The 144,179-nt window shown below is 48.6% G+C and overlaps 1 protein-coding gene across 1 annotated transcript; it reads right to left on the reverse strand.

The window, feature by feature from the left end:
- Positions 1 to 4,292: 4,292 nt before the first annotated feature.
- On the reverse strand, positions 4,293 to 77,336 carry ST8SIA2 (ST8 alpha-N-acetyl-neuraminide alpha-2,8-sialyltransferase 2). Its single transcript, XM_027957048.3, has 6 exons — positions 77,047 to 77,336; positions 36,155 to 36,217; positions 33,806 to 33,934; positions 27,770 to 28,027; positions 23,923 to 24,216; positions 4,293 to 8,779 (listed from the first exon to the last, which is right to left on the reverse strand). The coding sequence occupies exons 1-6, from the start codon at positions 77,142 to 77,144 to the stop codon at positions 8,494 to 8,496; spliced, it is 1,128 nt and encodes a 375-aa protein (XP_027812849.1). The 5' UTR covers positions 77,145 to 77,336; the 3' UTR covers positions 4,293 to 8,493.
- Between the last annotated feature and the right edge of the window lie 66,843 nt (positions 77,337 to 144,179).

The following is a 144,179-nucleotide window of genomic DNA, read 5'->3' on the forward strand; positions in this document are numbered from 1 at the left end:
ACCGTGACTAGAAGTGGAGCTCTGAGGTCTAGGTAGCCATACCTCCGAGGAAGGCACCATGGGAAGAGGATGAGGGCATGAAGAGCGGGCTTGGATTGCAAGAAACAGGCTGACTCTGAGGACCTCAGCTGCCGACGGAGAGGGCAGCTGCCTGTCCTTCCTCTGCCTGGCTCGGCAGAGACCATTACCCACACACAAATCGCGGATCTCATGGAGCCAGGTGGTCTCTCCAAGGACAGCATCTGGATCTAGAGGGGTGGCTGGACCAGTGATGGCACAGCTGATGCCTTCGGTGGCTTCTGTGAACTGGCGGAAATTGGCAACAATATGGCAGGTGGCGGCTTGAGTCATCCCCTGTCCTTTGCTGTCACAAAGGAGGGTGAAAACTTCCTAGAGTGGGTAGTCTTAGAGTCTGTCCATCTTTCAAAAATTCACTCATTCAAGGCCCAGCTCATCCACCATCGCCTCTGCAAAAGCTGCTTTAAATCCCCCCAGCTTGGATAGGTGGCTCCCTTTTATCTCATTCTGCTGTTGCCTGGGCTTCCCAGGTGGCGCTCGTGGTAAAGGACCTGACTGCCAGCGCAGGAGGCAGAAGAGACATGGGTTGGATCCCCGGGTCGGGAAGATCCCCTGCAGGGCACGGCAACCCATTCTGGTATTCTTGCCTGGGAGATCCCATGGACAGAGAAGCCTTCCGGGCTACAGTCCACGGGGTTGCAAACAGTCAGACACGACTGAAGCGACTTAGCAGGCAGGCAGCCCATTGGTTGTGCATAATTGTTCCGTTAGACTTGAGCCTCCAGGGGCGGGGGTTGGATCTCCCACAATGCCCAGAACAGGGCTAAGTCCTTGCTGGCACTCAGTGTGTCCCTGAAATTGACTGAATGACTGAAAGCAGATGTCCTTGGGCACACTGGCACCTCCTTACCTGTTCCTGTTGACTGGCCCTTTGTTGGGGGTGGGGTATGGTGCATTTGGATGACACCCAACAGCTCCCCCAGGACTGGATGGTCACCAATCTTCGGGTATATGAGAGGGGAGGGGCCAGAGTGTGTGTGTGTGTGTGTGTGTGTATGTGTGTGTGTGTATGTGTGTGTGTGTGTGTGTGTGTGTGTGTAGAGGAAAGGGGAGCTGCCTTCAAAGGTATGTGGACTCAGTGCCTGGGGCTTCTTTCCAAGTTCTGCTTCCCCTCAGTAGCAGAGGCTGTCACAGAGAACAGACAAGTTGAAGACGTAGAGGCGGATATGAGTGGACTGGACACCTAGCAGCTAGAGCTCAGCTGAAGGGTTTATGCTGGCCATCCACCCGGGGGACCACAGGGACTAAGTGTCACCAGCAGAATTCAGAGCTACTCAGTGCCCCCTCAGAGGGCCAGGAAAGCGGTCACATTGTAATCTGTTGCCAGCACCCCAGGAAGGGGCATCCATCATAACCCTGGAGGGGGGCCACTTCCGTTTCCCAGGGTACAAGAAACTGCTCTGCAAAACAAGTGCCCACTGAACATTTTAGAAGGGTAGGCAGACAATAAACAAGGGAGCAAATAGCAAAAACGTCAGGGTTTCCCACCCTGGGTGTGCACTAGACTTTTTTTTTTTTTTTAAATACTGAGCCCCTCATTCATTTCTAGAGATACTGATTAAAATTGTCCCCACCGTGGCCTTGGCAAGGGGGCCTTTTATGAATTTTATCCAGGGTTGCATGCGTCCTGCCAAGTTGTTTCAGTGGTGTCTGACTCTTTGCGATCCTATGGACTGTAGCCTGCCAAGGTCCCCTGTCCACGGGATTCTTCAGGCAAGAATACTGGAGTGGAGTATTGCCATTTCCTCCTCTGGGGGAATCTTCCCGACCCAGGGATAGAACCCAGTCTCTTGTCTCCTGCATTGGCAGGCAGGTTCTTACCACTAGCGCCACCTGGGAAGCCCTTGCCCAGGGTTGAGAACTACAAAATAAGCGAGATGATTCAGATGGTTTAAAAGGACCACCTAGCAGGACAATGTGTGTGTAATAGAGAGTGATTGACTCAGAGACCAGGGATGGACGCTCTGGGAGGTAACATTCAATTTGAGACTTGAAAGATGAGGTAGGCGTCCTGCAAGGATCTGGAGAACAAGCTTTGCAGGCAGAGGACACAGAATGTGCAAAGGTCCTGAGGCTGGAATGAGTGTGGTGTGGCAAGTTCTAGAAGCAAAATAGCCTGTGTAGCTGGGATGTAGTGAGCCAGAGGGGAGAGGGGCATTCAAGACTACATGAGCAATGAAAAGATGCTTTGAATTTTCTCCCCAGGGGGAAGGAAAGCCACTGACAAGTTTAAGCAGGGCAACTGTGTGAGCAGAATTCTGAAACTCAGAGCTGCATGCATTTGCTCCCACCTACGCCCACCAGACTTCTCTCTCTGCCCCATCCTTTATCTGCATTTTCACAATAACTCCTGCAAGGAGCTAGTTAGATGTAGTTAGATGTCTTCTCCATTTTACAGCTGAGAGGGCACCAATGTCGAGTGGCTCATCCATGTTCCCCGGGCTCTTGAACTGGATCCTCTGGTACCCATCCCAGAGTTCTTGCCCAGAGATACTCCTGAGCATGAGGAGCTGCCACAGTTGCTACACTGAGTTACACGCACTCCAACCCTGGCCATCAGGATGAGAAAGCGCAATCTTGGCTTTCCTTGCGTGAGGCAGATCACCCCCAGATGGTCTTCTCTGCAACAGCCAGCTTCCTTTCAAAAGATGCTGAGTCAGCCATCCCATCTCAAAGGCAGCCCAGCAACTCCAGTGTGACCACCTCAGTCTAGAAAATGACGGTGCTTTGAACTAAAAGGAAGAAATGTTTTGCAGCATCAATCTCACCCCAACTCACCTGGAATCTGCACTCGTCGTTGGCCGGGCCTGCCCTGCCTGGTCCACACGGGACACAGGGCTGTCTCCTCAGAGCCTGGCTGCCAGCTCCTCATAATCTATTACTTCCCCAAGGTCTGGCTGTGGACAGCTGGTGCTGGATCAGTTTTAGAGAAGCATGTTTCATATTTAATGCTGGATTCATCTTCATGGCTACAGTATTTGGGGTTTTCTTGACACATTCCTTGGAACCCATTGGGAACCCCATTTCCCACCCCAGGTTCCAGGGGGACATGAGATGGATGGCTGGGGAAGTGGCAAGGAAGACCGAGAAAGGCCATCAAGGGCCTTCAATGTCCTTGTTGGCTGGTTCTGTTGAACTTTGCCTACAGATCTGGATGATGAGGTTGGCGAGCTTGATGCACTGTATGTAGAAACTGGCCCCACCACCTAAGGATGGAAATAAGACTCCTACCCTCATCATGAGGCTCAAGGGCAACGAAAACATTGCTTCTCTACAGTAACCATGGAGACCTCCCATTGCTGTGGATGCCCTGCCCCCACCACCAGAACAGCTCCTTGTTCAAGGGCATTGAGGGCCCCTCTGCCACCTCGATCCATTGCTCCGGGCCAGGCCTCAGGTTCCCAAAAGAGCTGTAACTTGGCTCTCCAAGGTTCATCCAGATTTTGGTGGGTACCAAGGGAAAGAGCCCCAGAGAGGAGAAAACCAAAGGATGGGGATAAAATGGGAGGGGCTGATGACACCCCGTAGTGCTGAAGAGAGCCGGGCGGGCTGGGGCAGGCCGCCAGCGTCACTGGGGATGTGGTGAGGGCATTCAGGAGGCAGCACGCGCGTCTGGAGCCCCATCTGACTGGCATCATTCACTCCCCTTCCTGTTCTATTCATTCTGGAAGAGGAGCCTGAATTAGGCATGACGAGATTTATCAAACAGCAGCCCCCTTGCAGCTGGTAGTCTCTCTTGCCATCTGGACGGCCAGTTTCTGCCCTGTGACAACAGCAGCGGGAATGATTTATGAGGTCCCACAGCTCCACCCCCTGGGCCTGGTAAAACTCGAAGGGCTCTTATCCTCTCCAAAACAGAGCGAGATTTCGCCTGTGCTGCTGGGCACATAAGCGGCGGTTCACACTGAGGTTCCCCTGACTCTGACTGATGCCCAGACTCATGAGAGCCAGGACTGTGCCTCAGATCAGTTTTCAGTTTTCAGCGACTCAGCTGCACTGACTAATAGAAAAAGCCCTGGAGCGGGAACCAGAAGACCTGGATGCAAATTCTCTTGGTGACCTACATGGCTTCCTGTGGTTTTTGCCTCAGTCTTATGATCTACACAGTGGGGATAATGATATCTGTATCTTTTCAACTCACTGATTCTTTGGAGGTTCCTGTGGCATCATATGAAGCAAAATGATTTTCTTAATTATACAGCCTTTGATAGGCATTAAGGAGTTAATCCAACAAACATTTATTGAGCAACTGCTGTGTGCTATGCACCACCCCCAGTGCCATGACGGACACAGATGAATAAAACACGGTCCCTGCCCTTGGCGAGCTTACAATCTAAGAATGTCATAAGACAAGTGCACAAGAACTATAATACAAGGCAGAATATGGTAAGTGCCATGAGAAAGGTACAAATAAAGTGCTACGGTGGTTCAGTGGACGGAGAGATCCCAGTGGTCGGTCGATTTGGGGAGCTTCATGAAAGATGTGGTTTCTGCATGGGCCTTGAAGGAACCAGAAGAGAGTGTTCCAGGGGATGGGAACAGCAAGACCAAAGGCACAGAGACAGGAAGACTGGGCACCTTTTTGAGGAATGACGACTATTCTAGATGGACCAGTGCAGGGTGTAAAGGAAGGATCGGGCCTTACTGGATGGCCTGTAACGTCAGGACAAAGACTTGCACGTTATTTTAAGAGTTTGTGAATGGCTGGAGACTAAAAAGATAAATCTCTATGAATGTTTAGGATAGACAGAGAACGTGCAAGCAGGTCCAGAGGATCCGGCGAGAGGAGACCGACGTTGAAATTGCCGGAGCAACCAGAAGGCAAGGATGGTGCAAGAGCAACAAGGGGATGCATGGAGAAGCCAAGATGACTTCAGGGTTTCAGAACTGGGTGGAGAGACTGCGGAAGAAGAGGAGGCAGAAGTGATGGATTTGGCTTCAGAGATGTTGAGTTTCTGGCGCCACCAGAGCAGAAGGGGTGAATGACCAGCGAGCAGTGTACAGTCGAGTCTGGAGCTCAAGGGAGGTGCTGAGCTGCAGGAAGTGGAGGCTGACTTCACAGGAAGGCGAGGGGTGCTAACAGAGCATGCAGGGCTGCGATGAAAGGGGCCCGAGGAGAGGACGCCACGGTGGGGAAGGTCTGAGTGTGGGCCAAGGAGGAGAGAGGGATACAACAGTCAGGCCTACCATGGCTACTCTCTAGATTAAGGTGAGGGTGTCAATAAATAAGTCATAAATACATAAATAAATAAATACATAAATTAACAATGAAGGGGCAATGGGAAGGGGGAGGAAAATCATGAGAATGTGGCCTTCCGGGCACCTTGGGGACAGGGAACGTCCAGGAGTCGGTGTGGAGCTGAGCAATGCAGAGAGCTTGGTGATGAGAAGGGGCTTTTGACCTGAAGTCTCTGGCCCCAGGAGCGTGGAGGCCAAGAGGGGGTTGAGAGGAAAGGTGGCACCAGCACCAGAGAGCCCCTCCTGGGCCTGGGGATGAAGGGATGAGGCCACAGGGGTCAGGACAGGTGGGTGCGTGTCTGTTGGTGGAGAGAGAGCACAGAGGGGGCAGAGTGGCTAAGGACCAGCAAGGGGATGGATGTTCCCTCAGAAATGGGAGGAGGGCAGTGAAAGGGGAGGAAAGAGGTCAAGAGATCACAGGAGACACTGCGTTTCAGATGGCTCCATCTCTGCAGCAAAGGAGGCGGCTGAGAGTGGGGCTCATTTGGGGGCTTGAGGAGAATGCAGAAGGGCTGAGGGGCTTCAGGGTGGGTGAGGATGAGGGGACTGGGGATGCTGAGGGTCAGGGGGAGGTTGCTGACTGCACCTGCTCCTGGAGGCCTGTGGCCACTGTGGTTACAAGGCAGCAGATCAGGGTACCGGGTACCAGGTACAGACTGGGACTCCTTGGGGCTGCAGGCTAGCCAGGCTGGGCCAGACGCTACAGTGGACTCTCAGGCAAACTGAGCTCTAAGTAGGAGGAGAAGACGGCTGCCTCCTGATCGTGGTGCTCAGATGGAGAAGGGTGGCTGCAGAGGGAAGCCGAGGCCTTGGAGCCCCTGCCATCACATAGCCAAAGTGTTTTGGCAGCACAGGGCCTGCAGGTTGGGAGTGGTGACAGGTGGGCTGTCCTGGGTCCCCAGCATTCTCTAGAGAGAGCCCAGAGGCAGATGGTCCCTACCCCTTCAACTCTAGTAGTTTCAGTTTAAGGAACCAAGACCAAGAAGAGACAGAAAGAAAGCCATGTTTTAAAAAGAGCTCTGGCCCCTTGATTCCCCTGCAGGGAGCGGCATTGATGGGTACACGGACGCAGGGCTGACTCTGGACCTGACATGAGGCTCTTCTCTGCACTCGCCACTGGAACCTCCTGGAACCCAAGGCCTTGGCTAATCCTCTGAGCCTGGAAATTCTGCCTGTTCCCAAAGATGCTGGAGGCTTCCACAAGGAAACATCTTCCAGGGCCTCTGAGATCCTCAGGGTGAAAGGCCCTGGAGAAGTATAAAATACGAGACGTTAATTTCCACTTCTTGTGAGAAGTCCAAACCACTCTGTTCCCACAGAGGCTGTGAGGGCTGTTGCTTTTTAAAATATTCACTTAACAATGCAAATCCCAAATCTCAGACTTCAAGTGTCAACAAGAACAGCAACAACACAGAGATGCGGATGTGGTTCGGAGCTGGAGTGTCCGCCTGTGGGGTTAAGAGGTTCCGAGCATCCTTCCACCACCCCCACTGGCTTCCCATCAGGCATTAATTTCGAGCAAATGTCCCGCTCTGAATCATCATTGATTATGTCTGGCCTCCTAGGCTTGGAAGCAGATCTTGATCCCTTTTCTTAACTCCCTTCACCTTCAAGACAATGTTGTTGTTTTTAAACTTATCTTTCAAATAGATTTTAAAACACTTATTTATCAGACAAGAGAATGAAGCTAACAAATCAAGCTGGCTAACGCTCATCTACACGTGACCTGTGATTCTAGCCCCATGTTATCTGCATGGAGCCCAGGATTCCCCACGGAGATTATATCCAGTATTTGGATACTGCATTTGGATACTTGGTTTAAAAAAAAAGTCTGAACTCTTCATCTTCATAGGGTTTGTGCCAAATTCTAAAATCACTGCCTCTGTGAAAACAGGGAGGTGGGGATGGACGTTGAAGCCTCTCCCCGGAGAGCTGAAAACCTCAGTGTTGGAGCTCAGTGCTGGCTAGTGTGACCATCAGGATAAGAAAGCAACAAGAAAGTGACGTTGACACAGAAGTCTAGCTGCAGAGGCCCCTGCAGAAAGCAAACAAACAGTAGTGGCTGCAGGCAAACGGAGTGCGACGCTTACCATTCTTCCTGGCCTCGCATTCTGGGGCTCCTGAGGCAACCAGAAAGGCGATTTTAAAAGGATGACATTTACCTTTGCTGTGCCCTTTCAAGCTTTAGCGGCGGCTTCCCTGGTGGCCGAAGGGAATAGGACTGTCCCTCTGGGGACATTCTAACAGGGCAAGGAAGAAGGCTAACCCTGAGAATGAAAGCCCAGGCTCCCTTCCTCCATGACGGACTCAAGTCGTTTTAAAGAACCACCACCACACTTGGGACACTCTTTTGCCTTATTCTGGGTCAGAGCACCAACTCTCTTGATAGGAAGTTGTGATTTTTCAAAAACACGCTTTGGGACACCCTAGCAATTGGGTGTCATCTGCCTGCTCCGTGCCAGGCTCCTGGGGGTTCTTGCAAAGCTGGACTATGACCTGTCCACCGTGTCTTCTCCAGCCTTCTCCCCAGATTTATGGAGGCCAGTCTGGGACAGGCGGGTCAACCATGGTTCATCCCGTGGGCAGTTCAACTCTAAGTTCACGGAACCAAGTGCTCAGCTCTGACTTGGCCTCTGCTCCTCGGTGACCATGTGCTCCTTTGCTGGGGTGAACATTCCAACCTCCCTCTTCTCTAAGAATAGCACCATGTTAGACATGGGTCCAGTTGTCCCCTCTGGGTCTTGGCTCACCCAGAATCCACATTTCTCAGAGGCTCGGGGCAGCTGTCCACAGGTGGTTCTCCGATCACCCATGAGCCCAAAGACCTCTCCAATCCGGGAGGCAGCGTGTCATCCCAAGTCGTGGGACTGGCTTCTTTTCACGTCGAGTCCTTCTGCCCCCAAAGATGCACCGAGTCTCAATCTGGTCCAGGTGGGGTCTCCACACCTTCTTCTTGTGGCTTATCTGCCTAATGCTAGATGAACACCACACAGTTATAAATACTCAGGTCAATATATATATGCAGGAATAGATATATATATTCTGGTCACTGTTTTACACTTGAACAAAGAAAACCACTAGCCTGCTTGTTCTAGAGTCTGTGCCGCCCCGACTCCCATCTGCCTGTGGTGTAGCTGGCAGCAAATGTGAGCCACTGAGTCCCACCGGGCGCCCACCTTACGTGGCCCCGTCGCACTGGCCGACAGTCAGTTTCAAAGCCCCCTGCTCGTGGAGGCTCTTCAGGGCCTTGAACTCCAGGGGCATGGTGTGGGGGCTGGCCTGGGAGGTGTAGCCGTACTTGAGGCTGTCGTAGTAGTGGTACTTGACAGGGTTCTGGTTCTGATCCAGCGGAAAGGGCCAGAAGCCGTAGAGGTAGATCTGGCTGCAGAAACGCGTGGCCAGGGTGTACATCAGGAGGCCCGTGGTGGGTCTTTTGATGTGAACTTTGTTAGTCAACCAGTATCTGGAGGAAAAAAGTGGAAAAAAAAGAAACACAAAAAATTAACATGAGTTTATGAATTATCCTTTCCAGGAAGGGGGAAACTTTTCTCTTGCTCCACAGCCTGCCTCTTGCCACTCCAGCATCTGTGGATACCAATCTAGTGGCCGATTCCAAGGTCCTTTCACAGAGGACTGATGGCCACCATTCAAGTTATTTTAATTGGAGGCTAATCACAATATTGCGGTGGTTTTGCCATATATCAACATGAATCGGCCACAGGTATACATGTGTTCCCCCCATTCTGAAACCCCTCTCCCCTGCCTCCCCATCCCATCCTTCTGGGTTTGGGTGTCCTGCTTTATGCATCAAACTTGCACGGCTCCTCTGTTTTATATATGGTAATATACACGTTTCAATGCTATTCTCTCAAATCATTCCACCCTCTCCCACAGAGTCCAAAAGTCTGCTCTTCCCATCTGTGTCTTCTTTGCCGCCCTGTATGTAGGATTGTTGGTACTATCTTTCTAAATGCCATATATATGTGTTAATATACAGTATTTGTCTTTCTCTTTCTGATTTACTTCACTCTGTATAATAGGCTCTAGGTTCATCCACCTCATTAGAACTAACTCAAATGTGTTCCTTTTTATTAGCTGAGTAATATTCCATTGTGTATATGTACCATAACTTCCTTATCCATCCATCTGCCGATGGGCATCTAGGTTCCTTCCATGCCCTAGCTATTGTAAATAGTGACAGCCATCATTTATCAAGTACTGGAACTGCCCTTAGGCTCTGTGCTTTCATATATGGGATTGGATGTAAAGAACACAAGCCTGTGAATACATGCAGATGCAGAACGAGGTTCAGAGATGGAAGTGGCCTGCCCAAGGTCACCGAGGTAGAAAATGACCTTGCCTCGAGCTCAGTACATAACAGTGAGCGTGTGCTCAGTGGAGTTCGACTCTTTGCGAGCCCATGGCCTGTAGCCCACCAGCCTCCTCTGTTCGTGGGATTCTCCCCGCAAGAATCCTGGAGTGGGCTGCCGTTTCCTGCTCCAGGGGATCTTCCCGATCCAGGGACTGAACCTGAGTGTCTTGTGTCTTTCACCGGTAGCCAGATTCTTTACCACTGAGCCACCAGGGAAGCCCAGGCCTGTTGAAACCTAAAGCAGGGGCTGGCAAACCTTTTCTGTAAAGGGCAAGGTGGCGGCCACACTCCTGGCCTCTGCTCTCCTAGCACTAAGCAGCCACAGACGACGTACACAGGTGTGGCCGATCTTGGTGCTCTGGACAGCTCTGATAAGGGGCCGCCTCTTGCGTGATGCCCACTGCCTGGCACCATGCCTGGCTTTGGCAGGGGTTGACTTCCTTGCCTCCTAAGCATCATCAGATTTCCTTCTCATCCCTGCCCACAGGCCCCGCAACCCTCTGATGTGGGCTGCCCAATATGGCTGGGTCCCGCAAAGGAGTCTGCCAGGAGTGTTAGAGGAGACAAGGGCAGGGTGGGGGAGAGTGCTTGTTGTTGTCTAGTCTCTAACTCATGCCCAGCTCTTTGTAATTCCATGGACTGTAGCCCACCAGGCTCCTCTGTCCACGTGATTTTTCAGGCAAGAATACTGGGGTCGGTTGCCATTTGCTTCTCCAGGGGATCTTCCTGACCCAGGGATCAAACCCATATCTTCTGTATGGGAAAGAGTGGAGCCTTAGGCTAAGGGGTTCCTGTGAGTGAGGCTCTGAGCTCCCTCCATACATAGAGGGCCTCAGTTTACCTGCACAAGAAAACAGTAAGGAAGAATCCACCTCCATTTCACCGACTAAGCGCCAGAGGCTGAAAGGGAGCTTCAGCGACAGTTCTATCAACAGCCACCTGTGTGTCCTTGAGCAAGTCGCTTCTCCCAGCTGAACCCACTTTTCACGTTTATGCAATGATGGGGCACAGACCAAGGGATCACCAAGACAGCCTCCAGGGGCTTCCCAGGTGGCTCAGTGGTAAAGAACCCACTTGCCAATGCAGGAGACGCAGGTTCGATCCCTGGGTTGGGAAGATCCCCTGGAGAAGGAAATGGCAACTCACTCCAGTGTTCTTGCCTGGAGACTCCCACGGACAGAGGAGCCTGGCGGGCTACAGTCCATGGGGTCACAAAGAGTCAGACACAGCTGAGTGACTAAACAACAACAACAAAGACAGCCTCCAAGTTCCATATAATCCAGAAGTGGGAAAACAGCCATTCTCATTGTCATCACTTGTTTCCCGTCATGGTTTTTCTTCTGCTTGGATTTAGAATGAGAGTGTGGTCCAACCTCTTTATCTCTAGTAAAACCTTCCACTTACCCTATGCTGAGCCCCTTCACTTTTTGATTTAAAAATATTTTTTGGCCACATCGCACGGCCTGCCAGATCTTCCTTGGTCAGGTATCAACCCTGTGCCCCCTGCACTGGAAGTCTTAATTATTGGACAGTCAGGGATGTCCCGAAGCCCTGTTAAGTGTGATGTGCATGCTCAGTGGCACTGAGCGGAGCCTGGGGGGACCCTGTGGGGTGAAGGCAGGGAAAGTGCAAGGAGGAGAAGAATCCACAAGAGAGCAGCTGGTCCCTGCGAAGTGCTTATCTACGTTGGCTTAACCACCTCTAGCAACGGGCAGCTCATCCCCTCCTGAGCTAGTCCACTGCACTTTCAGCTGTAACTCAACCCTTCTCACCCTAGGCTGCCCACTGGAATCGCCTGCAGCTTTGAGAGGACCGAGGCCTGGCTCCCACCATCCAGGTGCTGCCTGGACACTGAGATTTTTAAAACCTCCTCTAGTAAATTCAACTGTACAGCCAAGGCTAATAATTCCTGCTCTAACTGGCAGGCAGTTCTGCTACAAGAACCTAAGAAGGAGACTTGTTTAGAGAAAAGAGATGGTTAAAAGTAAGCATGAGGCGTAGTCACAGAGCTTTAAAGACAGCTGGGTCTAGGGAGCTCATCCAGCGTAGCAACCTGGCAAGGGGATATAACTGAACGAGCTGGGACACGTGTGGAGGGAAGACTGACACTGGCCTCTGTGTTGCCAAGGCAACAGGGAGCAGCATGGCCTGTGGCATCTAATAGGGCGCCTGGTTTTAAGGTTGTCCTGTGTGGTGCTGTCAAATTTTCTAATTTTTTCAAAGCTATCCGAAATCTGGATTTTCAAGCAAATTCTCCAAATTTTTAAATGTTGGCAACTAATTTAAAACATTTAAAAAATAAATCACGTGGGTCCCTCTTGAGTGAGTTAATAGACCACATCTGTGAGTAATCCACGGGTCTCCTGGATCAAACTCGTTTCCGTCTCTCAATTTACAGAGGAAAAAATGAGAATCCAGGGTGACCTGCCCGAGAAGAGGCAAACTTCTCACGCAGCTGGTCACACAGAGCTCGGATAAATGCAGCTTCCCCACTCCTGTTTCCTGGGCTGTTTCTGCTCCATGGTGATTCTGTAGGGGAGGGTGTCAGGGCTGAGATGAGCTAGCTGCAGCCACTGTTGATGGTATCCAGAGACACACGAACCACAGGCTGTGTCCCTGCATGGGAGCATCTCACAGATTACTCACTTTCTGAGATATTCAAGCCTAACAACAGCCACATGCCATATTTGGGATTTTCGGTTTATTTTCTGATTGCAAGGCTTTAGCGGGGTAAGGCCTTTAGAAATTACTTTTTTTTTTTTTTTTCTGGCCATCGATGCTTTGACCAGAGAGGGGCTGGGAAGAATGAAATCAGTGGGGAAACATCCAAGTAGCTCCTAGGTGGGTCTGAGGTTACCCAGACCTGTGCTGTGCCCTCCTCATAGATACGCCTGTCCCCGACATGTCCTCTGGGTGAACTCTTCCCCCCACCCACCCCCCTGCCCCCAAACTAAGCTCATGAATCACGTCTTCCTGGAAACACTCCCTTTGTTCCCCTCTCTTCTCTGCTCAAACTGAGTTAGTCATTCTCCCCGTTATTACCATGAGTTTTGTTTCCACGTTTCCTATTGTGCTTCTTAACCCGGGCTGATCCTTCATGACTGTCTGGGTTGGATTCCCACTACGCTGTGATCTCCCCCACGCCTTACGCTCCTTTGTGGGGCGATCAGAGGCCCCTAGCTCAGTGTGTGCTGCAGCCAAGGCCCTGTGGCAGAGACAGCATCACTCGACCAGTTCTCTGAGGGTTCACCTACACCTCTCAACATCCCTTGTCAAAGAGCTGGGGTCACGTGACCAGTTCTGGCCAATGGGCTGCAGCTGGAAATGCCCCCTGCGGGACTAATGGTTCTTCCATTGCTTTTTTCCCTGCATTGGATAACCTCAGTGACTCCTGGAAAGATGTCAGCCTAAGATAGAAATATCCTAAGTCCTTGAATCGCTGGTTGGAAGAGAGCCCCCGCCAACCTACATCACATTTTGCAAGGATGAGAAACTTCTGTTGTGCGAAATGACAAGGGCTCCGGGGATTGTCATTGTAGCATAAACTAGAATTGATTATCCTGGCTTCCACGGTGCTCGGCAAGTGCTGGACTTAAATGGAATTGCAAACGGGGAGGTAGTAGTAAAGGAGGGGGGCGGCTAGCAGTGCACGCAGCTTTGTGAGTCTGACCGGCTGGGACAGGAAAAGAAATGCCCAGCCTCTCAGATCTGCTGCCCAGGATCGCTCAGTGAAAGGTATCAGCAGCAAAAGAGGCTCCAGAGTGAACTGAGCTCAGCGGCAGGAGGGACCCTCTCATTTCCGATTCTGCCTCTCTGGGTAAACAAGAACTCCCGAGCGAGGTCTGACAGGGACGTGGGGCCGCCGTCTAACGAGCAGCGTGTTCTAGAAGCTGGCGGAGTTATGCAGGAACAAATCACTCTCCATTTCCTTTATTTCTCCTCAGCCGCCCTGGCCAATTTAGAGACAGTGTGCGTGGCCGACTTGTAGACGATTTCTTTTCCTTAGGATAACAGCTGGGTGTTAAAACACAAACTAATTAATTTTGCCTCCCCAAATGAGGTTAGCTGGGTGTATCCGGGATGCTGCATTGACAATGCACCTTTAATATACCAGTCTGGAGGTTTTAATTAGAAGGCAAAGTAATCTCCAAGAAGGCAGTAATTATTTTTCAAAGCGGTTACCCCAATTGCCAAGACGATTAAGCGCCATGTTTTACGAGCGTGGACGGCAATAAATGAGGAGAGCCAAAAATCATCACCAAAGTGCCTTTTTTGTCTTTCTCCCTGGATTCCCGTGCTCAGCACATGGCAAGCATGGTGGTTGCCACTTTCGGAAAAAGTGGCCAAGAGGGCTTTATCTAAGCTGAAAGCACTTCGTGGGATATGGCTCATATCATCCCCAAGGAACAGCAATGTGTCACAGGTGGTTGCTGAGGGACTCTTGGTGATGCTTTGCACAGATCAGCAGCAAAGCCAGGAGCAGGGCTCTCAGACAGCCTGGTCTCTCGTCATCTACATCGGCAGCCAGTGGTGGTCCAAGGACCCCACAGACTATCACTGTCCTTGGGAGCACATGAGAGCTCTGGCGTCTTGGGGGGATCTCCGGATGTGGCTTTCCAGATTTGTGGAAGTGGAGATCGGAGGTCTGTTTCAGAGGCTGGGGTAAACCTGCAGAGCTGGGCAAGCCCTGGGGATTCTTGAGGCCGATGCCTGGTCCCCAGGCCTCCATGCTTACCCAAGTTGGTGCTCTCAGTGAGCCAGGCTAGCCTCAAGTCTGACCATACCACCAATAGAGCCCCCGTGACTCCTGAGATCCACAGGAGGACAGCTAGCACCCTCAGCTCGACTGGTGAAGTCCTTGAGATCTGGGCTTGAAATCCCTCCCACCATCTGGTGTGCACAGCCACACTATTACCAGGGACTTCCGGCTTCTTCCAGGACACCACTACCTCCTACTTCTCCTGGCTGGCAACTCCTTCTTACAGTCTCAGCTTCAATGCCACTTCCTGCAGGAAGCCTTCCAGGACCTGCCTGGGTGCTTCTGTGTCCTGTGCACTGTTCTTTTCCTATTCTAGTACTGACCATGCTATAATGACTTGTTTACTTGTCTTTCTCCTCCCCTACAATTTAAATTTCTATGACAATAGGTTGACTTTCTGCTTCCATATTACCCCAGATCTTAGTATAGCTCATCTACAAAGTGGGTGCTTCACAATCTTTATTTAATGAAGCAATGAGTGAAGATGAGCAAGTAGAGGCTAGTGTCTGCCTTTGGGGGAACTGGCAGGAGAGGTGAAGGAGTCCAGCCTTACCCTAAACCCTTCTAGGCAGACACTGGATCCTCACATGTGAAAGGTAGGCTTATAGCATCCTAGACAGTATGTTGCCCAAAGAAAGGAGGGAGAACAAGATGCTGGTTACTTAAGGGGTTCTTCCTGCTACATCCGGGTCGAGGAGCTCCCTGCTCAGGGAGTCAAAAGACAGCCACTCTCGCACAGATATTGCATCTGTCCTAGGGGCCATGCAAGGACCTGGCAAAACCATTTCCTGGGGGTTTAAACCTTCTGGCTAGGGCTTTGCTGGTGGCTCAGTGGTAAAGAATCAGCCTGCCAATGCAGGAGATACGGGCTTGATTACTGTTCCGGGAAGACCTCACAGGCCTTGGATCTCACAGCTATACCCGTGTGCCACGACTGCTGAGCCTGTGCTCTAGAGCCCATGAGCCGCGACTACTGAGCCCAGATGCTGCAACTGCTGAAGCCCGCGCGCCCTGGAGCCCGCGCTCGGCCACACTGCAACGAGAAGCCCGCGCGCCACAACTAGGGAGCAGCCCCACCCGCTGCAACTACAGACAAGCCCACGCGGCGACACAGACCCAGCACAGCAAAAGCAAGCAAAACAAAAGGCACCTGCAGGCTAGATTCCAGCATCTAAGCTGCTGCTGCTGAGTCGCTTCAGTTGTCCGACTCTGTGCGACCCCAGAGACGGCAGCCCACCAGGCTCCCCCGTCCCTGGGATTCTCCAGGCAAGAACACTGGCGTGGGTTGCCATTTCCTTCTCCAATGCATGAAAGTGAAAAGTGAAAGGGAAGTCGCTCAGTCATGTCCGACTCTTCGGGACCCCATGGACTGCAGCCTACCAGGCTCCTCCGTCCATGGGATTTTCCAGGCAAGAGTACTGGAGTGGGTGCCATTGCCTTCTCCAAGAATCTAAACTGATGCCACTCCAAACAGAAAATATATATTTATATATTTAACCTCACTCACAATGGAAGGAATCCAATTTCACACAACAGTCAGATGTCATTTTTTCACCAGATTGGCAGAGATAGCAGGTATTAATAATATGTCATGTTGGCGAGGTTAAGGGAAAACAGGTATTTTCAACAATCATATGTGGGAGTGTAAATTGGTACTTACCTCCAGGTTGGGCAATTTGGCAGTCTCTAGGAAAACTCACAATGCGTGTAGCAAAACCATCTCTTTGTAGCAACGGCGCATCTAAAAAGCAAGCCTACATACACACACATGTGTGTAGATCTCAGACTTGGATGATCTCTGTAATAATGATGATACCAGCAGAAGACTGGAAAAGCCTGTGATGCCCACTGATGCATTCTGCTTACAGATATTATGGTCCAGATATGGTGGACTGTTAGGCAGCTGTGAAGCAGGATGAAGTGGTGCATGTCGGTATGGAATAATTTTCAGAATTTAGCAAATGCAGTGCTTAAAACATGCTCCCTAAGGTGTGAAAGTGGATATCTCTGGAAGGTTACACATAGAAAAACCAGTTTAACAGGCTGTCTCTGTGGAGAAGGGCTCATTTTTCACTTGAAATCCTTCTGTACGATTTGACTTTTTCTTTGGACTATGTACCTGCTATTAAAAAAAAAATGGGGACAATTCATTAAAAATGACCAAATGCCATCGTGCTTTAACACTCCAGTCCTTCCTCCCTTTCTTTAGGTGACACCACCATGAGCTTCCCTGGTGGCTCAGCTGGTAAAGAAACTGCCTGTAATGCAGGAGACCCAGGTTTGATCGCTGGGTTGGGAAGATCCACAGAAGGAAATGGCAACTCACTCCAGTATTCTTGCCTGGCGAAATCCTATGGACAGAGAAGCCTGGAGGGTACAGTCCAAACAGGGGTGGTAAAGAGCTGGATACAACTTAGCGACTAAACCTCCACCATGGAACACACTTTCACGTTCCATATCCGTGTTCGCTGGAGGAGACTGGGGCAAACCACTACCACATGCCTTGTGGCCAAAGAAAGCAAAACATAAAACAGAAACGGTATTGTAACAAATTCAATACTTTAAAAATGGTCCACATTAAAAAAAAAAATCTTAAAAAAAAACTATAAAAAAAAAAAAAACAACTCGTATGCTGAAGTCATATCTCCCAGTACTTCAGAATGTGACCTTTGGAGATAAAAGTCTTTACAGAGATAACCAACTTAGAGTGAGGTTATGAGACTGAGTTCTAATCTAATCCAACTGATGTCCTTAAAGCTGGAGACAGACACACAGGAAGGATGATGAAGACAGCCATCTATAAGCCACAGAGAGACACGTGGGACACATTCTTCCCTCAAAGCCCCCAGAAGAATTTCTAGCCTCCAAACTGTAGGGCAACGCATTTCTGTTCTTTAGGTCACCCGCCCTGTGGTGCTCTGTTACAGGAGCCCTTGCAAATTAACACACTCGCTGTATAATATGGATTTCCCTTTCCACAGCCCAGGAAGGGGCAGGCCTTGCAGACAGGACATCTCCAAGAATGCAGAATTCATCCATTCTTAAGAGGCAACCATCATTTCAGATGATCGTATTTGATGGAATGTTCTTCCCAGTGTCCATAGGAAACCGGACTTACTCTAAATCAGGGGTCCCCAGCCTCCAGGTCATGGACTGGTACCTCCTGTCAGATCTGTGGCAGCCTTAAAGTGCACAATTAATGTAATGTGCTAGAATAAAACCATCCCTTACACCAGCCCGTGAAAAATATTGTCTTCCATGAAATTGGTCCCTGGTGCCAAAAAGGTTGGGCTTCCCAGGTGGTGCTTGGTAAATAACCAGCCTGCCAATGCAGGTAGACATAAGATACGTGGGTTTGATTCCTGGGTCGGGAAGATCCCCTGGAGGAGGGCATAACAACCTACTCCAGTATTCTTGCCTGGAGAATCCCATGGACAGAGGAACCTGGCGGGCTACAGTCCATAAGGTCACACAGAGTCAGACCCAACTGAAGTGACTTAGCATGCACGCACACCAAAAAGGGCTGGGGACTGCTGCTATAGATTCTTTCCCAGAACTCACTGTACACCTGCAGCCTCACAGCCCAAATCAGTGACTCTTTCAAGGCAGGAACCTTCATTTAATGATTTTTGTGTTTCCCCAGCACAGGCCTGGAACCCTCAAGGTGTCTGTAAGTATTTGCTGAATGAAGAAAAACTGCTGTCATGTTCCTTGGAGACTTCTCTTTCCAAATCCTTTCACCTTTTGAATTTCTTTGCCACTGTGGCCCCTCTCCAGCCTGGTACCCAGAACTGAATGAGGTTCTCTGAGTGGGATTTGACCAAGCCGTAACTGAACTCTCTGACTGTCAAAGATGTTCTCCATCCATCCATTGCTAAGGACATGTACTGTTAAGATCATGTTATCCCTTTGGGCGACCACACCTCTGCCGATGGTTTGTACTGCCAATCCCCCTGTACCCATACAGTCGTTTGGAACCCAAGTAGAGAGTCTTGAATTCATTCATTCATATGAAATGTCTTCCTCTTAGACTGGCTCATTGTTTCAGCCTGACAAGGGTTTCTGTCATGGCTCAGATGGGAAAGAATTCTCCTGAGATGTGGGAGACCCAAGTTCGATCCCTGGGTTGGGAAGATCCCTTGGAGAAGGGAATGGCTACCTACTCCAGTGTTCTTGCCTGGAGATGATTTTCACTGACAGAGGAACCTGGTGGGCTATAGTCCACGGGGTTGCAAAGAGTCGGACATGACTGAGTGACTGACACTTTCACTTCAGCCTGACAAGAGAAATTTGGATTCAATGCTGAAGACCCATGTATTGGGAATTCCCCCAAAGTCACACCACCTGTGAATTTGCTAATCAGACAACTGACGCCTTCAAGTGCGTCTGTGCTGTTGTTTAGTTGCTGGGTCTTGTTTGACTCTTTGCAACCCCGTGGATTGTAGCCCACCAGGCTCCTCTCTGTCCATGGAATTCTCCAGGCAAGAATACCAGAGTGGGTGGGTTTCCATGCCCTCCTCTAGGGGATCTTCCCGACCCAGGGATTGAACCTGCATCTCCTACGTCTCCCACATTGGCAGGCGGATTCTTTACCACTGAACCACCTGGGAAGCCCCTGACTTCATGCAAGTCACAGGTAAAAAAATGGGACAGTTGGCAGGACAGGAGGCAGGTAGTCAATCAGTGACCATGGGGCATCAGTGGTCAACAGACAGAGATCAGTCTGTATGTCAAGGACATGGGAACAGGGTGGCGGTGGGAGGAGCAGAGAACATTAACCTCTATTGTGGATTCTGATCGATCCCCTTCCTGCCCATCTGAGTGAGCTCGGGTGATTCTCTCTCATAGCATTCCTGAACCTGTTTCCTTATGAGTAAAACGGGTCTGGAAACAGACTCTATCTCATGCGTTTGTTTCGAGGTGTGCTGACCTTCCTGTTTGTTCTGCCTGGTGGGGAAGCTGCCCTGTGTCTGGGACAATGGTGCTGTGCATGTGGAGTCTTGATACGCTGCTCCTCACTGCGGTTTGCGAAGACCACTTGTGCAGTGCAGCAGCTCCCAGCCCCCTGAACTCAGAGTGCACCCCAATACAGAAGTGGGTGGATGTGAATCTCTGCTGCACCTGGGACACTGCATTAAAGTGAGCCGTGGCTCAGCACAGGGCTGTGATTCTCACTGGCTGGGTGACCTCATACAAGTCTTGTCTGGGCATCGGGTTCCTCATTTGTAAAACAGAGGCACAGGGTGTCTCAGAGTCAATTCCCACTTGACAGTCCCATCAGCAAGCACGAGGATGCCAATTTCCTCGCACTTGTTATTTCCCACTGCTTTGATAACAGCCATCATAGTGGGTGTGAAGTGGCAAGGCATTGTGGTTTTCACTTATATTTCCCTAGTGATTAGTGATGTTGAGCACCTTTTCATGTGCTTATTGGTCCCTTGTATATCTTCTTTGGAGAAATGTCTATTCAAATCTTTGACCATTGTTGAAGTGAGTTGTTTGGTTTTTTTGTTGTTGAGTTATTGGAGGTCTCTATATATTCTGGATGTTAATCCCTTGGTAGATGCATGATTTGCAAATATTTATTCTATGGTTTGTCTTTTAACTCTCTTGATGTGTTGTTTTTCTGGCACACACAGAGTTTTAATTTTGACAAAGTCCATTTTTATTTACTGTATTATTGTTGTTGTTGCCTTTTCTTTTCAAGTCATAGTTAGGAAACCATTGCCAAACCCAAGATTATAGAGATTCGTCTATGTTTTTCTGTGATAGTGAATTTCTTCTAAATGAACTGTACACTTTAAAATGGTTAAAATGGGATACTCTCAAAAAACAAAATAACAAATTTGGTAAGGATGTGGAGAAATCAAATAGCAAATGTTGGTATGAATGTGGAGAAACTGGAACTCTTGTATACTGTTGGTGGACTGTAAAATGGTGCTGCCACTGTGGAAAACTATAGAGGGTCCTAAAAAAATAAAAAATAGAACCACTGCATAATCCAAGAATTCCATTTCTGAGTGTATATCCAAAAGAACAGAAAGCAGGTTCTCAAAGAGATATTTGCACACTCATCTTCATAGCAACACTATTCCCAAGAGTCAAGAGGTAAAAACAATCTAAATGTCCATTGATGGATGAAAGGGCAAACCAAACATGACATCTGTATACAAGAGAATGCTATTCAGCCTGCAAAACCGAGGAAATTCTGACACGTGCAGCAACATGGATGGGCCCTGAGGACATCACATTAAACAAAACAAGCCAGTCACAAAGAAGACACTCTATTACTTTACTCATGTGAAGTATCTTTTAGGGGAACTAATGGGCTTCCCTGGTGGCTCAGATGGTAAAGAATCTGCCTGCGATGTAGGAGACCCGGGTTCGATCCCTGGGTCGGGAAGATCCCCTAGAGAAGGAAGTGGCTACCCACTCCAATATTCTAGCCTGGAGAATTCCATGGACAGAGGAACCTGGTGGATACAGTTCACAGGGTCACAGAGAGTCAGACACAACGGAGCAACTTACACATATGAGGCATCTAAATTAGCCAAATTTATAGACATTGAAGTAGAATGGTGGTCACCAGAGCTTGGATTTATGAGGAAAAGGGGACTTATGTTTAATGCGTACAGAATTTTGGATTTGAAAGATTAAAAAGTTCTGGAGATCTGTTTCACAACAATCTAATATGCTGGACACTACTGAACTGTACTGAACTTTACAGTAACTGTAAAAATGGTTAAAGTGGTTAAGTTTCATGCGGCGTATATTTTATCACAATAAATAGTGTTTATCCAGTCCCACCGCATAAACAGGGGTGAGACTGGATTAAAAACCTCATAAATAGACTTTTAATAAGGAAATGAGATTATTCTGCAAGCTATAGTCCATCTTGGAACTTTGAGGTGAAGAGCTCCTGACAGGTGAATTTGACTTGGTCCATTGTTCTTTAGAAACCTTGATCAAACGGAGCCTAAATGTACTTTCCTTTCTGTGGTTTCACCCTCTGATCCTGATTCTACCTCGTGAGCCTACAGAACAAGTCCACTCCCTCGGCCGGCGGTTGGAGGCAGCTGCTGGGGTCACAGCAGCCGTGCCTGGCTGCCTGTCTCCCCTGTGTCGGCACAGGACACCCTGTACTGATGACGGGACCTTCTGTCACAGCCACTGCTCGCCAGTGGATACAGAGAGAAAGCGGGGCTTGCAAGACAAGCCACCTGGCCGAGCTTGTTACACAGCTAAGGGAGTAACCGAGCTGGGATGTGAACCCATGTGTCCCTACTCCCAAACCCACGGTTCTGATGCTAGGCCAGATCGCCTCTTAGCCAGCTTCCTCCTCAGCCTTCTTCTCTATGACCCCTTGGTCTTTTCTCAGACGCGTTTGTTCTGCGCCCCTTATCAGCCCATGCTTCTTGCAGTAAACACCAGATGAGCTCCCATCAAGACAGAGGCAAGCCCTTCCTCTCAATACAGACACTGTTCATCTTCTCAATGATCCCTCCTGGACACAAACCCTACAAGGCCCAGAGTGCCCACAGAGGGAGGGGGTCCTTGGCAGAAATCAGTCCCAAGCCCCTGGAGCCCTCATCCCCCACCTCCTCCGCTTGCTAAAAGGAGAAGCCCTCCCCATTTGTCTCCTGCAGTATTTCCTCCTGGGAGTTCCTGCAAAGGAAGACGTGGCAATCTCAGGATTAACAGCCTGTTTGTTTAAAGGGTTTATTACTGGCTCTTAATGCTATTTTGACAGGTGAAAGTGAGTCAATTATAGCTGGAAATAGCTCTGGCTGCATCATTTCTTCCAGGTGGTTGCCCATTCCCCAGCCAAGGGACTTTTTCTCTCTTTACCAAAAGGCAGTTCATCTCCTTCCCTTATATCCTCTGACCTCCAAATCACATAAAGACCTCCTTCCAGGTCTTCCATGTTAAAGGCATGGAGACTGAACTGATGAGTTCGGGATGCTGCAACAGCCCCGCTCTGGGAGGGGATGAGCTGAGCTGAAAGTTGCTCGGTCGTGTCTGGCCCTTTGTGACCTCATGGACTGTAGCCCGCTAGGCTCCTCTGTCCATGGAATTCTCCAGGGAAGAATACTGGAGTGGGTTGCCACTCCCTTCTCCAGGGGATCTTCCCGACCCAGAGATTGAGCCTAGGCCTCCTGCATTGCAGGATGACTCTTTCCTGTCTGAGCCACCAGGGCAGCTCCCTGTAGGGGGGTGAAGTGGGCGCTAAAGGGAGGCTTGACAGGTCAGCCTCCAGGATGAGGGACGTGGCTAGTGAGCCCTGGTCCATGCAAGTATCACTCTGCTCCATTAGCCACGAGTGTCTCTCACTGCGTGTTTCTCTGGGTCTTTCTTGGGGGCAATGCATTTCTGTACTGATACCTACTCTAATGAGACCAGTGTGGGTCACAGGCTCGGGTGCCTCGAGGGGTCACCTTCATGAGAATACCATGAGTCCTTTCTGGGCCATTCAGAGGGCTTCTCACGTCACACCAAGTGAGGCTAAGGCCCAAGTGAAGATCATCCCTATACCCCTTGGAAACTGTCTTACCACACCAGGGGAAGACTGCGAGCTGCCAGGGGACTGGACGAATCATTAGATGCAGGACCCAGATTGGGGGCAGGACTGTGGCGGGGTACATTTGTAACAGACATCTCATACTTAACATGTCCGAGAAAGAGCTCTGTTTCTCAACATGCCGAAACACACACAAACTTCCCCCAAATTCTCCCATCACAGAAAATGACACCATCGACCAAGCATCTGCTCTACCTCTAATCTTGACAAGTCGCCTTGGATTTTTCTCTTTCTCTTACCCCTTGAGGTCCTTAAACAGAATCCATTGGCAAGTCCTACTGCGTCTACTCCCAAATGGCTTCCCGGGTGGCTCAGACAGCAAAGAATCTGCCTGCAATGCAGGAGACCCAGGCTCTATCCCTGGGTCGGGAAGATGCCCTGGAGAAGGGCATGGCAACCCACTCCAGTATTCTTGCCTGGGAAATCCCACGGGCAGAGGAGCCTGGCAGGCTACAGTCTGTGGCTTTCTCAAAAGAGTTGGACATGACTGAACGACTAACACTTAGATACTACTGCAAATGTTCTAGCAAATCAGGCCACACTGTGGCACATTCACGCCCACCATCCCAGTCTAAACCACGGTAAGTCCCAGCCTGGACTCCTGCAAGAGCTTCCTGACAAATAGTCCTGCTTCTGTTCCTGCCCCCTTATGGTTCCTTCCCCGCTCAACAGCAGTTGGAGGGTCATTCTCCACGCGGCGCTCTGGGCAAGCAATACCCCTCGGTCAACACCAGCATTCCACATGCTGCCCATCTGCCGACCCACTTCTCCAGGGCACGAGGCTCAGAGAGGCCAGGCAACTTGCCGAAATTAGACAACTAGTGAGTGGGGGCTGCAGACGCAGCTGGGAAAGGAATACGCCCCCCACCACCCCTCCCGCACCCCGGGGCCGCTCACCCGCGGACGGCGTGCAGCAGGCGCAGAGAAGGGTATGCAGTCCGCACGTTGACGTGGTGCTTCAAGATGAGCTCGTTGACCCACTCGACCCGCTGCTTGCCACCCCTGGCCATGAAGGCGGGGATCCACAGGATACTGCCGTTGAGGCTATGCAGCCGCTGCAGCAGCTTCTCCCGCCATGTGGCGTTGACCAAGTCCTCGAAGGCCCGCTGGACGACGGAGGGGTTCATGGTCACCAGGTCGGTCTTGAGCCCCACATCCCGGGCATACTCCTGCACGGGGGCCAGGTTGCACCTGCCAGAGAGAAAGGCGGCAATGAATGATCCTTCGGGGAAAGCTGAGGCACCACTGCGTATCCTTCACTTTATCCATCCTTCACGCTCTTGGCTTCCTCCTCATCCCCAGACAAAGACCCAGGGCATCTTCCTGCACTTTCTGGTCCCTTCTGGCGTCCCTGTTCCTGCTATGAAGAAGATCTCCTGCTACATATATTTATCGGGTCCTTAGCATATTTGTGGGCTTCCCATGTGGCTCAGCAGTGGAAGAGTCCTCCTGCCAATGCAGGAGACGCAGGAGATGCGAGTTTGATCCCTGGTTTGGGAAGATCCCCTGGAGGAGGAAATGGCAACCCACTCCAGTATTCTTGTCTGGAGAATCCCACAGACAGAGGGGCCTGGTGGGCTACAGTCCATGGGGTCGCAAAGAGTTAGACACGACTGAGCATGCTCTCTCTCTCTAGCACATTCATAGAAACTTGCTGGACCCAGGAGTGGTATAGCGCCTGCCTTCTGGTGCTCAGGATCTTGGAGAAGAGCCCTCAGCCGACATGGTGACCATGTTATAGGCAAGTGTGACCAGGTCACATCAGGTGACAGAGCCTGGGCTCCAAAGACACACTCCTGGGTTCAGAATTCAGCTCTGACACTTTCTACCTGGGCTCCCCAGGTGGCACTAGTGGTAAGAACCTGCCTGCCAGTGCAGGAGACGTAAGAGATGCAGGTTCAGTCCCCGGGTCGGGAAGATCCCCTGGAGGAGGAAACGACAACCCACTCTGGTATTTTTGCCTGGAGAATCCTATGGACGGAGGAGCCTGGTGGGCTAGCCTACGGTCCATAAAGTCACCCAGAGTCAGACACAACTGAAGCGACTTAGTGTGTTCTACCTGTGTGACTCCAGGTAACCTGTTCAGCCTCTCTGTGCTTTCTGAGAGCTTCCCCGCTGGCTAAGGAACAGCCACAACAGCTTCTGTGATGGAGATCACAGCAGGGCCCCCTCCCAGGGATGAAAGCAGTCCCCAGACACCCACAGTACTTAGAAAGCTGCTGGACCACAGGGAGAGCTCAGTACATGTTCAGTTACCAGCATCCTCCCAGGGAGGAGGCGCTTCAGGTGGTCTTCTGGAGGGGGTAACCGTGCGGGAAGTCTAGGAGGATGGAAGAGAAGAAGCCCGTTTGTGGATGAGGCTCCTCAGGAGAGTGTTTCTCCAGCTTGCAAAAGCTGGAGAATCACCTCAGGCACTGGTTAAAAATACAGACTCCCCAGGTCCCTCACCTGGAGATCTGGATTCAGCAGGCGAGTTGAGGAATTGATAGTTATTTTTACAAGCTTTTCAGCTGAGTCTTATAACCGGGCAGCTTAGAAAACATCACACTGTGGCATTTTAGCCCCAGTGAATGTATTCCTGGGGCATAGAGGTGTGGACCTGTGCTGGTACGTACGGGAGGGCTGGTGATCTGGTCTGAGAGGGGCATATTGTGCAGTGGGGATGAGGCTGGAGAAGCAAGTAGGGTGAGATGGCAAAGGGCCTGTATGTCAGGGGTGCTGGCATCTGGCATCAAATGGGGATGTGTACACAGCCGGGCCGTCTGACTTTTGTCCCTAAAGATCTCACAAGTCTGCCCCACAGACACACAGATCTGCAAGAGCCAAGGAGTCAAGGTCAAAGGACAACCACACGTTGCTCCAAGTGGCTCCCTCTTTTCTAAGTGTGTGTAGACTGCTGTGGATGTGGGTCCCAGAAGAGGCAAAGCAGGCTGTGGCCGAGTCTCTCCAAGTGTGGTCCACGCATCAGCACAAGGGCATTAGTCAGGACTCACCCCAGCCCTGATGACCCTGCCTCTTGATAAGCTCAGGTGGTTCATATGCTCGTTGAAGTTCAGGGACCACCAGCCCAAATACCCATTTTACAGATGATGAAACTGAGGCCCAGAAAGGGGAGTGACACACTCTGAGTCAAGCGACAAAAGGATAGCAGAGCCAAGACCAGACTCCAGACACCACGCTGCTCATCTCTCTGTGCAAGTGTCCAAAACAAACAAACAAAATGTTGACTAGAACCTGCCGTGGCCTCTGGAAATCTTGGGGTCAGGCTGGGTGGAGCAAAGAAAGATCACCATGAAAATCAAGCCACCTCTGCCCTGGTCCCCAGGAGGTGACTGGACCCTCTGCATCTTTAATATTCTTCCTACCAAGGCCTCCCCTGGTGGCTCAGGTGGTAAACAATCTGCCTGCAATGCAGGAGACCCAGATTTAATCCCTGGGTAGGGAAGATCCCCTGGAGGAGGGCACGGCAACCCACTCCAGTATTCTTGCCTGGAGAATCCCATGGACAGAAGGGCCTGGCGGGCTACAGTCCATATAGGGTCAAAAAGAGTCAGACACAATTGAGCGACTAACACTTTCACCTACCCTCACCTCTTCTCTGGCTTCTAATCAGACAAACCTGCCATTTCCCTCCCCTTCTCCCCTCCGTCTCCAATCTTTAGACTCGAGGGCTTTGAAAAAAAGAGACTGAGCCAGTGGGGACGCCAGGCACAGACAGAACCAGGCAGAGGACAACAAATTAAAACACGGGAGGTTGCTGGGCTGTGGAGGCTCGTCCATCACAGCGGACACAGGAGTCAGTACACCATCTAGTCCCACGTCCTGAGATCCAGGGAGCTCTGTGATAAGGCCGCTTCCCAAAGCCGAGGACAAGGCTCTCTTTGTATCAAGACTGTCCCAAGAGAAACGTGAGATGCGGTTCCGCCAGGGCCGGGGTGTGTTTGGGATGAAATTCGAGGCTCTGTGTGCCCTGCTTTTGATCAGGGGACAGCAAGGCCTTGTTTCTGAGTCTGTCTGGGTTGGGGTGGGGGGTCAGATGTCAGGGCCAAATGTGTCCCCAGGTGACTGGGAAATGAGAGCTGACACTTTGGAGAGAAGAATGGTCAAGGCTACCCGACCAATTCTGATGCACAGGGATCTAAGCCACCCAGCCTTGTTGCCCCCTCACTCCCCAGGTTTTGTCTACAGGGTAATAAAGACACTAGCAGAATACACCTTAAAAGAGTTTTATAAACTTGGACCAAAAACTGGCCAAGAGACTATTTTTTTTAACTGACTTTTTGTCCTGGGTTCTATCCAGGGGTCAGCAAAGTTTTCTGTAAAAGGCCAGATATTATTTTAGGCTTGTGGGCTGTATGCTCTCTCTGTTTTGATTCTTCAACTCTGCCCAACTAATCCACTGCCGTGAGAAAGCAGCCATTGAGGATACGAGAATGAATGAGCTTGGCTGTTGTTTCAATAAAACTTTATTGATAAAAACAGGCCGTGGGACAGAGTCTGCCTGCTTCTGTTCTAGATCAGCGATACTCAATCTTGGTTGTACGTCAGAAGCCCTCAGGCTCCCTGGACTCTGACCCTTCAGATGGATTTAAATGGTCTGGGGCACAGCCTGGACTTTGGGACTTTTCAAGGCTACCCGAGGAATTCTAATGCACAGGGATCTAAGCCACCCAGCCTTGTTTCAGCCTCTTGGGATAACTGGCAGTGCCTGCCACTCTGGATCCAGAGTAGCTATTGCGATTACCTGATGACGAAGCTGTGGGTGTCAATCTCCTGCCCGCAGCCGCTGTTCAGCAAGACCCCAGAGTTGCCCACGATGGCACACGTCCCAAAGTGCTTATTTTTCAGTGGAGACGTTCTGGGGAGAAGCTCGTAGAGGTTCTGGGACACGTTCATTGTGCTGTCTCGGTCGAAGATGTAATGAATAATGTCTCCAGGTTTCAGGGTCCCCTTGAGGACAGAAATGTCCTTTTCAGCATCCAAGAACTTTAAGATTTGCTTCCTGCAAAAGCCAAACACACATGGGAAAAAAGTCTGCTGTTGCTAACTGCCTTTTGCCCGCCTGGCTTTTCCTCTCCTCCGTCACTCTGCAGAACTGCCGCAGACCCGCACCCAGGTGAAGTGAGAGGTCAGATGCCCTCTGAGAATGGGTTCCAGGCAGAGGCCGGCAAAATGGCCCAGAGGCCCATCTGGTGGCTGTGCTCACACCCCCTTTCTAAGAGACAAGACACCTGCCCTGGGAAATGACGTCTTTAGGACTCAATGCGAGTTCATCACGGAGGGACCTGGAAGGAAGGGTGACCCATCGAGCTGGTTTGTCTAGGAAAGCACGGTCTTAGACTGAAAGCTCTGTGCCCCAGGGGCAAACTGTGTCCCTGAATCTTGGGCAAACCCAGACTGTAGTCATCCTATGTCAGACTCCCTTCTCTGAGCGGGATTCAGGGTCACCATCTGACAAGCAGTCCTGAATTAGGAATAGGAAACCGAGATGACCCCTGTCCCTTCTTCCTCAGAGCCCATTTTCCTCCCTGGCAGCCTTGTTTGGGTGCAGTGGTGGTGTGTCAACACTCCCCCTCGGTGGGCCCGAGAACACGGCCTGAAGCCTGTGCGCTGGTCCTTTCCGGGTTGTGTGCTTTCTGGCCCTCCTCGCCGCTATTAGCTTGGAGTTTGTCGACTGTGATTTGCGAAGCCCAGAGAGGTCTGGTCCCACAGAGCAGCACTGCTCCGTGTTGAGGACAAAACAAGAGGGCATCTCTCTTGGCTCCAGGGTGAGTTCCGGGGGAAAGTTCCAGAATCATCTAGCAAAGCACATAAATGGGATGGGATGCGGTCTGAAAAGGGACCGGAATCCTCTCAGAATCCCCTGGGGAATTTTATCCCAAGAAGCTGGGGATCCTAACTGGAGATTTTGTTGTAAAAACTGTATATGTCCCAAGGGCTTCCCTGGAGGCTCAGATGGTAAAGAGTCCACCTGCAGTGCAGGAGACCTCGGTTCCATCCCTGGGTCAGGAAGATGCCCTGGAGAAGGGAATGGCTTCCCTCTCCAGTATTCTTGCCTGGAGAATCCCATGGACAGAGGAGCCTGGCAGGCTATACAGTCCATGGGGTTGCAAAGAGTCAGACATGACTGAGTGACTCACACACACACACATACATTGCCCCAAAGGTTTTTAGAAATGATTCAAGTCATTAGGAGAAGGAAGCCTGGTACCCAGATCAGCTGGAATGAACTTCACTTCCTGTAGCAAGCAAGCCCCATATAGAACAGGTAGGATGAGACTGTTCTTTTTTCCACCAAGCTCCAGAGGGACAGGACCATCACATTTTGCAAATGTAAGGATTTGCAAGGTTGCTGCCCCATTGAACAGACGGTAGCACTGATCCCTGTCTATGCGCTCTGAGATGGTCACAACCTGTGATGTATCCTGGTGAGGTGCACACTCAATCCTTGAGGAACTATAAAGAATTCAGAAGGTCCAGGTTGACGCCTGAGAAATCCTGATTCTCAGCATGGCCTGGGTCTCAACATGCTTTGAAAGGCTCCATAGGGGACTTTTAGGTGGGTCCAGGTTTGGGAGCCTTTGGCATTGTCCAAGGGTGGCTAGAATGCTTGGCAGGGCATGACGCTCTGTTTCCACTGGTTTTGCCTTATTAATGACCTGAATCTTGTGTTTTCATGCGTGGAAAACCACCCTTGATGAATAATTTCTGTCTCCTAATGGAAAACAGAGGCATTGTTTTTATTTACTGAACCTTTACCAAAGATGACGCAATTGACAAACTAATACGGCTTGGAAATTGCTGAAACCTTTGCAATTGCTTACCCCAGAGTATTTAAAAGCAAAGAGCCCCCAGAAAGCCCATAGAGAAACTCCTCTGTGCCTGAATTAATTTCTAACTAATTATGAGAAATTACTACCAATTATTAAACAGCATTCCAAATCACTCACAGAATCTTTATTATGAATAATGTTGGTGACTAATTGAAGGAAGATGAAGGAGATCCTTTTCCCCGCTGGGTGAAGGCACGCTGTTCCTGCTGAGGTGGCTGTGTGCTTGCAGGCTCCCCAAGAAGGCCACAGTCTGTTCTTCTCCAAAGGGGTGGGGATATCCTTTTCTCTACCCGGTGGTGGGAGAAAGGGCAAGTGGAGATCACAGGTGGGCTTGTTCTGGCAGAAAGTTTTCATTCACAGGTGCTGCGCATATGTTGCTCAGCCACTCGGTCGTGCCCAACTCTTGAGACCCTGTGGACTGGAGCCTGCCAGGGTCCTCTGTCCATGGGATTTGCCAGGCAAGAATACTGGAGTGGGTTGCCACTTCCTACTCCAGGGGATCTTCCCAACCCAGGGACCAAACCTCCATTTATTGCATTGGCAGGCAGTTTCTTTACCACTGAGCCACACTGGGATGAATGAAAGTCAAAGTATTAGTTGCTCAGTCATGTCTGACTCTGCGACCTCATAGACTGTAGCTCACCAGCCTGCTATCCATGAGATTTTCCAGGCAAGGATACTGGAGTGGATTGCCATTCCCTTCTCCAGGGGATCTTCCCCACCCAGGACTGGAATCCAGGTCTCCTCAACTGCAGGCAGATTCTTTATCATTCTGCCACCAGGGAAGCCTGGGGTGAATAGGTGCTCCCCCAGATATATGAGGCTTCCCGGGTAGTTCAGCTGGTAAAGAATCCACCTGCAATGCAGGAGACCCTGGTTCGATTCCTGGGTTGGGAAGTTCTGCTAGAGAAGGGCTAGGCTACCCACTCCAGTATTCTTGGGCTTCCCTTGTGGCTCAGCTGGCAAAAAATTCGCCTGCAATGCAGGAGACCTGGGTTCAATCCCTGGGTTGGGAAGATCCCATGAAGAAGGAAATGACAACTCACTCCAGTATTCTTGCCTGGAAAACCCCCATGGACAGAGGAGCCTGGCAGGCTACAGTCCATGGGGCAGCAAAGTGTCAGACACAACTGAATGACTAAGCACAACACAGCCCAGACCAAATATATGTCCACCTCCTAACTAGCTCAGTTGTAAAGAATCCGGCTGCAATGCAGGAGACCCTGGTTTGATTCCTAGGTGGGAAAGATCTGCTAGAGAAGGGCTAGGCTACCCACTCCAGTGTTCTTGGTCTTCCCTTGTGGCTCAGCTGGCAAAAAAATCCACCTGCCATGTGGGAGACCTGGGTTCAATCCTAGGTTGGGAAGATTCCCTGGAGAAGGGAAAAGCTACCCACTCCAGTATTCTGGTCTAAATAATTCTATGGATTGCATCGTCCATGGGGCCACAAAGAGTCGGACACGACTGAGCGACTTTCACTTCACTTTCACTTTCCTAACCCTTGGGAACGGCAAGGTGCTATATTTGGAAATAGCATCTTTGCAAATGTAATTAAATTAAGGATCTCGAGGTCATCTTGATTACCCCGCTGGGCCTAAATCCAATGGCAAGTGCCCTTATCAGAGACAGGAGAGGGGACACACAGCCCCAGAGGGAAAGGCTCTGTGAAGACGGGGCAGAGACGAGCGGCTCGGCCACACGATGGGGAGCACCTGGACTCAGCAGAAGCTGGAAGAGGTGAAGACAGAGTCTCCTCTGGAGCCTTCAGAGGCCATGCTCAGAATTCGGGCCCCCAGAACAGTAAGAGAATGCATTTTCTTTTTTTCTGAAGCATCAAGTTGGTGGAAATTTGTTACAGCAGCCTCAGGCCTAGTGCTCCCCAGGACTGCTGACCAGGGGTCAGTAAGGGCAGGCTGGCAGCTGTTGCGGTGTAAGATGAAGGCTGGGGCCCCCATCACGGGGACCTCAGAAGAGACCCTGAACGAGGGGGGCAGAAGGGAGGTGACAAGGGTCCACTCCTTCAGGCACTTTCTCAGCTGCCAGCCCTCCCAGCTCATCCTTCCTACTCCCCACACCTCCTCAGGTCCCAAAGGCAAGCTTCAAGAACCAGGGGGTGGGGGCACCTGAAGGCGGCAGCTCCCCACTCCACGTGGTGGCCCTTCCAGCGGCTAAGGTCAAGGCTGACTACCAGGCCCCCACCCCCCGGTTCTCAGCCTTCTCCCCGTGATGTCAGAGCTTTCCTGCCTGGTCCTGGCTCCCACACCAGCATCCCCTCCTCTCCTCCTCCCGAGGGGTGCTCCAGCAACGCTGAGCACAGACACCAGACTTTAGGCAGCAGCATGGCATGCCTGGCAAACTGCCAAGTATCCCTCAAAACCCACTGCTCCTGGCAAGTTCTCTCCTGGCTGGCTCTCGTAGTCCCCTTGCAAAATGAAGCGCTTTCCCCACCTATTTCTATGAGGTAACACTGCCCATTCCCAGCATCTCACTGCCGCGCTCTAGCTCTGTGACGCTTGGGTCTCCTGCGAGCATGTCTGATTCACGTCAGCTCCCGGCACACCGTCTGCAAGGGAATGGCTGGGCTACACTGACCAGTCTGTGCCGGGTCTCCTGTGGCTCTGTCAAAGCCAAGTGGCCACCGTGCTGACCCTGGAACCCCCTGCCACAGCTCCCCATTCCCACCGCCCAACGGTGACCACACCACTCTGAAAACATCACTCTGTAAAGGTCAGGACAAAAGGGGCTTCCCTGGGGGCCCAGTGGTGGTGAATCCACAGGAGACATGGGTTTGATCCCAGATACGGGATGACTCCCCATGCCAAGGGGCAGCTGAGACTGCACCACGAGTACTGAGCCCAGGCTCTCGACTACTGAGCCCACACACGGCGACTACTGAGCCCTCGCGTGGGGACTACTGAGCCCTCGCGTGGGGACTACTGAGCCCGCGCGTGGGGACTACTGAGCCCGCGCGTGGGGACTACTGAGCCCACACGAGGCGACTACTGAGCCCACATGGCGACTACTGAGCCCACACACGGCGACTACCGAGCCCGCGCAGGGACTACTGAGCCCAAACAGGGCGACTACTGAGCCCGCACGCGGGCACTACTGAGCCCACACGGGGCTACCATTGAGCCCACACGCGGGCACTACTGAGCCCACCGGACGACTACTGAGCCCACATGCGGGGACTACTGAGCCCACACGCTGCGACTACTGAGCCCACGTGCCCTAGAGGTCATGCTCCGCGACGAGAGAAAGAGAATCAACCGGAATGAAAAACCCACGCACTGCAACCGGAGAAAAGCTCTGTGCAGTGAGCAAGAGCCAGCACAGCCAAAAATAAATAAATTAATCTTTTTTTTTTTTTTTAAAGATCAAGACAAGAGCTGGTCTTTGGTTAAACACACCCTCCCTTTGTGGTTAGGCGTCCCATCAGCTCCTGGGTCACGTGCTGCTAGGATGAGACTTTCTATTTTCATGTCATTAGGGAGGGGCTTGCTGACCCAAGGACCACGGGAGGGGATAACTCTCCAGAGGCAAACGGGAAGACCCTCACCGCTGGAAGCTGGGGATGGATGGAAGCAGCAAGGACTGCTGCTTCAGGCTCCTTTGGAAAGAAGCCATCTGTGATCTCTATGCCTGCCCCCCTACCCCTGCCAGGCTCTCTCTGCTGCTGATCCGGAGCCTCGCTCCTTCCAAACCCAGGACCTCAGCTGGCTGCTCCTGCCCCCTCCCCACTCCAGTCACCGCACACACATGTTGGGCTGCCGGGCTTGTCTTAGGTTTTTATTTCCATTTGATCGCTTAGAGATGAAACCTGCCTCAGCTGGAGGTAAACATTTTATTTCTATCCTGACTTCCTTAGGTGATGGAGAGCAGCAATTTGCTGGCTTGTGCCGAAGAAGGCCAAGTCTGTCTCTTGTCCTAGAGGTAATTACCACTACCTGATCCTCAGAGAGAGCGTCTGGTTGTGTCTCCATTTGGCCGAGGCTGGCTGGATGTTGTGCTTAATGGTTTCATTACTTCTGTCAACAACAGCTGGCGATGAGGAGCCATTTATCACAACTTCAGCTCTGAAAGTGGGGGGAAAAAAGAGGAAGAGGGGAGACATGATCTGTTAGCAAGCCAGTGACAAGCCTAATAGTTTTGTTTTTGCACGAGCCTGAATGTAAACTTCTTCGGAGGAGCAAAATTGCAGTTATTACCTGGGAAGGGAAGGAAGTCTATTTATCTTCTAGAATGCACCAACTCTCTCCCTCAGGTATAACCTACATATATTCTGGGAGACAGGAAAGGGGTGATAAACTTTCTTTCTCCCCTCTCCCACCCACAATGTTTCCTCTGAGTGAAGCTTAGCAGTCACTGTCGGAATAGTAATCCGTCTTCAAGCCACTTTTGCAAAACTCTGCAGAGCACTTGCATTAACAACTTCGTATCATAAGATGGTTTGCAAACTTAATAAAGAGGAAAACAAAAACTCATATTGGGGCAATGGGATGTAGCCTTATCTCATTATACCTTGTTTGTAAGATGCCTCTTCAAATACCCGCCTTGTTCCAGAGTTATTCATGCTCTGTTTCTCTTCCCCACTAGACTGGCAGCAGGGGACCTCCCTCACTCGTTTCTGCATTCCCCAATGGTCTAACATAGCAGATGCTCAATAAATAAGTGCTTGCTGAATTTGAATTTGACCCTAGGGGAGCCTGGATGGATGAAGTTGCTGGCTGGCTCTGAATGCCTGAGGCCACTCATACATAATTCTGGGTGTGTACCATCATCTTCCCACCTGACTCAGGCATTACAGGACCTGCTTGAATTCAGCTGCTGGAAATCTGTGCTAGTGGGTTTCTAAGAAACCAGGTTACAATTACATCTCTAAAGGCAGCACAGGAACCACAGTGGTGCTTGTGGGTCACATTGCAAGTTCCTTTTGTGTGTGCTGACGGCACATTCTCTCAGTTAGAATGACAAGTGGATTTGTGATGCCAAAGTCTGGAGCTTGAAAGGATTCAAACCAAACATCTATGTCCTCTGCATTTACCTTGGAACAGCCATGCTAAAAGAGATGAAATCCTTTTAACAGGTCTAAACCCAGGGCTCTATTTTGCTTTTTGTAGGTAGAGAAGAAATTTACTTGGGGGACTTGCTTTCTCCCCACATACCTCCATTCCCCAAACTTCTGACTCCTCTGGCTGATACTACTTGTCAGAGATTCAAAAATATGCACCTTTGGCAGAGAACGGAAAATTCAAGGGTTTTGAGTATTCCTCCAGCTGACAGGCCTATAGGGAGCTATCAAAGGAAACAGAAGACCTGACCCTTTGCAATTTTTGCTGTTTTTCATGAACAGAGGCAGAGGGTGTAGTGGAGAGATTTCACAAGCTGTGAGACTACAGGCAAATTACTCTATCACTCTGAGCCTCAGTTTCCCCATTTACAGAAAGAGGGTGTGGAAGAGGAAGATATTCTCTGAATCGGGACTAGGCATGGTCCCACCATAGCCAGTGGCAAGTCTGGGTCTGTTGGCTTGTAAAGCATTTTCTCACTCTCCAGCATCAAGCTGTCCTCTGGCCAAAGACTGTCATTTGGGGAAACACTCTTTTAGATTTAGAGTGCACCTTCAGTAATCATGGGCTTCCCTTGTGGCTCAGCTGGTAAAGAATCCACCTGCAATGTGGGAAACCCGGGTTCGATCCCTGGGTTGGGAAGATCCCCTGGAGAAAGGAAAGGCTACCCACTCCAGTACTCTGGCCTGGAGAATTCCATGGACTGTATAGTCCGTGGGGTCACAAACAGTCAGACATGACTGAGTGACTTTCACTTCACTTTCAATAATCAAGGTTAACAGTTCTGAGATGACTTCCTAAATATTTTTAAGAGGTCTCAACAAAGTTTCTGAGTGCTCTAGTTTCCATCTTTATCTCTCCCTATGAAATTGGGTGAAAATCCTGATTCCTTTCAGAGTCTCCAATATTTGGCAAAAATTCAAGTTATGAATAAGCTCATTGGTGGCTCAAGTGCCTCCAAGTGGGTGGGCTCCTTTTCAGAAAGACTCTTACCCATTTGAATTTTCCATCTCCCAGCCTCTAGACCGGGGCCATTTCCTGGGCTCTTCTATCAACAGCCCCCTCCCCCCGCCCGCACACACACGCTGATTAGAGAAATGCAAAGCCAAAGTGAAACGAAACAGATCTATTTGCTAAGTAAGAAGGGCACCATCCAGCAAAGAGGAGAAGCAGATTAATAGCTGCCTTACAGCAAAAACAAATGAACACAAAATCTAATTTACAAACCTATTAGATTTGCTATGTAAGCTGTTCACAGCTGATCTGATTGTACCTCTGCCTCCAGAATTCCTGCAAGACAAAGGAAATGCATTATTTATAAATCCAGCTCTTTTTTACAAAGCCCTCTTCAGTCGCCAAGAGTCCTGCAGCCCACCTTGGAGAAGTACAAAGGGAGGATGCATTATTGCCCCGGCTTCTCCAGAATGGACAGCATCCTGATCTAGCCACAAATCCAAGTCTTTGAGGGGGAAGCTGACCTCTGGTCCTTTCCTGCCTCCCACTTGAGCACTGTTTCAATTCCCACCTAGGTTTCCACTTGAGAATTTTATCTGACTTCGAGACAGACTCCTCTGGGATTCATCCCCTCTGGTTAACCTCACAGGCTAGCATGCTTTAGCACAACTCAGCACCTGTTGTAGCATGACTCGGCCTTAACTCTAGCCTGACTCAGCATCTGCCCTTCGTCTTTTGCTTTCACTTACCTTGATAAAAGTGAAAGACGAGAGTGAAAAGGTTGGCCTAAAAACAAAGATCGTGGCATCCAGTCCCATCACTTCATGGCAAACAGATGGGGGAAAAGTGTAAATAGTGGCAGCTTGTTTTCTTGGGCTCTAAAATCACTGTGGACAGTGACTTCAGCCAAGAAATTAAAAGACTCTTGCTCCTTGGAGGAAAAGATATGACAAAACCTGTACAAAACCTGTATTAAAAAGCAGAGACATCACTTTGCCTACAAAGGTTCGTATAGTCAAGGCTCTGATTTTTCCAGCAGTCATGTACAGATGTGAGAATTGAATCATGAAGAAGGCTGAGTGCCAAAGAAATGATGCTTTTGAGCTGTGGTGTTGGAGAAGACTCTTGAGACTCCCTTGGACAGCAAGGAGATCAAACAAGTCTATCCTAAAGGAATTATGCCCTGAATATTCACTGGAAGGACTGATGCTGAAGCTGAAGCTCCAACACTTTGGCCATCTGATGCAAAGAGCTGACTCACTGGAAAAGAACCCGATGCTGGGAAAGATTGAAGGCGGGAGAAGAGGACGACAGAGGGTGAGATGGTTGGATGGCATCACTGACTCAATGGACGTGAGTCTGAGCACACTCCAGGAGTTGGTGATGGACAGGGAAGCCTGGTGTGCTGCAATCCATGGGGTCACAAAGAGTCAGACACGGCTGAGCGACTGAACAACAGCAACAACAACTTGTGCTGAGCTGTTGTCCACCATATTGTCTCCAAACTTAAGATCTCAGAAGTTCAACAGAGGCAGCGAGACTGACTCCACCAGTGCCTCCAACCAAGGGTGAAAATGATTTGCTTTTTGGTGGCAGGAAAAATAATGGCAGTGTCACTTTGTAGGGGAGCAGGAGATGGGTGAGTATTAGTGTCCTTTGCTTCTTCCTCTGGAGGATAAGCTGTGGGCGTCAAAGCACTTTAAGGCCTTTCCAGTCCCACCGTGTCTTCAGTTCTGTCACATTCTCTGTTCTGGGTGGGGGCTATAGGGCCATGAAGTTTCACCCTACTTTGCCAGTTGCACCGGGTCAGGGGAGAGATGAGTCTATCTGCCCTGGTATTCAGCCCACTTTGTGCTCTGTGTGTGTTTTTAAAAGTTGTATGTGAGACTGAGGCAGGAGGCAGATGGACCTCCCCGACTCAGGGCAAAGCTATTGGAGATTCATTCCCTATTGACTGAAACTCCAAGATGAGTGTAGCAGGACAATTAAGGGAGGAGGCTGGGCCCTGCTCAGACCACACGTTTCATTCCCGAAGTCAGGAGACCTCCCCAACCACACGTGCACAGAAAAGGCTCCTTGGAGGCCGAAGGGGAGTCACGGTAAGGGAGGTTCTACCCAGACGCCTTTTTGGTAGAATCCATCTTGGCTAAGAGATGCATGCGCACACACAGGAGGATCCTGAGGTGTGTCAGACAGAGACTGAGAACCAGGCAAATCATAATGACTGGCCAAAGGAAACCCAGAAGAAATGACCCACAGAAGTAATTCAAAGTGCCACGAGGGTGTGGCTCAGCGACTCTATTTCTCCCCGAGTCCACCCATGTGTCTGCCCGCATGTACTGTAACTCTTTGTCTTCTTAATATAATACTTGACTTGCTTCACTATTTTTATCTTCGTGGGAATTCTTTTCTGCAAAGCTGAAGGCCAGGGCCCTGGTCACTGACCACTGGTCTAGTGGCTAGGATCTGGTGCTTTCACCGTCATGAGTGAATGAGTGACAGTTGCTCAGTCATGCCTGACTCTTTGCAACCCCATGGACTGCAGCCTGCCAGGCTCCTCTGTCCATGGAATTCTCCAGGCAAGATTACTGGAATGGGTTGTCATTTCCTTCACCACCACGACCTGGCCTCAATCTCTGGCTGGGAACCCAAGCCGTTGCAGAGCAAGGCCACCCAAGATCAAGACGAATGGTTAAATTAAATAATTTTCCCCACTGATTTGTAGGGTATGTGGTTTAAGGAGATGGTTTTCATACTCTTCTCATTTTTTAAAAGTTCCATTTAGACCTTCAGCCGAGGTGCTGGTATACTTCAAAGAAACAATTAAAATCACTGCAAAATCACTGTGTATTTAAAGAACCTTGTGATTTAATAGAAACTCTGAGGGGGAAGCCAATGCCTATTGCCTCACTGGTTTTAAGTTTGAAGCCAGAAATCCTAAATTTCTTTAGGACTCACATACTTGTAGATATAACATTGTGTGTGTGTATGTGAGTGCGTGTGTGTTTATGTTCTCCTGATAGACTGAAATGTCTTTTCGACACTGTTTGCAATAAGAATCATTCTGCCTCATAGCCAGATGAGCGGCAGCAGGAAGGGTGCTATGACTTACCCTGTGCCTCCTTGCAGGCATCTCTTCAGGTCTCAGATTTCATCACACACAGTCTAGTTTTTAATTGCATAGAGTATCATTGGTTCCTCACATTGCAATCAATGCATAATATCTCTTTCTTGTCTCTCTTCATTTCCCCTCGGGATGGCAGAGCACTCGCACTTCTAATTCAAGGGTCTAGGACTACCCGGCCAGCTCCGGCTTGTAACCATAATCTATTATACTTAGGTCAGAGCCCAGGGGCTCTCCTGGGCATGCTGCTGTCCACAAGTCACTGACCTTTCACCACGCCCTGACCCTGACCCCTGTTTTCAAAATCAGCACTCCTTGTCGGGAGGGAAGGGTTGCTGGGCCAGATATTAAGTCAAGAATAGTAATTAAAAGTGTGGTCATAGCTCAAGATTAATGAAAAGTTAATGGAACAAAAAGATTGTCTAGAACTGATGTATTATCTTTTAAAAATTATCAATGAGAAATTGGATAAATGGTTTGAAGTAGTTGATTAATAATCTGGAGGTGAGTTGGAGGGAAATCAGGTTAAGTGTTTCCTGATTTTTATAAATTTCAAGTGGATTTAACTAGTGTTTCTCAGACCGTAATAATGCTCCTATTCCTATCAGCAGTTTGCCATATTTTGTTTATCACCCATTCTACTATATACTTAAGTTTTCAAATTGACTCATCTTTTGAAAACTTCTTAACCTAAGCAACACCATCGGTGAAAATATGGGTTTCATATCATGAATATATATTCATTTGAAAAGAACACAAAACCATTACCCCCAAAAAATATTTATCAATGGAATTCATAAAATCATCTGACATTATCGCCAAGAACCCTTGTAGCACCTCTGGAAAAGACTGAATTAAACAGTTAAATATTTAAAGAAGGCAACCCATATGAAATCGGTATGAAGATGGAAGAGAATATTTATCAAATCCTGATGAGGTATGAGGAGCGAATCTGAAGGACTCCTAAAATTCAGAAGTGTAAGAAGAAACCCTAAGAGGGAATGCAGACAGATTTGACTTCATAAAAATTGTAAATTCTGCTTATACAAACAGCAGAGCTCAACAAACTCTCTCCAGTGTCCTTCTTGGACTATGAGAGGGCTCCAGGTGAGGGGAACCCTGCATTTGGGTATCTATCTGGTTTACTGTAACCAGGGGTTTGGAGAGGATGCGATGCTGAGTACAACTGCCTCCTACCATCTTTCTCTTCTCTTGCCTCCAGGCCGGGTTCTGAGGAGCACTCAGGCCTGCTGACTGCGGTGCCACAAACCAGGCACTTTTTCATACTAAGAAAGTAAGTGAAAGTCGCTCAGTTCTGTCTGACTCTTTGCGACCCCCCACGGACTGTATAGTCCCTGAGATTTTCCAGGCCAGAATACTGGAGTGGGTAGCCTGTCCCTTCCCCGGGGCTTCATTCTAAAACTTCCTCTAACCCTGGCTTTCTCGATCTCAGCTCTGCTGATGTTTCAGGTTGGTGTCGGGTGTCGGGGCAGCTAACTGGGCACTGCAGCCCTGGCCTCTACCTGCTTTAAGGCAGGAGCAACCCTCCCCACACCCCGCAAACTGTGACAACCAAAAATGCCTCCATGTGTCCCCTGGGGCAGGCAGGCAGAATTACCTCCGCTTGAGAACCTCTGCTCAGATTCTTGTCTTCCACCTGGTGCCTCCCTGCCCCCGTTTTCCCTCACCAGCCAACTGTTCCATCACCTTCCCAAGCCCAACCCCACGCCAAACTCCAAGCCCAACACCTATGCTTCCGCTCAAAACCCAATTTTCACTTCTCAGCCACCTTTCCCTTCTCCTCCCACAGCGTTTCGCTACAGCATTGGTCACCTTTTCATCTTTAGTTATTGCGTGGGGTCACAGATAGGGGACATGAAAGGAGAGCTGTCATTCACCTAGTCCAAACTCATCCTCTTACAGTTGAAGGAACCAAGGTCTCGAGATCTGGTTCGGGCTTCCGCTTCCTTGGCTGCCGGCCACACTAGAGTGGAGGCCCTCGGGTGGTGTGCACTAACCATGCCTTTTCTTTTATCTGATGCTTTGACATCTGGGGGCTTGCTGACTTTGGAGGGGCAGCTTCTCTCAGGGTTAGCAGATTCCTAGAGACAGTAAACCACCGGCCTGGGAGGGCACCTTTCCAATGCAAACCAACCAATCTGGAGCCCAACCCCTCCCCTGTCCCACCACCTCCCTTGTTGGGATCTTACACCCTGGGTCACCGCCCACCTGCCATAATCAACGCAGAGCTAGGTACTGGACGTCTATGCATCTACTGTTTAATAAACCCAGGGATTACAGTCATCCCAGACACACAGGGTCAGCTCCTATGCCCCATAGTCTGCTGAAGTTATCCAAGACAGCCAGTCCTAAGCTGCTCACCCAGCCTCACCCTTGCTTCCTCTGCAAGCCACAGTAAAGGTTCTTGTCCACAGTTCCCCTCCCTCTGCCTCTTAAGGGACCTGGGGCTACTCCCTCAGCCCTGCATGACGTGGCGTGCCACCTTTTTTGGGATCTGGGAGTACAAAAAACACCGCTTTCAATGGCAGCCATTTCCTGATCTGTTGGCCTATTATTTCAAATAACAATAAACTATTATTATAGATATTATCTAAAATAGATATTATATCTATTAATATATAACATATTAATAGATATTATTATCTATTATTATTAAATAATAAGACTTAAAACAGGGAGACCTTATCTTGTTCACCTTCTTAGCCTTGCACAGTACCTTACTCAGTGGGACTTTTCTTCCTAAGTCTTTCCAGTAGCTTGCATAGTGTGTTCCCACATATTATTTATACCTGTGAAAGACACTGTTTCACCTCTCAGATACCCAGAGAATGGGGCATACGGTCATTCAAAGAAACTCAGGCTGCAGATGTTTGGCTCAAAATGAACTGCATGAATTGGCAAGGGATTTTTTTTGTCTAATTAGGTTTGGCCTCCATTGTTATTAAAATAAGCCTGCATCCCTTGTGACAGGGGAATGCTGAGACCTGCTTGGTTGAGTGACAGAAGAAGATGATCTGGTGAGAAAAATCTGCTAAAGATAATTAATCAACTTCTGAAATCATAGAAACAAAGATGCTTAGATCATCCAAGTGAAAAAAATATATGGGAAAGCACTTTGCACACTATAAAGAACTCTATAAAACAAGGTACAATGTTCGTAACAACCAATGTCCACGTGACCTGCCCAATATTCTCAGTCATAGTTAGGATGGAGGTTGATTACTCCAAAGTGCTACATTTTGAGAAGTTAGTCTCCTTTCCACCACAAACATAATACTCTTTCCAAGCAGTAGCTAAGATAATAAATGAAAATAGCATGTTACAAGAGAATAACACGCACAGCTGGATTTGTTTTCAGCGAAAAGCAATGAGCAAAGGTGAAAACTGTGTTTCTGTTTAGCCTCTTCATCCAAGCCCAGCTGTTTGTAGGTAAGGTCACGTTCTAGTGTGTTGGAGTCTCACAGCTGTGTTAGAATCTCCCACATCCTTGGTTTCTCACTGGAGAGTCAGGCTCGGTAAATGAACTTTCAAGAGCTGACAGCTTTAATTAAGAGTCTGGACCCAACTTAAGCAGCTGATTAGTCCTGAGAATAGAAGATTAAACTGAAGCACAAGTCATGAATTTGCAGGTGACTGCTTCTTCCTTCACAGTTTTGGGAGGATACTGAGTGTGTGTGTTCAGCCTGTGCACAGAAACCACTGGGGTTCCTGCCTGCTGCTCCTCCAAGGACACGTGGTGAGGGGAGAGGAAGGGAAAGAATGATTTAGCATCAGTCACATGAAGAGTGAGAGCTCCCAACAGGCTCCGAGCGTGGTTTTTAAACTGGCTTTTTCTTTTTTGTGGTGGTTGCTGTTCAGTCTCTGAGTCATGTCTGTCTCTTTGCAGCCTTATGAACTGCAGCACACCAGGCTTCCCTGTCTTTCACTATCTTCTGGAGTCTGCTCAAGCTCATGTCCATTAAGTTGGTGATGCCATCCAAGGACACATAAGTATGTGGTGCCCCGGACACATGGTGAGGAAAAAAGCAAGGAAAAGGATGATCTAGGGTCAGTCAGGTCCAACCATCTCATCCTCTGTTGCCCCCTTCTCCTCCTGCCTTCAATCTTTCCCAGCATCTGGGTCTTTTTCCAATTAGTCAGCTCTTTGCGTCAGGTAGACAAAGTATTGGGGCTTAAGCTTTAGCATCAGTCCTTCCAATGAATATTCAGGGTTGATTTCCTTTAGGATTGACTGGTTTGATCTCCTTGCTGTCCAAGGGATTCTCAAGAGTCTTCTCCAGCATCACAATTCCAAAGCATCAATTCTTTGGCGCTCAGCCTTCTTTATGGTTCAACTCTCATATCTGTACATGACTAATGGAAAAGCCACAGCTTTGACTCTACGGACCTTTGTGAGCAAAGCGATGTCTCTGCTTTTTAATATGCTGCCTAGGTTTGTTACAGCTTTCCTTCCAGGGAGCAAGCATCTTTTAATTTCGTGGCTGCAGTTACCATCCACAGTGATTTCAGAACCCAAGAAAATAAAATCTGTCACTGTTTCCACTTTTTCCCCATCTATTTGCCATGAGGTGATGGGACCAGATGCCATGATCTTAGTTTTTTGAACGTTGAGTTTTAAGCCAACTTTTTCACTCGCCTCTTTCATCCTCACCAAGAGGCTCTTTTTCTACCATTAGAGTGGTAGCATCTGCATATCTAAGGTTGTTGATATTTCTCCCAGCAATCTTGATTCCAGCTTGTGCTTCATCCAGTCTGGGCATGTCACACGATGCACTCTGCATAGAAGTTAAATAAGCAGGTTGACAACATACAGCCTCGATGTACTCTTTTCCCAGTTTTGAACCAGTCTGTTGTTCCATGTCTACTACTAACTGTTGCTTCCTGGCCTGCATACAGGTTTCTCTGGAGATAGGTAAGGTGGTCTGGTATTCTCATCTCTTTAAGAATTTTCCACAGTTGGTTGTGATCCACACAGTCAAAGGCTTTTTGTGGAAAAATATGCATAATACAAAATGTCCATTTTGTCCTTTTTCAGTGTACCATTCAGGGGCATCCACTCTGTTCACAAGATCGTGCAGCCATCACCATCTCTAGGATTTTTTCATCCCTCCCAACAGAAACTCTGTCCCCTTGCTTCTTTCTGGTGAACTTGCCAGACTGTGTTATCTGAATCTCTCTCCTAGACTTATACTCTGTCCACCCTAACAGTGCTGGAGAACTTGTCATAAGGGGAAGCAAGTTAAGGGTACAAGCTCTGAGATAATACTCCCAGGGTCTCCATTCTAACTGAGCTAATCATTAGCTGTGTGATCTCGGACCACTGCTCCAGGCTTACGTTTGTTCATGGAGTGACTGTAGAGATTTAACGAGCTAATAAGTGCAGAGATGTAGAACAGCGCGTGACACGTCGTAAGGAACTTGATATTGATGTTATCCTTATTTTGACTTTTTGCAACCTTTTAAAAATGCAGGAACTTCCCTGGTGGTCCAGGGGCTGGGACTCCGCACTCTCAGTGTGGGGGGGGTGGGTGCTGGATTTGATCCCTGGTTGGGATCCCTCATGCAACTAAAGATCCCCCAGGACACAGCTAAAAACTCCCACGGCTGGGGATCCCACACGCTGCAATGAAGATCGAGGATCCCACATGCAGCAGCTGGGGCCCAGGACAGCCAAATATGTAAATAAATAAGTACTTGTTCTTAGAAAAAGTCAAATCATCTTGACTTGAGAGGCACATGATAACAGGTAGCTGCCCAGATCTGACCTGTGAGCTATGCTGTCCTAATTTTTTCTCTAGGATCAGTTCAGTTCAGTCGCTCAGTCATGTCCGACTTCTGCCATCCCATGGACTGCAGCACTCCAGGCTTCCCTGTCTGTCACCAACTCCTGGAGCTTACTCAAACACATGTCCATCGAGTCGGTGATGCCATCCAACCATCTCATCCTCTGTCATCTCCTTCTCCTCCCACCTTCAATATTTCCCACCATCAGGGTCTTTTCTATGAGTCAGTTCTTTGTATCAGGTGGCCCAAGTATTGGAGTTTCAGCTTCAGCATAAGTCCTTCCAATGAATATTCAGGACTGATTTCCTGAATAGTCTTCTCTAGGATGTTAGGAGCAAAATGCCCCTCCACGTAGCATCTTTGCCATATGTCTCCTGATGACATCCTTCTGGTGGAGATAGGCTTCTACTGCCAGAGGAAGGCTTTCCTGAAGTCACAGCTCCAACAGTGAGGACCACAAACTCCTCCACTGCCAGCTCCTTATGTGGATCACAGTGAAAGCTGGAACAGGCCAGGCACTTTCGGACTGCCAGCCAGGATCCTGCGTGATGGTATAGGGGGCTCCCTCTCAGCAGCTTCAGCCTTATTGCTGTTGTTCAGTCACTCAGTTGTGTCTGACTCTTTGCAACCCCATGGACTGCACACGCCAGGCTTCCCTGTCCTTCACTATCTTCGAGTTTGCTCAAATTCATGTCCATTGAGTCGGTGATGCCATTCAACCATCTCCTCCTCTGTTGTCCCCTTCTCCTCTTCAGCCTTACAGCCAGCAAAGGACACTGCTGATAGTATGATGCTTGCACCAAATTTAGGGTTATTCCCAGTGCCACCCGTGTCTGGCATCAATGTGGTTACCTTCCTCCAGGTCCATCTACTCCACTTCCAGCTTCTCAGGTCTAACAGTCTCACTCAACAGTCCCTGAGAGGCCTTTTGCTGTTCAGCAGGTCTGATCATTGCCCCAGAGCCCTTGGACCTCACAGATACTGAAACACCACTGGGCACAGAGCTCTGAAGAGACCAGTGGTATCCTTGACAATGGTGTTTCCATGATGACTGAGATCTCTGGTTACTGGGTGTTGTAAGTGCCAATGGGATGTCATGTCAGCAAGCTCACGGGCTGCTGTCTTCTTACACCCTCCTCCCAAACACTCAGCTCCTTCTGCCATCTCCTCTCCCTTCATGCTTAATATGGTTTGATGTATCCGCTGGATGTGATTTCAGCAAACTTTTGTTTGTGAATCAGCTTCCATCAGCTGGAACAAAAAGATGCCGGCTCACTCTTGGCTCTCCCCTCTGCTCAACCTCAGAAAACATCCGTGAGAGCTGAAGGCTTTGATTCCAGCCAATTTCCCCAGTCTCTTATGCTAGTCAACTGCACATCAGAAAAATAAACAAGCCACTGGGATGCCAAGCATTTTCCTAACACTTACTCCTGATCTTTCCTCTTTCTCATCATGAAACTGTCACCAACAACCAGAAGAGAGTCCAGAGAATGTGTCTTCCAGACCAGAACACTTATGGAATAAACCGAGACCGCAACTGAGGCAGGAAAGGACGCCTGACTTGAGATGACCAGTTCATGTGGGAATGGCCCTCCAATTGACACTCATCTTATAAAGAAGACAGACTTTATGATACAAAGATTTTTCAGAGAATGCTGCATCACAAATCCAGATCATTCAAAACCCTAGAAACCAAGGCAGTTACAACTCAGAGGTGATACATATCTAGGTAGTTGGTTGAACTGGATATGTATCTATGTATGCAGTTGAAACTGGTGAAAGCTATCATTAAAGAAGATTTCTTCAGTAATTTGTTGCTATTTAGTCCCTAAGTCATGTCCTACTCTTTTGTGACCCCCTGAACTGTAGCCTGCCAGACTCCTCTGTTCATGGGATGTTCTAGGCAAGAATACTGGAGTGGGTTGCCATTTCCTTCTCCAGTGGATCTCCAGTAATTCTTGGCTGTGGAGCCTTTTGTGAGTCCCTTGTCCCTCCCACCCATTCTGAAGACTGCTCTACAGTGAGTCAGGGTCCCTTAACCTGTCCTGGTATTGTGGTCACACCTATAGCAAGGTTTTCCTGTACTCAGCTACCACTGCAGCTTCACCTAGCATGTGGCTTCACTGCCTAGACTGCGGGCAATCCTGGGACAAGGTCCTGCTCATCTCTGTATAGCCATGGAGTGGAGGAGGTCACGTGTCTCCTGCAGATTCAATGTGCTTCTGAAGATGACTGCTGCTGCTGCTGCTGCTAAGCTGTTTTAGTCGTGTCTGACTCTGTGCGACCCCATAGACGGCAGGCCACCAGGCTCCCCCATCCCTGGGATTCTCCAGGTAAGAATACTGGAGAAGATGACTACTGGATGAATAAATGAGCCAAGAAAGCCAAGGCCATTCCTTCTCTGGAGAGAAAAGGGTTCAGCCCCTCCGGTAGCATGGCTCAGGGAGGAAGAAGGGAAACCCCAGCCTCACTCCCACCCCCACTGCCCACCTACCACAGCTGCCAAGCGTGCTCCAGACCCAGGGCCTTTGCACTGGCTGTTCTCCTCCGTGGAAAGTTTTTCCAACAGATACTCCATGGCTCCCTCCTCCCTTTCCTCTTTTTTCAAGTCTTGATCACATCGGACCTTCTCAGAGTGGCCTTCCCTGCCCGTCCCATTCAACACTGCACCTGATGTCCTCCTCCTCCATGGAGGTCCTCCTCTCTCCCATCTCCTTGTATCTTTACATCACTTGTTCAGTCGCTCAGTCATGTCCAACTCTTTGTGACCCCATGAACTGCAGCACGCCAGGCCTCCCTGTCCTTCACTATCTCCTGGAGTTTTCTCAGACTCATGTCCATTGAGTTGATGATGCCATCCAACCATCTCATCCTCTGTCATCCGCTTCTCCTCCTGCCTTCAATCTTTCCCAGCATCAAGGTCTTTCCCAATGAGCTGGTTCTTTGCATCAGGTGGCTGAAGTATTGGAGCTTCAGCATCAGTCCTTCCAGTGAATATTCAGGTTTGATCTCCTTTAGGATTGCCTAGTTTGATCTCCTTGCAGTCCAAGGGACCCTCAAGAGTCTTCTCCAGCACCACAGTTCAAAAGAATCAATTCTTCAGTGCTCAGCCTTCTTTATGGTCTAGCTTTCACATCCATAAATGATTGCTTCCTTGATGGCTCAGAGAGTAAAGAATCTGCCTGCAATGCAGGAGACCCAAGTTCGATCCCTGGGTCAGGAAGATCCCTAGGAGAAGGGAATGACTCCCCAGTCTAGTATTCTTGCCTGGAAAATTCCTTGGACAAAGGAGCCTGGCGGGCTACAGTCCATATTGTCGCAGAGAGTTGACATGCCTGAGTGACTAACACTTTCATCACTATTTCATGTATTACGTGCATGGTCTTCCTTTGCCACAGGACTGCAGGCTCCACGACAGAAGTACTGCGCCTGTCTCAGTGACTGCTATGCCTCTAGTGCCTGGACATCACGAAAGGTCTGTGAATATTTACAAATAGCAGGAAGCTGCCTCCTCCCATCCTTTGTTACGACAGAGAAGGCAGCTGTCCTCTTACCCAAACCCGATACCTCCACCTGTGCTCTGAAATGCATCCTTTCCAGTCTTCCGTGATTATTACTCTATCAACTATTTCCTCTCTCTTCCTCATCTTTTTACAGCTTCCTTCCAGCTGCCTGATAATTCTAGTCTTTTTCTTGGTCTTTGTATATGTCAGACTCCAGTCTGCAAATTTTGTATTAGTTCCTGTAAGCCTCACGGTAGCCTGAGGATGCAGAAATGATGATGCATTTCTACATGAGAACAAACAGAGGCACAGAAAGGGGGGAAGTCCTGCCCGGGGCCACACAACCCCCAAGCAGGGGTGACACGGTTTGAACCCAGCAGGCTGGCTCAGACCAGCGCCTGGTCGCGTCGCCATGCGGCTGGCTCATCCCCACTCGCATTTATGTACGTTTGCTTGTCTCACCTCCAGTAAACGACCCGACCCTCCTTCCATACACCCCTCGCTACTTCTCTGTCTCTCGCCAGCATTTGCAGACGTCTGCACCTCGCCTCCCATTCCGCTCTGGTTCATGTCCCCGTCACGCTATCAAAAGTGCTCTTGTATGAACATCTTGTGATGGGCAAGTCTGTCTCTGTTTTATTTGAACGCTGTCAACTTTTGATGATGGTGGCATGTCTCACTTCCTGGATTAGTAAAGTCAGGGCTTCCTGGGTCTGGCCACAGAGTGGGCCTGGACAAACCTTCTTTCCCTGGAGGAAATAAGCTACTGGGAAGAGACATGATAAATGGCCCCAAGTGGAGAGAAAGGTTAGAGTCCTCGGGGCATCTTTCAGATTCCTTCTGGCTCTGGAAATCCATTATTTTAAATCATCTCCTCTCAAACACTTTAAGGTTCTACTAATAATGACACAGAATTCCTCCTTGATTCTGTTCCCTTGACAGAGGGCACCCTCCCCAATTAAAATCTCAATTTTTCTCTCTATTCACACCCAACAAAATTGTGTCCAGCATTGCTTTCTTTCAAAATACAGAAAATATTTTTCTTACAAAATATATTAGTTTTACAAAATTTTCAAATACTAAATATGGTTGAACTTTTTTTCAACAGCTTCCTCGCCCCTTCTCCACCAGAATTTACTCCCCAAGAGCGATGGCTTCAGTGTTCCAAGTCAGACATGTTAACAAAACCCATCCTTAGGATGGGGATGTGGATTCCAAGAGAGCAGTGAAGCTGATGAATAACTTCCTTTGCTTGAGCTTCACCCTGTGCCAGGCACTGTACCAGTGGTATGTTAATTTGCATATTTTGGTTTTATAAATAGGACACACAGGCTCAAAAAGGTTAAGTGATTTGCCCAGGGTCAACCCTAGCAAATAAACTGGCAGAGCAGGGATTCGAGTTGCATGTGGTCAAACCACGTGTGCCTGCGGAATGCTGGCCCCTGTACCCTGCCCTTCGCCTACTGCACATAAGGATTTAATATACAGTCAGGGAGATGCTTGAGACTTAAAAGGAAGCAAAGGTTATTCAGGGCTTCCCCAGTGCTCAGTGGTAAAGAATCTGTCTGCAACGTAGGAGCCACAGGAGATACAGCTTCAATCCCTGGGTTGGGAAGATCCCCTGGAGGAAGGCATAGCAACCCACTCCAGTATTCTTGCCTTGAGGATCCCATGGACAGAGGAGCCTGGTGGGTTACAGTCCATGGGGTCACAAAAGAGTCGGCACAACTGAAGCAACCCAGCACACACACATGCAAAGGTTATTCAGTAAGTGGTTGCGAGACATGTGATGAGCTAACTGGGAAAATATTCAAGTCAGATTCTCCACTGGGACCACACCAATAAGGATAAAATATGATCTAGCCATGAAGAGTTGTGCTTAGGAGGAGTTTTATATGAAATCCATTCAACCGCATTTTCGTCCATTTGGGCAGCCAGAACATAATGCCATGGCCCGGGAGGCTTATAAACAACACTGGTTGACTGCTCAGCACTCTGGAGGCTAGAGGTCTGAGATCAGGGTGCCAGGGTGCCCAGATGAGGGCCCCTCCTGGGTCACAGGCATCTTGTATCCTCACAAGGCAGAAGGGGTGAGGGGTCTTTGGAGCCTCTTCCATAAGGGCACTAACCCTATTCATGAGGGCCCCACCCTCATGACCTAACTACCTCAAAGGCCCCCTCTCCTAATAACCATCACACTGGGCATTAGGCTTCCAACATGTGAATCTGGTGGGGACAAAAACATTCAAGCCACCGCACTTCCGTGTGTGTCCACTACGGACAGTGCCTTGCCTCCTGCAAAACCTTCATGGAGAGGTTTGGCAGCCCTGAAAACTCCTCGTTTCATTCATGTCACATGGTGTGGATAAATCCGTGCTCTTTAAAGAGAAGCAGAACGCCCATCCCACATGCTGCGCTCTTGAACCCAGCTCGCTGGGACTTGAAAGGCCTCTGTCTGAAGCCGGCCTTTGTTCTCTCTCTTTTGTTCACTTCTTGATGGATCAGCATTCAGAGGCCGTGTCCCTACTAACACAGTTGCAGCCTTTCCCCGAGAAAATCCCTGGAGGGCCTCCGGGTTGGGGAGGACTTTAAAGTCACTTTCCTTCCAGATGTTTGATGCACCCCCTTCGCCACTCTGCTGGTCCCAAGCAGCAGTCATCACTCATGGAAACGTGCTGTCGTCGGGAAGGGGGACAGTGGGGCTATCAAGGAGGGGGCTGGAGTTTTGACTCCCATCAGGCTCTAGCTTTGCAGTCCTTGGCCTCTTGAGGTCTTGACGTCCTTCCTTCTCTGCAAAGCAGGGTCCTACGGTGGGATCACAGCGAGAAGCCCCGGGCAGACATGAATGTTAGTTGTAATATTGCTGTTGAAGGTGATGGCTGCTGCCTTGGGAATCAGAATAAACCACTGCCGCAGGCCACTGACCCTCTTGGAACAGCTGTCCTCAGGGAGGTTGTCTTCCACCAAGGGCAGTCCATTAGGGAGAAGTAAAGCACAGTGGATGGAAGAAAAGGTTTTCCCAGGTGACGCTAGTGGTAAAGAATCACCCTGCCAATGCAGGAGACATAAGATACAGGGTTCGATCCCTGGGTCAGGAAGATCTCCTTGGGGAGGGCGTGGCAGCCCACTGTACATGGCAACCCACTCCAGTATTCTTGCCTGGAGAATCCCATGGACAGAGAAGCCTGGCTCCGACTGAGCACACACGCACGTATGGACGGAAGAAATCGGGCTGCAGAACCATGATTCCCGCTGCTACTGCTGCGCTGTCTGATGGCTCTGAGGCCGTCCAGAGGGGAGCCCTGCCCAGGAGTAAATTAATGCCCTTTCTTTTCTTCAGCAAGACGTGCTCAGCTAAACAGCACAAGAGGCATGTCTGACAGTCATGCTGCCAAGGCCTGGGTGTGGCCTGTCCAAGAGCCACGAGGCTGTGCTGGATGGAGCCCCTGTGGGACCCGCAGAGCATGGCCTGGCCCCTGGGTGGGCTGACTACACATCATTTCTCCTGAATGGACCCAGAAGCGTCCCCTAGGTCCTAGATCCCCTCCGCCTCCATCACGTGTCAACACCTTTGGGTTTTCTTTGATACTCTTCTCAGCTGCTCCTCCCAGCCCTTCCTTCTCAGCCCCTCCCCTACGTATCCCAGTTGCTCAGAGCCCACCCTTAGGCCTTGGGAAGCGCCCCCTTCCATTGTTCATCTACATGCCCAGAACTCCCAATGCACCTTCAGGCATGGAGCGCTCCAGGCGCCAGAATAACAGAAGAGCCCAGACACCCCCCCACAGACCTCAGACCTGACCGTCACTCACACCTCAACTCGCTCTCTCCCAGCGTTCTCTCAGGGAATGGCAGTCATGCAGAATCAGGGTGCTGCAGGCACTCCGCACCCTCTCTTCCCAGGCTTCCCCTCAAGATCACCCAGCCTTCAGACGCTCCCACTCGAGGACAGCAGGTGCCATTCCCTTGGGTCCTCTGCCGTGGCTTCTGTCTTAGCTCCCTGTCTGCAGAGAAGCACTCCTTGCCAACTGCTCCCATGTGGGACCCAGATTTCCAAAATGCACGGCGCTTCCTCCTCGAAACTCTTCTGGGTTCCCTCATCAAGTCCCACTGCTCTCAAAATGAGTCAGCACAGATCCTTAGCACAGCACAGGAGACCCTTTCCGAGCTGGCCCTCTTGGTTCTCACCTTCACCTTCTCACACGCCCACCAGCTGCCTCCACGGAGCAAGGAGCAGTTTCTGGAATGTGTCAGGTCACAAGATCGTGCCTTTGAACATTATCCTCTCTCCCTAGAATCCTTTATTCTGTTTTCCAAGTTTACTTAAGTCAGCATTTATGACCTGCCAGCCCCAGGTCGTATCTGGCATAAATATGTATTTGGTGATGGGTAGGGGGAGACTTGTATAATGTTAAGTCTTTTATAATTAAAATGCCAATGGTAAAAACTCAAGGGAATAGCCATTATAACATATAAAACATTGGGCTGGCCAAAAACTTTGTTCGTTTTAAAAACTTTTTATTTTATATTGGAGTATAACTGATGAACCATGTTGTGTTAGCTGTAAGTAAGAAGCAAAGGGGCTCGGGCATACATGTATGTATCCATTCTCCCCTAAACCCCCTCTCCCATCCAGGGTGGTAGATAACACTGAGCAGAGTTCCCTGGGCTATACAGTAGGTCCTTGCTGGCTGCTGCTGCTGCTGCTAAGTCACTTCAGTCGTGTCCAACTCTGTGTGACCCCATAGACGGCTATCCATTTTAAATACAGCAGTGTGTGCATGTCCGTGCTGAACTGTTACACTGTATGGAAAAATCCGGATGAATTTTTTGGCCAACTCAGTATCAAGTTTTGGCTTCTTTTGAACAATGAGAAGAACTGGCAGCCCTGACCCATATGAACTGGTGGAGCTGTGCCTCACTGGGAGTCCACACCACTTCCTATTGTCTTACACTGAGCTGTTTCACTTATTGATGTGACCTGCCTAGACCTTGAAGGCATCTGAGTTTGGGATCGCCAGACCCACTACTACTCAGGTAGCAAAGTCAGCTTATGTCACCTTCCCCATGACCTTTCCTGACCCAGAAGCCTCACTTACGGCAGGTACAGCAAGCCTACAGGACCCGCGGGTGTATAGCAAGTGGCATGTGTTCACGCTCAGTCACGTCCAACTCTTTGCAACCCCGTGGATGGTAGCCCACCAGGCTCCTCTGCCCTTGGGATTCTCCAGGCAAGACTACTGGAGTGGGTTGCCATGCCCTCCTCCAGGGGATCTTCTCGACTCAGGGAGCGAACCTGCATCTCTTGTGTCTCCTGCACTGCCAGGCAGGTTCTTCACCATCGAGCCACCAGGGAAGCCCAACAGGAAGTGGCGGGGGTTAGTTACTAGTTCTCTTTCAGTGACAGCTGACAAGATGCTGATTGATACAGTCAATCACAGCAGAAGAGGACTACCCAGGGGCACTGCCCTCCCCACCTCACAGGCAATATTCCGTTCTGGAGGTGAAAATTTGGGAGCTCCTTCCGCTCTGTGAAGTGGCACGAGGCTGCCTTCTGGGACTCGCTGATTGAGTCACCGACCGATAGACAAGTAAGAGGAAGCGGGCGTGGGGTCTGGAAGGATCCTCAGCCCTAAAGTCTCAGGGCTCAGCTGTGGTCTCCACCCACACCCCACCCCGTGTTCTACAGGACTCCACGGCTCTGGACAGGAACTGAGGACGGAATCTGCCCTCCAGGTCCTCTCTGTGAGCTCCTTTCGGATTGCTTTGGAGTAAAGTTCAGACAGCAAAGCCCAGGGCCAGAGTTGAGGGTGGAGAAAATGAACTCCAGCCCTGGTGCTGGAGGGCAGGGAAACTGACTTCACCCAAAAAAACACCACTGCATCTGGTAGCAGGTAGGGGGTGGGTGCAGGTGGGCGCAGGGAAGATGGTGGCACCCAAGGCTGTGCCCAGGCTGATGCTGAACCAGGTGTCTGAATGGGGGCTTGAGGAGGACTCTGCTTGGGTGGACAGTGGAGGAGTGACCGTCACAGAGTTAACACTGCCTGGGCACTTACCACGGGGCACTCACCACGGGGCACACACGGACCAAGTTCTCACTGTGGGTTTTTCTCCTCTGTCCCTATTGCAGCCCTCAGAGCTGGGCCTTTCTATGACCCCTATTTTGCTTAGAGATGTTATGCATCCTATCCAAGCGTCGCAGGATTTGACCCTAACTCTGTCTGATGGATCATCGCCAAATCAGGAACTACTGCAAAAGGTGGGAGTGGGGGTGGAGGTGAAAGCCTGAGCTCAGTCACAACTGAGGCTTAGTGTAACAGGAGCAAACCAGAGAAGCCAGAGAGCAGGGCCAGGCGGCCCTTCTACCTGGGACACCATACCTGACTCCAGAAATGCTCACAGCATCACCTGCCTGCAACATCCCCTGCCACCTGCCAGCACCTGCCACAGCTATAAGGAAGCGGTGTGAAGCCACCGGGGAGTGTGCAAGGGGCCTGGGGTCGTCCCATCCGACTCGATTCCTACCCCCTCACTCCAGGAGACTTTGGCCCTAATACTTGGAATGTTCCCAGCAGCTTCAGACAGGATGTCCAGGCTGTGCAGAAGGCTGGGAAACTGGTTTCTGTTCTAAACAAGCGCAAGGGAGAGGAACAAAGGTGGGTTAACAGGGTGCCGCCTCCTTTGCTTTTCTTCTTGCCCTGAGCCAGGGTGGGCTGGGGCCCAAGGTGGCATCACAGATACAGGCTCCCTACCTCCAGGGTCTGGGCTTTGGGTGGTGCCCAGGGGACACTGGCCCAACTTCTCACTGAGGGCTCGGTATCTGGGGGCTCCCTCAGAGCCTCATCCTCTTCCCATTTCTCCTGCTATCACATTCCTGTAGGAAATGCCAGGGGAGAAGGCCAGGGTGAAGGGGGGGACACCCTGGTCCCTCCCTGGGGCTTAGAAAAATCAAGATGCAAAGAGAAGGGACTTCCCTGGTGGTCCAGAGGTTGAGAGTCTGCCTGCCAAAGAGGAGGCTCAAATTTGATCCCTGGTCCTGGAGGATTCCCCATGCCACCTGCAGGACTCTGGGCCCGTGTGCCCAACCACTGAGTCTGCACTCTAGAGCCCGTGCTCCGCAACAAGAGAAGCCGCTGCACCCAGAGGCTTGGGCACCGCAACTGGCGAAAGCGCACGCATGGTGGCGACGACCCAGTGAGGCCGGAAGTAAATAAAGATGCAAAGAGAACTCTTTACCTGCAGACTTCCCAGTGGAGTGGCCGCAGTGGAGTGACAAGTGGACGCAAAATTTAGTGCTTTTTTTCTACCTAGTAAAACACCCGCACGTGAACGCTTTGCATGGGTACATTCGGAACTGTGTGATGCTGCCGGCGAGAACGGGGAGCGGAGCACGAGGCCTCCCTGGCACCTGGCCTCAGGGACCAGAGAACAAGATCTAGCCTCTAGTTCTCTTGATGGAAATGCCTCTTTGACCCCAAACTGTCAGAAAATGAGGCTGCCAGAAAGAACACAGGCTTTGATGAGATCCCTGACTCTCCCATCAGTAGCGGACTCTTTAAAATGGAGCTTCCTCATCCCTTAAAATGAGTAAGCCGTGAAGAGTAAAAGCGATTATACAGAGTGAAGTAAGCCAGAAAGAAAAACACCAATACAGTATACTAACACATATATATGGAATTTAGGAAGATGGCAATGACGACCCTGTATGCAAGACAGGGAAAGAGACACAGCTGTGTATAACGGACTTTTGGACTCAGAGGGAGAGGGAGAGGGTGGGATGATTTGGGAGAATGACATTCTAACATGTATACTATCATGTGAATTGAATTGCCAGTCTATGTCTGACGCAGGATGCAGCATGCTTGGGGCTGGTGCATGGGGATGACCCAGAAAGATGTTCTGGGGAGGGAGGTGGGAGGGGGTTCATGTTTGGGAATGCATGTAAGAATTAAAGATTTTAAAATTTAAAAAATAAAAAACTAAAAATTAAAAAAAAAAAAAAAAAGAGATGAGGAGTCTGTGTAAACAACTTGGCAGATCCTGTTTTTATTTAATTTTCATTGTTGTTCCTGGTAAACCTTTTTGAGAAGAGGCCTTCTCTTCTTTTTGTTCCAATAAGTGTGTGTTCATGGAGCCCCCACTTTGTAATGGGCCCCAGGCTGGGCTCTGGGCTCCCCGTGGGGGATGGAGACAGTCTCCAGTCTGAAGGTGCTTAAAACAGATTTGGAGACAAGAAGCACACACATACACAGGAAACACCCCAACAAAGGAACAGAATCATAGCCACTCAGCCATATGTGGAGTGAGGCCAAGAAGGAGCCAGGAGAAGCGGTGATTCGAGACTGAGGGTGTATGTGGGAGTGGGCAGGGAAGGGCTGATTTGGGGGGTGGCATTTTGTCAGAACCCTAAAATACAAGGGGGCAGCCTCAGAAGCGCTATGGGAAGAGCATCAGGCAGAAGGGTGTGCACAAGCCAGGGTCCCAAAGCAAGAGGAGCCCGATGTGTTAATGGATCCCAGTTTTCCCTACTGAAAATTTATGTTGTTTCTGGGACCTCCTCGCCCCCTAAGATGGCCTGTGAATCTTCACCCTCACCTGTTTATTGGTCCTACTCTTGCCTCAAGGTTGTGGCATTTTCCTACAACCTCCCGCTTTCCTTCTCTTCCCTCGTTGTTTCCTTACCTTATGTTTACAAATACGCTTTTTTATTTGTAAAACATTCTCCTTCTGACTCTTGTCTGCCCCTGACCTGCTTCTCTTTGCTTCTCAACCCTCTGGCAAGGCCGGACTGTAATCACGGCCTGCTTTGATCAGGGAGCTCTCTGAAATTTCTCATCACTTCACCACAGCGAGGAAAGTAATCACTCACATGGCACCAGTTCAGTTCAGTCGCTCAGTCATTTTCGACTCTGCAACTCGATGGACTGCAGCACGCCAGGCCTCCCTGGCCATCAGCAACTCCTGGAGCTTGCTCAAACTCATGTCCATCGAGTTGGTGATGCCATCCAGCCATCTCATCCTCTGTCGTCCCCTTCTCCTCCTGGCCCCAGGAGCCTGCTAATGCCCCAGCTGGTGGCCCTGGAGCACCCTCATCCCAGGCTCCTGCAGGGGGTGTTCGTGCCCACCCTGCACCACCCAGGCGACTGCTTTGGCCTCTTGGTTCTCGCGCTTCTTGGTCCTTCACTATGGCCTTTCTCCTTTGTTCCTGCTTCCAACTCTTGTAGCTTAATCCTGGGATCTCAGCAACGTTAAAGGTGGCTACACTCATGGCTTCAGTTGTCTCCCTCCCTCCAGCTGGCGTGCAATCTCCATCTCAGCTCTGACCTCTCCCCTAAATATTATTCCTTACATATTGGTGATCTACCATCTAGGGGACCTCAGAGAAGTCCATCCCCATCTTGGAGTGTCATTGTCATGCCTGGAAAATACCGGGAATCGGGCTGGCTGGCTTTTGTCCCTAAGCTCCAATAATTGGTGACTCAATGATTTTTAAATGTCTTCATTCCCACATAGATGAACTCTGTCCTCTTAAAATCATGTTTAAAGTTAAATTCCTCATTAAGGCACAGCTACCCCTCTGGATTCTGATACACACAGTGGGCTCAGCCATCCTGGACGTTCCCAGAGTGTTGTCATTTCTTCTCTGTAACCGAGACTCCCTAGTTCTCTCTTCCTTTCCACTCGCAGTCCCCTGCCCTCTGCCCTCCCTCTAGAGAGGTCATGCTGCTTCTAGAGATGACCCAGGTGGTCCCCCACAGATTCTGCCCCTTTCAGCAACATACAATCTGCACATTCAAAACATTTCAAGGGTCCCAATTGTTCACAGCAGCTCCTCTTCAGCTTTGTGGGTTCCCTGGAGAATCCTTCAAAATGTATGGATCCTCCGTCCAGAAAAATGCCTAAAATGTCAAGAGGTCCATGGGCTTCCCTGGTGGCTCAGATGGTAAAGAATCTGCCTGCAATGCAGGAGACCTGGGTTCGATTCCTGGGTCGGGAAGATCCCCTGGAGAAGGGAATGGCAACCCACTCCAGTATTCTTGCCTGGAGAATCCCATGGACAGGGGAGCCTGGCAGGCCACAGTCCACGGGATCACAAAGAGTCAGACTCAACTGAGCGACTATGGATCTCCTGAAATGTATCACAGGCTCTTTAGAGTTCTTTCAAGCCCAGCTTAGACTAAAGCAACCCCTCAAAGAATCTCATTTTTTGAGTTCCAGAGCCCCTGACAACTTAACTCTGCAACCCCTTTCCATCCTGTTTTCCTCCACCCTCAGATCCTCCTGAAGCCCCTACTCCAGCCAAGCCCCAAAGGTAGCAGCAGCTCCTTGATGAGCACGTGAACCTTCTTTGGCTCAGGCCATTCTCCCCATCTGAATCATCAACTTCTTTCTTCTTGCAGCTAAGTCTTGGACCATTCCTTCAAGTCCTGCACCAATCCCACCTTCTCCAGAAAAGGTCTCTCTTGCTCCCCGCCCTGTGTGGGCTTCCTCCTTGGCGCTCCTGTAGGTCTGAGTCTTCAGCCATCAGCACCATATGGTCAATTTTTGTTTCTACGACATGGCAAGGCTCACCCTGAGGCCGGCGACCGTCACTAGGCTGAGATGCTTGCTGGCAAAAATGAATCTTCCTGATTATGACTGAAGGAAGAAGGCTTCCAAAATGGTCCAGCTGGGCTCTGAGTGATGCCGGCTTTTCTATATTTTATTACACACACCCACGTGTTTTCTAAAATCTAGTATGAAAGTGAAAGTTAGTTGCTCAGTTATGTCTGACTCTTTGTGACTCCATGGACTGTAGCCCGCCAGGCTCCTCTGTCCATGGGATTCTCCAGGCAAGAAAAAGACACATGAGCCCCAATGTGCATCGCAGCACTCTTTACAACAGCTAGAACATGGAAGCAACCTAGATGTCCACTGACTGATGAATGGCTAAAGAAGCCGTGGTACGTATATACAATGGAATATTACTCAGCCATAAAAAGGAACACATTTGAGTCAGTTCTAATGAGGTGGATGAACCTAAAGCCTATTATACAGAGTGAGGTAAGTCAGAAAGGGGAAGATAAGTACCATATACTAATGCTTATATATGGAATCTAGAAAGATGGTACTGATGAATTTATTCACAGGGCAGCGATGGAGAAACTAGAGAACAGACGTATGGACACGGGAAGAGCAGAGGAGAGGGTGAGATGTATGGCGCGAGTAACGTGGAAACTTAACACGACCACATGTAAAATAGAGAGCCAATGGGGATTTGCTGTATGGCTCAGGAAACTCAAACAGGGGCTCTGTAACAGTCTATAACAGTGGGATGGGGAGGGAAATGGGAGGGAGGTTAAGGAAGGAGGAGACATGGGCATACCTATGGCCGATTCTTGTCAATCTGTGATAGAAAAACAAGAAAATTCTGCAAAGCAATTGACCTTCAATTTAAAAAATAAATATATTTTTAAAAGTACTGGAGTGGGTAACCATTTCTTTCTCCAGGGGATCTTCCTGACCCAGGGATCAAACACAGGTCTCTTGCATTGGGACAGATTCTTTACCATCAGGAAAGCATGGTATACTGAGCATGATTTATCTGGAACACCAGTCCTGCTGTGACCGGATGATGCTCCAAGTGGTACTGAGATGTGGGGAATAAGGATGCTGTGAGTTCATCCTGCCTGCTCATCAAGAGGCTTCCCTGAGATGTGAGAACACCTACTGAGATGCTGGGCATGTGGAAGCCCCTCAGTGTGTAAGTCTGCCTTCCTCCCTCCTTTAGAGTGACTTTCTTTTAAATGTAGAGCAGGTGGTAGGTGAAAATAGCTCAGCACCTATTTATTATCCTGCTCTAGCATTTCAGGGCAACGAATTTAGAGGCATAGCAAAAGGATTAGATGTTTCCAGCGAGTCTGAACTCACTCAACAGGGAAGGTACCCAGTGGTGATGCTGGGGAGCTGGAGAAGATCTGTGGTTTCTGGAACCTCCTTTACAGATGGGGAAATCGAGGTCCTCAGAACTCAGGGCCTGCCTTTGAGGTGACAGCTCTCCCAACTCTTACTCACCTGTGATGACGACATGTTTCTCATCATCACACAAGAATTCTCTCCTCCATCAGATCACAAACTCCTCGAGCACTTTTTCTGTGCTGAGTTCATCTTTGCTTTCTCTTCAATCCAACAAATGTTGCTAATCAACCCTGAATAGTCCTTGGAAGGACTGATGATGAAGCTCCAATACTTTGGTCACTGGATGCAAAGAGCCGACTCATTGGAAAAGACCCTGATGCTGGGAACGATTGAAGGCAAAAGGAGAAGAGGATGACAGAGGATGAGATGGCATCACTGACTCAGTGGCCACGAATCTGAGCAAACTCTGGCAGACGACGAAGGACAGGGGAGCCTGGCATGCTGCAGTCCATGGGGTCGTGACGAGTTGGACACGACTTAGTGACTGAACAACATCTTTGCGTGTCACCAGCATCTTGCACAGGGTTTGTGAGCCCTGCATGTGACAAATGAGATGTTTTGTGATGACTACAGGGCTCATGGTAACATGAGCCTTCCTGAGGTTTTCTCCAGGGTCCTTGGAAGCCTTGGAAGGCTGCTGTTTCTGCACCAAATCAGGAAGACTGACTCTTCCTGCAGATGTGGCTCACGGCACAGAGTGTGCTGGCTACACGGAAACGCTGTATTTGAGATTTAGTCATTGAGCATTTACGAGGTGACATGCCCTGGGTATATGGAGATGAACAGGACGGAATGGATCTTTCCCTCATGAACAATCATCTTGTGCAAGAGGAAAAAAAAAGAACAAAAGCAAATATATCATCATCTGATCCTGGCAGAACAACCCTCTCCAGTGGCTAATCTCCGCCTATTTTCAAGACAGAAAATAAAAGCAACACTGCACAATGGAACTCTGATGAAGACCCCAAATCCAAAAAGTTCAACACATTTTACTTTATTTTATCTCAATTGATCTCAACTCTCAAATGCTCCAGCTTCAGAAGGTTTAAGATTAGGTGCCATTAAGCCGGCTAGACCAGCATTGATTGAAAAACCCTCCTGGATACTACAGGATGCAGGAGGTTGCAGACCCTTATTAATCTCCTTGTTATCAGCATGATCTCAGCCTGCCAGGAGCCAGCTTACTAGGTTCCCAATTCTGGCCACATCCACATCCCCCTGGCTTCTGCGTACCAGGCCATGGAGCTTGTATAGCACCATGAATTACCCTGCTAGGAAAACTTTAACAGTGAGCTGGTGTCTGTTCATGGAACCGAGGGAAAAGGAAAAGTAGGTTTCCTCTGTAAACCAGACAGCCCTCAACGGGTCTCAAATCAGACAGTTACACGGGAGCCCATATAACCCACTCTATTTTCTCTTTGACCATGGAAAGGAATAAATAAATGATTGTGGAATGCAGGTGGCAGGGGCTGTTCTGAGCATTTCTCTGAAACTGACTCCCTCCTTCCTGCCCTCCCTCCTTTCCTTTCTTTGTTCTCCAAACCAGCACTTACTCTCTGCCAGGCACTGTGCAAGGGGCTGAAAGTATTGAACCAAAGCAGCACAGATCTGAAATGGTCCTAGCCCTCCTAAAGCTACAGTCTGGCAGGCAGGAAAAGCACCATGCAAGAAATGTGAGTTGTGAAAAACAGGGCTTCCCAGGAGGTGCCAGCTGTAAAGAACCCACTTGCCAATACAGGACGCATAAGGGACGTGGGCTCGATCCCTGGGTCAGGAAGATCCCCTGGAGGAAGAAACGGCAACCCACTCCAGTATTCTTGCCTGGGAAGTCCCATGGACAGAAGGGCCTGGGGGGCTACAGTCCATGGGGTCTACAAAGAGCTGTACATGACTCAAGCAACCTAGCAGCAACAGCAGAGGATGCTGGGAGCCTGGGGGGCTGGGAGGGGGTCTCACCTAGTAGTGCTGCTGGGGGCTGGGGAGGAGCTCAACCGCCCATGCCTTTTGAGTAGTCCACAACATTGTTTCACTGGAGGATTCTTTTTTTGTGCACTGGGCAATTTCCCAGATACAGTGAGACATTGTATCTGGAACTAGTTAATCTGGAAGATTAACTCACTCTCTGTAGAAGTTCTACAAGGACTTGTCACGGCTCTGCTGCCAAGGGGGCAGATAAGGGTCCCAAAGAGAAGTCAAGCAAGCACAGCGTCACGGCGTCAACTGCAGTCATTTCGGGGTCTACCTCCCTGTGTTTCGCTGATCCCACTCTACTGACAATATTTTCTTTAAGCTGACTCACTTAAAAACATAAATGGGTTTATCATCAAAGGAACCCTTAATATCACTGCCATAAATAGAATACCAATATCCCTTGCCCTAAATAGAAGGTAACGGCAAAAATAAATAAAATTAAAGTCCTGGCTTACAGCCTGTCTCGAGGCTGTCTTTATCTGAAGTAGCAGATTGGTTTTAAAAGGCTCCCCTCTACTGGCCTTCGATCACCCCTAGAGGCCTCCCTCATCAATTCCTCTGCTTTTTATAACTGAGAATGGAGTTTGGAATTGGATTGCTGGCTGGGCAGGCCACCAAAACCACTCAGGAACCCCAAGAACTCTAGGGAACTGTTACTGCGCGTGCCAACTGTGAAGTGGGGCCGTCAGCTGTGTGAATGATCACATCAGGCCAAATGCATGAGAGGGCTTAATGACACAGGCCAGGTGGCTGAGCAGTTTTCTCTGGAAATTTCTATCACTTGCCCCAGCCGTGGATCATGGTTATTCTGGTACAGGCATTGCAGCCTCCTTAAGCTCACTTAAAACGTCAATTCAACACTTGTTTAAGATTTCTCCTTGCCTTACTTCATGGCCAGGCCCTCACTTTGGGAGGGGAAAGACAGAGAAGCAGGTTAATCCACAGGGCTAAACACTGGCACTCTGGGAACGACCAGCTAGACCTTGATGAAATTCAGTTCTTTTTTGTGTGTGTTTATTAAGCAGTTACTTTACGAAAGTCTCAGTTTACTCATCCATAAAATGGTTTCTTTCCAGGGTTTTAATGTGTGTATGCTTTTTTAGGTCTCGCCATGTGGCAGGTGGGATCTGAGTTTCTCAACCAGGGATCATACCTGTGCCCCCCTGCATGGAAAGCTCGAGTCTTAACCTCTGAACCACCAGGGAAGTCTTGTCCAGGGTTTTATAATACACGTGTGAAATAGCGTATGAAAACTGGTGTGCACACAGGCATCTGGCTGTAATAATAACCACTATTGATTTTTCTGACATCCATCTAAGGGCGAAGGCCAACTCTGATGGGCAACAGGGATCCTCGGACAACTTTCCCCTGGTTTGACGGGTCAAGGTCTTTGCCTTGGGCTGGGGCTCTGCTGAAAGGCCAAGAGATCAATTATTCCCACCAATGCAGGGAGCGTGTATACAATTTGCCTGGGGTCTTGTTCGATGCAGATTCAATTTAATCAGATGTGGGTTCCGGGGTGAGGCCTGAGGTTTTGCTTGTCTACCCAAGCCCCAGATGAGGCCCCTGTTGCTGGGCCAAGAATAACACTTTGATTGACAAGGCTCAATGGTTCTCACAGTAGGGGTTCCCGGAGGGAGGAGCCAAAGGTATCAGCATCACTTGCAACTCGTTAGTGATGCCAGTTCTCAGGCCTCACCTGCTGAATCAGAAGCTCGAGGGTGGGGCCAGCACTGTAACAGCCCCCAGCTCTGGCACTTCGTGCCCCTGGAAACTGGAGCACTAGCTCAGGTCTGCGGTCGTATGGGCGTTGTCTGGCCTGAGCCTCAAAGGGGACAGACAGCTGCCTCTCAGCAAGCCCCAGCCCAGCAGGAAGATCTCTAGGGATGAGCATTCTGGGTCTCTCTGTTCAGACTCACCGCTGAGCCACAGACACTGATGAAAGCTTCTCACACACAGGTGGTAAGGAAAAGGACCTCTGGGAACCTGGGCTGGGAGGGCGGGTGATCTGGGTCGTCTGCACCCTTGGCCTCCCCTTCCTTCCCCCTGCTCCCCTTCCCCACCACTCCATGACTTCCATGCAGTTTGGACTTTTACTAGGCCATATGGGTCCCTCCACTAAAGTTAGACAGGAAGGCAGGCCAATGAGTATTTACAGTGTCCACAAAAAGTGTATGTTTGCACATACACTTACATGCACATACGCAGTCCTAAATCCCAGGCCTTGGGGATTTGCCCTTCCCCTCTAGCAAGCGTATCCAAATATACTCATAACCAAGTAATGGTTCACATTGACGTTTCTCTAATTTTAGTACCAGTTCTTTCCTCTTCTTCTCCCTCTGCTCTTTCCCCACTATGCTTTTTGGTATGACATTATGTTATGAATTAAATAGCCATGGAATTAAAAGACGCTTGCTCCATGGAAGAAAAGATATGACAAGCCTAGACAGCATATTAAAAAGCAGAGACATCACTTTGCTGACAAAGGTCCATCTAGTCTATGGTTTTTCTAGTAGTCATGTATGGATGTGAGAGCTGCACCATAAAGAGGGCTGAGCGCCGAAGAATTGCTGCTTCCAAACTGTGGTGCTGGAGAAGACTCTTGAGAGTCCCTTGGACTGCAAGGAGATCACGTCAATTCTAAAGGAAATCAGTCCTGAATATTCATTGGAAGGCCTGATGCTGAAGCTGGAGCTCCAAAACTGTGGCCACCTGATGAGAAGAGCTGACTCATTTGAAAAGACCCTGATGCTGGGAAAGATTGAAAGAGAGATGAGAAGGGGATGACAGAGGATGAGATGGCTGGATGGCATCACCGACTTGATGGACATGAGTCTGAGCAAACTCAGAGAGACAGTGAAGGACAGGGAAGTTTGGTGTGCTACAGTTCATGAAGTTGCAAAGAGGTGGACATGGCTTAGTGACTGAATAACAACATTCCTTTCTTACGTATATGCCACATTTTGCTTCTCCAGTCATCCACTGATGGACATTTTTTGGCTACTGAAAATGATAGTGTTATAAACACAAATGTACAAATACCTGTTCAGATGCTTGGTTTTGATTCTTTGCGGTATGTACCCAGCCGTGGAATTGCTGGGTCAGATGGTAATTCTATTTTTAATTTTATGAGGAACCACCCCACTGTTTTCCACAGCAGCTGCACCATTTCACATTCCCATCAGTTATATTTTACTGATGTCTCAGAACACTGTGAATAGAATACCATTAACTCCTTTAGAAAGTTTAGGAAACCGAGGCTCAGAGAAGTGAAGCCACCTGCCTGAGGTCACACAGGTAATAAGTATGGCATCAGTGATCAGTGCCTTAGTCTTCCCATAGCAGCTCCCAGGGGCTCCAGAGGTGTGGTCCAGTGTCTCGAAGCATGAACAGTGAGTCTGGCTCGTAGGGAAGACTTGCCAGTTCTTGTGTGGGTGTCAGTCGCTCAGTTGACTCTTTACAACCCCTGGACTGTAGACCACCAGGCTCCTCTGTCCATGGGATTCTCCAGGCAAGAACACTGGAGTGGGTAGCTATTCCCTTCTCCAGGGGATCTTCCTGACTCAGGGATCAAACTCGGGCCTCCTGCCTTGCAGGCAGGGAAGCCCCAGTTCTTACAGCCGGGAGAAAAGGAAGGTCCTAGGCTGGCAGCTGGGAGAGATTTACAATGAAGACCTGAGGGAGTCATATTCTAACGATGCTGGAGGGCAGAACTTTGGCCTGGGTACCCGTAGGCTGGGGCTGGGGCTGTGACACCTTGGGCTGGCTCCATCCCCAAGGCTGGCTGTTCTTTAAGGAGCTGCTTGTCAGAGGGCTGCTGCTCTGCTGCTTCGGTGGAAGAGGCTCCCAGCTCCAGCCAGGACCCTCACACCACTGCGGGTTCCTCTCTCGCCCTTCTCTTTACCTCTCCTTCAAACAAAGCCTATGGACTGGGGTGTAGTTTGGACATAAGGCAGAGTCCACCTAAGAGTCAGCTCCCAAACCTCAGGAGCCTCAGAGTGCAGTAGGGGAGAGCTTGCTGCTTATAGGAGAAGAGTAAACGTGTCACCTGCCCGATCAGTTTACCAGTTCATTTTCTCCAGGTATCTTAGCCTCCCACTCTGCATTTACTAAGCAAGAAGATGTGAATTAATCCTGCGGATCACTCCTCCGAGTGCAGCCAATATTCTTGTGCTTGAAACGGGAGACGGGAAACCTAACGGCAAGCACCCATGTGTCACTGGACTGTCCAAGGGGGTGTGCCTCTTCTCAACGTGGGCTGAAGTGCTGCACCCAAGTACGGGGTCGCCATGGTGTTCGGGAGGCTCATCTGACCGGCCGTGAGCCCTTGCTGAAGTCCCAGTGTTTCCAGTTTCCCTTTGCAAACCGTCTTTGTGGTACAGGAAATGGCTCAGGGCGGGAGGCGGGAGGCAGGGGGAACAGGCGCAGGCAGCCTGGTGATTCTGGGACACAGAAGTCACTACGAAAGGCATGTGATGGAGTTGGGCAAAGCTGGTTGGCACCTCATTTCCTTGTCACTGGCTGTGTGACCTCAGCAAGACTTGGTCCCTCTCTGGGCCTCCAAGTACATCTATAGATGAACCAACTTGGCAGCTCCGAGTACAATATCAGCCCCTAGGAAAGAGGCTCCCTGGGCCCCACAACCTCCCTGCAGAAGTCTCCTCCCCACCTGCTTCCTTTCTTCCTTGCCAGGATCCAGGAAGCTGACCACCCTAGCCCTTCTGTCTTTCCCCAGAAAAAAAGTTCTTCCAGGCTTTAATCATTTGTGTTGTTTTTTCTCTTCCATCTGTGTGTGTGTGTGTGTGTGTGTGTGTGTGTGTGTGTGTGTGTGTCTCCTATAGTGAATTGATCAAACAAACATGCTCCACAGCCACTCTGATGAGACCTGGTGGGGGCAAGGAGGGGGCTGGGAGAGAGGGAAGGAGGGAAAGCGGCGTGGGGAGCACCATCCAAAACAAGATGCCGTGGAGCTGGCCACCCTGAATCACCTCCATCTCCTGGGCTGCCATATTCCATTACAGCCCCGCCTCTAGCGTCTTGTCTCCGGAGCTCTCCTCGAGCGTGGCTGTTCCCTGGGCTTCTCTCTTTCCTGCAGACCTCTCTCTGTCCCAGCTTTATCCTTTGGGGGAACGAGCATGCATATTTCCCTCATTGGATGTCACTTCATACATCAGTTATAGGTCGTTCTGATTTCCTGGAACCTGGGTGCACACCCCAGCTCTGCCACTGACTGGCTGTGTGACTCTGGTCAAGTTGCTTAACTGTTCTGTGCCTCAGGCTGCACGTCTGTTTAACAGAGCTAATAACAACACGGACCTTATAGGACTGTTGGGAATATTCAGGTGCGAACAGAGCTAAGGTGCTTAGACTGTCATATGCACACAACAGATACGCCAAAAAATAATAATAATAATAAAAGACCGTTGTTATTCTTTGCTGCCATCAGCCTCCTCTGAGAAAAGATGTGTGAGGAGTGAGCCCCTGTTTCTAGAAGCAATGCCCCCTGTTTACTCTTCAAGGTAAACTCAGATCCCAGACTACAGATTTCAGCCATCAATAACATTTCCAAAAAAATTGGGGCTGAGGGACTTCCGGGATGGTCCCTCGGTTAAGATACCATGTTTCCAGCACAGGGGGCGTGTGTTCGATCCCTGGGTGGGGAACTAAGATCCCCTACTGCACCCAACCAAAAAAACAGGTTGGCGCTAAGTTTGGGAAAAATGTAACACTACTATCTACCATCACCCTCTTTCAGGAAAGAAAGGACATCAACACCCAAAAGAAAATCATCTCAGAAGATAGAAGAGTTCTCAGGAAATGACAGGTTGAAAACGTGAAACTAACAGAATCATCATGGCTATAATGTATCTCTTATTTTCTCTTTCCTTTCCTTCTGTGTCACCACCCATCTGCAGATCAGCATTGGGAACCATTGACCTCAGGGTCATTTCAGCCTCCCACCATCAACTAAGTGGCGAGGAGAAACTGTAGCCCTGAGCCTTGAAAGGGGACCAGGAACCAGAGCTGTGTGCCTCCGTGCTCCTGCAATAATGATAGCCAAGTGCTGGAGAACTCTGGGAAAGAGCAGAGAGCTTCTTTCTCAAAGAGCAATTTCGGAACTCAAACACACACCCGCACAGGGACTCGGGGCTTCCAGCAGCAGCCAACCAGGATTCCAAGTGCTAGAAGTGTCCGGGAGGAGCCACTCCCTGCCACCACGGAATACAGACACCTCTGGAGCAGTTCCCTTTGCCACTGCAAAGTCTGCAACAGCTGAAGCTAAGAAAATGCTGGGACAAACAGGTCCCGTCAGGACACTGGGCAGTTTCCTAGCCAAGTGACGAATTGCAGGAGACCTGGGAGAATTTAAAACCAGCCCAGCTGCCGCCCAGAAGAGTGACTAATCTCAACACTTTAAGGACAAGCCCCAGACCAGCAGTCACTCAGACACAGGGGATGGCTTCCTGCTTGCACATGGCACCCGAGGGTCTCACCCTGGGGCTTCTCCTGGAGACATGGATCTGTGCCCATCTCCTAGTGGGAGGCTGCCTCCTGACCAACTCCCCTCCCTCCGCCCCCACCGGCATTCATGTTCCTGCCCATCCCTATTACTCTTTGTATTTATTTACTGGCTGTGTGCCGTGTAGGCTTTTCTCTAGTTGCGCCGAGTTGGGCTACTCTCTAGTTGGGGTGCATGGGCTTCTCATTGCAGCGGCTTCTCTGGTTGCAGAGCACAGACTTCAAAAGTTGTGGCACATGGGCTTAGTTGGCCCCGCAGAATGTGAGATCTTCCCTGAGCAGGGATCAAACCCATATCCCCGGCATTGGCAGGGGGATACCTAACCACTGCTTCACCAGGGAAGGGCACCGCACCCCCCCCCCCAACTCCCTTCACTATATCCTTCCACCTGCCTCATGAAGTCATTTTTGCTTGAGGCAGCTGAAAGGTGCCAGGCTCCTGAACCCCACTGAGGGTCCTCGCAGCTGCTTAGAAGTCTTGGCCGATCCATCATGATTCCCTGGTTTGACCAGTGTTTATCAAAACACCACTTAAAGGTGCTTCATAGAGAAAATCTTTGAGATGATGCATATCAATCAATGGCCATGAACTTGGGCAAACTCCAGGAGGTGGTGAGGGACAGGGAAGCCTGGTGTCCTACAGTCCACAGGGTTGCGAAGAGTTGTATGCAGCTTGGCAACTGAACAACAATGCATCGATCTGACCTCTTATTTCTTTCTCCCTCAACATTTCAAACACACAGCACATCCTTTCTGTTCGGCATCCTTTCTGGGGACCAGCCCTTGGAAGGAAACAGCTGGCCTCAAGTTAAGCCTACTCTCACTGCCAGTGTGGAGGCTCTTAAGGTGATAAAGATGGGCAGAGCGTGCACTTCCTTTCCAGGCAAGAGGAGGATGGTGGGGGCGCTGGCATTATAGGCAGCGGCAGAGCTAGGAAGAGCTCTCTGGAGAAAAAGAACTGGACAGGGTCTTGGAAGTGGAGCTCCACATCTTTGCTTTGTTATCTGAACTGGCAGCAGGAGCCTTAGCACTGGGTCCCCCTCTTTTACAAACTAGAAAGTTCCTTTCATTCCCATGGCCTGCTCCCTAACATCTGAGATGACAAAAGCCCTCAACTGGGCGGCAACCTCCGTGTTGGATACACATGTAGTGAAAAGCAAGGGGCTTTCTGAGCAAGTGGAGGGTGTTTAGCTGCTTTACAATTGTGTAGACCTTTGGTGGGGAGAGCTTCCCTGGTGGCTGAGATGGCAAAGAATTCGTCTGCAATGCAGAAGACCTAGATTCAATCCCTGGGGTTGCGAAGATCCCCTGGAGTAGGATACAGCAACCCACTCCAATATTCTTGCCTGGAGAATTCCATGGATAGAGGAGCCTGGCGGGCTATAGTCCATGGGGTGTCAAAGAGTCAGACACAACTGAGCAACTAACACACACAGACCTTTGGGAACAGAAGGGTGAATGCTTATATTTGCCATGTGCTTGGCCCGAGACCAGTCAATCGTAAAGGAAATCAGTCCTAAATATCCATTGGAAGGACCGATACTGAAGCTGAAGCTCCAATATTTTGGCCACGTGATGCAAAGAACTGACTCATTGGAAAAGACCCTGATGCTGAGAAAGACTGAAGGCAGGAGGAGAAGGGGACGACAGAGGAGGAGACGGTTGGATAGTCACCGACTGGATGGACATGAGTTTGAGCAAGTTCTGGGAGTTGGTGATGGACTGGAAAGCCTGGTGTGCTGCAGTCCATGGGGTTGCAAAGAGTTGGACATGACTGAGCAACTCTGAACTGAGGCCCAAGTTTGTTCATTCCAAAAATACTTTATGGGCTCCATTTACTAAACCATATACTTATTGGCAGGTGGCTTCATGGCAGACTCTGCCTGCAGCGCAGGAGATGTGGGTTTGACCCCTGGGTCAGGACAGTCCCCTGGAGGAGGGCATGGCAACCCACTCCAGTATTCTTGGTTGGAGAATTCCATGAACAGAGGAGCCTGGTGGGCTACAGTCCATGGGGTCGCAAAGAGTTGGACATGACTGAGCAACTGAACTGAACTGAGGCCCAAGTTTGTTCATTCTAAAAATACTTTATGGGCTCTATTTACTAAACCATATACTTATCACCAGGTGGCTCTGTGGTAAAGACTCTGCCTGCCAATGCAGGAGACGCAAGAGATGCAGGTTCGATGAGATGCAGGTTCGATCCCTGAGTCGAGAAGATCCCCTGGAGGAGGGCATGGCAACCCACTCCAGTAGTCTTGCCTGGAGAATCTCAAGGGCAGAGGAGCCTGGTGGGCTACTGTCCAGGGGGGTGCAAAGAGTTGGACATGACTTAGCAATCAAATGACAATACTTATCACCAGGGGCCGGTGATAAGAAGGGGGAAAAACATAATCAATGAGTCCATCTCCATAGGATACTGGGATGCTAAGGGTATACAGAGGAGGATCAGCTACACCAGACTGTCCAAGGAAGGTCTGGGGTCCGGTAATGCTTTGCAGAGGAGGTGATACTAGCTCTGAGTCTTAAAGGAGGAGTCAGAGGAAGGCAGGATGGATGGGGTGGGGTCAGGAAGAACAGTGTGTGCAAGAAGGTTGTTCCAGAAAGCAGTAAGCGCGCGTGCAAAGGCACACTTGCCTGAGTCACGGTACGTTCCACTGAACTGTGAGCAATGCAGAATGGCTGGAGCCCAGGGCGACTGAGGAGAGAGGCAGGGGCCAGATCACGTATTATCTCGTATGCCACACTAGAAGCAATGGGAGCCTTTATAGAATCCCATCCTCTCTGAGAAGTATTTATAATTTGTAATCTACAACATCCCCAATTTGTAAAACCTAAGCAATTTTAAAACCTAGCAACCCTGCTTTACAAGGGGAAAGAGGCCCTGAGTGGCGAATTGGTTTCTAAGAAGGATATCTATTTACAATTTAAATTTGATGCTAGGAACAGTTGGCAAGAAGGACTTGGAGCAAGTCAGTTAAAAACCAGACTTTCTTTCTGTCCTATTTTATCCTCCAACCATGTTTATACTTGAGCGAAGTACACAAGGATTGGGGCGAAGATTGGGCTTTAAAAAAATAAAAAACGTTGCCTCGTTTTGTACAGGTATGTGTGTTTCTTACGGAGTGCCTGGACTGCAACTGTCCAAAGACATTTCCTTTCATTCCCCACCTGGACTTATCCACCAAAAGGTGCACCTCACTCATCCTTGGCTGATGGCAGTAGTTGCCAGCTCATGGGTTTGATGATCAGAGCTGGTTCATTCATTATCTTCCCAGACAGCGTCTGATGTCTGCCTGGGGTGCACCAGGACCCTGGCCATGATGTTCTAGACGGCATCAGTTCTGACCAATCAGATGTCCGTTCTAAGAGGGCGGAGCCCCAGAGGGACCAGTTGTTAAGCATCTTTACTGTCAGCCCTAGTCCAGGAGCCTGGATGCTCAATCGCATGGTGTGCAGAAGTGAGGAAGGTTCATTCAACTGACATCGGAATCAGAGTTGCAATGGAATGGGAGTTTTCCCTCCTTCAGAAGCTCTAGTCCCAGGCCCCACCCGAGAGTCTGGGAGGCTCAAGCCCATGGCCAGCGGACTTGTCTGCTAACCAGGGGACAGTGCCACACTGAACCTGACCGGACCGGGGGCACTTTTGGGAGACGAGCCCCAAGTCCTTCTCAGTCTTCATCACTCACCTGCCCTCATTCTAAACTGCTGGCGTGTGGGTGGTTACTACTAAGTCAGACCACATCCTTAGGGAAACTGGGCCTTTGGAAAACAAGGGAATGAGTCAGGAAGCCCAGATCTGAGACCTATTCTGTAATGCTACTACAGAGGGCAAAGAATTCAGAGAAAGGGCAGTCTAGGGTGTCAATCAAGACAGGGACTTTGGCTTCTCATAGAATTAGGGTCACTGGCTTTATCATGAGTGAGTTATACAGTCTTTCAGAGCTTCAATGTCTTCACTGATGACCTAAAGGTAGCCACAGTACCTAGTTGGTTCCAAGAAGTGTGGTGAGGACCGAGTAAATTAGCGCTTCATTTATTTATTTTAAAAGTCATTTACTGACTTCATTTTTTAAACTTAGTTTTTGATCTTATCATGCCAAAAATAATCCTGGGGGCATGTGAGATCTTAGTTCCCCAACCAGGGATCAAACCTTCACCCTCTACAGTGGAAGCACGGAGTCTTAACCACTGAATCGACAGGGAAGTCCCCTGAACTAGTGCTTTAAAGCAGTAAGTATGGTGTCTGGCACTATTTGTGCTCAACAAATAGTAGCTCTTGGGGCCACTTAGTAGGGGACCACTGGGTTTCCGCAAGGATGACATGTGTTAACATCTACAAAACCTTGGAATAGCTCTTGCTTCAAGCACTCAATAAATCAATAAACATTAATGACCATCATTGTCTTCATCTTTGCCATTGCCATGCTTTCTATTATTATTACTACTGGCTACATCCTCTTTGGGGCTTCCCAGGTGGCACCAGTGGTAAAGAACCCGCCTGCCAGTGCAGGAGACATCAAGAGACATGGGTTCAATCCCTGGGTCGGGAAGATCGCCTAGAGGAGGGCATGGCAACCCACTCCAGTATTCTTGCCTGGAGAACTCCATGGACAGAGGAGCCGGGTGGGCTACAGTATCTGGGGTTGGAAAGAGTCAGACACGACTGAAGCAACTTAGCATGTGTGCACATCCTGTTTGTCTAGAGTTCTGTTATTCTTTTATGATTAGAGAACTCACTTGGGGACTGGGGCATGGGTTTAAAAGTGAGGAGACCAGCTCAAACGAGCAGGCTTGCTCTGTCCTTAACCAGCCAGTTGTAATCTTGGATAAGTGATGGTACTTCTCTGGTCAAATTTACCCCAATTACAAAAAGAGAGGATGTTTTTTAGGTGGAGCCCTGCACGCCCTTCTTGTTCCAAGACTGTGAGTTGTTAGTTCCCTAAGGATGCCGTGCATGTCCATCACTGGGCCAGACCCCAGGGGGATATTTATCCAACAGATGCTTACTGAATGCCTTCTTTGTGTCAGCTTCTGAGCCCACCATGGTGGGCAGGACAGCCATGCTCACAACTCTCTCTTGAAGGTTACACTCAAGGCTAAAGCTCAGGGGATGATCAGAAAAAGTTTGGCTTATGACTTTGTCCAGTGGACTCTAAAATTTGGGGGTGCTGCATGAGTTGATGGGAGCTTTTACTAAAGTTTCACCCAATCTCTGATTGAGAATTTGAATTCACTCTTTGAAACCTTTGCAAAGAACCAATCTTTTTACATTTTCTTTTCCCATTCAACTGCAGGGAGGCACTTCCACAAGCAAGTAAGTTAGAAATGGAACTGTGAAAATCATTACTTAGCAAGAGACGTGTCTCTAGGGAAGCAGCCCCTGGAAGAAAGCTGTGCCCTTCGCAATCCCTTAGACGATTCCTTGGGCAGGACAGAACTTCTGAGAACACCACATCAAAAGGCTTAATACTAAAAGGAATCAAGAGCTTAGCAAAAATGTACCTCAGTTTTGTTCCTCTAGATAACACACATGAAATCGTCTTTCCTCTTTTACTTCTCATTTGTTAATCCTTGGAAAATTTACTCCAAAAAGAGATTTTTTCCCCTTCCTTCTTAACAGATCACAGGGTCCTACTATTGTCTTCCAGAAACAGTCATCCTTTAACAGAACCCCTATTTTCTCCCAGGGACCAGCACTGGCAGGTGATTTGCAATCTTCCGGAGCACAGGTCAACATAAAGTTGGGGAAGGGTAGGCAGGGTTGGCGCCATAGCCCCAGGGTCTGAAGTTCGATTCCGGCTCTCCCGGGAAGGCAGGGCATAGGTTGGATTGGGGCTCTCCCGGGAAGGCAGGGCATAGGTTGAGGAAGACAGGAGTCGATGCCTGGCGCCCCTCACTGGCTACTGTGCCACAGGATTTACTGCACTGAGCCCCCACTGGCTGTCCAAAGTTGGGGTGCTCCCAAAGATTAAATAAGTGACTGAGCTTGCAACTTGGCTTGTAAGGTTGGATTCCAGTCCTCTGCTCCATGTTCTTCCTCCCCCGAGTCATGGCAGATTCCAGATGAGTGAACCATGTGTGGGACAGACTGGGGGTGGCCCTGGAGGAGGGCTGAGGGGGAGGAAGCCAGGGGTCAGCCTGAGGACAGGGGTACCGGGGCTTCCGGGCGGGGCAGGTAGTGCCACAGGAGGTAACACATTTGACTTGTTTGACAATTTTCCCCACAGTGGGCCCAAGCAGGAATGCGCCCCTTCCCCAGCCCCAGTGAAACAGATCTAAGGAAGCACACCCACAGCAGAGGAGCCCTGGCTTTTAAGCATATGGTAAATGCCCCTCTTAGCTCCCATGCTGGAGCTTATTTCTGGATACCCTATTGAAAAACCTAAGGTGGGGAGTGGGTTTACAAGGTATTTGGCAGGAAAGCGGAGCATTATATGCAAAGTAATTTCCTGATCGCGTTTTAAAAATTAAAAAGTCACTGGCCTCTAGAAGAAAATTCGGTAAAAGTTCAGTGGATGGACAAGCGAGCAAGGCCTGACAGCGCCCAGCTCTTAAGTTTTCCTAGCACAATGGGCAGTCGCTGTTCCTTCCCTCGCAGGTCAAGGTCAGCAAGTGGCCTGGGCCAGGCAGAGCCCACATCTTGGGGAAGAATGGGGGTGTGTGTGTGTCGGTGGGGGGGGGAGCCGAGAGAAGGCCCTCCCCACCGCGTTCTCCGTCACCCCAAAACTTGTCCTGCCGGATTTCCTTGCCGATCCACAGTTTTGAGATGAACAGCTACGGAAAGGAGTGTTTCTCTTATCTCCGCGTGGGAGCCTGTCGTGTATTACGTGAACAGTATTTGTGAAAGTTTTCTGAGCTCTTGGAGAAATCGAGGAGGAGGAGGAGGGAGAGGAAGAGAGCAGTGGAGTTCCCAGAAGAAATTCTGGGGTTCCCAACCCGGGCAGGGGCGAGGAGCAAAGGCGAGAACAGGCAGTGGAGCCCGGCCCGGGTTTCAGACCTTAGTGCCTTGGCATTCTGGGCCAGGGCTGGCATTTCCCTTCGGAGGAACCTGTCGGCGCAGCCGGCCCTCAACTATCGCCGAGAGTGAATGAAATACCCAGCGGGACAATGGAGGGGCGCGCGCGGCGCGGGACCAGCGGGAGGGAGCCTGCCCGAAGCTAGCCCCACGGAGGAAGGGCACTGTTTCTGCCCACTCTGCGACCTCACTTTCTCTCTGCCCTGGGCCAGGAGGCTCTCCAAAGGGCCTCTCAGAACCCTGGATAGCCCCTTACCCACACTTGCCCACCACGGGGTGGAGGTTCTTTGTGGAAAAGGGCTGGCCAGCGTGCGGGCGGCCGCGGGGCGGGGCGCGAGCCTCAGCCTCCGGGACCCACAGCGGGTGCGTCCCGCGCCGCGAGTGCGCACTCCTCGAAGTCCTGTGCCAGGACTGGGGCTCGCGGTCCCGCCCTTACAGGGAATGGGAGAAAAGCGAGGGCTAGACCGTGTGCCTGGGAACCCCTCGCCCCCGCCCCGCCCCAAATCCCAGCCAGGACACGCGGGGGGCGGTACAGACTTTGCCCAGAGGTCTCCGTCTCCGCGACCAGAGAGCAGAAGAACCCGAGGGAGCAGGGGGCGCGGCGGAATCAGCTGAACGTCCAAAACCAGGTGAGGGTGGGGAAGGGTGTCAGCTAACCTCTGCGCGCTGCTACCGGCCCGCCCCGGTGCTGGGCTCCCGGGCAGGCGGGAGGCGCGTGTGCCCATCTGGGTGTCCTGGGGAACCTCGCCTTCCCGGGAGCCCGCGGAGAGCCCCCGCCCTTCGCCCTGGCCCCGGGGATCCCCTCCCCCAGCACAGAGATCCCCGTGCGCCCCCTGCCCACTTTGCTAAGGCGAGAAAGCGGCCGAGCCGGAGACAAAGAAACTCCAACCTCCTCCACTCTCGGCCTCTCCGCCCGCCCCAGACACTCCCCCGGGCCCTTCCTCGACCCCAGCGACAACGCGCGCGGACAGGCCAAGGAAGGGAGGCAGGGTGGGCGAGTCTGCTTCCCTACGCGGGCCAGCTGGAGGCTGCCAGTCCTCCCGGCCCGGGCACTTCCCGCGGCAGCCGCGCCCCCGCCCTCCGCTGCGCAGACAGTCCCGGGCCCCCGGCACCGCCACCCCGGGTCCAAATCATTCCCCACCTCTCCTGCCGAGCGATAGGGGGGCGCGGCGCGCAAACAAAGCGGGTGCAAGGGTGGATACGGAGTGCAGGGGTGTGGAAGAAATCCCGCCCGGGCTCGGCACGGGCCCCGGCGCAGCTATTTATTTACCCGATTTCTTCTTCGATCTCCGAGATGTCTGCGAAGATGAGGAAGACCACGAGCAGCGTGAGCGCAGCCAGCATCCAGCTCCGGAACTGCAGCTGCATGGTGGGTTCGCGCCCACCGGGACCCGCGAGGGCCGGCGAGAAGAGCTGGAGCTGGGGGGGCGCAGCGGCAGGCGCCCGAGCCTCGGCGCGCAGCCGGGCAGACACGCTGCGCTCCGGGCGAGTCCGGGCCGGCGGCGGCGGCGGCAGCAGACAAGGGTTGCTCAGGCGCGGCGAGCCCGCTCGCTCGCTCTCAGCTCGCGTCCGCCCCTCCTCTCCACTCCCCTCCCCTCCCTTCCCCCGCCCCGCGCGGGGCTCAGCGCGCAGTTTGACAGCTTCGCTCCGCGCCCCTGCTCTCCTCCTCCCACTCTAGGCAACTCCAGTGTCCAGCCTCCGGCCTTTGCTTCTCCCGCCTGCCTTCTTTTCGCTCCCGAGGGCGCTGGAATGTGGCCGGAGCCAGCCACTCCCCGCTTAGGGAGGCTGGGCTCAGGGCACCGCGTGCGTCCGGGCACCAAGCGGAGCCCCAGGGAAGAGCGCGCACCGCTCGGCGTGCCCCGCCGCCTGGCAAACGCCCTCCCTCTCTCAATCTTTGTCCAGCGCCCTCGGTTTCTCGCAAAGTTTTTCCAACACAAAGACCAACACCTGGGAACAGCCCCCGACGCGCGGCGAGGAGCTGGTTTCAGCCAGGCAGATGTTTCAGCAGCTGACGAATTAGGAGGGGTGGTGGGGGAAGGGGAGGGGAGAAGACATCCGAGACAGGCCAACTTCGGCGGGGACGCTGATTGCAATTTGTGGGCGAGGTGCTCGTCCCCCACCCCCGAGAGAGATCAGCCCCGCCAGGCGGTCCTGTTGGTCTCCATTGACAGACCCAAGGAGACTGGGTCCAGAGAGGGCTCGCTGAGTTCCTTTATTGGAGCCTTGGCTAGAAGCCCGAGTCCTGCCGGAGTGGCTCCTCTGTCCACAGCGGCAGACACAGCGCTCACCCTGCCTGGGCCCTCCGGGTGCTAGTTCTGAGCTGGGTTTCATCTTCCCAGCTCTTGCCCTCTTCTGGCAAAATCAATACCCCCCGGGGTGGGGGGCGGATCCTACCTTGATCTAAATGTCTGCTAGAAAATTTGCCTCGCACGAGGGTTAATACTCCCCTCTCCCGCTGAATAGTTTACACTTCCCCAGCATTAGACAGCGTAACTCAAATTACATTTTGCATCACCCATTAGCCTGGGGTGGGAAGGGCCCCATTAAGTTTTACAGGAATTAGATAATTACCCAACTTTTCTTCTTCTTGTGCTAATTGTAAACAATCCTGAAATCAGAAAACTTCCCAGAAATGATCAGCTGGCTAGCAAAGGGAGGTTACATGCAAGGGCCTCTTTGGAAAGCACTGGAGAATGAATGGGAGAGGCAGGTCGGCTCCCCCACACGGAGCGAGGTCCCAGAGTGGCTTGGAGCAGAGGTGACTGCGGCGAGCCCCTTCGGAGGAGCCCTGGGGTGGTACGAATTGACCTTTATTTTCTCCTCCAAAGCACTGGCTGTGCTGAGTCCTTCTGCCTCCTTGGGTGTAGGAGCTGCATTTGATATCATTTAACCTTGTTTTTTCTGAGATAAATGGTTCGGATGTTGGAAGAGGAGCAGGCAGGATGGGAGGCAACTGCTATGCTGCTCCATGATTCAATCATTCCCCCATTCACTCCATCACCTGGCAATATTTACTGAACACCTACTCTGTGCCAGGCTCTGTGCTAGGAGCTAGAGATGGCCTACAAAGAGGCACACGTTTTCTGCCCTCTAGTGGTTCACGGTTCAGGAGGAAGACAGACCTGCACATTTGTAGTAATGGAGACTACAGAGAGAGGCAGGATCCATCCCTGGGTGGGGAAGATCCCTTGGAGAAGGGCATGGGGACCCGCTCCAGTATTCTTACTGGAGAATCCCATGGACAGAGGAGTCTGGCCGGCTATAGTCCATGGGGTCATAGAGAGTCAGACATGACTGAAGCAACTTAGTTCGCATACACAGGGGATGTGAGCTTCAATATAGCTATGGTCTCTTAAATGGCTTACAATTGATCAATGGGATCAGCCCTTTCCCCTCCCCCCCCGCCCCCCAAAGCAAGAAGAAACTGGCTGGCCTTTACTCTCTGCTTCTCTACCAACTACATTCTTACTGTGCTGAACATCATGGAGAGGTTGCTACCATCCTTAATTCATCCCAGTTCAGGTAAACGTCACTGTTATAAGCACTGCTAGGACAGTCTATTTTCATTTTCTATTAGGTGACCTGTGTTACCATTCCAGCGTCAGAAGCTTCCTTTTTTGGACTCACTTGAGGAGTCATTATAAATGGCCAGGAGGAACAGAAACTTGGTGAACTGTTCCATCCCTTATAGCAGGGGTTCCCGGCCTCTGGGATCTAATGCCTGATGATCTGAGGTGGAACTGATGCAATAATAATAGAAATAAAGCACATAATAAGTGTTATACACTTGAATCATCCTGAAACCATCCCCCCCCCCCCATCCCTGCTGCCCTGTCCTTGGAAAAACTGTCTTCCACAAAACCGGTTCTTGGTGCCAGACAGTTTGGACACTGCTCTCTTATAGAGAAATCTTGTAACCAGTCCCACAGAGCAACATTCTTCAAGTATATCTGCTGGGAAGTAGCACTAGCTTTGTAACAGGGAGTTTGCACCGAGAGTCATTGAGATGGGATTTCACTCGGAGAGCTGCAGGGAACCCTTATGATAGTTGATCTTGGGATGCTGTCCCTAAGCACTTGGGTTTGAATTCTCATGAACCAGCTGCTTTTACAGTGATCTGTGTACATTCACTGCCCCTTGCAGCTCTCTCTGAAAACTGAGTGTGTTCCTGGGATCTGGAAGAGAAAGAATGATTGGATAGGAGTTGTCAAGTCTGCTGGTGCTGGGTAAGCTGTGAGTGGGCACATGCTTGGCGCTAGCCTGTTTTCTTTCTGAACGCTCTGTTTACACGTTACTTTTTCCTGCCTTGGTTTGTGGGAGAAACTAGAAGTTCCCAAAGTAATCATGGCTTTAAGCTAAGTCATTGAATGTTTGGGTTAAAATATAGGAGTTTATGGGAGTGGCAGCAAGTCAAAAGTCATTACCAACCAGTAACATTTTAGCTCAAATTAATAGTGTCTCTTGGGCTTCCCAGGAGGCCCAGAGGTAAAGAATCCACCTGCCAGTGCAGAAAATGCAAGAGACAGGGGTTTGATCTCTGGGTGGGGAAGATCCCCTGCAGTAGGAAATGGCAACCCACTCCAGTATTCTTGTCTGGAAAATTCCATCGATAGAGGAGCCTGGTGACCTACAGTCCATGGGGTCACAAAGGGATTGAATGACTGACCACTCATGCATATCAAATCTATTAGCTATTCAGGCACCTCATCAGGTCCCCAGGAATATTTAACAGGAGGAAAAGAGAAGCAGGAAGCAGAGTTCCAGAGGGGTCGGACAGAGTTATACCCAGTCATGGGACAGCTCCTTCTCATCCTGACACTGGCTAAGGGCTTGGCTCCCCTTTCGGGGACCAGGAGTGGGACCTGGCACCCAGAGCTGAAATTCAGGGAAATCCAAAACTGCAAGTACCATTTACACATTTAACTAACCCCCCCACCCCCTGCAAGGTATGTATGTAAACTTTCCCCAGAACTGCTTCTCAGGATCTCAGAAATCTTGGCAGTCATTTCACATGGGTCCCTACCTTCTACATTTGAAGAATCTGAGGCTCAAAAGAGTGAAACTGCCATGATGATTCACCCAGCAGAGAGGAACTTTTAATTCAGTCCGCCTCCCCTGAGCCTCAGCAACTTCTGGGATATGATTGCCAAGGGCCCCTCTAGCACCCGGGCATTACTAAATGGATTTGTAAGCCTGCATTGCCTTTGAGTCTTGCCGTATCCCCTTAGTTCTGGGATGTCAAGATAAAAGGAACAAATTTATCTTCACTCCCTGCACACTCTTCATCAGTAGAAACACCATAATCATAAATCTCAATTTTCATCTTTCCACATGGAAGAGTGTAGGCCTTTCAGTCAGTCCAAACTTGTTTTTATAACTCAGTGATATATGATGATTTTCCCATTCAAAACTCCGACCTGGTACCCAGCAGCTTTGAACTCTCTGAAAGCAGTTTAGAGTGTTAAGAATCTGCCAGGTGGCATTAAAACATGTATACTATCATGTAAGAAACGAATCGCCAGTCTATGTTCGATGCAGGATGCAGAATGCTTGGGGCTGGTGCACGGGGATGATCCGGAGGGATGATGTGGGATGGGAGGTGGGAGGGGGGTTCATGTTTGGGAGCTCACGTACAGCCGTGGTGGATTCATGTCAATGTATGCCAAAACCAATACAGTATTGTAAAGTAAAATAAAGTGAAAAAAAAAAAAAAAGAATCTGCCAGGTGGTAATGATCTGACTTCGTCATCTCTGAAGCAGAAGCTGTGAACAGCTATACCTGAGGCAGAGTGAGGTAGGGGTGTGTGTGTGTGTGTGTGTGTGTGTGTGTGTGTAAAGAGCTGGAATATTATAGTGAGAACAGACAATGGACGAGACAGAGGAGCCTGGCGGGCTATAGTCCGGTGGGTTCACAAAGTGTCGGACACCACTGAGTGCACACACACAACCACAACAACAAGACAAAGAAAAGGGGGCACATTTGCATTTCACTTGTGGCTTTTGTAAATGGCAACATTGTACATTAGTCTAAGGAAGGAAATGTGTCCAGGCAATTGCTCTAACTGTTTCTGGGATTATCAGCAGGAGATCTTGCAAGGGCCTTGGGAACTGCTCCCCAGGGAACTGGAGATGCTAGCAGAAAGTGGGGAAATGGTTCATTTTTGTTAGGAATTTTCTAATCCTTCAAATGGTATTAAGGGTGATTTTGTCTTATACGAAAGACAAGAGAACTCATGTATCAGAATTTTTAGCAGCTTTTAATATTGGAAGAAAATGAAATGGAACATTTAAGCTTTGGGTGACTGACTTTCAGTGTAGAAATCTGTAACCATTCAACTACTGAAAAAATGTTGAAATTATATTATAAACATTTAGGGGCTAGGAATCATAAAAGTTACTTATCATAAACCATCTCTGGCTTAAATTCTTGACAATGTGTTCCTGTGAAATAAGCAAATGATTTCCTAACTAGATAAAACTAACAACCGAATCTGAGAAGATACGTGCCCGCCGATGTTCCTTACAGCAGAATTCATGACAACTAAGACATGGCAACGACTGAAATGCCCATCCGCGGAGGAGCGGGTAAATGCGCATCCGCAGAGGAGCGGGCAAATGCGCATCCACGGAGGAGCGGGTAAGAAGATACGGTGTGTGCGTGCGCTAAGTCACTTCAGTCGTGCCACCCTAGGGACCATAGCCCACCAGGCTACTCTGTCCGTGAGATTCTCCAGGTGAAAATGGTTTGGGTGACTGTGCCCACCTCCAGGGGATCTTCCTGACTCAGGGATCCAACCCACATCTCTTCCGTCTCCTGCCCTGGCATGTGGGTTCTTTACACTCGCACCAGTAGGAAACCCAAAGAAAATACGGTGCATATATACAATGGAATATTACCCAATCATAAAAAAGAATGAAAGAATGTCTTTTGCAGCAACATGGATGGAGCTAGAGATTGTCATGCTTAAAGTGAAGTAAGTCAGAGAAAGATAAATATATGATATTTCTCATGTGTGGAGTCTAATTCTGGAAAATGATACAAATGAACTTATTTACAAAACAGAAATAGACTTGATGATATTGAGGAAAAAAAAAAACACGTTTACCAAAGGGAAACACGTGGGAAGAGGGCAAATCAGGAGCTTGGGATGAATATACACACACTATATATAATATATACTACTATGTATAATGTATAAGGATCTGCTGTGTAGCACAGAGAACTCGACTCAGTACTCGGTGATAACCTGTATGAGAAAAGAATCTAAAAATGAATGAGTCCGTGTATAACCGAGTCACTTTGTGGTACACCGGAAACTAAGAGAGCGTTGTAAGCCAACTATGGCCTGAGTCGGCCACCCCTGGCCCTCAATCTGTGTCCCTTCTTCTAGCCACTACCCTTTTAAAGAAAAACAACAGGGAAAAGAAAGGACTAGAAGAAAGTTTTTAAAACTGGCCACATCTGTCTGCGTCTGTCTAAAACTGGCTTCTGCATCTGTCCACTTTGTTCTGAATATGGTCACGTAGCCACACCTAGCTGCAAGGGAAGCGTGAAACAGATCTTTATTCTGGTTTTTAAGTAGTGCTCTAGTAAAATTACACACATACGCAAAAATATTAAGGTGGTTTTGAACCAAAGCGTGAAGTCAGGTACCAGATGGAGAAGATAAACCAAAAGGATGACTTCACTTCGCTGTATATTTGAAACTAACACAACTTTGTAAATCAACTATTTCAATAAAAATAGGTTTAACCAAAAAAAAAAAAAATCATACAATTAAGAAGAAAGGCATCCACGAGAACAGTCCTTTGTCAGACACACATGCTAAAAATATTTTCTCAGGGTCAAAACAAAAGAATGCCCTTTCTCTGCTCTGACCAGTGCTTCAGCGAAATTATCACCGAGGTCACAGAATCAGCTTTCTCTGTGCTCAGAGTCCGGTGCGGCCCTCTCACCCCTGACACCCCTGGAGTCGTCCAGGAAACTGGCCTGGGTCAGTCTCCCTGGCCTTCAGTCTTGAGTAACTTCTCTTGGCCTCAGTTTGGATCGTGGGCCTGCATATTTTCAGAGCTGGAATAGCGGGTAGAGGCAGTGCCTGGCCGTCTATTTACCTAACAAGTATCGCTGCATCACTCACCATGTGTCTGGACCTCTGCCTGGGGATGTAGTAGGGATCTGTAGGCACAGTTTCTGATCTCGTGCAGCTTGGAGTCCTGAGTAGAAGGCCATTTACAGCTGGAAAACCCTGGGACCCAGAGTCCAGGAGACTTGACCACAGCCCCACTGCTAATTTCAGAACTGGAACAGAATCCAGCCTCCCTGTCTCCTAGTTGAGTTCAGTACTAGCTCTCCCGCACGTAACCAATTCTACGTAGTTTTTCATGACATTTCAGTGAGATTGTAAATTCTCGCGGGCCGCGGATTTTTGTTTCTCGTCTGGTCCCATGTTATCCATCATAGCAGAAACCAACTCAATACCTGTCTCAGCCATGGCTAATCTCAAGCCACAGCCATCACCTCACTGAAGGCAAGGTTGAGAAGAGTTGATGTAGTATTTCTATCAGGTAGAGACCGCACATGAAATAATCTCAAGAACATAGGAAAAAGGTGGAGAATAAAATTAGGAAGTGCTGCCTTGCGAGTATGTATTGCCTTTGTTTTTAATATAGTTAATTTAATGCAAGTTGATATACTTTTGGAGCTTCCTTGGTGGCTCAGGTCATAAAGAATCTGCCTGCAATGTGGGAGACCCAGGTTCAATCCCTGGGTCAGGAAGATCCCCTGGAGAAGACAATAGCAACCCACTCCAGTATTCTTGCCTGGAGAATTCCATGGACTGAGGAGCCTGGTGGCTTACAGTCCATGGGGTCGCAAAGACTTGGACACAGCTAAGTGACTTTCACCTTATATACTTCAGCGTTTAATGATGGCCTTGTTTAACAGCAATTTCCAGCTCAATACGGTGACCAGTGGCAACAGGAAGCTGCACAGTCACACCCACCTGGTGAGCAGGCTGGTGAAACACCAGTTCTGAAGTGCAGATGAGAGTCTCCAAAGCTGTGGCAGCATTCATCGTAATATCCACCTGCTGAGATCTCCTCACAAAGCCCTGGCTAAAGGGGAGTGCCCCATGGCCCCAACTGGGTTTCTTGTACAGCATCCCATTAGGCGTCCCCTTCTGCTGCTGCTGCTGCTGCTGCTGCTAAGTCGCTTCAGTCGTGTCCAACTCTGTGCGACCCCATAGATGGAAGCCCACCAGATCACCAGTCCCTGGGATTCTCCAGGCAAGAACACTAGAGTGGGTTGCCCTTTCCTTCTCCAACGCATGAGAGTGAAAAGTGAAAGGGAAGTCGCTCAGTTGTGCCTGACTCTTAGCGATCTCATGGATTGCAGCCCACTAGGCTCCTCTGTCCATGGGATTTTCCAGGCAAGAGTACTGGAGTGGGGTGCCATCGCCTTCTCCAAGTCCTCTTTCACTTCTCCTCAAATGTATTCTTCGTGGTTGGACACCTTCTCTTCGCAGTCCCCCCAGGACAGACTTGATGAAGCAGATTGGGAAAGTTTCAGAAGGATCAAGAGACCAGTGCTTTTGGGAATATCTGAGTCTGGATGAAGTTTAGCTGCACACAACAGTAAACCCAAAATGCCAATGGCTTGTTTAAAACAAGGTTCCTGCTGCCCCTCCTCTCTCATGTGTAAGTCTCCAGGCAGATAGCCAGGGCTGGTTTGTCCACAAAGTCTCCGAGGTTCTTACGGACTCGGGTCCTCCCACCTTTCCTCTCCCCCACCCTACAGTGAGGCCCTTTCCTCATGATCCATCACACCCAGGTTTCAGGCAATAAAGTGGAGGAAGAGATAAACACAAAAAGAAAGTTCTTCAAATGTATGGATACCAAGATGGGGAAAGGGGTGCTGGGAGGAACTGGGAGACTGGGGTTGACATATGTACATTATTAACATTATGTGTGAAATGGATAATTGGTGAGAACTTGCTGTACAGCACAAGGAACCCGCCTCAGTGCTCTGTGGTGACCTAAACGGGGAAGAATCCAAAAAAGGGGACATAGTATACGAGCAGCTGATTCACTTTGCTGTATCTAATGCAACATTGTAAAGCAACTATACTCCAACAAAAATTAGTTTAAAAAGTTGAAAATGTGGGTCTGAACAGGTGAAGATTTGCAGCAAATCTCCTGGCAGGACTTCTGGAAGAGAGTACACCCTGTCAGTACTGATTTCTAGGATATTGTGGTCTGCTTTTCTCTGGGGATATTTTCTGGGTTACTGAAGTAAAGAGAGTAAACGGCGGGAGAAAAATAAATAAATAAAACTACACCTTTAAAGAAGAACAACAGGGAAAAAAAAAAGGGCAAAAAGTTTTAAAAACTGGCCACGTTTGTCTGCGTCTGTCTGAAACTGGCTTCTGCATCTGTCTACTCTCTTCTGAGTACAGTCATGTGGCCACACCTAGCTGCAAGGGAAGCGTGAAGCAAATCTTTATCCTGGCCTTCTGTGTGCTCAGCTGAGAAGTGTGTCATGAGAGAAGGAAAGGACAGATGTGAGGGACAACGGGCAGGCTCTGCTGCAACGGGGATGGAAAAGACTTGGCAGGCTTTTTTCTCCTACCTCCAGCTTTGCACCCAAGCCCTCATCCAGCCTGCCTTCAATAATTGTCTGAAACAAGGACTTGCCAGAAGCTGCTGACCATGTGTGTGGGGGCAGCAGAGAGTTTCTGTAGCTGTTTCATATTGTTGCATTTTCTATCTCTTAGCAGCTAATTTTCCTACCTTTATTTCATTGTTATCACCCAAGGCAGCAACGCAAATTGTTTGTCTTAAGCAGATATTTTGATTTTAATACTTTGACGTCTGAGTTCTTCCTGACCCTGGAGAGGCTGGAATTATGCAAACCAGCGAATTCTAAGTGCTTATCCTGCCTCACCTGTTCCTTTCCATGGAAACTACAACAACGACTCTTGCCCACATTTTCCTCCTACGCCTTCTGCCTCCCGCCTGACCCTGTTGCCTCCCTCGGTGGCCCTGCAGGGCGTGTTGTGGCCCCTCCTCTTGGAACTGTGAGGAACAAACTGTGTTTTCAGTGGCCCTCCTGATCCATTTGGCTCTCCATAGCTGAACAATAAATAATAACACCTACATTTAAAAACATGGTTTACGTGGTTTAGAGCAGTGCTCCTCAAAGTATTCTTGGTGCAAGACCAGGGTTTTCATTTCATTTCATTTTGAATTTCTCACTGATTGCAGACCAGTGCATGACCTCCTGGGTAACTAGAATGCAGTTCACACCATGTCTCACTGTGTGTGTCCTGGGTCCCCAAACCTCTTCATCCAGAGGAGCCCCTGATGTTGCAAATATGAAATTGCTACAGATGTTACTAAGTGCTTGTCTTTACTTTTCTGTACTTGTCTGGGCAGGGATGCGTAACAGACAGTCCACATACTGGCACTGGTCCATGGGCCACACTTTGAGGAGTTCTGGTTTAGAGTTGATTGCAAAGTGAATCACTGTTCGGAACTCACCTTTTTGTGTGATCTCAATTCAAGTTTCAGTCTCCTAAATACGAAGTGAAGAAAATAGCAATACTTAACTCACAAATTTCAGTGAGAACAAATTAAGATAATGTATCTAAAGTACATGGACTCCTGGCCTAAAGTGCTCATCCCATAGGGACTTTGATTTATCACTTAGGATAATACAAAAAAAGAAAGACTACATATAACATGTGCGGAGGGGTTATCGCTGGATGGTGAAACTTAGGTTGATTTGTATTTTTCTACATAATTTTTTCTGTGTTATAAATTTTCTACAATGACCATAAATGACTCTATAATCAAGAAAAATGTCATTAAAATTTGTTGCGCCTATTTTCTCTGCACTGAATTTTTTTTTCCTGCCAGAGTTTAATATTCTTTCTCAATAACCCAATACAAACACAAATATTAAGAAAATTGGTTTTGCAAATAATTTCCAGTCTTTCTTTGATGTTTTTCAAGCATCTACCTCATATTCATGTTGCAATTTCCAATGAAGGAAAGCACAGCCTACAAAAACTTGCCCCACTAATCCTGGGAGCCCTGGAGACGCTTCTCACTCCTGTCCTCTCACCTGATGTCACTGCTGCTGCTGCTGCTGCTAAGTCGCTTCAGTCATGTCTGACTCTGTGCGACTCCATAGACGGCAGCCTGCCAGGCTCCCCCGTCTCTGGGATTCTCCAGGCAAGAACACTGGAGTGGGTTGCCATTTCCTTCTCCAATGCATGAAAATGAGAAACGAGAGTGAAGTCACTCAGTTGTGTCCGACTTTTAGCGACCCCATGGGCTGCAGGCTACCAGGCTCCTCCATCCATGGGATTTTCCAGGCAAGAGTACTAGAGTGGGGTGCCATTGCCTTCTCTGCCTGATCATCCCTTAACCTGGACTTCTCTGTTGATTGTTTTGTATCACAGCCCAGCCGCAGCTTCTGGAGCACAAGGGCGATTCAGAGAGCCACTTGCAGGGAGAGGAGGGGGTGCCACAAATCTTGTAACTCCCAGGGGCCGAGGGGACCACTTCCCGTTGGCCTTGTGCCTGCGTGCGTGCTGAGTCACTTCAGTTATGCCTAACTCTTCTCGACCCTATGGACTATAGCCTGCCAAGCTCCTCCGTCCATGGGATTCTCCAGGCAAGAATACTGGAGTGGGTTGCCTTGCCCTCCTCCAGGGATCTTTCCGACCCAGGGAACAAACCTGCGTCTCTTCGGTCTCCTGCGTTGGCAGGCGGGTTCCTTACCATCAGTGCCACCTGGGAAGCCCCCTCCCTGCAACCATTGCTCAGATTCTGCTGAGGATGGCCTGATGCTGGCAACAGTACTGCTGATCTGTTAAAATGAGGGGTGGAGGGCGAAAGAAACGCAGAGGTCATAAAGGCATCCTTTCTTTTCCCATCTTCACAAATAAAGTTCTTGGCCAGGTCTTCAGGGCATCCGGTGGCGCACTGCTCTCTTTGAGAAGAATCCTCATCCGAAATGCACCTATGTGACGACTACACACTTTGAAATAGCTTCCATTTTTTTTGCTAGGAGGAAATTTATTGATATGAAAAAGAAAGCAGTAATTTAAATTTCCCCAGACATTTTTTTTTAAAAGAAATTTATTAAATCCAAATTGTCTCAAACTCTTCCACACTCTAAAAGGGCATTATTACTGCTCAACATTTATGTGGTGAATGATTGTTTGTGATGATCTCTACCACGAAGCAGAGTTGTGTGTATTTATGGTACAGACATTCTTCATGGCACTTTGCAATCCCACATATATTGAAGCCTAGACTAAACGTTTACCGAGAGGGACATAATTCTGACAATTCAGAAGGATTATAGAGAGTAGCAGGTTCCTGCCTTTATAGCAACATGTTTCTGGTGATAGTTGGCTCAGATGGTAAAGAATCTGCCTGCAATGCAGGAGATCCAGGTTTTGACCTTGGGTTGGAAACATCTCCTGGAGAAGGCAATGAGAACCCACTCCAGTATTCTCGCCTGGAGAATTCCATGGACAGAGGAGGGACTGGCGGGCTACAGTCGATCGGGTTGTAGAGAGTCAGACAGGACTGAATGACTAACACACACACACACACACACACACACACACACACACACACACGCACAAGTCCAGCAGCGGAACCCCAGGTGTAATCTTAAGCCAATGGGGGAATATAGCCCATTCATGGGTTTCTGGAAATTCCTCGGGGTGGGGTCACTCTTCTGCCTGAAAGCCGTTTCCTAAACTTTTCCGAGCAGCCCTGGGAGAAGCCCCCAGCCCCCAGCCCCCTAACATCACTGAGAGTAGACTGGGCTCATAGCAGCCGCCTCAGCGAGCGCTTCAGTTACCCACACACTAAGTCGGAGAAATGCCGCATGGTCTTCCCAATATAGCAGCGCATGGGTCTGGGAGAGATTAAGAAGGGCAAATTCCTCGTTCAATTTTCTTCCAAAAGGAAAAACTGGGATCTCAGATCCAAAGGGCCTGTTGTGGGTTATTTTGTCTCTGGTAGGGTCCATGAGGTCCTCGGCCACAGTCACTGACTCAGCTGTTTGTGGGGCTCCTGCTTCCTGAGCCTAGGAGGAAGGGAAGGAGAGAGAAAGGAGAGGAAGGGGAGGGAGAAGGAGGGGCGGGAGGGGAGGGAGGGGAGGGAGGCGAGGAAGGGGAGGAAAGAGGAAGGGGAGGACAGAAGGAGAGGAGGGGGAGGAAGAGGAGGAGGGAGAGGGAGGGGAGGGACGGGAGGAGAGGAAGGAGGGAGGAGGAGGGGAGGAGGCGAGGAAGGGGAGGAGAGAGGAAGGGGAGGACAGAAGGAGAGGAAGGGGAGGAAGGGGAGGAGGGAGAGGGAGGGGAGGAAAGAGGAAGGGGAGGACAGAAGGAGAGGAGGGGGAGGAAGGGGAGGAGGGAAGGAGGGAGAGGGAGAGGAGGGAGGGGAGGGAGGGGAGTGAGTCCCAAGGCAGCTGGGGAACTCGGGAAGACCTTCTATACATGTCCTTCCCCTTCACTTTTCCTTTGTGCGCATAATCCCCATTTGGGGCATTTGGGATGAGTTTTGTAATTCTTGCTTTGTGTTTCTAGATGATTTTTATTGGAGTATAGTTGATTTACGATGCTGTATTTATTTCTGCTATACAGCAAAGTGACTCAGCTATACGTATGCATATACATATGTCCACTCTATTTTCAGATTCCTCTCCCATAGAGGCCGTTACAGAACTGAGTAGAGTCCTCTGTGCTATGCAGTAGGTCCTTCTTAGGTATCTATTTTATAGACAATAGTGTGTATCTGTCAAAGCCAATCTTCCAATTTATCCCTTCCTCCCTTCAGTTCAGTTCAGTTCAGTCGCTCAGTCGTGTCCGACTCTTTCTGACACCATGAATCGCAGCACGCCAGGCCTCCCTGTCCATCACCAACTCCCGAGTTCACTCAAACTCACATCCATAGAGTCTGTGATGCCATCCAGCCATCTCATCCTCTGTCATCCCCTTTTCCTCCTGCCCCTAATCCCTCCCAGCATCAGAGTCTCTTCCAACAAGTCAACTCTTTGCATGAGGTGGCCAAAGTACTGGAGTTTCAGCTTTAGCATCAGTCCTTCCAAAGAAATCCCAGGACTGATCTCCTTTATGATGGACTGGTTGTATCTCCTTGCAGTCCAAGGGACTCTCAAGAGTCTTCTCCAACACCACAGTTCAAAAGCATCAATTCTTTGGCTCTCAGCCTTCTTCACAGTCCAACTCCCACATCCATACATGAGCACAGGAAAAACCATAGCCTTGACTAGACGGACCTTTGTTGGTAAAGTAATATCTCTGCTTTTTAATGTGCTATCTAGGTTGGTCAAAACTTTCCTTCCAGGGAGTGTCTTTTAATTTCATGGCTGCAATCACCATCTGCAGTGATTTTGGAGCCCAAAAAACCTACACTATTACCACTGTTTCCCCATCTATTTACCATGAAGTGATGGGACCAGATGCCATGATCTTCGTTTTCTGAATGTTGAGCTTTAAGCCAACTTTTTCACTCTCCTCTTTCACTTTCATCAAGAGGCTTTTGAGTTCCTCTTCACTTTCTGCCATAAGGGTGGTGTCATCTGCATATCTGCGGTTATTGATATTTCTCCCGGCAATCTTGATTCCAGCTTGTGCTTCTTCCAGCCCAGCGTTTCTCATGATGTACTCTGCATAGAAGTTAAATAAGCACGGTGACAATATACAGCCTTGACATACTCCTTTTCCTATTTGGAACCAGTCTGTTGTTCCATGTCCAGTTCTAACTGTTGCTTCCTGACCTGCATATAGGTTTCTCAAGAGGCAGGTCAGGTGCTCTGGTATTCCCATCTCTCTCAGAATTTTCCACAGTTTATTGTGATCCACACAGTCAAAGACGTTGGCATAGTCAATAAAGCAGAAATAGATGTTTTTCTGGAACTCTCTTGCTTTTTTGATGATCTAGCGGATGTTGGCAATTTGATCTCTGGTTCCTCTGCCTTTTCTCAAACCAGCTTGAACATCAGGAAGTTCATGGTTCACGTATTGTTGAAGCCTGGCTTGGAGAATTTTGAGCATTACTTTACTAGAGTGTGAGATGAGTGCCATTGTGCGGTAGTTTGAGCACTCTTTGGCATTGCTTTTCTTTGGGATTGGAATGAAAACTGACCTTTTCCAGTCCTGTGGCCACTGCTGAGTTTTCCAAATTTGATGGCATATTGAGTGCAGCACTTTCACAGCATCATCTTTCAGGATTTGAAATAGCTCCACTGGAATTCCATCACCTCCATTAGCTTTGTTCGTAGTGATGCTTTCTAAGGCCCACTTGACTTCACATTTCAGGATGTCTGGCTCTAGGTGAGTGATCACACCATCATGATTATCCGGGTCGTGAAGATCTTTTTTGTCCTGTTCTTCTGTGTATTGTTGCCACCTCTTCTTAATATCTTCTGCTTCTGTTAGGTCCAGACCATTTCCATCCTTTATCGAGCCCATCTTTGCATGAAATGTTCCCCTGGTATCTCTAATTTTCTTGAAGAGATCTCGAGTCTTTCCCATTCTGTTGTTTTCCTCAATTTCTTCGCATTGATCGCTGAAGAAGGCTTTCTTATCTCTCCTTGCTATTCTTTGGAACTCTGCATTCAGATGCTTATATCTTTCCTTTTCTCCTTTGCTTTTCACTTCTCTTCTTTTCACAGATATTTGTAAGCCCTCCCCAGACAGCCATTTTGCTTTTTTGCATTTCTTTTCCATGGGGATGGTCTTGATCCCTGTCTCCTGTACAATGTCAGGAACCTCATTCCATAGTTCTTCAGGCACTCTATCTGTCAGATCTAGGCCCTTGAATCTATTTCTCACTTCCACTGTATAATCATAAGGGATTGATTTAAGTCATACCTGAATGGTCTAGTGGTTTTCCCTACTTTCTTCAATTTAAGTCTGAATTTGGCAATAAGGAGTTCATGATCTGAGCCACAGTCAGCTTCCAGTCTTGTTTTTGCTGACTGTATAGAGCTTCTCCACCTTTGGCTGCAAAGAATATAATCAATCTGATTTTGGTGATGACCATCTGGTGACGTCCATGTGTAGAGTCTTCTCTTGTGTTGTTGGAAGAGGGTGTTTGCTATGACCAGTGCATTTTCTTGGCGAAACTCTATTAGCCTCTGCCCTGCTTCATTCCGCATTAAAAGGCCAAATTTACCTGTTACTTGACTTTCTATTTTTTGGGCACCTACTCACCTGGGGAGTTCCTCTTTCAGTATCCTATCATTTTGCCTTTTCATATTGTTCATGGGGTTCCTCCCTTACCCCCTGGTAACCAAAATTTTATTTTCTACATCTGTGACTCTCTGTCTCATTTTGCAGTTTTTCAGACGCGAGTGAGTTCCTCTGACCTTTCATAGCAGCCCTCGCACCGCCACATTCCAGCACTGTCACCCTGCTTTTCTACCTGAATTGGTAACTTCTTGGCTCCTGTGTCTTTTATAAGCTTTTCCCCCTGTAGTTCAGCTCCAGACCTAGCCAAGGGAATGACATTCCCCTCCCCTTCCCCTTACCTTCTGTTTGTCAGGCACTGGGAAGGGCAGATAGCCTTCTTGCAGAATGAGTGCCCCAGGCTTAGACCACAGCTGGCCTGCAGCAGAGGTGTGCCAACAAAAAAGGCAGGAAAAAAAGCAAAGCTGCCTTCATTTCAAGCTCCATTAGGGGCTTGTGTTGGGCGAGGAAATCAGTGGGATAGATGAGGCTGGTGGCTAAAGATCTTCTTTTCCTCCATTTCTAGAATGACATTGACCACAAATAACTATGAAGCAGAAATCACTAAGCAGCACCCATGTTTTAAAATAGAGAAATTTAAAAATCACACCGACAAACATTTTCAATTATTTCCAAAGCACAGCTAAAGTGGGGGAAAAAAAGATAAATGCTAAAAAGCTTACTGCCACTTAGTTCTCTTTTCTTTCACGTGGCGAAATATCAGCCAGGACCCAGGACGACAGTACTGAGCTAGCCATTGTGAGAGGGAGATGCTTTGTATGAAGCAGGAATTTTCTTTTTGAGGTCGCTGCAGCTGTTTGAAAGGATAAACTCTTAAGTGTCAATAATATTGATGATTCATCCTAATTTGCTAGATAATAGAAAACCATTTACAGTTTTGCTTTCAGAAGCCTATAAAGAGAGGACTTCCATAGAGAGTGGTTAACCACTCCAAAGTCACCCTCATTCACTAACAAAATACAGTATAAAAGGTGTTTTCAAAGATGTGGATAGGTATATAGTTTTGATGTTTGTAAACTAGTCCCTGCAGAATCAATCCTTACTCTGCATTCATACAATTTCGTGAATTTATGGCCATTCCACAAAAGGAGGAATCTTTTTCTATCAGTCATTTGATTTCTTTCATGCAATGGTCCTCAAAGCTTTGTTTCCTTTCATTTGATGAGGTGCCCCGGCCTCTGGGCTTTTGTTGTCAACCACCAGGTGGCACTGTGCAAGATGGTTCAGTTCAGTTCAGTCGTTTAGTCATATCCGATTCTTTGCGACCCAATGAACCGCAGCATGCCAGGCCTCCCTGTACATCGCCAACTCCCAGAGTTTACTCAAACTCATGTCCATTGAGTCGGTGATGCCATCCAACCCTCTCATCCTCTGTCGTTCCCTTCTCCTCCTGCCCTCAATCTTTCCCAGCATCAGGGTCTTTTCAAATGAGTAAGTTCTTCACATCAGGTGGCCAAAGTATTGGAGTTTCAGCTTCAACATCAGTCCTTCCAATGAATGAATATTCAGGACTGATTTCTTCTAGGATGGATTGGTTGGATCTCCTTGCAGTCCAAAGGACTCTCAAGAGTCTTCTCCAGCACCGCAGCTCAAAACCATCAAGTCTTCAAGATTGAAGAACATGCAAGACTGCAGGGGAGTGGTGCCCAGTGAAGCGGCATCTCTGAGCTGAGGCAGTACCAGGGCCTGGGAGAGCCAAGAGGGAAACTGGGAGAATGGGAACGTAGGAATATAGCGAGCAGGAGACAGTCGCCCAAAGGAGCAAGAATCCTAAATCTTGCTTGCTGAGCTGTCTCAGTAGCTAGGTTCAGTCACAGCGCTAACTGCAGGACTTCCCTGGTGATCCAGTAGTTGAGAATCCACCTGCCAAAACAGAGGACACAGGTTCAATCCCTGGTCAGGGAACTAGGATCCCGCATGCCCCGGGGCAACTAAGCTCCTGTCCCCCAACTACTGAGCACCAGCACCTAGAGCCTGTGCCCCACAGCGAGAGAAGCCACTACAAAGAGAAGCCTGTGCACGGCACGGAAGTTTAGCCCCCCGCCCCCGTTCCCTCCCCCCCGTCCCCTCCCCCATTGACCACGCTCAGAGAAAGCCTCCTTGTAGCAACAAAGACCCAGCGCAGCCAGCAAACAAATGAAACAATGGAACTGAAATTGAGATGAAAAAGTAGATACAATAGTATCTCTGGAAATCAGTATTCCAAGGCAAACGGACCAAGGGGAGATGGAAATGGATCATCAAAAACTGGTTGGAAAATCCTGAGCTATTTCTTCAGAGGAGTCCTTTTCTTAATGTCCCTTCTAGGTCTGGCGAAGAAATTAAATTTGAGCAGTTCTTCAAAGAATCAAATAACACAAAAATTGGTAATGGAACACCACCTTACATCCTCAGTGAAAATCAATAATCAGTGAGCACCTGACCCTCTCCCTGACTTGGGCACAACCACAGGAAAACATGTCTTTGCTAGCTTTTTAAATAAAAAAGCCCAAAATGGGGACTATCCCCACATCCCCCAGATACCCTGACAATACAATTAGACCTGAAATCAGAGGCTTTCTCTTGACAACTCTTCCCCTCCCCAAAGAAAAGGAGGGGAAACAGCAAACCGGATTCCTTGACGGAGGAGGAAAAGGGAATACAGTATTCGTGTCCTCAGAGTTCACACACCTGCCATGGGGTCCTAGTAAAACCTTCCCCTTATATGCCCAGCTGTGTGCCCAGCGCTCTGCTTTTCAAGAAATGGAAAGCAGAACTTTTCCCTCAGAGTCTCTGCAGAAGGTTCCTGATTCAATTAGGGGGTGCTGCTTGTCACGTGTTGCATGGATATAGCTGCGCCCAACCCCTCATTAACTTAATGGATTCCTATAGTCAGTCCTCCAGGGATGTGGAGTGAAGCTGCTGAGATTCACGACAAGTGTGGGTGTATTTATAAATGCATCTGCCGTCACTCCCAGGCTCTGAAAGTGAGAGAGCTCCATGCCTGTAGCAGGCAAGGAGGAAGGGAGCGCAGAAAAGCAGTCACCGTTTGCTCATTCACTCATGTCTTTATATGACACCTACTTTTGCTTCCCAAGAAGAGAATGCTTATTAATTTTTGAGCCCTTTGTCCATCTTGGAGTTCCTGCCAGCCCATTTCATCTGACATTTTTGGAGTAAAGACTGTAGGGCCAGCTGTATGAGACAGTTGGCTTTGCTTAGGGAATGCTTCTTTTCATATTCAGAGGCAATAATTATTTTTCAACAAGTATCTTTCAAGTATAAACCATGGATCATAAACTCACAGCCCATGTTTAATCTGAGTCACAAAAATATTTTCTTGGGCCAGAAGAAAAGTGTTTAAAGTCTAAATGTCCTTAGTGGGCCACAGACTTTTCAGCTCTCAACAGGCTCTACCAGTGCCTGCTGTTGTTGTTTTAAGTAATTAATTTTTTACTGAAGGATAGTTGCTTTACAGAATTTTGCTGTTTTCTGTCAAACCTCAACATGCCTGTTGTTTTAACATCTAGTTGGATTCACACACGTATGATCTGTGCCTGACTCCAGGGTCATCTAAGAACTGGAGCCACGTGAAACTCAGATCGTTGTTTGGAAAATAACCCAGAATGTGTGCAGTTTATTGAGGAAGGGCCAGTACCTTCTCACATAACAGATACTAAATACAGGGAATTAATTCCATACACTGTAATTTGGAGCAACTTCTGTGGAAGGCAATTTAGTGACATAATGGAAGTCAGGTTAGCAGCGGTCCCCAACCTTTTTGGTGCCGGGACTGGTTTTGTGGAAGACAGGTTTTCTAAGGAGGGGATGGTTTCAGGATGATTCAAGTGCATCGCATTTATTGGACACTTTATTTCTATTATTAGTACATCAGCTCCACCTCAGATCATCAGGTGGTAGATCCCAGAGACTGGGGACCCCTGTATTACGGGACACCTGTTCTCTAGGGTGAGCTGATGGTCCGTGAGAACGAAAGTATGCAGGCCCACCGGGAGGAGCAGGACTTCCGCGCAGCCATATGACTTACAGAGAGGAATAAAGGCCTTTAGTTAACTGGAGTCCATTGAATGGAGATTAATTAAAAATGTTTCATAATATAACAAAGATAGCATTCTTAACATGTTTGGGGGCTGCAAATCACTTAGATGTGACCCTGACAACCTTTTATATTTTATTCTGATGAAAAATGTGAGATTTTGCCACTGTCATTGAATAAACAGAAGGGAGACTTAACACTTTACAGTGTACTTGGCTGATTTCATATACTTCTGGCAGAACCATTATGTCTCTATTTATGCTGGGGGTGTGACTTGGGGTGACTTAAATTCACTTAATTTTCCTCTTGTTTGTTGCGATTTGTGTTCTCGGGGGGCAGGCACTAAAACAGAGCTTAGGTTACAAGGTATTTGTTAGGGATCAACATCCATGCGGTCTGATAAAGACTCATCCACCCAGAGGGGAACTTTGCAGCCAATATTTTCTATCAGATGTGTCTTGAATAGGGTCAGAATGGTTGTGCTAAGAACTGGAGCCATGTGAAACTCAGATCATTGTTTGGAAAAGAACCCAGAATGTGTGCAGTGTAATGAGGAGGGGTCAGCGCCTTCTCACTTAACAGATACTAAATACAGGGAATTAATACTGTTCATAGGAGGGTAACGTGGAGCAGCTTCTGTGGAGGGCTACCTCTGTAGCGCTGTTGCTCAGCCACTGAACGAAGGCTGCTCCAAGAAGGCCGTGACCTCTGACTCCCCCTGCAAATCTGGGATGAGCTGGCAGGGAGAGACAGCTTGCAGACCGCACCTCCCACCCTGGACAGCACGCCCTCCTTCCTGGCCTCTTGAGCAGCTCATCCTGCGTGGACCGCGGAGAAGACGGAAGGAAAGCAAGGCTGGGCTGAGGGGGATTGCTATGGGGACCTACCCAAAGCTTGGCCAACCACTCAGGGAACGCTTGCCCGACCATGCAGGGAGCGCTTGCCCAACCACGCAGGGAACGCTTGCCCATCAGAGTTACCCCCACTGGGTGGAAAAGGCCAGATTTATCTTCCCCACAGTGGGCAGTCAGATGTGTTCGCCTAGGAAGGGCAGGCCGTCGGGCGAGGTCACCCTGCAGCTGAGGCCGAGCCTGCGGCGCTGATAGCCGGGAGCTGCCCACTGGCAGCCCCGCGGGAGCAGGACTTTCTTCCATAGCCGTTGCAGTGGGCGTCTGTGTCTGCAGTCGGCTATTCGCGCCACTCAGAGTCGCGTCTTCATTCGCATTCTCCAGCAGCTTCCCCAAGATTCCCGTGAGCTCCTACCTTCCTGGGGGAAACTTAGGAGAGCCAAGGGAGAAGCAAGGAACAGCAGCTGGTCTTGGGTCCCCACCGGGGGCTCCGTGTTCTCTGCACCACCACCCCGCCTAGATTCCTCTCACCCTCTGCAAACACTCCTGCTGGTCTCAGGGGCTCAGCTGCTCAAATACCCAGGGATGCTGCATTTATTTATTTACCTTCACAGTTGGCCAGGAGGGACCGAAAGACAGACCTGGAGCTCTGTCTTCTGGGTTTCAGGGACAAGTACTGCTGTCCAGATCCAGATCCCTCACTTCCCCACTGGTCCCTGGACCCAAAGAGTTTGACAAGACCGGGTAGCAGCCATAGCTTTTAGTATAATGGGACTCTTGCTTTGGTTCTGGCAATAGTGTACCCCCACTGGCAAACAGGACCTGTAGCTCTGGAAAATCCAGCTTTGGAGAGATGAGAAGCACAGTGTTCTTCCCTGGGACACTGGGAGGGATGTTAAATACGGCCATTCCTGTTTCTACCTCTTGGCTCCTAGACCTATGCAGTACTCCTACTGGGCAGACAATACTGTACAAAGGTCTTTAACTCAATGGGGTCACTGCATCCTGGAGTGTAGCACCCATCCTCATGGAGTATTGCATTCAAGTTGGTGCTTCAACAGAGCCTTCAGAAAGCTCTTCCATCGCTCTAGGAGGCTGGCAGCTCCTGAGGGGCTGCATATGTGATATGTCCAAGTGGTTCCACGTCGGCCAACTTCTACACTTCCTTGGCTGCAGAATGTGTTTCCTATGACGGCTTTCCTGGTGGTTCAGATGGTAAAGAATCTGCCTGCAATGCAAGAGACATGGGTTGATCCCTAGATTGGGAAGACTCCTTGAAGAAGGAAATGACATCCCACCCCAGTATTCTTGCCTCGGAAATCCTTGGACAGAGGAGCCTGGTGGGCTACAGTCCACTGGGTTGCAAAGAGTTGGACAAGACTCAGTGACAATAACAATGGCTCATGTGTTCCCTATGATAACAATGTTCTGTAAGGCCCATGTTGGTGGGACATATTAAGTTGGTAGGACTCAAACATATTAGGTCCTTGGATAGACTGAGGCCATAGCTTCAATTATGGGTAGGAAAGTCAAACCCATAATTGGAATATGTCTATTCTTACAAGGAATTTCTAGCTCTTCAGGATGGAAGGATTGAGCTGCCAGTTGTAGTTTTTGAGGGATGTTGTTATATCAGCACTCAGCATGGTCTCTGGGGCCGGCAGATGAACATTGCTACCCCGTGGACTGTAGCTTACTAGACTCCTCTGTCCACGGGATTCTCCAGGCAAGAACACTGGAGTGGGTTGCTATTTCCTTCTCCAAGGGATCTTCCTGACCCAGGGATCAAACCTGGGTCTCTGCACTGCAGGCAGATTCTTTACTGTTTGAAACACCGGGGAACCCAATCTAAACCTCATCATCTCCCAAAGACCCTTCTCCTAATATCCTCACATTGAGGGTGGGCACTTCAGTGTATGAAACTGGGGGGACATACATATTCAGCCCGTTGCACTGACCCATCTGTAAACCAAGCTCGGGTTTTTCCTCCAGCTGGTCATACTGGCTCCTGTACCGGATGAGCTGAGGGTGAATTCATGAGGCTCTAGGCTATCTGTTCATGCAGCCTGCTTGCATTCTTTGGGCCAAATGCTGTTCAGTCTCATCCCACTCATTTGTGTCGGGCTGCTGCTGGGCCAGCCCAACTTGCAGGCATGATGACAGGCTAAGACCATCATGGAACATTCTGGATTCATGGTCATGTGGTGGTCCATGGTGCTCCGTCTCTACCAGAGGCTGTTTTCTAAACGTCTATCCTTCGCCACTGCAGATGCTGTGGCCTTGTGGTGATCGCCCTGTTCTTTACCATTTGCTTCACACAGCATCTTTGCCCACCACCAGCATCAAGTCAATAACAAAGATTCTGCTGGGTCACACAGCACAAGAGTCAAGGCTGCTCGCTCTGCACCCTGGACTTGCTGCAGACTCCTTCGTGGCTCTGTCTCTGCTCAAGATACACAGTACTTCATTTCATCCAGTCTATGAGCTAGAACACTACTGCAAAGCATGGAACATGATGCTTCCGGAACTTGACAAAATCTACCAGTGTTTTGTCAGGCTCTGGGCTTCCTTCCTTCTCCATGGCGGGAGGTGTAAGATGCAGTTGTTTACCTTTTGCTTGGGAGGAGATGTCTTGGCATGCCCCTAACACTTGTATCGATATGGCAAACTCTGATTTTCCCTTTCACCCTCAGGAGCATATGTGTCGTACCAAAGCATCCACTGTGCTAGCCAGTTCTTTATCTAACCCAACCTATCATCAATGCCAAGGGAAGATTGAATGTGCTGGTCTATGGGACGTTCTCTTTTGTGTGTGAGGGGGTAGGTTCATACATCCCTGAGACGAAGCTGTGAATGCATATTATTGCCTGTTCCACGTGAGTGCAAACTGTTTCAGATCCTCTTTTCTGGTAGGAGTATAAAGGAATTCATTTATCAAATCAATGGCGACATAGCATGTGCCTGAGGCCATGTTAATTTCCACTAACAAAATCAATGCCTCTGGCATGACAGCTGCAACTGGGGCTACTGCTTGGTTGAGTTTGTGGTGGTTTATTGCCATGCTTCAGGATCCATCTGGTTTCTTCCAGGAAACCAGACGGAGTCATTTATGGAGATCGCATACTCTGACATCTTTAGATCAGGAGTCAGCAAACCTTTCCTGCAAAAGGCCAAATAGTAAGTATTTTAGGCTTTGTGGCCATACAGTCTCTGTTATAATTGCTCAACTATGCTGCTGTAGTACAAAGACAGCCATCGACAATATGTAAACAAGTGAGTGGCTGTATTTCAATAAAACTTTATTTAGACTGATGGGCCAGATTTGGCATGTGGGCTGTAATTTACCAACTCCTGCTTTAGGTCTTTAACAGTAGCAGCGATTCCTGCCCTCCTTTTCAGGATGTTTTTGATTTGTTCTCTTGTTTAGCTGGGGGAGGGGGTATCAGGCCAAGCAACCAATTAATAAGGTTTGTGTTCTGCACTTCCATACATTTGATTGGTAAGAGGACAATGGGGCAAAATGTATTTAGACAGTCTATTTATAAGTCGTAGCACAAAATGTTTGCATGGATTCTCAGGCTCCATGGGGTGATGAGGAGTGGACTTAGTGGATGCTACACACACATGTCTATGTCATAGGCAATGAACACTGAGCTTCAGTTCAGTTCAGTCGCTCAGTCATGTCCGACTCTGCAACCCCGTGAACTGCAGCAAGCCAGGCCTCCCTGTCTATCACCAACTCCCGGAGTTCACTCAAACTCACGTCCATCAAGTCGGTGATGCCATCCAGCCATCTCATCCTCTGTCGTCCCCTTCTCCTCCTGCCCCCAATTCCTCCCAGCATCAGAGTCTCTTCCAACAAGTCAGCTCTTTGCATGAGGTGGCCAAAGTACTGGAGTTTCAGCTTTAGCATCAGTCCTTCCAAAGAAATCCCAGGACTGATCTCCTTTACGATGGACTGGTTGTATCTCCTTGCAGTCCAAGAGACTCTCAAGAGTCTTCTCCAACACCACAGTTCAAAAGCATCAATTCTTCAGCACTCAGCTTTCTTCACAGTCCAACTCTCATATCCATACATGACTGATCACTCACCTAGAGCCAGACATCCTAGAATGTGAAGTCAAGTGGGCCTTAGAAAGCATCACTATGAACAAAGCTAGTGGAGGTGATGGAATTCCAGTTGAGCTATTTCAAATCCTGAAAGATGGTTCTGTGAAAGTGCTGCACTCAATAGGCCAGCAAATTTGGAAAACTCAGCAGTGGCCCAAGACTGGAAAAGTCAGTTTTCATTCCAATCCCAAAGAAAGGCAATGCCAAAGAATGCTCAAACACTGAGCTTAGGAGACCCTAAATCCTATATGAGGCTGCTGGCTAACACATCCATCTTCCTCTTCAGAGATGGATTAAGCTTATTATTCTAGAAGGTAATAAAATCTTCTGGGAGGAGAGAGATTTTATCATCCTGAAATATGACTGAGGGTCTCTATCTTGGAGACACTATTTCTAGTTACTAAGATTGTCTGATATAGAAACAGTCTTGCAGGGTGCTTGGCTCAGAAGAGGAGCAGAAATGCCATAATTGTGGACAATCACCTCCAAACAAGCATCTGGTTCTTAGGCTTCCGCTTGGCCTTCCCTCTTATGATAGTTCCCACCCCACTGGTCAAGATTCCTGTATGGGGGTTGCACCAACTACTAAACACATTAATCCCAAATATACATTTAGAGCTCCAGAAGTGACCACTAAGTGGGTCCATGGATGCAGTGGATCCAGTGTAAGCCAGATCTTGGCCAGGACTCCACTTATTACATGACCCCATGTCCCCTCTGGGCTTCCCTGGTGGCTCAGATAGTAAAGAATCTGCCTGCAATTCAGGAGACCCAGGCTTGACCCCTGAGTCAGGAAGATCCCCTGGAGAAGGGAATGGCTACCCACTCTGGTATTCTTACCTGGAGAATCCCATGGACAGAGGAGCCTGGTGGGCTACAGTCCATGTGGTTGCAAAGAGTAGGACACGACCGAGCAAATAACACATGTGCCCTCCACTCTAACAGAGAGGGAAGGGTAGTGATGCTTTAGGTTTCTGAGATCAGTGTTAGCTCAGATTTGTGTCCAACAGTCATCCAGATGTTTGACTGTCCCCCTCCCTTGGTGTATAGCTACCCAAGAGAATGGCTGTAGGTCCCTTTGAGAAAGGACTGTGGGAGTCATTACTGTGTGTATTTGCCAGGGTGGTGGTGGCTCCTTCCTCCTGAAGGAGAGGAGGAGGAGGCAAACCACTTCTTCAGTTGATTGGTCTGAGTCTGAAAACTGGCTCAAACCAAGCTTACAGGTAAGAGGGTGTGCTGTTTTATTGGGGCGACTGCCTTCAGCTCCTGCTCATCTGTCCTTGCTTTCCTCTGGTGGCACACGCCTGAAGTGACCATTGCTGGATGCCCATTTATCTCACCTCTAGTGACATTCCATTCTGTTGTCTGCATAACAGGAATTTTTTGTGAGTCTAGCCCCCTTAGATGCCATTCCTATCACAATAGCCTGTCATCATCGCAATAGCCCTGTCGTCCTCACAATAACTGTATCATCATCACAACAGCCCTGTCATCATCGCAACAGCCCTGTCGTCATCGCAATAGCCCTGTCGTCATCGCAATAGCCCTGTCGTCATCGCAATAGCCCTGTCATCCTCACAATAACTGTGTCATCATCGCAACAGCCCTGTCATCATCACAATAGCCCTGTCGTCCTCACAATAACTGTGTCATCATCGCAATAGCCTGTCGGCATCGCAATAGCCCTGTCGGCATTGTAATAGCCCTGTCATCATCCCAATAGCTGTGTCATCATCGCAATAGCCTGTCATCATCGCAATAGCCTGTCATCATTGCAAAAGCCTGTCGGCATCGCAATAGCTGTGTCATCATCGCAATAGCCTGTTGGCATCGCAACAGCCTGTCGGCATCACACTAGCCTATCGGCATCGCAATAGCCCTGTCGGCATCGCAATATCTGTGTCTACCCGGTTTTATTTCCCAGGGCCCCCTTATCCCCATTGCCCTCAGTTGTGCCTAGCTGTGTGTCAGCCTCTCCACCACCAGCCCTGGCTTACAGGAGAGAGCCACCCCTGAACTTGTTAGTGCTGCTGGTACTCTCCAACCACTGACATTAGAAGACGGTATCTTTTCTGAGACTTCCTTGAAACATGTGTTGAAACTTCTGGACTTCAATCTTCACTGGGACTTTTAATCCCTTTCTCCAGCATCCATGTCCACCTCACTGGTAAAATGTAATTCCTCATTTTATTCCCCTACAATGTTCATGTATTATTTTTCTAACTAAATTAATAAAAAAGAAAATAAAACATTTATTTTTTATTTCAAGATGAGATTCCATTTACATCAGCTTTTCCTGGTTTATTTTTTTGACCAATTTGATTATAATTTCTAGGGTGTAGTGTAGCATACATGATCGCGATTCCAAACATCTACTTAGAAAGGGGTAAATTCAGTTGATCAGTCGATAATTTTCACACCTTCGTGGAACCCACCCCTGGCACTTGGACTCTCTTGGGCCTACATAAAGGGCATTTGGCATCCACACAGAATGAATTCAGATCCCACAGCCATCCGGATGGCCCAGGCCTTGGGAAGTAATACCATCGAATGTCCTTGGGAAGACGGTGAGTGACAGGTAGACCATAACCTCAACCCTGCCTGGCTTTAACTTTCCCACGTATACTCATTTTGGGACTTTTTATCTGAGTCTGGCTTAGATTCATGTGGCCATTAGAGTCAATCCATTTGCACAAATACTGATTTATTAACCTGAAACAAGCAAAGGGAGGGAGTGTCTATCTTTCTTCTCCTCGTTATCTCTTTGAAGGTTCTCTATCTGTGAAAGTGCTTGTGGGAGTGAGTTAGTAGAAGTCCTTTGCTTTTGAAGATGCGAAGACCTGCCTGGGGCCTCATCCCTGCTTCTGTCTAATAAGATTTCTTTTCTAATGAGAAAAGTTACCTCCTGACAAGAGGCTTGGACGAGTAAGTAGGGAATTTAGTTTCTTTCCAGCAACTATGGGAAAACAAACCCAGAGGAAAAAACCTGAGAAATTGGAGGATCTGTCTGGGCGAGGGAAAATAACATAAGATTTAGTGACAGTCAGCATCAGAGGTCAAGGTTTAAATACCACTCATCTGTATGAGACTTTGGTCAAATCATATAAACTCTCTGAAATTCAGTTTCTTCTTGTAAATAATCAAGAAGCTGGTGGCCCATTTCTCTGTCCCTTTTCATAGCAGATGTCCTTGACTGGGCTGTCAATTCTCTGTCTCTGTTACTTTTATGCTTTCTCTCTCTTCGTCCAATTCCCCAAAATGCTCTGCCCCACCATTCTGCTAAAGTGACTCTCAGCATCCTCACCAACAACGGCCTCCAGTTTTGGATGGCTCATCAGCATCTACAACAGATTCTTATTTTACCCCACCTTGCTGAGGAACCCAACATCTTCCTCCCCTTTTTGCTTTGCTCCCATCACGGGGGCTGGGAATCTGGCAGCTCCATCTCCCCAAATCCCTGATAATGGGTTTCCAGTTTAGATTCCACCAACAGGAAGCCTTTGTATGAGATTTGGAGGAAAGAGGAGAAGCAGAAACCAAATAATTGTTCCTCATGGACTTTAGCAAATGAAAGGTTTTTGCAGTGGCCTCCAGCATTTTCCTGTGAATCGTCTACTTCTGAAGTTAAAACGATTGCAAGAAGTTTCCTGAACTTCCACAGCTTCCTGGCTCTCTGTAAGCTGGAGGTAAACCGAGCTACCAGGGACACCACCCTTCCCAGATCTGTGTTCCTTCTCCCTTTCAAGGGTTTTGTAAGTACCAACCACCTTACATCCTTTTCTGCTTAATACCTTACATTTTTTCATTTTTGGTATGTTCTCCGAATCACCAGCCCTCACACACTAACATGCATCAGAAATACCTGGACATCTTGTTAAAATAGACTTGTGGGTCCATCACAGAGTTGTTTTTTTTTTTTTTTTTTAAATTAAGATTAAAAAAGAATTATTGGAGTACGATTGCTTTACAATGTTGCCTTAGTTTCTGCTGTACAACAGAGTGGATCAGTATACATTTATCCCTTCCTCTTGAGCCTCCTCCCACCCCCTATCTCCCCCTCTAGGTCATCACAGAGCGCGGAGTTGAGCTCCCTGTGACATACAGCAGCTTCCCACTAGCTAGCAATTCGGCCTTTCTGATTCAGTAGGTCGGGGGTGGGAGTGAGACGATGCTCATGCTGCTGGTCCAGCGGCCCACTTGGAGAACCTTTGACCTTTGGACCATTGAACTTCGCTACCTGAGTTAATGGTACCACCATCTGTGCTGTTGCTTAGGCCGAATACTTGGGAGTTATTATTGATTCCTCTCTCTCCTCCGTGGCCATGGCCGTGATCTTGGTTATGAAGATGAAGACCCTGAATTTTGGAGAAGGAAATGGCAACCCACTCCAGTACTCTTGCCTGGAGAATCCCACGGATGGAGGAGCTTGGTGGGCTACAGTCCACGGCTTGCAAAGCATCGGACATGACTGAGCGACTTCACTTTCACTATGCTGACCAAGGTCTTGTGCTGATATGTGGCATTTGAACCCATTTTCCTCTGAGGCTGTTGCCAGGGCCTATGTTGTCTTCCTCGCCCTGCCCATGGTAGACCGATCACAGTTTTTTGATTGGGGAAACAGTATGTATCTGCATCTCTTTCTCCGTGAAGACAGAAGAAGGGTCTCCAGCTGAAAGAATTCGGAGGTTTAAGAAGTGAGGGGCCTGTACGATGCCATCATTGCACTAGGAAAGAGTGGTTGGATTGTTAAGCCTGCTTGGGGTGCATTTTCAGATCTGAGGTTAAATTTTTATTTTTCACTGAATTATATTTAATTTATAATATTGTGTTGGTCGTTTCCACTATAGGTTATTATAAGACACTGAATATAGCTCCCTGTGCTATACAGTAAATCCTTATTGTTTTTCTCCTTTATATATATGCGTATATGTATCTGTTATATACATCTTATATATGTATGTATCTGTTAGTCCCAAACTCTTAATTTATCCCTCCCTCCCGTTTCCCCTTTGGTAACCACCAGTTTGTTTTCTACATCTGTGAATCTGTTTCTGTTTTGTAAATAATTTCATTTACATTATTTTTTAGGTTCACATATAGGAGATACAATCTCTGTCTTTCTCTGTCTTACCTCATATGGTAATCTTGAGGCCCATCCATGTTGCTGCAAACGGCATTATTTCATTCTTATGGTTGAGTAGTATTTCATTGTATACTATATATGTGTATTTCACTGTATCTATCTATCTATATCTTTATCAATTCATTTGTTGATGGCCACTTGGTTTGCGCCCACATCCTGGCAATTGTAAGTAATGCTGCTATAAACATTGGGGTACTTGTATCTTTTCAAATAAGAGGTTTCGTCTTTTTCAGATACATGCTCAGAAGTGGGAGTGTGGGATCATATGGCGACTCTATGTTTAGTTTTTTAAGGAACTTCCGTACGGTTTCCCATAGTGGCTGCACCAATCCGCATTCTCAACAACAGTGTAGGAAGGCTCCCTTTCTCCACACTTGAGGTGAATCTAGTGAGTCGAGTCTGCATACGCATGGAATTTTCTCCAGCAATGTTTCCATGGGCCACTGTGGTTCTGAAAGAGTCCTAGGAGCAGAATTGCTAAATCAAGGATCATATACACTTTACCTTGCGGTGGTATTGCCAAAAGCTATGCAAGTATGCTCTCCCATCGAAACGTTCTCCACACCTGCCAATACAGCGTTGCATCAAACTTGTGGATCTTTGCCAACTGCTGGGTGAAAATTTTTATTTTGCTGTTTTAAGTGCAGATTATTTCATTGTATGTGAGAATGAATATCTTTTTGTACGCTGCTTCTGTGAACTGCCTACTCATGATTGGCAGTAGTTATGAATTTGGGGATGTCATCTTAAAAGAAAAACACACTGTCCAAGCTACCAGGCAAATTTGTCACTATTATTGTTCAATTGCTAAGTTGTGTCCAACTCTTTGCAATGCTATGGACTGCAGCGCGTCAGGCTCCTCTGTACTCCACTACTTCCCTGGAGTTTGCTCAGATTCCTATCCATTGAGCTGGTGATGCTATCTAACCATCTCATCCTCTGCCATCCCTTTCTCCTTTTGTCTTCAATCTTTCCCAGGATCAGGGTCTCTTCCAATGAGTCGATCCTTCTCCTCAGGTGGCCAACCTATTGGAGCCTCAGCATCAGCCCTTCCAATGAATATTCAGGGCTGATTTCTTTTAGGATTGACTGGTTTGATCTCCTTGCAATCTAAGGAGCTATCAGGAGTCTTTTCCAGCATCACAATTTGAAAGCATCAATTTTTTAGCGTTCAGCCTTCTTTACGGACCAACTCTCACATCTGTACATGACTACTGGGAAAATCACAGCTTTGCTATACATACCTTTGTCAGCAAGGTGATGTCTCTGCTTTGGAATACATTGTCTAGGTTTGTCATATCTTTCCTTCCAAGGAACAAGAGTTTTAAAATTTCATTTCAATTTCTATCAGAATATTAAGGAGGAGGTCCCAATACCTTGGGGCTAAGGTTTAGACACTGGCATCAGCGGTGTGACTTTTTCTAGAAAGCAGGCTTCCCGGCCAGTGTCATTTTGGCTGGGGCCACAACCCTCCAGAAAAACATCATCCTACCCAAGTGTAGGTACCAGCCAACCAGAGACTGGGACCTCGATTCCCAGCTCCCAGCTCTGTAACCGGATCACAGGTGAAATTTTGCCCATGATACAGCCCTAGGGAAGTACTGAGAGGGAAGAAAAAGCAATGAATAAAATGAAACAATAAAATAAATCCTCTTGCTTATAAGTTCAGTGGGAACTGGGAGTCAGAATTATGCATTTGGCAGCATAGAAACGATGCTAATGAATGCAAAAGTTATGATCATACACTTTTTAACCCACTGTACAGCTCCTTAAGAGAAAATAAGTCTCCTAAATCAGTAAGTTTGTCTAAACTGAGCCCCGTGGTGCATACACATACTGTGCTGTTCCAATTTTTTAACCTGGAGTATGAAGGAAATAAATCTTCTGGATTTCTTCTCCTATTTTTGTCAGGGGAGAGCGATGCATAGATTCTGTTGAAAGCAGGCTGAGATTGCCCTAAACCCAGGCTTGGAGACGGGGGCATGGTGCTGACATCAATCAGAGAAAGAACCCAGGGCGTGGGGATAAGATGCTGGTGAGGTAGACACCTGTCCTGAGGGTGTGGTGGTGGCCCCAGGAGTCCAGGCTGGAAAGAGGGAAAGAAGTCGGTATGTCCAGGAGTCTGGTCCGTATGGTCCAGGAGGTCCTGCTATAGATGTCCGTACCCAAGTAAAGGGCAGGGGAGAGAGAAGGAGCACTAAGTCCCAGAGTGAGGACTAGCCTAACAGGGGATGGCTCCAGGCAAGACTACTGGAATGGGCAAGTTGGATGATCGATCCCAGATGTCTCCCACTGGTACCACCACCACCCCAGCTGTGAGCATGGGCAGATGAGGGAGTGAGGCATGCATGCTAAGTCACTTCACTCGTGTCTGACTCTTTGTGACCCTCTGGACTAGCCTAACAGGCTCCTCTGCCCATGGATTCTCCAGGCAAGACTACTGGAATGGGTTGCCAAGCCCTCCTCCAAGGGATCTTTCCGACCCAGGGATCGATCCCATGTGTCTTATGTCTCCTGCATTGGTAGGCTGGTTCTTTACCACTAACACCACCTGGGAAGCCCAGGGAGCTGTGAGAAATACCTATGAAGGCAGTTTTACTGCCAAAGGGAGTGAGGCATGGGGGTGGGGGGGGGGTGGGGGTGGGGGGTGGGGAGGGGCGGAGTACATCTGAAATATCTAGAATGTGATCAGAGAGGGAAACCAGATGGCGACTGGAGGTGACAGCCAGGCCCGTGGGCGCGGGTCAGTGCGATGCTCAGAGGAGCTGGGAGCTGGCCGTGCAGAACATGACAACGATGTTGCTGTTTAGTTGCGAAGTCGTGTCCAACTCTTTGTGACCCCACAAAGGTAGACCGCCAGGCTCCTCTGTCCACGGGCTTTCCCAGGCAAGAATACTGGGGGGGGGGGTTGCCCTTTTCTTCCCCAGGGGACCTTCCAAATCCAGGGATCGAACCCATGTCTCCTGGATTGGCAGGCGGACTCTTTACCACTGAGCCACCAGGAAAGCTCGCAGAACATGGTAACTGAGTCCAAATATATGAAGGATTGACGTGGACACATAATGTACTTTGCTTTGTTTTTGTTATTTTCTCTATCACTAACTGATTATCCTATTGCCATGGAGCTATTTCTCAGGTTTTATTCCAAGCATGGAGGGCTGTAACTCCTGCACACCCTGCTGGGGGGGACCTGACATCCTATTGAAGGAAGTGTCCCAACCCTAAGTGCAGGTTTTAGAGGCGTTGCCTTTCGCATACTCCACCCCAGAAGTCTTTTATTTAATTCGTCTGGGAGGGGGCCCTGTGGTTATCCATTTTAAATACAGCAGTGTGTACATATCAATCCCAGACTCCCTACTATCCCTTCCCCGCATCGTGCCTCACTTTGAACTCTTGGCTTTCCAGTCTGGACGCCAATCAGGCCCCTTGGACTTGAAGTTGAGATCGCTCTCCCCTGAGTTTTTCTTGCATACTCTGACTGGGCTCCAACCTCTAGCCTAGCTCAGTACTCAGTCATACCTGGGAAACAATCTTGATTCAGGCTCCCTCCTCCCCAGTAATTCAATCAGAATCTCTGGGGTGGGACAGAGGCGTCAGAATTTCAAGCGCTCCCCAGGGGCCTCCAAAGGGCAGCTGGGGATGAGAGAGACAACCTCTGGCAGAAACCACCCACATTGTAGCCCCCACCCCTACCTCCATCCTCTGAAGCTTTGGTTAACCACCACCACCACCACCCCTTCCCGTCATCAGGACGCAGGTTTCTTCTAGGAAATTTTAACATAGTAACCATGTCTCCAGCAATACAAGAGCTCTTTTAAATGTCAGTCCCAAACTAGTTGTTGCCTTCCCCACCCGCAAGGAGTAGGAGGTTTGAAACATGCCCCCAGTCATCAGGTTGCTGGCTGAGTACAGAGGCAGCTGGCCAGGGAAAATGGAGCGCTCCAATGACAGCAACGCACACAGAAAGCTGCAGGGCGGTGCGAAATGGGAAGGGAAGCCATTCCCCGAAATGAGTAACCGGCGGCAGGCGCTTCACAGAGCAATCCAGCTGATAAATACTCTGTACTTAAAGTGAACTTTGAACAAATGCATAAGCAGAGATTGAATGTTTTCTGCAAATAGAAGCAAGCAAGGGCTTCATGCAAAGAAGCCATGGCCCAGCACAGGCTGAAGTGAGACAGGAAGACTCGGCACAAACAAAGTAGCCAAACCTAGGTGCTGAAATAAACTTCAAAACACCCAGATAAATTAGAGGACAGGCAGGCTTCTTAATGATGGTAAAGAGGGGTTGCACTGGTTTTGTAGGGAGAAGAAAGTGTAAACACTTTTCAGAATCTCAGGCTTCCCTGGAGGCTCAGTAGTCAAGAATCCACCTGCCAACGCAGGAGACGCAGGTTCCACCCCTGGTTTGGGAAGATCCCCTGGAGAAGGGAATGGCTACCCACCCCAGTATTCTTGCCTGGGAAATCCCATGGTACAGAGGAGCCTGGCGGGCTACAGTCCATGAGGTCACAAAAGAGACAGATACAACTCAGTGCCTAAACCACAACCTACAGAATCTCACTGTGTGTCTTTAGTTTGCTGTATGCTGACTGTATAGTAGGTGCTTTATCATTTTTCTTTCTACAAGGTGGGCTCATAGTTTTCCATCCATTCTTTTGCTGTCTTCACCAAGGTCAGACAAAGGAATCCCAATGGGTTCTTTATAGAAACCTACCTGGATAGAGGGGTTTGGATGTCCAGCCTGGGGGCAGACCACATAAATAGCTCCCCTTAGAGAATGGGCCCTCAGCATCCTGACTTCTCTCTGGGATGCTGAGAGTTATGTTAGCACCATCAGCTTCCAGAATAGAGGATAATCAGTGGCTATGACAAAAGAAGAATGTTAAAGTCCCAGGAACAATGTGGTTGGGTTTGGCTTCAGTGAGACAGGAAGCCAGAAAGACCTGGGAGGGTACTCAAACTGGAGAGGTTGAGCGAGTCAATCAGAGTGCTTTTCCAAGCAGTCATGCCCGCCTTTCATGAAGATGGAAAGCCAGGTACGGCTTTTCCCTGTGTAATACCAATCATTGTCAGCAAGGTGGCCCATAAGTTCTAACAGCTACGAATCAGTGAGAAGGGGACCCAGCTCCCTTGTCTGCCAGGACTGGGTATTGATTTGTTTCTGATGGAAATAAACAGGATTCGCTTTCCTCGGTGATTTAAACAGACATAATTGAACAAGAAACATCAGGGCTGAAAGTAAAGGGCCGTGAACGGATCTATTATTTCAGCTCTGCCTTCATTCCTGCTCCTTGAGAGAAGCACCCCTTATCTCCCCCATGGCTGGGGACACTCTGAGCTTCTGGAAACTCAGCAGAGGAGAGGGTTAAACGACATTGTGGCTGAGAACAGATTAAGAGTGAGTGATAACACGAGAGCTGGGCTGCAGCCGAGCGCTGCCCTGGCAGTCTGCTCTTGATAGCTGCACACGGTTACGTGGACAGTCCCCTTGGCCTTTCACAGAAAAGGGCAGATTGTCAGCAAACAAAGGGATAAGAAACCCAAACCTTAAACAGCTAGAGAGAAGCCAGGTGGGAGAAACAGCCCTTGCCGGGTCCTGTCTTTTGGAGCCTTTGAGGCTAAATCCCATTTCACAGCAGATTTAATGGGGAATTCTTCTGAAAGTCAGGATCTGCCCACCGCCTTTGAACATCTTCCTTTAACATAGTGTTAATGAGCTTGACTCCTTCTGCAGGACCAAGGCCCCTGTTGCTGCCCTGGTACCTGAATGGAGATCCAGTTTCACCCCTGATTTTCCTTTTTTATATTCCTTTATCTGAGAAGAAAAGAATATCTAGACATTTAATTGGCATGTAACGAGATAACTATAACAAGTTAATTAGTTCTCAATTAAGTTGCATTTACTATACCTCCTGAATGTGTTCACAGCAATTAGGGGTGTCTAATGAGCTTCCAGAAGCTGCCTGCTTTTCACAGGCAGCAGTACCGTGACAGCTTTGCTCCTGGGGTCTGAGGCACCATGGCATCGTTTTCTGAAAAGCTAGCATCAGTCTATACATCCAAGCTGTTTTAGCATCCAGTGGTTGAAATAGCTGGTCAATTGTGGAAACAAAAAGCTGGAGCAGCTCTGTGAACATGGAAACAAAGAGTTGTGGAATTCATGTGGTATGAAGAACACTGGCTTTGGAATCCAAGGGATACAGGTTCAGGTCTTGACCACTACTTTCTAGTAATGTGACTTTGGGCAAGTCAGTCAGTTCAGTCACTCAGTCATGTCCAATTGTGTGACCCCGTGGACTGCACCACACCAGGCTTCCCTGTCCATCACCAACTCCTGAAGCTTGCTCAAACTCATGTCCCTTGAGTTGGTGATGCCATCCAACCATCTCATCCTCTGTCATCCCCGTCTCCTCCTGCCCTCAATCTTTCCCAGCATCAGGGTCTTTTCCAATGAGTCAGTTCTTTGCATCAGGTGGCCAAAGTATTGGAGTTTCAGCTTCAGCATCAATCCTTCCAATGAATATTCAGGACTGATTTCCTTTCGGATAGTCTGGTTGGATCTCCTTGCTGTCCAAGGGACTCTCAAGAGTCTTCTCCAACACCACAGCTCAAAAGCATCAGTTCTTGGCTGCTTAGCTTTCTTTATAGTCCAACTCTCACATCCATACATGACTACTGGAAAAATCATAGCAAGTATCTCCCCAGCTCTCTGCTCCTCAGTTTTCCCATTCCTATGCCAGCCATAAAAGTAGGGAGCTTACTAAGGTTTCTAGGTAGACTGGTCAGAGAGTAAGGGCAAAGCCTTACAGGTCCTGTATACACTAAACACTTTGTTAGTTCATACATGTCTTTCTGTAGGCTCTGTGGTTTTGTTGGATTTGGGCAAAGAGGTTACCTGGCCAAACACGTGAGAGGGGTTAATCACCATTTTAAGTTATTGCAGGAGCCCCTAGTCACATTTCAATGTCCTATTAGTGGAGAAAGCTCCCTAAAAACATTATCAAAATATGATGGGATGGCTAGGGGCTGTAGGTGCGTCCTAAGTTGCTTCAGTCCAACTCTGTGGAACTCTTGGAATGTCACCTGCCAGACTCCTCTGTCCATGGGATTCTCCAGGCAAGTATACTGGAGTGGGTTGCCATGCCCTCCTCCAGGAGATCTTCCTGAACCAGGGATCAAACCAGCATCTCCTGCATTGGCAGGTGGGTTCTTTACCACTAGCCCTACCTGGGAAGCCCTGGGGGGTTTAGGTGGATAGTTCAGTTCAGCTAAGTTCAGTTCAGCTGCTCGGTCGTGTCCGACTCATTGTTACCCCATGAACTGCAGCACGCCAGGCCTCCCTGTCCATCACCAACTCCCGGAGCCCACCCGAACCCACGTCCATTGAGTCGGGGATGCTATCCAACCATCTTATCCTCTGTCGTCCCCTTCTCCTCCTGCCCTCAATCTTTCCCAGCATCAGAGTCTTTTCAAATGAGTCAGCTCTTCACATCAGGTGGCCAAAGTATTGGAGTTTCAGCTTCAACATCAGTCCTTCCAATGAAAATGCAGGACTGATCTCCTTTAGGATGCACTGGTTGGATCTCCTTGCAGTCGAGGGGACTCTCAAGAGTCTTCTCTAACACTACAGTTCAAAAGCATCAATTCTTCAGTGCTCAATTTTCTTTATAGTCCAACTCTCACATCCATACATGACCACTGGAAAAAACCATAGCCTTAGGTGGATAAGGTTACTTATTCATTTTATCCTGGAGTTTCTCTTAAGATGCAGTGAGATAGAGATCAGGAAAATGATGGGGTTTATCAGCTAAACACTAGCGCTGGGGAGCAATCGCGAAACTCGTCCCCTCTGGGGAGAGTGGTGGCGGAGGGGAATCAGGGGGCAGAGGGGTACGGCTCTCGGGGAAGCAGCGTTTCGTCTCCGTGAGTGTCCAGGGCTCTGTCTCCCCCTCTCTTTTCCTTTCTAGCCAGGGGTTCACCTCTCCTTCAGCACCAGCTAGGATTAAAAAACCATGCTGAGGAATCATCAGAAGGAGGGAAAAAAATTTACAAACTCATTTGCATTTTAATGAATTTTTAATTGAACCAAAATCTGTTGTTTCTGTTTAAAGATGCAGGGCTGACTTTGTGGTCTCTGCTGCTGTGGGCCAGGCGGGAACTTAATGTGATAAAAACAATGATAATGCTAAGCTTAATTAGGTTTGAAATCTTGTCTGGAAAGGCTGCTCGGAATCTGGGAATGGCAAGCATTTGCCAGCAGCAGGCTGAGAAGCCAGACTGCATTCGTAGATACCCTCTTTCCAAAACTACCAAGAAGGCACCTAGATCAGCCAGACTGGGCCAGGAGGACACCCTCAAACACCCTCTCCATCATAGTGCCTTGTTGTTAAGTGCGAAAGCCAGACAAGCCCAGCCAGTGGGGGGTAGACACTAGATTTCCGCCCTGGCTTTTTTTTTTTTTTTAATCATCAACAGCTTCACTCTTTCTTTATGTCACTTAGCAGGGTCCCACTGAGATGCAGAGATGCTGGTCAAGGTGATCTGTGTACCCTTTGGGACAAGGCATTGAAAGGCCACCGCTGAAAAGAGTTGCTGATGGTCTGGGGTTTTATACTACTTATAAGCTAACATATCATGTTTCCATGGATGCTGGCAGAAGGCATGACACTCCTGGGTCAGAGACAAAGGACCTTATCACTCAGCAAAAGCTGTAGCCAGAGCTTCATGTCTGTACTGGTTCTCCGTGACCTGCAGTCCCATGGAGGGAAGGGGACGTGCCACAGGTGGGCTTGAATGGCTGCTTCACAGGCACTGAAGTATGTTACACTTTGTGCCTGGAGGACTCGTCCCTTTTACCGGGAAGGGAAGGAAGCTGGGTCTGGGGAGAGCGATGCTACCTCATCCCTTCAGGTTACTGACTGCAGGCACTGCCCTGGGAAGTAACCCAGGTCAGAGCGCTCAGGGCCTTGCACTCCTGGCGCCTTTAGCAAGAACAAGCAGTGATGCTCAGGGTCCATGGTGGGTTGCAATTCCAGCCACCATGCCTATGTGCTACTGCTACAGTCCACGGCAGTGTCTCAGTGGACTTGAAGGCAGTGGGTATAGTAGGTATATTGGGAAGAGGTTTGATTCTTTACTGGAAAGGAAGGAGGTGTTTGTTGAAATTATTACCCAGGCAGTCCCCTGTTTGTTTGTGTTTTATTTTATTTTTTGTATTTTTGCAGTACAGAAAATTCTGGAGTTTTAACTGATGAGTACCTCTCCACTCCAAATTTCTCCATTTGCTCCAAACATCCTGCTTGCTTTCTCTCCTCCCTTCCTCACCAGTTCTGCACTCCTCAGCCCCAGCAGTCAGATGTAAGCCCGGTTCACCCCAAAGTGATGACCCCAGGAGAGACATCACATATTTGGCTTTAAAGACTAAAAAGCCACTGCCCCAGAGGTGGCAGGAAAATTTTGGAAGGATGTTTGTTTGCCAAGCATCTGTTTCTTCTCCAAACACAGACTGTACAACAACTCTGTAGACTCAGGTGAGGAGAGAATAATCAGAAGAGAAGAAATAGGTGTGGGGCCCTTAGGAACTGTCCCTCAAGTTGAGTAGGGGATGCCTACTCAATAGAACCATCAGATAAATTTAGGGATAAGCTATAAAAGGTAGTTTCCATTCCAATCCCAAAGAAAGGCAATGCCAAAGAATGTTCAAACTACCACACAGTTGCACTCATCTCACACTCTAGTACGGAGAAGGCAATGGCAACCCACTCCAGGGTTCTTGCCTGGAGAATCTCAGGGACAGTGGAGCCTGGTGGGCTCCTGTCTATGGGGTCACGCAGAGTCAGACACGACTGAAGTGACTTAGCAGCAGCAGCACATGCTAGTAAAGTAATGCTCAAAATTCTCCAAGCCAGGCTTCAACAGTACCTGAACTGAGAACTTCCAGATGTTCAAGCTGGATTTAGAAAAGGCAGAAGAACCAGAGACCAAATTGCCAACATCCTATGGATCATCAAAAAAGCAAGAGAATGCCAGAAAAACATCTACTTCTGCTTTATTGACTATGCCAAATCCTTTGATTGTGGATCACAACAAACTGTGGAAAATTCTTCAAGAGGTGTGAATACCAGACCACCTTACCTGCCTCCTGAGAAATTTGTATGAAGGTCAAGAAGCAATAGTTAGAACTGGACATGGAACAATAGACTTGTTCCAAATAGGGAAAGGAGTACGTCAAGGTTGTAAATTATCAATCTGCTTATTTAACTTATATGCAGAGTATATCATGCAAAATACTGGGCTGGATGAAGCACAAGCTAGTATCAAGATTGCTGGGAGAAATATCAGTAATTTCAGATATGCAGATGGCATCACCCTTATGGTGGAAAGTGAAGAAGAACTAAAGAGCCTCTTGATGAAAGTGAAAGTGGAGAGTGAAAAAGCTGGCTTAAAACTCAACATTCAGAAAATGAAGATCATGGCATCTGGTCCCATCACTTCATGGCAAATAGATGGGGAAACAATGGAAACAGTGAGAGACTATTTTGGGGGCCTCCAAAATCACTGCAGATGGTGACTGCAGCCATGAAATTTAAAGATATTTGCTCCTTGAAAGAAAAGCTATGATCAACCTAGACAGCATATTAAAAAGCAGAGACATTCCTTTGCCAACAAAGCTATGGTTTTTCCAGTAGTCATGTATGGATGTGAGAGTTGGATTATAATGAAAGCTGAGCACTGAAGAATTGATGCTTTTAAACTGTGGTGTTGGAGAAGACTTTTGAGAGTCCCTTGGACAGCAAGGAGATCAAACCACTCCATCCTAAAGGAAATCAAACCTGAATATTCACTGGAAGGACTGATGCTGAAGCTCCAATACTTTGACCACCTGATGCAAAGAGTTGACTCAGTGGGAAAGACCCTGAATCTGGGAAAGATTGAAGGCAGGAAGAGACAGGGACGACAGAGGATGAGATGGTTGGATGGTGTCACCGACTTGATGGACATGAGTTTGAGCAAGCTTCAGGAGTTGGTGATGGACAGGGAAGCCTGGTGAGCTGCAGCCCATGGGGTCACAGAGTCGGGGACAACACTGAGTGACTGAACTGTAACAATGGGAGCAAAATGGTGTTCTGGAAAGGAATGGTAGAGAGACCCTGAGAGACTCACAACATTTTTTAAGGTATGCTGATTTTCCCCATGGCCTAAGGTTAGCTTCCACAGGTGGCCCAATCATCAAGGTTGACAGAGGATTTAGTCCAGCCTGTGAGTTTCTACTTGTCCTTGCTCTCCCTCATATTATATCCATCTTCCCTGCGTGACTACTAGTTCTGAAGACTTCAAGTGCAGTGTCAGAAAACAGCCTCACAGGACTGCTTACAGGCGCATAAGGTCAAATCCCTACTGGAGCTCACCTGCCACCTACCGATCCATGTGACTCATCTACCTACCTGCCTGCCCATTCACCCAGCCATCTACCCATCCATCATCCACCTACCCACCCACTCAACCATCCAATCACCCACATACTCACCGATTTACCCATTCATCCACCCATCTACCCAACCTTCCATCCATGTATCTACCCACAGAGCCATCTAACCACACACCTACCCATGCACTCAGCCATCTGACCCCAGATACTCATCTACCTACCCATTCACCCACTCACCTACCCCCTCTCATCTACCCATCCATCATCTACCTACACACGCACCCAACCATCCACCCACCCACCCATTCATCTAACCACCTGCCTACCCACCCACCCAGCCACCTAACCACCTGCCTATCCACCCACCCAGCCAACTACCTACCCACTCATCCATCCAAATGGTTCAGCCTGTCTGTGATTTATTTAGGTCACTCTGGTTCCATATAAAAAGGAACACTTGAAAAAAGGTGGGCCTGTGAGCATGGAGAGGAGAGAAGGAATTTAAGAGAAGTTTCTTTTCCACGTTTACTTCAATCACTGAACTCTTTCTTGCCCCAAATCCTTTGAACGCATATGTCCTCTCATCCTATAGAAGCTTTAGGACAGGGGAGGGAAACCAGGCCATTTTCACTGTTGCCCAGACTGGGAAACAGGAATCATGTCTCAGACAGAAGAGTCAGAGCAGCCCTCCTGATTTGACAACTCTTCTAATGCATCCCTTACAACAGTGAATCCAACCAGAGAATCAATGACTCACAGCAGATATGCCTAGTTATTTCCAGTGCCTCTCTTTTTATAAGGTGGAAGTATAAATCTTTGTAATTCTCTGGTGGTCTACTGGGAATTTTCAAAGATAGGTGTGGAAAGTATTCTGAACATCTTATTTTATTTCTTTCTAAATTAGGATACAATCTAGGGAAGGCAAAAATATAGAGTTGTCAAAGGAGATACTTGATTAAGATATTATCACTGGATCCTTGAAAAATAATAATTAGCTACCTATTTATCAAGGTGACTATGAAATATTTTAAAACAACAGGCTTATAAAGCATCTGAGCTCTTTTTATGTGATGAATCTCTTGTTTTATAATCAAGGACATAATTAAGTAAACATAAATCTCAGACAGAGGCATAGAAAATGATTCTGCTAAAACAAAGAACTTTCACTATCTAGGAAGACTGCACAGAAGATAAAGAATATTCTTTTATGTTGGGATAATGACATTGGTCAGTAAATCAAGGAGGTCAGCCCGTCAAAGTCAAGAGAACTTTGACAAAATTTGACATGTTTATGGTTTCTTTTTAGAGTCAGGTTATTAGGTTGGTGCAAAAGTAACTGAGGTTTTGTATTGTTGAACTTTACCACTTGATATTGGAAAGCGTGGGCTTCTCTGGTGGCTCCCAGGGGTAAAGAATCCACCTGCAATGCAGGAGACTCGGGAGATATGGGTTTGATTCCTGGGTCAGGAAGATCCCCTGGAGGAAGGAATGGCAAAACACTCCAGCATTCTTGCCTGGAGAATCCCATGGACAGAGGAGCCTGGTGGACGACACTCCATAAGGTTGCAAAGAGTCGGACATGACTGAAACAACTGAGCATGAACACATTCTTAAATAAATGTGGCTAGGCTATACATCATTTTAATGCACATTTCTTGCTTTGTTTTTTTAATTATTTTTTGCTAATGACTTATTACTTACTGTTTATTTTATATCTATTTTAGACTGGAGAAATGATGTTAGACAAAAAGCAAATTTGAGTGATTTTTTTTTTTTTTTTTTAGTAGTCTTTCCCTTCTCTAAGGGATCTTTCCAACCCAGGGATCGAACCCAGGTCTCCCACATTGTAGGCAGATTCGTTACCAGCTGAGCCACAAAGGAAGCCCTTCAAGTTCAAAATAGGTCATAAAATAGCGGAGACAACTTGAAACATCAGTAATGGCATTTGATTCCCAAACTGCTAACGAATGTACAGTGCAGTGGTGGTTTGAAGTTTTGCAATGGCAGTGAGAGCCTTGAAGATGAGGAGCGCAGTGGCCAGCCATCAGAAGGTGACAACAACCAACTGAGAGCATCATCAGATCAGATCGGATCTGATCAATTACACGAGAGGTTGTCCAAGCACTCAACACTGGCCATGCTGTGGTCATTTGGCACGTGAAGCAAATTGGAAAGGTGAAAAAGCTCCATAAGTGGGTGCCTCAGGAGCGGACTGAAAATTTAAAAGATTGTCGCTTTGAAGGTCACCTTCTCTTATTCTGCGTGATAACAATGACTGTGCGACTATCGCTTTCACTCTTCGGTGGTCTGCCGCCCGTCTGATCCACTACAACTTTCTGAATCCCAGCAAAACCATTACTGAGAAGTATGCTTGGCGTGTTGATGAAAGGCACTGAAAACCACAGCACCTGCAGCGGGCGCCGGTTGCCAGAAAGGGCCCAATTCTCTGCAACAACACCCAGCTGCAAGTTGCCCAACCAATGCTTCCAAAGTTGCCTCATCTGACTTATTCACCTACATTGAAGCTGCCCTGAAAGTCGCTCAGTGGTGTCCGACTCTTTGCAACCCGTGGACTATACAGTCTATGGAATTCTCCAGGCCAGGATACTGGGGTGGGTGGCTGTTCCCTTCTCCAGGGGAATCTTCCCAACCCAGGGATTGAAGCCAGGTCCCCTGCAATGCAGGCGGATTCGCTACCAACTGAGCTATCAGGGAAACCATATTCACCTGACCTCTTGCAAACGGACTACCGCTTCTTCAAGCATCTCAACAATTTTTTTGCAGGGAAAATGTTTCCACAGCCAGCAAGAGGCAAAAAATGCTTTCCAAGAGTTTGTTGAATCCTGAAGCATGGATTTTTACACTACAGGAATAAACAAACTTGTTTCATGTTGGCAAAACTGTGTTGATTGCAATGGTTCCTATTTTAATTAATAAAGATGTATTTGAGCCCAATTATGACGATTTAAAATTCACGGTCTGAGAACTGCATTTGCGTTTGCACCAGCCTAAATATAAACCAAGACAAACAGATCTCGCTTTCCAAGTTGTGTCCTTCTCTTACCCTCACTTATATCTTGGAAATGAAAGCAAGTAGGCGCCTTCATTTCTGTCACTATAGCTCCCAGTATAGTCTCACCATCCGCATCAATTAGGATTTCTAACTAAAGGAACTAACTATTTCACAGAGAAAATAATGGGGCAGACTATCTGAGGACTGTCAGTCATATCCAAGCACGTTAGCAGACTAACAGAACTTCTGATACACGCAACAGAACTTTATTAGCCACAGACGCCACTTTTACAATTTAGAATGAACACGATTATTAACGTGACCCAAAGATGTAGCTGTACAGCTTATAAAATGAGGAGCAAAAGTACATACACTTTAAATCATAATTTATAACCAAGTCCCATCATTCTATATTACTCACTTTGAAATTACCTAGATATCTAAGAGCTATCGATTAACTAGTGCACTGTGATATGTGTCTAAAGTTTTAATTCACCTAAAGATGCTGGAAATGATGTTTAAACTGGTTCAATACAAAATATAATTACTGTTGATAGGAAGAGGTGGTCAGATAATCACTCAGTTTCGTTGAATGCAATTCACATTTTTCATAATCTTAAACCTCATTGGGAATAATGCTAGATTATTTGATTAGTAACCTACATAAGTTTAGGAGACTCAGATTTTTTTGTTGAAGAAACAAACCCAAGTAAAATAAAACATACTGTTACATTCACTTAACAGTGATCAATCAGAGAAAAGATGTAGCAAGTGTTTCTTGTAATTTGCCAAAATTTACTGTAATTATGTGAGTTTGGGTCCCTAAAAGGTTTCTGAGCTAACAATTTATGTAAAATGGATTTTCTCAGATCTAGCACATTGAAGTATCAGAAATTCACTGTTTCTATTTCCTGAGAATTTTAGGAATATTCCACATATGCAATGATTTGAGTTTATAACAAGCACTCCTACAACCTAAGAAACATAATTCATATCCTCCAAAAGTAGGAAAATATTTGAAAAGTCAAGGCCTTTGTCATGGACGGTCATATAGAGTATTTGTAGCTCCAGCTCTACAACTTAAGCTAGAAGTCAAAAGTGAATGTAGAAACACAGCCACTGGTCCAGATTTAAAAGAACTGGTCTCTTTCCTTATGGGCTGAAATTCTTAATTGATCAGAGCTTCAGATAGACAAATAGAGCAACAAGCTAGGTAGAAACAAGTCTCTTGTTTCTTCCAATAGAGATTTCATCATCCCTCTACAGAGATTCAGTTTAGTTCAGTTCAGTCGCTCAGTCGTGTCTGACTCTTTGCGACCCCATGAATTGCAGCACGCCGGGCCTCCCTGTCCATCACCAACTCCTGGACTTCACTCAGACTCACATCCATTGAGTCTGTGATGCCATCCAGCCATCTCATCCTCTGTTGTCCCCTTCTCCTCCTGCCCCCAATCCCTCCCAGCATCAGAGTCTTTTCCAATGAGTCAACTCTTCACTTGAGGTGGCCAAAGTACTGGAGTTTCAGCTTTAGCATCATTCCTTCCAAAGCAATCCCAGGGCTGGTCTCCTTCAGAATGGACTGGTTGGATCTCCTTGCAGTCCAAGGGACTCTCAAGAGTCTTCTCCAACACCACAGTTCAAAAGCATCGATTCTTCAGCACTCAGCTTTCTTCACAGTCCAACTCTCACATCCGTACACGACCACAGGAAAAACCATAGCCTTGACTAGATGGACCTTTGTTGGCAAAGTAATGTCTCTGCTTTTCTGTATGCTGTCTAGGTTGGTCATAACTTTTCTTCCAAGGAGTAAGCGTCTTTTAATTTCATGGCTGCAGTCTCCATCTGCAGTGATTTTGATGGGGCCAGATGCCATGATCTTTGTTTTCTGAATGTTGAGCTTTAAGCCAAATTTTTCACTCTCCACTTTCACTTTTATCAAGAGGCTCTTTAGTTCTTCAAAGCCTGCCATAAGGGTGGTGTCATCTGCATATCTGCGGTTATTGATATTTCTCCCGGCAATCTTGATTCCAGCTTGTGCTTCTTCCAGCCCAGCGTTTCTCATGATGTACTCTGCATAGAACTTAAATAAGCAGGGTGACAATATACAGCCTTGACGTACTCCTTTTCCCATTTGGAACCAGTCTGTTGTCTCTCTACAGAGATTACACATGGTCAAGTCATAGAACCCACATTCCAATCATTAGTGCCACCCCAGTGATTCACTTATTGGTACCAAGTGAACCAGAGAGAAGACAAAGTATCAGATAGGTAGAAAGGAAAAACTTCCTCTGTCTGCATTTCCTCCGAACTGACCTATGTGTTCAGAACAAGGTTCTGCTGCCGTGACCTAGGCACACAGGCAGACTGGGAGTGGGTCCTTTGTGATGTAAGGCAACACAAGTGGTGTGTTGATCTCAGTGTGATGCTCTTAGAGTGACAGATCCCACGCTACTCTGGGAGCCAATTGACACATGCCTGAGTCAATGCGTTCACATAGGGGCTTCCTAGGTGCCTTAGTGGGTAAAGAATCTGCCGGTAATGCAGGAGACACAGGAGACACGGGTTTGATCCCTGAGTCAGGAAGGTCCCCTGGGGGAGGGCATGGCAACCCATTCCAGTGTTGTAGCCTGGAGAATCCCATGGACAGAGGAGCCTGATGGCCTACAGTCCATAGGGTCAAAAAAGAGTCAGACATGACTGAAGCAACTGAGCATGCATGCATGCTAAGCCAGTAGAGAAGGAGGATTTCCCCACGGACTCAGAGAGACTTTTCCCATGGTAGGGAGCTTAGGCATCTTCCTACCCAATGTTGCCATCTGCAGGAGGGGAAACTGGGTCCCTAAGAGGCCAAGACTGTTGTCCAGGGTCCCACACCGAGTTACACATAGTTTTAAGACCAGAAAATGCAGACCTTCTGTCTTCTAATCTTCATAGGCAGTGATGTTCATAGTCAGTTACATCATGTAGCCATGTTATTTTTCTGGTGCTGAAACCCTACATCCTGGCCAGTTATTTTCACTGCTTTTGTCATTATTGGGGTCTTTGAGTCTGTAGAAATTTAAGAGGAAAGTCAGGTACTGTGTGCTCAGAAATGGTCCGCTTTTTTTGGATTAAAGATAATTATAATAATAGAGATTCCACCCACTGAGTACTTTCCGTAGGCTCGATATCCTACTATGGGCTTTACATTGGTTCTCTCGTGCAATCCTTTACAATAACCCTTCAAGGAAGGCACAGCATTGTCATTTACAGATAAGAAACCTGTGGCCCAGAATAGGAGAGTAATTAAGGCCAAGGTTTCACAGGATTAAATGGCAGTGTTAGGATTAGAACTGGGATCTGATTCTTGAGCCTGAACTCTTACCACTTTTCAAGAATATTGAGTCAAGGTCCTGGAAAGTTTTGCATGTTGAGTTATTCAGTCTGGGTATTATCTTCTAGGCAGACCTTTTCCAAAACTTGTTCTGAAAGATCACCTTGAGATTTTAATAGATGTTACAGAGGGCAAAGAAAGTACATTTCTGTGGCCCAAATCATTTACAAGACCCCCCCACACAGGGAATCAGGTCTGTGTACTCCCATTAATATGCCACTGTACATCATGAAACACAAAGAGAGGATCTGATTTGTAGCCTCTTCCCCAAACTTACTTGCCCACATTTCCATGTTCGGAATATCATCTGTGGACAGACTATGGTAATGCAGAGTCTTAGATAACTTCTGAGCAGAAACATAGTCAGATCTGTGTTTACGAAGGCATCTGAGGCAGTGGATTCAAGAATGGACACGGTGGTATCCAGCCTATGGGAGACCAGGTAGAAAGTAGCTGATTCTACTGAGAGAGAAAGAAAAGGAAAAATAACTTCACTCCTTCACCTGCTGATGGCAAGACTGGGCTCCAGGAACCCGGAATACCATCATCTTCAAAATCCTCATTCAGGTAAAAAGCCATCCTGTTCGAGACAGCACTTTGAGAACCATGGAGAGCTCTACGCACATATACACACACAGTTAGCAAAGACGAGGCATCAGAGACGCTGAGTGAACACACAGGCGGACTCCAGCCTGTAGCCCGCTCTCTCTGTGTTGATCTCAGTTGCAAACACGCTCAGTGCAGGACCACAAGCTCCCGTGCATCAGTCCAGCCACCGGGCCCACCATGGACACTCATCTGCCTTGCTGTTCACAGCTCCCTTGTACACTGAGGCCAAGCCTGTCCATCTGGGGGTGCCACCCATTGGCAAAGCGTTTCCTGGGCACCATCCAGTTCTCCACCCACACGGAAGCACCCAAGGCAGTGAGCGGTTGCCACGGTCTTGCTTCTCGGCAGGTCCAGGTGTGTGTGTTTGGTTCTTCGCATGTCTTTACCCCTCCCATCATCACAGACCTTGCTGGACTGTCTGGATTGTGGGTGAGTTCCACTGAAAGCAAGTCTAATTGGGAATATGTGAATATTTGGACTGTTATTTTTGTGATTTCCTTCTAGGGGTCTGTTAAAACAAACCACAGCAGTGTATAAGGGGAACGCCTGGGCTCATGGTGGAGGGAACAGACTAACTGCTATAGAACCAGATAGAATGTATGGGGTTTCCAACTCCAAGTCCTGATACCCATGGACCTTGGACAAATGACCAACCTGACTCAATGGATATGAGTTTGAGCAAGCTCTGGGAGTAGGTGATGGATAGGGAAGTCTGGCGTGCTGCAGTCCATGGGGTCGCAAAGAATTGAACATGATGGAGCCACTGGGTTGGGCTGAACTGAACTCTAAACTCCAATTTCCAAACGTCAAAAACAGGAATGCTGGCATTCTTTCTACCGTGGGTTTAAGGATTAAAAGAGGGTACACCACTCAGTAAATGACAGGGACCAATGTTTCTCTGATGGCTCAGACAGTAAAGAATCTGCCTGCAATGAGGGAGTCCTGGGTTTGATCCCTGGGTTGGGAAGATCCCCTGGAGAAGGGAATGGCTACCCATTCCAGTATCCTAGGCTTTCCAGGTGGCTTCAGTGGTAAAGACTCTGCCTGTGATGCAGGAGATGCAGGTTTGATTCATGGACCAGGAAGATCCCCTGGAAGAGGGCATGACAACCCAGTACTCTTGCCTGGAGAATTCCAGGGACAGAAGCAGGCTATAGTCCATGGGGTTGCAAAGGGTCGGTCACAACTGAACACCTAACACTTTCAGCATCTGTTCACAGAAAGGACGTGGTGCTGAGTCCAACTGGCTTCTGCTTTTGGCACAAATTTCTTTCTTATTTCACTTTGCTTTTGCCTGTCAGTTAGTCCCCATTCAGGTCCAGTGATTCTGATGGCCGGGAAACTGCCTTGGTTAACTTATCCAGATGCTCTAGCATCTGGATATAGTTCTAGCCATATCTGACTCGTATCTCCGCTTCAGGGACTTAAATGAAAATTGCTGTGAGTGTCAGCTCCATCAAGTCTGGGAATTGCTGGGCTCCAAACTCTTCCTCCAGGGAGGCTTTTAGCAAGATGACTTAGGTTATCACACAGCTAATGTTTAGTGAACACCTGCTATGTGCTAGGCATTATGCTCTGTGGTTTCACAAGTTATTTCACTAATGTTACAGAAAATGACAATTCTATGGCACCATCAATAGCTCCAGGTAGCATTTATACATATGTGTCCCATCCTAGTTGGGTAAAACTTCTCTTTTCCACTTTTAGGGGTAATATTCAATGTATTTATCAATGTACACAGCTTGGGAACCAGTCAGAATGAGGCACCAGAGGGTCTCACTTGGGAGGGTGGACTTGAGAAGAGCAGTTATTTACCAGCTGGAATAAGAATATTTTAGCATTTCAGTCTTCAATACTTTAACAATTGACATGGCTAGTCTGGGTCAGCCTGGATGAATATTAACCCCATCATTCTTCCCAATGGCTCCAACACTGGAGAGACGGTAAGATAATTCTTAACCTCTTTCACTTGCTGTTAGGAGGAAAATGCAGAAAATACTACCCTTGGGGGGCTTCCCTGGTGCCTCAGTTGGTTAAGAATCCAGCTGCAATGTGGGAGACCTGGGTTTGATCCCTGGGTTGGGAAGAGCCCCTGGAGAAGGGAAAGGCTACCCACTCCAGTGTTCTTGCCCAGAGAATTCCACGGACAGAGGCTCCTGGCAGGCTATAGTCACTGGGGTTGCAAGGAGTCAGACACAACTGAGTGACTAGACACACACACACACACACACTAGCCTTGGGGCTCCAGGGAGTGAGAATGAAAATGAGATTCATGGTTTCTGGACTTAGGAGTCGGAAGCTGGGGGGCCTAGCTGAGGCTGTGTGTACAGTGGCTGGGGGCTTCCCAGGTGGCTCAGTAGAAGAAGAATCTTCCTGCCAGTGCAGGAGGTGCAAGAGACTCAAGTCCAGCGCCTGGGTCAGGAAGATCCCCTGGAAGAGGAAATGGCAACCCACTCTAGTATTCTTACCTTTAGAATTCCATGGACAGAGGAGCCTGATGGGCTACAGTTCATAGGATCACAAAGAGTCTGACGTGACTGAAGCGACTTAGCTCTCGCGCACGCACGCATATGCATACAGCGACTACTGCCTCAGGCTCTGGATCACATGGACCTGGGTTGGAGGCCTCCCTCCATCACTTTCTATCTGTGTGATTCCCAAGAATCAAAGGGCAGCCGTTTCGCCTCAGCGAACCCCAGTGCAGGAAGCCAGTGAGGAGGTGAGAGGGGCCGCCCTAGCAGGGCACAGGCGGGCTCAGGGGATGGTGGGACCCCTCCTCACTGCTGTGAGGCTTTGCCAGCTCCCCTCTGCCCTCAGTGCCAGTTCAGGAGGGAGAAGGGGGAAGGGGAGCCCCTTGAAAGAAGAGTTGGGGAAGAGCTGAGAAATTGCCACCTTCATAGACGGTGACAGGACTTCCCTGGTGGTCCAGTGGTTAAGAGTCTGCCTGCCAATGACGCGGATCTGATCCCTGGCTCTGAAAGATCCCACATCCTGTGGGGCAACTGAGCTGGTGCGCCACGGCTGCTGACGCCAGCATCTCCTAGAGACCGCGCTGTGCAGCGAGAGAAGCTGCCTCACTGAGAAGCCTGCTCACCCCAACTAGAGGGGGCCCCTACTCGCTGCAGCTAAAGTCCATGCACAGCCACAAAGCCCCACTGCAGCCAAAATCAAACAGATGATGACACAGTTCCCTCCTCCCCATCCCTGCGGCCCCTAAAATGGGGGCTCAGCTGAAGCAGTTACAGACGTTAACTCTGTGTTATATAAATTTGGGTAGTTATTATCATATTAATATTGTACAGAATATTAGTTGTTCTGTGTGGATCATAATCAACTGTGGAGAATTCTGAGGGAGATGGGAATACCAGACCACCTAATCTGCCTCTGGAGAAATCTGTATGCAGGCCAGGAAGCAACAGTTAGAATTGGACATGGAACAACAGACTGATTCCAAATAGGAAAAGAAGTACGTCAAGGCTGTATATTGTCACCCTGCTTATTTAACTTCTATGCAGAGTACATCGTGAGAAATGCTGGACTGGAAGAAACACAAGCTGGAATCAAGATTGCCGGGAGAAATATCAAGAACCTCAGATATGCAGATGACACCACCCTTATGGCAGAAAGTGAAGAGGAGCTAAAAGCCTCTTGATGAAAGTGAAAGAAGAGAGTGAAAAAGTTGACTTAAAGCTCAACATTCAGAAACGAAGATTATGGCATCCGGTCCCATCACTCCATGGGAAATAGACGGAGAAACAGTGGAAGCAGTGTCAGACTTTATTTTTTTGGGCTCCAAAATCACTGCAGATGGTGACTGCAGCCATGAAATTAAAAGATGCTTACTCCTTGGAAGAAAAGTTATGACCAACCTAGACAGCATACTCAAAAGCAGAGACATTACTTTGCTGACTAAGGTCTGTCTAGTTAAGGCTATGGTTTTTCCAGTGGTCATGTATGGATGTGAGAGTTGGACTGTGAAGAAAGCTGAGTGCCGAAGAATTGATGCTTTTGAACTGTGGTGTTGGAGAAGACTCTTGAGAGTCCCTTGGACTGCAAGGAGATCCAACCAGTCCATTCTGAAGGAGATCAGCCCTGGGATTGCTTTGGCAGGAATGATGCTAAAGCTGAAACTCCAGTACTTTGGCCACCTCATGAGAAGAGTTGACTCATTGGAAAAGACTTTGATGCTGGGAGGGATTGGGGGCAGGAGGAGAAGGGGACGACAGAGGATGAAATGGCTGGATGGCATCACTGACTCGATGGACTCCGGAAGTTGGTGATGGACAGGGAGGCTTGGCGGGCTGCGATTCATGGGGTCGCAAAGAGTCAGACATGACTGAGCGACTGAACTGAACTGATATACAGAAACAATGATGTTTTTGATGTAATTGTTAATACACAGAGACAACGATGCATGGTGGCAATGGTCACGTGTGAGGCAAGGACAGCGCATAAACAGGGGGCCTTGATAAGTCCCATCAAGACAGTGTCTCTTGAGCACCCCATCACATCTCTCTAAGGGGGCCCACTGGCAACCCCCACCCCAAAACCTCAGTGACCACAGCCTAGCTCCTCTTTCAGCTTCTGGCTTCACCCCTTTACTTGGACCTGTTTGGAATGGTGACCTGAATTCAGGCTTTCTTCTCTGGCCCACTGGACACTTCCTCCCAGTGCATCTCAGGTTTGCTTCTATGGGACTCCACCTCTGAAATCAACATTTCAGACATCCCATTCTCTGATCATGACCCTGTCCCCGCTCACGTTTGTCACCAATCACAAGCATCCTCCTTCCGACAGCCTGTCTCTTGACCTCTCTATTTCCCTCTGTCCATCAGCAACTCCCATCCTTCCTGCCTGGAGTCTGGGATCCATGCTGAGTATCAACCACTGTCTTGCCAGCGTCCTCAACTCAAGCACCTTCATCTCCCCCTTCTGGCAAAACCCCAGCTATGGACCACTTCACCTCTTGGCCCTTTCTGCTGCATTGTAAAGAAAAAAAAAAGAGAGAGAGAGAGAGAGAGAGAGAGAGACAGCCTGCAAATTGGGGCCAAGATAAATTCCCAGTAATCAACCAGAAGTGGAGCTGATGCTGCTCCAGACGACTTCTCTTTCTCCTGATCGCTCTCTGCCCCCAGTCTTTACAGTGGCTTTTGGCTTTTTTTTTCCTCTTACAAATTCCTCCTCCTGTTATATTTATTTATGTTACTTATTTATGGTGGCACTGGGCCTTTGTTGCTGTGCAAGGGCTTTCTCTCCTTGCGGTGAGTGGTAGTGACTCTCTAGCTGCCGTGTGCAGACTTCTCATTGTGGGGCTGCTTGTGTTGCAGGGTGTGGTCTCTAGGCACACGGGCTTTGGCAGCTGTGGCTCATGTGCTTAACTGCCCTGCAGCATGTGGAATCTTCCCCGACCAGAGATCGAACCCACGCATCCTGCATTGGCGGATTCTTTACCGCTGGACCACCAGGGAAGTCCACAGTGGTTTTACCTGATCACACCTACACCCGCCCTGTCTCAGCAGGTGATCTTACTTACGCTCTACCTCCAGAGGAAGTACCACCACAGGCCAGCGTCCTCAAAACGTCCTCAGACTCGCTCACACCTTCTCACGGACTTGCCCCTCAGTGGACCACGTCTGCTTTCCTCTGCATCCCAGGCGGCACCAATTCCTGTACCATGGCCTTCATCCCCTCTGCCTCCTCCGCTTCCTTGCTCTATCCCCACTGTGGCCCCACACCTTCAGTGTCTTCTCTCCTGCCTCTGTCCCTGCACATGCAAAGATTCTGAAATCATCCCCCCCCCTAAAACCAGAAATAAATAGAAAACAGCCTCTCTTGGCTCTGCATCTCCCCTCTAGCTGCTGGTCCCATCCTCCTTCCTTCTTTTCTTGAAACAGTGGTTTTTCACTCTTCGCTTCCACTTCCTCATTTTCACCCACTCCTGGAGCTCTGCAGGGCTTTATAATCCCACCACCCCTTTGACAGGGCTGCTGCTTAATCACTTCAGTCGTGTCCAACTCTGTGCGACCCTATAGACCATAGCCCACCAGGCTCCTCTGTCCATGGGGATTGTCCAGGCAAGAATACTGGAGTGGGTTGCCATACCCTCCTCCAGGGGATTTTCCCGACCCAGGGATCAAACCTGCGTCTCTTATGTCTCTTGCATAGGCAGGTGGGTTCTTTACCACTAGCATAAGTATCTCTGGTGTCTTTGAACATCCCTCCACCTTCATTTGTGTGTTCAAATCCAGGTTCCACCATCTCTTGCTTGAGCGACACAGTAATCCCTTAAGTGAAGTCCTCTTTGCCCTCTTGCTACCCTGCAGCCCCTTTTCCACAAGGCAGAGTAATTCACCCCAGGAGTTGATGCTGTTCCCCTCCTCCGCCTTCTCCCTGTCTTCCTATGGTTTCCATGTAAAGCCCATTCTCTTGGTCCCGGCTTTGGGATTCCACTCTGGCCTGCACGTACCTCTCAGCGCAGTGCATGTCCTCTGTCCAGCTACACTACACTTATTCCCTGCTCATCTGTGCCAGTCCCTGTAATCCCAGAGCCTTGCTGCCCTCTTCCTTCTGTCTGGAACATCCTTGACACCCACACAGCCCCTGCTGGGTCCCTGGGATAGCTTTCCATGGCTACCTGTGCTTCTTCAATCATAGATCTGGCACAGGCCCGTTGTAACTGAGGTTTAATTTTCTGTTTCCCCAAGTAGACTATAAGCTTCAGGAAAGCCAGGCCTGATTTGGTATTGTTCCCTTTTGAGATACCGAGCACAGTGCTGTCTCAGCAGACAACAAGCAATGTTTATTGGGCTGTATGGCCATGACCCTCCCCCAGCCCACTGAGCTGCAGGGTCTCAGGGACACCATCTGGACTATTTAGACATCACTAGTGTGCAAGGAAAAATCAGTTCCTATTCACAGAAGCCCCAGGTGGATGTTCTTCATATCATTGGTAGGGCTCATCCTTGTGGTATGCTCTCTCCCTCATGGTTTTGGGAGAAATCAAACTGGCACGATGCTGGTTTTCTCTGAGTGGCTGGAGAATGGTCCTACATCTACCCTGGATCTACTTCCCATGGTTTTCATCCAAGCCCTTGAGCTGGGCCAGACCCTACAGAGCCCACGACCATGAACTCAAACAGTGTTGTACCTCCAAGGCCCAGGCCTTACGCTCCTGGCAGCTCCCTGCCTGCCGCCTTTCCTGACACTAACGACAACCTATAGGGATGGGTTAGGGGCAGAAGTCAGATGATCTTTGATGACAAATGAATCCAGATAATCAGAGAGAGATGCGGCCATGTTACTGACACAGCATAAGATGCAGACAAAGAGCCCCAGGCGTGGCAAAATCCCGGATGCCCTCGCCTCTTGCCCAGCTTCTTTCTTCCTCTTCCGCTGCCTTCTTCCAGGTCTTCTAACTTAAACTCCCATCCCCAAGTCTGTGCCCTCTGCATTGAGCTTAGACTTTAGGATTTACTCTCTCCCTTTTGCTGGCCTGGATATCATAGCAAGCACCCAGCTCCTAGAAGTTCATTATCGTATCAGCCTGCCCTTCCCCAACCCCACAAATGCAGATGGCGAAAGTGAATGTGTGTGTGTGTGTGTGTGTGTGTGTGTGTGTGTGTGTGTGTGTGTGAGACAGAGCAGCTTAAGGAGTTCGCGTTGTGGTCTATAAGGCTTCTCCCTCCTTTGTCCTTTTTTATTTTTTATTTTTAATTATTGGAGTATATTTGCTTTACAATGCCGTGTTAGTTTTTCTGTACAGCAAAGGCAGTCAGCTCTACATACATGTACAGCCCCTCTTCTTTGGACTTCCTTCCCATTCCGGTCATCACAGAGCACAGAGTAGAGTTCCCTGTGCTATATATACAGTAGGCTCTCATTAGCGATCTATTGTTATAAATAGTCTCAATTGTGCCTGTATGTCAATCCCAGTCCCCCAGTTCACCCCCTGACGTCTCCTTCTCTTGGCCCCTCGACAGGACTGCCAGAGGCCCTTTTCAGAGCCGCTGCCTCACTGGCCTCAGTGCCTGCTTGCTCCTCCGTCCTCACCACATTTCAGGGCTCTGCCTGCTACGTGCTCTTCCTTCTCCTAGAACGCCATTCCCACTTCCTCTGCTTTGCAAACACCCGCCCATCCCTCTGGGAATCAGCACCAGAGACCCTTCCTTTCTGAAGCCTCCCCACTGCTGCAAGACGAGATGGACGTGCCCTCCCCCCTCTACTAGCAACATCCCCACCGAGCCCAATTAGACTCCTACCATATTGTGGCTAGGGATTGTTTGCTGGTCTCTCTCCCCGACTCAAATGCCAGCTTGCTCACCAAGTCTCACTCCTGCCTGGATTGCCCATGCCCAGCCCACGATTGGTGCTCAGCATCTGTTACTATTATTCCTAGACAAAGAGGAGAAAAGTCCCCATCCAGGAAGCCTCACTCAGCCTTGGGTAAGTAGGGGCGGTGGTCCTTGGAGACTTAGGGGGAGGCAGCCTCCCTCCCCACTCATCCTCCACATGCTCCCACTTCTTTTGTGGTTTAATTGGGATTTGGTACTTCAGCCTCTTGGCCGGCCCCTTTAGAAAGAGAGTCATCAGCGGTGAAAGCCCTTCACATCACTCACATCAACAGGGCTTGCTGAAACGATGCCCATGGCCCTGCCTCCTTGGCCTCTCCAGCACCTGTGCCAACCGCGCAGGACCTGGCTATTTGATGTCCCTGCACCTGGCGGGGGCATTATCTTGGCGGTGTTGGAGCTTAGGAAATTAATGAAAAAGGAAGGAAAGGCCCTGCGATCTCAGACTCTCAGTCAGGGGCAGGGCGACCCCTGAAGCGGGCATTACTCGGAAGCTAATGTGCTAACTACGGAAGGTCAGCTGGTCCCAGTCCTGTGCGCCCCGCATCGCTTTTTCCTTGTGCCAGACCATGAGCTGTTGGCCAAGAGGCAGCAGGCACATTGCTGCAAATGCCAAGCAGGGGCAGCTGTGCCAAGATTTGCAGGAACAGATGATTCCTTCACAGCCCAAGAGGCTTAACCCATCCGGCTGCCCTCACTGATTTGAAAGGAAATCTGGAAGGAAGCCGTTGCTGGTCACCAGCCACGTGCAGGTACTCTGTATGGTTTACTTCCCTTCATCTGCCCCCAAACTCTGCGGCGGTTCCCTAACGTCCCATTTAACAGAGGAGAAACACGGATCTTTTGAGGGTGGTCCCTCTCACAGTCTGGCCACCTCTTACTGTTCCACAGGTTGTGTCCGGCGCAAGGGTGCTGGCCAAGTGGACAAACGGGGACTGAAATCTAGCCACCTCTGGTTGTCAAGCTGCGCTGAGCATGCCTTTTCCCAGAGACTGGCCACCACCCCGCTTCACAGCTAAGTCTAGGGCTACCCTTGAGTTGGATGATGGTTGGATGGCATCACTGACTCACTGGACACGAGTCTGAGCAAACTCTGGGAGATAGTGAAGGACAGGCAAGCCTGGGGTGCTGCAGTCCATGGGGCCGCCAAGAGTCGGACACGACTTGGTGACCGCACAGCAACAACACTTGAGCTGCTTCAGATCCTCAGTTGGCTACCCCACCTCCCTGTATATTTCAGTCCGAAGAGCAAGCCCCAGACTCAGGTGAAGGCAAGACAAGTAGAAACAGGTGGAGACTCGGGTCTACAAGGAACAAGGATCCATTTGATCTTGGGTGGCCTCAACCAGGAGCGGCTTCGGTTCCTGGCTAGAGACTGAAGTCGGGTCTCAGCTCGAAGAGAGCTGAATCTTAGCTGCTAGACCGGTGGGCAGTGACGAAGCCCTGACCCTTCAGCTTTGCAGAAAAGACTTCCCACAAAGACAGAAAGTAGTGAAACAAATAAAGTGTTTATTAGGAGGAAAGAGTATAGTATGTGTGGACAGACACATGGGCTGACTCAGAGAGTAGTGATTTAAATCACATCTATGGGGCATTTCCTCCTGGTTTCCTGTGTCCAGTCATCTTGCTTTGCCTAGTTCTGAGCCTCTTGGCCTTCCCAGGTGGCGCTAGTGGTAAGAACCTGCCTGCCAATGCAGGAGACATTAGAGATGTGGGTTTGATCCCTGGGTTGAGAAGATCCCCTGGATGAGGGCATGGCAACCCACTCCTGTATTCTTGCCTGGAGAATCTCATAGACAGGGGAGCCTGGCAGGCTAGAGTCCATAGGGTTGCAAAGAGTCAGACACGACTGAAGCAACTTAGCATGCAGGAGCCTCTCTGTATCTCATGATCCTCCCGTGTGTGAACACCCATCTCGCAGCCAAGATAGATTCCAGCGAAGAGGCCTATGGGTAGGTTGACATCACTCCCCTTTTGACCTCCAAGGAGCTTTCCAGTCAGGAAGATCTCCTTGACTTGGAGAAATTTGTGATCTTTCATCTCCTATCTGGGCAAGACCCAGCCTCCTCTCTTGACTGATATTTTGGAGTTTCTGTCCAAAAAAACTGCAGCAGCTGCTTACTTGGAGGGTGGGGGTGGGGGCTGGCAGGGGCGGGGGGCGGAATGTACCTCCTGCCTCGCACTGATTTAGTTTCTCTCTGCCATTTTATTTCTTCTAATCATGACTTGATAATTTGTGAGTCCCACCCATCTGCTTCTCATTTTTCAGTATAAACTTCTTTGGGCTGCATTTGGGTGGGACTGGGAGACAGGGACACATATCTTCATATCATCTTTGCTTTTTTATTAAAAAAAAACAATCATCAATATTAATACACCTTCAATACCAGAGTTGTCTTGGGCACAAGGCAGCTAGCTTGATTGGTTTCCCCACAGCTGATAAAATCTGGGTTTGGAGGTCAGCGTCTTCATGGAATTGCTATAAATAATACAGCAAAGCCTAGCTGAACACAATGCCAATGCTGGTTTCCTTCCTGCCTCCTTATTGCCGCAGCCTCTGCCTCCATCCCTACCCTCTCCAGCCCGTCCTACAGACCTCTGACAGATAAGCCTTCATAAATTAGTTCGTTCATTGGTTTTCTGCTTAACTCAAAAGCTTCAAGGGAGTCTGTGTTGCATCAAAGGATGAAATACTAACTTCATCCAAAAGTGATTCTCAAAGTGTGGTCCCCAGACCAGAAGCATCAATATTCTCTGCCAACTTGTTAGAAATGCAAAAAGTTTTAGGGCTTCACTCAAGATCTCCTGAATGAGAAACCCTGGAGATGGGGCCCAGTCATTCGTGTTGGAACAGCTCTCTAGGTATTTCTGACTCTAAAGTTTAAGCTCCCGGGAGTTGGTGATGGACAGGGAAGCCTGGCGTGCTGCAGTCCATCAGGTCACAAAGAGCTGAACGCGACTGAACTGAAAGTTTGAAATCCTGACTTACTACCTCTTCGTTACCTTCCACTCAAACCAAATCTACCCTCTCCTTGCTCTTGGTCATGTGCTGTTTAATAGTTTTTTTCAGGCTTCCCAGGTGGTACAGTAGTAAAGAATCCATTTGCCAGTGCAGGAGATGCAAGAGACTTGGGTTCAATCCCTGGGTTGGGAAAGTCCCCTGGAGGAGGGCATGGCAACCCTCTCCAGTATTCTTGCCTGGAAAATCTCATGGACGGTGGAGTCTGGCAGGCTACAGTCCATGGGGTCAGAAGGAGGCAGCGTGACCGAGTGACTGAGCACACACATGGTTGATTTACTATGTTATGTTAATTTCTGCCGTATAGCAAAGTGATTCAGTTGCATATATATATTCTTTTTAATTATGGTTTATCACAGGATGTTGAATATAGAGTTCCCTGTGCTGTACAGTGGGACCTTGTTTATCTATTTTATATAAAAGAGTTTGCATCTGTATTTAATCATCTTCATCTCTGCTCTTATGGTGCTCATGGGTGACAGCAGCAGCTGGTTTTCTCCCTAACCTCCATCCTCCTTGTCTTTATTGCCAATAGATCTGTGTTATGAAGCCATTGTTGTGCCTAGCTGACACCATTTCCTTTGTACCTAGGAGTAGTCACAGAATTAAACTTGAGCTGATGATTTTAAGTGGAAGTTTAGAGGGAGGGAATTCTGAGAAGGAAGATCATTGGGGTAAACCCCTTTTTGTCCTTTCACTTTTTTCTCTTTCTCCCAACTGCTACCTGGAGTATGGATAGAATGGCTGGAGCTGTAGCAGCCTTCTAGGACCTTTAGAGGAAACCTTGACAGGAAGGCTACATATAGCCAAGCAGAAAGATAGAAAAAGCAAGGGTTCTTTGAACCATCATGGGAGCCCTGGAATCTCTCATAGGAGAGAGAAGATCTCTGTTAATAGCAACCAAAAGCAATTTCTAACATAACATGTGATTGAAATTTCTCTTTGTTTATGCATATCCAAGCTGTTCTTTAAGGCGTAGTCTTTTCACATCCTAATCATTTAACAAACAGTGGGGAGCATCTCCTCTGTGCCAGGCCCTGAGAAGTTCCCACGAATGACATGTGGGAAACATGTCAGAAACATCCAGGCTGATGTGATTGAGGACGCATCTCTTTCCCTTGCAGTCTGTGAGCCTGTATGTCCTTTAAGGGCAGAGCCTCTGACTCATCCATCTTTGGATATTAACCCCTAATATGGAGCCTGATGCCTGGGAGGGGCCTAGTAAAAAATTGTGGCATGAACGAGTGATTGTCCTAGATTCCTCTAGCAGCTTCATCTGAGTCCTCTAGTCCAGCGGTCCCCAGCCTTTTTGGCACCAGGGACTGGTTTTCTGGAAGACAATTTTTCCACGGACTGGGGCTGGTTGGGGGAGGGGGATGGTTTGGGAGATGATTCAAGTGCATTGTATTTATTGTGTACTTTATTTCTATTATTATGATATCAGCTCCACCTTAGATCATTAGGCATTAGATTCCCAAAACTGGGGACCCCTACTCTAGTCTACATTGGTCAGATGGGAAGTGACATTTACTGAGCACCTACTTTATGCCACATCAGGCAATGTTTTCCACTCACGGTTTCATTCCTTCCTCCTAGCCACCCAGCAACATTTGAGTCATCATCCTCCTGTACATTTGAGGATGTTGAGTCTTGTTGAAATAGAAATTATATGTGGGCTCATTATACCTTAGCTGGTAGCTGATAGAAGTGGGGTTGATAACCTATTAGGATGTTTTTGGTTCTAAGAAACAGAAACTCCCATTTAAAGTGGCTTAAACGATAAAGGGAATTGATTCACTTACAAAACTGCAAACCTTCAGAGGTAGGGCTGGTCTTAGGCAAGAGTAGTCCTAGAAGGTTCCTTCCGTGACACCCCATAAAATTCCCCAAGTTCCCTTGGTGGAATGAACTTGGGTTCCTTGCCCACTCCTGAACCATTTGCAGGGTTGATGGAAGATGGGATATCTTAGGCTTATGCGGACATTTATGGCTTCCAGGCAAGTATACAGACAGAGGCTTCTAGGCAATAGCCCACCCTTTGCTCATCCACCCCATGCTCTATCCACACCGTGAAGGGCTTCACGTGCATGCATCTGGATACCTCTGCTCTCATGTTCAAGCTCCACATCTGGCCTTGGCCTGTGCCCACTGGCAGCATGATCTGATTCTGGGAGGACAGAGCTGGGCAAGAGGCCCACGCAGGCCCGAAGTAGAGCCCAGATACCAAGGGTCTGCCCTGTACTTCCCTGGTAGCTCAGATGGTAAAGAATCTGCCCCCAGTGTGGGAGAACTGCATTCAATCCCTGGGTCAGGAAAAGCCCCTGGAAAAGGGAGTGGCTCCTCACTCCAGGATTCTTGCCTGGAGAATCCCATGGACAGAGGAGCCTGGCGGGCTACTAGTCCATGGGGTCGCAAAGAGCTGGACATGACTGAGGCAGTAACACGCAAGATCCCTGTGGGTCTGTGCCCTCAGTCCCGCAGACTCGCAGCATAGTAAAATGCATGCTGTGTGCATGCGTGTGTGCTAGTTGCTTCAGTCGTGTCTGACTCTTTGCAGCCTGGTGGACTGCTCCTCAGTCTTGGGATTCTCCAGGCAAGAATCCTGGAGTGGGTTGCCTTGCCCTCCTCTAGGAGATCTTCTCAACCTAAAGATCTAACTCATGTCTCCTGTATTGGCAGGTGGGTTCTTTACCACTAGTACCACCTGGGAAGCCCAAAATGCATGCTTGAAAGCTGAACACCCTGAAGTGTGGGGCCAGGGCAGGGGCCCTGTTTCCTGATTGCAGTTCTGGATAGAGTGATTAGCCTAAACTAGGAGGGCCCATCTCCAGAGCTGGAAATACCATCATACCCATGCAAAGCCTGGGCCTCCAGAATAAAGTGGAGTATAGCCTGGAAGGGCTGTGGTGGGAATAGATGCTGGACAGGCAAATACCAGATATCCCTACAGTGACCTGGGCTTTTCCTGCTAAACCACGATGCCCATCAGGCAGAAGAGCTTGCAGGCAGGGCCTGTGATTTGTTCACCACCGAATCCCCATTACTAGTTGCAGAGTCTGGTCCAGCATAAGTGCTAAAAATATATTTATGAAATGCTGACTGAATGAACAAGACAGGCTTCCTCTTATCCCCATCACTCATTGTTTCCATCATCTGTATCTTACACGTACTCTAAATCTTTTTGCTTTTGGCCATTTCAGATAAAATCTTTAGTTCCCCCAAGTTGAGCCCCTAAATGCTCCATCCCATGACTGGAGCTGCAGGTGGGCCTGGCTTGGTTTCTTCCCTCAAAAGAAGTGGACTCAATCAAAGCTGGACACAATTCACAGGGAAGCTGTCAGTGAGTAAAGAGCACTGTGTCTGCCCTGCAGCCCAAAGATCTCCAAGACGGAGTGTAACTGAGGGTGGGGCATACATTTTCCAGTCAGTTTTCTAGACTTTCAGATGTGGACATTAGAATTTGATCACATCAGAAGTGTAATTTGGCCAAACATCATGAGGCACTTTGCTTTTGTCGGATTTATCATTATCAGTGGTCATCCACGGAAATAACTACACTTTGCTGCTCGAAATAGCTGGCCCTGTCTCCGCTCCTGTCTCCACCATCAACAAGGGTCTGCTCTGGGCTGCTTGCACACCAGCTCCTGGCAGCACTTTTACTGAAAGGGAATTTTCTTGTCTCTGTGATGAGAACAAAATGTACATTACCTCCAGCTTCCCAGAGACAGCACCACATTTTCTGAGATGTGAGTTTTGACCTGTGATAATGGCCATCTCCAGATGACGGTCTGTCCCTGGACAGCTGGGTTCAGGACGCCACTGAAACAGTCGTAGAAAACACCCCGAGTATGAGGCTGCTCTCCAGATAAATTCAATCTGGTTCCTTTAATCCTTTCAGTCAGTGATTTGAATCAGCACATGCCTAACCCTGGAGGGGGTGATATGACCTACATAACCCAAAGCCCCAGCTTGTTTCCAGAACCCACATTTCACTTAGCTTGTTCTTGACTTGGGTCTCTTCCTTATTCACTCCACCTGCCAGTTTCTCCTTAATCATAAAGTGTTAGTTGCTCAGTCATGTTTGACTCTTTGCAACCCCAATGGACAGTAGCCTGCCAGGCTCCTCTGTCCATGGGATTCTCCAGGCAAGAATACTGGAGTGGGGCTAGCCATTCCCTTCTCCAAGGGATGCTCCTAACCTAGGAATCGAATCCGGGTCTCCTGCATTGCAGGCAGATTCTTTACCATCTGAGCCAGCAATCAAGTTCTAAGATTGGTGTAAATTCTCTGAGGTATTAGAGGACTGTAAATATAATTTGGAATTGCATTCCAAAATGTTTCCTCTGTGTGGCTGGTCCATAGAAAGTTCTAAATAAATAGTAGCAAGCCTCATGAGACCATAAATTCATACTATAGTATTGTCTCTTATCTCTTCAGCACCAGCACTGGGTGGGTATAATCAGCTTGTAATTAGTAAGGAATGATTGACTGATAAAGTGAATGAATGAAAAAATTCACTGTACCTGGATTCAACATGCGTAAGTTGACTCACTCTTGTTCAAAGGTTAATTGCTTCCCTGTAGTGTAGCCTAACGGGAAGGCACAGTAATAGCTACAGTCTCCTGCAGTTTAGGGTGTCTCTGCCTCTGAGAATTGTCAGCCTTGACATGTTCGATATTGTGTGGTTCATGCGATTTGTCTGTTGCAGGCCCTGGTGGAGAAATAAGCACTGTGAGCTGAACTGGCATGTCCAATGTGCAGTTGCAGGCCATGCTGGTCTTCACTTGGGTTCTCATCATTGCTACAGCGGCCAGAGCTGATTGACAGAAGAGGCAGTAAAAATGAGTATCCAGAAAGTCAAGGCCTGATTTAAGCCCTGTGCTTAGAACAAATGTTCTCTAACTTATCCTACTGCTGTGCTGTGCTCAGTCGTGTCTGACTCTTTGCGACCCCATAGACTGTAGCCTGACAGGCTCCTCGGTCCACGGGATTCTCCAGGCAAGAACACTGGAGTCGGGTGCCATTTCCTTCTCCAGGGGGTCTTCCCGACCCAGGGATTAACCCATGACTCTTACATCTCGTGCACTGGCGGGAGGATTCTTTACCACTAGTGTCACCTGGGAAGCCCCAATTTACCCTGCTAACAAGATGACGTTTACAGTTTTCAGTTTCAGGAATGAAAGGGAGGGCTTCCCTGGTGGCTCCGTGGTAGAGAGTCTGCCTGTGCCTGCAGGAGACATGGGTTCTATCCCTGATCTGGGAAGATCCCACATGCTGCGGGACAACTAAGCCCGTGCGCCACAACTATTAAGCCTGTGTTCCAGAGCCTGGGAGCTGCAGCTACTGGAGCCCATGGGCCTAGAGGCCATGCTGCACAACAGGAGAAGCCACCACAACAAGAAGCCACACACTGCATCTGGAGAGGGGCCCCGACTGGCCACAACTAGAGAAAAGCCTGCAACAAAGACCACACAGTCAAGAATAAATAAATAAAATTACTTTAAAAAATTAAGCGGGGGGGGGGGGGGGGGCGGGGCGAGAGGGGGAGTCAAATCTCAGATACCGGGTCTTACCAGTAAAGAATGTAACTCATACAAAGGGCTATTTGACAGACTTCGGATTGATGGCTGAGACATGGTTACATGGTGTTTTTAAACGTAACAGGACCTGAAGAAGAAGCCAGGGAAATTGTTGGAGAAATTTTATTCTTGGGTTTAGATGCCCTCTGAAACGATGTTGGTGGGTTGAATAATAGTCCCTCAGATAAGTGCATGTTCTAATCTCTGAAACCTGTGAATATTACCTTAGTTGGCAAGAGGGACTTTGTAGTTGTGATCAAGCTAAAAATCTTGCGATGGGGAGGTTCTCCTGGATTATTTATGTAGACCTGGTACAATCAGCATGCAGAAAGAGCCAGGGTCAGAAGAGCAGGTGGTGTAATGAGGGAAGCAGTAACTGGAGTCTGTGCCCTGGAGATGGAGGAAGGGGCCACAAGCCAAGGAGTCCAGGTGACAACTAGAGGCTAAAAAGGGCAAGGAAAGAGATGTCCCTCTTGCAGCGTCCTCGAGCACCCAGCCCTGCAGATAACTGGATTTTAGTGGGAGAAGACTGATTTCAGACTTCTGACCTCCTGAATGTAAGAGAATAAATTTGTGTTATTTTAAAGTCACTATGATGAAATTAAAAGACGCTTACTCCTTGGAAGAAAAGTTATGACCAACCTAGATAGCATATTCAAAAGCAGAGACTTTACTTTGCCAACAAAGGTCCGTCTAGTCAAGGCTATGGTTTTTTCCAGTGGTCATGTATGGATGTGAGAGTTGGACTGTGAAGAAAGCTGAGCGCCAAAGAATTGATGCTTTTGAACTGTGGTGTTAGAGAAGACTCTTGAGAGTTCCTTGGACTGCAAGGAGGTCCAATCAATCCATTCTAAAGGAGATCAGTCCTGGGTGTTCTTTGGAAGGAATGATGCTAAAACTGAAACTCCAATACTTTGGCCACCTCATGAGAAGAGTTGACTCATTGGAAAAGACCCTGATGCTGGGAGGGATTAGGGGCAGGAGGAGAAGGGGACGACAGAGGATGAGATGGCTGGATGGCATCACTGACTTGATGGACGTGAGTTTGAGTGAACTCCGGGAGTTGGTGATGGACAGGAAGGCCTGGTGTGCTGCGATTCATGGGGTCGCAAAGAGTCAGACACAACTGAGAGACTGAACTGAACTGATCTGAGCTGAAGTCTATGGTAACTTGTTACAGCAGCAGTAGGAAGCTAACACAGGTGTCAGCCGTCAACCCTGCATCTGCGACTAATTTTATAATGAGTAGTTTGTTTAGTGTCTAACCTACCAATGGAGGACTTACCAGTACAAAAGTTTCATGCGGCACTACAGTGACTTTCTACAGAACCCTAATGGTTTGTCTTGAAGTAGGAGGGGACTGAAGAAGGGGGACTTTCCACATGACCAGTTTGCAAAGTCATTCTGCATTCCAGTTCCTTGTGGAAATGCATCTGAGATTTGGTTTCAATAGACAAGACACCTTCCACTTTCAAAGAAAAGGTTAGAAAACAAATGTATTCTGCAGAAAACTATATTCTTAGGTTAGGCCTTTCTAAATTGTTCACCATAGGCTTTTCAAGATGTCCTTTTAAGTTTCCATAACTCAGTTCTTCCAGAG

Source organism: Ovis aries, chromosome 18 (assembly GCF_016772045.2).
Source record: "Ovis aries strain OAR_USU_Benz2616 breed Rambouillet chromosome 18, ARS-UI_Ramb_v3.0, whole genome shotgun sequence".
Classification (NCBI taxonomy): Eukaryota; Metazoa; Chordata; class Mammalia; order Artiodactyla; family Bovidae; genus Ovis; species Ovis aries.

What these genes read in the sequence shown, in the direction of transcription:
- ST8SIA2 (XM_027957048.3), bottom strand. Translation starts at nt 77,144, where the DNA reads ATGCAGCTGCAGTTCCGGAGCTGGATGCTGGCTGCGCTCACGCTGCTC. An exon ending in ACCCACAGCTTCGTCATCAG is followed by an intron (nt 24,217 to 27,769) that starts GTAATCGCAATA and finishes TCTCTCTGGCAG; the next exon opens with GTGCAACCTGGCCCCCGTGC. An exon ending in CTGCTGCACGCCGTCCGCGG is followed by an intron (nt 8,780 to 23,922) that starts GTGAGCGGCCCC and finishes TTTTTCCTCCAG; the next exon opens with ATACTGGTTGACTAACAAAG.